The following is a 144,179-nucleotide window of genomic DNA, read 5'->3' on the forward strand; positions in this document are numbered from 1 at the left end:
CTCAAAACAAAATCTTTAATAATCAATGATTGTACCACAAACCCCTTTATCGGACACTCGGTCTTACCTAGCACACCTCGTTACCCGAGACAAACACCTGAATTCACATTGCCACATCGACACATCGCGCAATACTGTACTCTCACTGTTCCTGGTAAATCGAACAATCAGTGACCTTCGACCCGACATCGTGCTAAAGAGGGATTGATTCAAGAGAAATGGTTAGCCAGGCCATTCTCATCTTCGATCCTGTCTCAACACAGATGTCGTCCCTATCTTGGGTCTAAACCTCAAAAACATCTCCACACAGTCCACAAAACAACCAAGAGATCCACTCACTATCCACCCATCGTTCCACATAACCTCGATAACTACACAGTCACATATCAACATGTTAAAAGCAACACTACAATCATTCCTCGATCACACAATCATAACAAGCTAAAAACAACATGACACCAAACGTCACAATCATCGACCAGTACTAAAGATCCTTAATTTCCTCATAACATCCACACCAACTCATAACATTACTCGATTCAATTCCTACCCCGTCAAAACACACAATGCGACTATGCCTGAAATCTCAAAACCAAGGTCAATCATTCCTACAGTTCTTCAATGGAATCCCATAATCACGCTCTAGCTGCAAAACATTCAAACAAAACGAACACTTGTCCTCAAGACACTGCTAGAATCAATCACCTCTAAAAACATCCAAATACATGAGTTACATCACATCACCTAATTGTCCTCAAGCTGCGATTCACGACACATTTCCTAGCCATCACTGCTAGTACTAAACATCGGAAATATAACCTCTATTCAGCAACCCGTGCCTCACATCTTACCAGTCAAAACCATTCTCAAAACAAACACTACAAAAACTGAAGACTTCACCTCCCTTCGTGGGAATGTGTCGACCTCTTCAATCAGGACCTCAATCGATGAACTCTAACAGCGTAACAAACCGCTCACAAATCCGTCCGTCCCCGGATACGCAGAACTCCTAGATGGAGAACAAGTCTCACAACAAACGACGTCCTTGCCAGGACTTAAACAAATGGAAAGGGTAACGAACCACTCTCTCACAAGAGATTGACAACTCACACCTGAATGCGCCCAGCACCCTGTCACATGTTACTCACCAATCGTCCAACCGTAGACACCTAATCTCACCTGAGAGGAAATGAACTCCTTACACACAAGGAGAAGAACCAACTGGAAACACATACGGGACTACGAATGTAATTCTAGGCGACCTCGCCACTTAAGGATCGTCAAACACAAACACGAAATCTCACACACGCTACAACGCGGTACTCATGCTAACCAAATCCAACTAGATAAGAGCACTAATGCTCACGACCCTCGACCACTAGAAATAATCATAGCACTTTGGACACCGCGTTCCGTCCCATCTGGAAACTATCACTCCTAAATAACAACCTCAAAGCCATAAAATAACACTTTACCACCCATTCCACCTTTACCCTTCAAAATGACATTGCCTTGAACACCGTGCACACAAGACCCGTGACCTCAATCACAATAGTCTACTGACTCCTCAAAAGAAAAAGGTGTTTATCCGGTAACACTGCTCTCGTTGGTTCTAAAAACTAAGCCGTCCACAATTGCCTCAACTGGCGCACAATCCCATAACCTACCTGACAACACACAATAACACTCACAATTCTAATCCATCCTCGGATCATATCTGAAACCATTATGCTCATCAATGTTAAACATCACGCCATAACGCCTCTACTGCCACTCATTCGAAACAATGGTTTAACCCTATTACCTCACCAGACTATCAAGCCACAACTAAGCGATTCTTCTTCAAACATCCTTAAGGTAACACCATCAAAACAAGAAATAATCATTCCTCTCGACACTCCCCCCACAACAACCATTATTTACCACTAGGGAAGAACCTCCATACGGCAATGCCATGCCGACAAATCCTCAAAATAAAATGGGCATAATTTCAGAATGCTTAACACCCAACAGTCTCCTCAAAACCACCAGCTACGCAATCAATCATTAATACTTAACCAACTACTTAGACCACTCTTTCTAAGGCGATCTATATGCCTAAACAAGAAAACTTCATGTCCTAAGTTCAACATTGTTATTTCTCCTCATTCCTGTTCCAACATTATTGCCATTACCATCACTATCCCCATTACCCGTTAAACCGAACACTTACCAAAAGAAAACACCAATAAAATGCTAGAAATAAATGCAATTACATACCTTTGACTATAGGGGGTCCTCTGGTGACTCAACATGAGAAACAACCGGACTGACTATACGACCCTAAGTCTCCCATTACTGTGACTCTCCAAGCTGAACACCAATCTGTGATACTAGAAGCCAAGTCAGTCCTTACCCTAAACCTACCCCACCAACTGGAGTTCCATCTCTCTTAGGACAATCATTCTTCCTATGATCAGACTGACCATATTTAAAACAAACTCTAGACCAAGGCTGACTCCAAGGGTACTTTGCTTTCAAATGACCTATCTGCTTGCACCTATAACAAACCCTCTCGACCTTAGGGGATGTCTTTAGCGGTGACGTAAAAACAACGGGAGAATGAGATGAATCACCTTTTAACATCTTTTGTACATGACTTCCAAACAACATCTCCATCTCCTTAGCCTGACTCCATGAGCCTCTATCTCCCTGTCTCTCCGTAACCTCCGTTCTCTCCGACTGTACCATTGACCTCTGAGTCTCTATGATTACTGCACGTACAAAGTTTGTCATGACCTCAACCAAATTCCTAACCAAAAAGTCCCAACCAAAGAGCTCGTCCTGTTTCCCACCATCATCTGCTTCTCTACATCTCTTCGGAGGCATGGCTATAAAAATGGCAAGAAAATAGTCAAATACAACACAATCATGCGACCCTAACTCAAGGCTTTGGACACTCACATAACTCGAAACTGAGACACAACACTTAAGAGCATACCAAACAACTCACCCCATAAAACCGTACCCTTCCCAAGCGTGTACACCTATCACAAAATCGTATACAAAGCCGCAAACTAACCAGTTCTAAGTATACATGATGTACGACACCATCATCATAACTTAAGCCTATAATGGGTGATCAAGTCATAATTTCCTAACATAGAAACATTTAACAAATAGACATGCTTTCACTTAACATATACGCTTCATTTACATACACCGACATCTAGGCACGTAAGCACATAACAAATAGGTATGCCTTCAAAACTGTAAACATATAAGCATGTGATTGTAAATAAATAGGTAAGTAAGTAAATAAGTAGACATACTGCTCAAACATTTAAATACTTTAACACGTAGCACATAATAATGCAATTCAACTTCCTCATGCAATCCCAAGTAGGCCTCTACCCGTCGTCCTAATGGTATTCGAACCATGGCTCTGATACCAACTTTGTAACGACCCTAAAATGCTACCAGTTAAAAAAAAAAAAAAATGGCATGACCTCAGCTAAAAAAGGTCCTACCACAACCTGTTGAAATGCATAAAAAAAAATGTAATGGTCTCACTTGGCCATAAACTAATCTATCTTGTCCCAACGCACAACTCAAATAATATAAAATATTTCCAAACAACAATATACATATAAAAAGAGTCAATTTCCTCCAATTCCTTCAATAAAAAAAATATATGGAAGCGCCAGTCCACTACCAAGTCCCATACTCCTTTACAAGGAACATAATCTAATTACATCAATTTACAGTCCATGAAATACAGCTTGTAATATTTCCATTTTGCATCATTTTCCATTTTTTTTCGGAATTTTTGTTGTTGCAATGACATCTTCGTCTTTTACTGTTTTGCGTACCGGGCACTGCAGAGTGTGCCGGTTGTGGCCAAGAGTTATTTGGAGCATTTCATTGAGTCTATGACTCTTTAAAATGCAAGGGTAACCATTTTCACATTTTTTCTATTTTTAGGGCCGAACGGTCCCGTGTGGGACCCGCTACCGGAATGTCGCGTACGGGGGCGTTGGTTGAGTTCATTTGCATCACATTTATTTTTATTTGATATATTTTATGTGGTTATGAATTTTTATATGTGTATATCTATATTATTGTGGAGGAAGGAAATTAAAAGAAAAGAGAAAAAATAAAAATAAAAATTTTGGTGGAGATCCACCACTCACACAATTTATGGCCAAGAGCCCTTTGATCTCACATCTCTCTTCCTCACTCTCTCTCTCCCGCTGGTCTCTCTTCCCCACCCTTTTCCTTGTTTTTTTTTTTTTTTTTTTTTTTCTATCAAAGCTATAAAACTTGATTTCTCCCTTAATACTTGGTATTTTTGAGTGCCATTTGCGGCAAATTAAAGAGCTCGCCGAGATCTACGATTTGATCGGAGCAATTTCTTGTTTGAAGCACTGGTTCCGAATTCCCAATTTCTTGTTTCCTTGTAAATTTTCTTTCAAAATTTGATGTCAAGCATGCTTAATTTCAGTCGATTGTCCTTAAAATGATGTAATTGTGTATTTGAAGTTTGTGATCATATGTATTCATGGAATTATGTGATAAGTATGCCTAAATGTTAATTTCCATGCCTATGGTGTTTATTAATTTCCTAGAAATTGTTATGAAGAAGCATGTTAAATTGTGTAGTAGAAATTTCCTTCATTTTCACATTATTGGAAAAGTGTGTAACATGCACTCATGACATTGGGCATGAAAGAAGTGGGCAAAGTTATTTGAATTGGAAAAAGAAAGGGGTTTTGGGAAGAAATTTGATTAAATGGTTTTGAGAAAATTCGATCGCCGCGGAGTCACCAAAAGGCCGATGTGTTAATGTAACCTAGAGAGAACTAGGGGAAACACCCTAGCGTGGTTGAGCTAACTGGGCCCCAAATGACGCCGCAGAGGTACCAAGGGTCAGGGACAGTAGCCAAACCTTCTCTCGTGTTGCTGCAGAGTCACAAACAGATGGGTTATATTAACAATTTGAAAAGTGATGGATGATTTTGAAAATAGGGAGTGACATACATGGCATTGCATCCATGGCACGGCATTTGCTTGTTTTGAACTTGAAAATTGATGTTGTATTTTCCCCGGCTTAGTATGATCCCGTTCCTTATTGTTCTATTCATTGTTTGGATTCATGGGGTCATAAGAGGTGTGTCTTAGACACCACCTACTGAGCAACTTGCTCACCCCATTACATTTAACAATTTTCAAGACTCGGAAAGGAAGTAGTTGATGCAGACCCATCACAAGGCTAAGGAAGACTAGAAATCCATTTTTCTGTTATCTTTTGTATATTTGCCATTTTTTTTGTAACGTCTCAAACCATAGTAAAGTGTATTCATTTTGTGAACCGTAGTCATGTATTGTAATTATAACACTTGGTGGTAGTTTTAAATAAAATGAGACTATATAATTATTTCATGAAGTTGTATTCTGACCAATTATAGATATCTTTCAACTATATTATATCATGTTAAATTGCCGTGAATTTAGAAATTGATGGCAAAATAGGTCCAGTAGAGATTTGGCTCACAATTAATACAATTGTTCAGGGGTGTGAGGCCTTTTTTCGGCCGGCTGACCCTCACCATCAGCAGATAGAAACCCCAGGTTCGACCGACCGAACCCCCTCCACCAGCCGACCAACAAGCCTACAGTAAAAGTCCTGAGAGCATGTTGATTTCAAAATCGTTTCAGCCAGCTGACCCTGTAGGTCAGCCGACTGAACTTGCCCTTGTCAGCCGGCCGATGAAGGCCCATCAGCCGGCTGATCATCCCCTTTTGACCTGCAATGTTTGACCATCATTGTAAGATTGTATTCTAGGTTATTTTGAACCTTGGAGTGACCTTTATGACGGTTATGAACATAGGAGATGGAGAGTATGACCTAATTGACCTTGGGTTTAGTTAAGGACCCGGTTAATGGTTCGGACCCATGGGTTCGGGTCGTTACAAATTTGGTATTAGAGCCATGGTTCGAAAACCATTAGGACGACGGGTAGAGGCCTACCTAGGGCTATGTGGGAAGTCATTTGCATTATTTGTGTGACTACTTGCTAAAGTGTTTTATTATTTGAAAAGCAAGCTTAACTGTTTACTTGTTTACATGTTTATATGCTCACGGTTTTGAAAGACATACTTCTTTGCTATGTGTTTGCATGTTTATATGTTTATATACTAAGGTTTATGTTACATGGCCATGTACGAGGACTAGTTAGATGATCTAACCGTGTAAATGAAATAAGAAAGAAAAGAAAAACACGTTGATTGTGTATGAGGAGTATGGTGTAGGCACGGTGTGTGTAGTTCTAATTTAAATGCTAATGTGACAAGTAATGAGCATGGTATATACCAACGTGTTTCATGTAATATTATGGGTTTCATTCATTTTATATACATATATGGCCTTGTTCTTATGTGGTTATACGGTTAAGCATTGGGATGGTTACTAGTACAGTGGGGTACTTATCATAACATTGAGGGTTGTGTAAGTTTTGACTTGAGTAGGCGAGGAGCTCGGTTACTCTAGGATTGTTTGGGTGCCGGTTTTTGTCAAAATAATGGCGTGGGCTTCTAGCTTGTGGATTGAGCTATTTGGCATATAGTCATCCTAATCTTCTTAGTTGCATTTTGTGCTGTGCTTAGAGCACGACTTTAGAACGGATTCATATTTTATGGCAAGGTGCCCTTATTGTGTGAGTTTTATGTATTGGTGTATGGTTTACGTGACCGTAGAGGTCAAGTGTACGAGTGAGGGTTTTGGTATGACTTTAAGAGGTCGGTGTTTGCGACTCATGTCACGGTTTGGTGTGGAGGTTCTTTTCGAACCAATCGTGGTAGGTGTGACAAGGGTTGATTGAGTCACAAATGTAGTCTATAGATTGTAAAGGTGTATCTCAAACATATTGGAACAGCTTAAGGAATTGTGTTGGTTTTGATTGTCATGAGAATTTGTTAGATCCTGTAGGTCTATGGTAATTTAGGACCGGTTATCGGATGTAGATCATTTCATGGTCTTAAAAGAATCTGTTTTGGAGACTGGTTTATCGAGGAGTGATTCTCATTTAGGATAGTTACAGGAGCATGTTACGGGTAATCGACTCTCGGTGAGTTAGTTGCATGGCTCAGTCGATGAGCGGGGTTTTGGGTTGGCACGACTATCTAAAGGGTCTCGAGGTGAGGTATAGCAGTCAGTTATAGTTGTGTAGTACAGGGTTGCATGATAAGGCAGGTAGTACAGGGTCTTTGGAGTGCTTAGTTGTTTATGGATGAAGTGATAGCTGGTGAGTATTGTGTTATCAAATGAATTGTGTTCTAGAATTTGAAAGCCGTGAATTTAGGTTGTATTTCAGATTGTGTCTGGCGTATTTGGGGTTAGTGCTTGTTCTTTGAGGATTCGAAGAGATAGACTAATGATTGGAGTGATTGGGACGAGGTTGATTTTGTAGGTTAGTTGGTAGCCCTATTTGATTTTTGTCAGGGCCAAGAGTGTTCTAAGGAACAGTGAAGAAGAGAGGTAGTGATGTTGAACCTGGAGTGTGAGGTTTTCTCATTTAGGCACGTAGATCGCCTTAGAAAGAGTGGTTTAAGCACTTGATTAAGAATTAATGATTGAGTGCATTGTTGGTGGTTTTGAGGAGACTGTTGGGTGTTGAGCATTCTGAGATTGTGCCCATTTTATTTCGAGAATTTGTTAGCATGGCATTACCGTAGGGAGGTTCTTTTCTAGTGGTAAATAGTGATTGTTGTGGGGAGTATCGAGAGTTATGCTTGTTCTTTTGTTGCAATGATATTATCTTAAGGATATTAGAGGAAAAATCCTTTAGTAGTGGCTTGATGATCTGGTGGGATGATAGGATATAACTGTGGTTGGAATGAGTGGCAGTAAAGGTGTTATGGTGTGATGATTAGTGCTGATGAGCGGAACAATTTGAGGCATGATCCGAGAATGGATTATTGATTATGAATTGTTTGTTGTATGTTGTTAGGTAGTTGATGGGGTTGTGCGCCAGTTGAGGCGATTGTGGTCAGCTTAGTCTTTGGAGTCAGCAAGGATGATGTTGCCATATAGGCACCTTTTTCTTGTGGCGAGTAGTGGGTTGTTGTGACTAAGGTCACGAGTCTTGTGTGTACGGTGTTCGAGGTAGTGTCGCCTTGAAAGGTGAAAGTGGAATGGATGGTAAAGTGTCATTTTAAGGCTTAGAGGTTGTCATTTAGGAGTGACGGTTTCCAGATGGAACGGGACGCGGTGTCCGAAGGGCTGTGATTGTTTCTAGTGTTTGTGTGTCGTGAACTTTGGTACTCTTGTCTGGTTGGTTTTGGTTGGCATGAGTATCGCAGTGCAGCATATGCGAGGTTTTGTGTTAGTAGTATTTGACAATTCGTTGGTGGCGAGGTCGCCTAGATTTAAGTGCGTAGTCTCGTATGTGTTCCAGTTGATTTTTTTCCCTATGTGTAAAGGGGGTTCAGTTTATCTCAGATGAGATTAGGTGTCCATGGTTGGACGATTGGTGTGTAGTGTATGACAAGGAGTCGAGTACATTTAGGTGTGAGTCGTCAGTCTCCTATAAAAGTGGGGTTTGTTACCCTTTCCATTTGTTTTAGTCCTGGCAAAGACGTTATTTTTCATGAGTCTTGTTCTCCATTTAGGAATTGTGTGCATCCGTGGTTAGAAGGACCTGTGTGTGGTTTGTTGCATTGTTAGAGTTTATCGGTGGAGGTCCTGGTTGAATGGGTTGACTCACTTCCATGGAGGGAGGTGGAGTCTTAGGTCTTTGCAATGCTTGTTCTGAGAATGGTTTTGACTGGTGGAATGTGAGGCACGGGTTGCTGAATAGGGATTTTGTTTCAGGTGTAAGGTGCTATTGGAGATGGCTAGGGGTGTGTTATGAATCATAAGCTTGAGGATGGTTAGGTGATGTGATGCGAGTCATGTACTCAGGTGTTTTTATTGATGTCTGATTTAAGCAGTGTCTTGAGGACACGTATTGGTATTGTTTGAGTGCTAAGCGGCTAGAGACTGATTGTGTGATTCCATTAAGGAATAATAGGGATGATTGACTTTGGTTTTGAGGTTTCAGACATGAGACAATTGTATTGTACGTTTTGAAGAAATAAGAATCGAATCGAATGACGTTATGATGTTGATTACCTGTTGTAGGTAATATGAGGTGACTGAAAAGCTTTTAGGTTGATTGATGATTGTTGTATTGGCACTGTGTTACTTTAGCTTGTTATGATTGAGGCATGATTAGGGTTTTTAGAGCTGGTATGTGACTGTATAGTTGTTGAGGTTATGAAGAGCGACTGATTGATTAGAGAGTGGATCTTGTGGTTGTTTTGAGAACTATGTGGGGTTGTGTTTGAGGTTTAGACCTGAGGACAGGAATGACGACTGTGTTGAGATCGGATCGATGATGAGAATGGCCTGGCCAACCATTTCTCCCGAGTCAGTCCATCTTTAGCATGATACTGGGTCGAAGGTCCACGATTGTTTTAGTTTGTCAGAAATAGTGAGAGCTCAAAATTGTAGATTGTGTCGGTGTGACAGTGTGGATTTAGGTGGTTGTCACGGATAATGAGGTGTGTTAGGTAGGATCAAGTGTCTGATAAAAGGTTTGTGGTACGATCATCGATTATTGAAGATCTTGTTTTGAGGATTTGTGTCCAGGTTACAAGGCAATATGTTTTATTATTTTGGTGACTTGTGATTATGTAATCGTTGGGGGGTCTATCGTTTTATCTTTTTGAAGTTGTCTGACGGTGTAGCTTTGTGTTAGATGACGAGTATTGGTTGACAGAGATGTGTAGAGTGTGATGGATAGGGTTCTTCATTTGGGATTTTGTGTGTGTCCTTTGAAGGATGAGTGGAGGTTGGATGTTGTTACATTCCAAGGTCTTGCAACCATTTTCCTTTCGGGTTTTGGAGCCTTTCATGGCTGTGTGGAGTAGACTGATGTTCGTTTTGAGTCAGGCGTAGAGCCTAGTTGGTCTTATGTTATGATAAGGTGAGAGATGAGTACCTGTATTGGGTTTTAGTGGCAGTAGTGTGTGATTACCTGGTGACGTCCGGTGTCAAAGGCAATAATGTCAGTGAGTTTATAGTCTCGGGGTTTTGTGTGGTATTCTAGGAAAGTGTGTGGTTGTGGGCCTTCTTCATAAGGAGGGTAGATTTTGAGGACGAAATCTTTTTAAGGAGGGTAGATTGTGATATTTCCATTTTCCATCATTTATCATTTTTTTCGAGAATTTTTGTTGTTACAAAGGCATTTTCGTCTTTTACCGTTTTGCGTACCGAGCACTGCAGAGTGTGCCGGTTGTGTCCGAGAGTTGTTTGGAGCATTTCATTGAGTCCAGGACTCTTTGAAATGCAAGGGTAACCATTTTCGCATTTTTTTCATTTTTCGGGCTGGACGATCCCGTGTGGGACCCGCTACCGGAAATGTCGCATACGGGGGCGTTGGTTGAGTTCATTTGCATCACATTTATTTTTATTTGATATATTTTATGTGGTTATAAATTTTTATATGTGTATATCTATATTATTGTGGTGGAAGGAAATTAAAAGAAAAGAGAAAAAAGAAAATAAAAATTTTGGTGGTGGGACCCACCACTCACACAATTTATGGCCAAGAGAGATCCCTTTGATCTCACATCTCTTTTCCTCACTCTCTCTCTCCCGTTGGTCTCTCTTCCCCACCCTTTTCCTTGTTTTTTTTTCTTTTTCTTTTCTATCAAAGCTATAAAACTTGATTTCTCCCTCAATACTTGGTATTTTTGAGTGCCGTTTGCGGCAAATTAAAGAGCTCGGCGAGATCTACAATTTGATCGGAGCAATTTCTTGTTTGAAGCACTTTAAGGAATTCGTGATCTAGGGCTCAAATTGGGGATTTTTGCTTGTCTTGAGGTAAGGCTTCCTAATTCCCAATTTCTTGTTTCCTTGTAAATTTTCTTTCAAAATTTGATGTCAAGCATGCTTAATTTGAGTCGATTGCCCTTAAAATGATGTAATTGTTGTATTTGAAGTTTGTGATCATATGTATTGATGGAATTATGTGATAAGCATGCCTAAATGTTAATTTCCATGGTTATGGTGTTTATTAATTTCCTAGAAAATTGCTATGAAGAAGCATGTTAAATTGTGCAGTGTAAATTTCCTTTATTTTCACATTATTGGAAAAGTATGTAACATGCACTCATGACATTAGGCATGAAAGAAATGAGCAAAGTTATTTGAATTGGAAAAAGAAAGGGGTTTTAGGAAGAAATTTGATTAAATGGTTTTAAGAAAACCTGGTCGCCGCGTAATCTAGAGAGAACTGGGGGAAACACCCTAGCGTGGTTGAGCTATCTGGGCCCCAAATGATGCCGTGGAGGTACCAAAGGTCAGGGACTGTAGCCAATCATTCTCTCGTGTCGCTGCAGAGTCACCAACGAACGGGTTATATTAACAGTTTGAAAAGTAATGGATGATTTTGAAAATGAGGAGTGACATACATGGCATTACATCCGTAGCACAGCATTTGCTTGTTTTGAACTTGAAAATTGATGTTGTATTTTCCCCGACTTAGTATGATCCTGTTCCCTATTGTTCTATTTATTGTTTGGATTCACGGGGTCACAAGAGGTGTATCTTAGGCACCACCTACTGAGCAACTTGCTCACCCCATTACATTTATCATTTTTCAGGGCTCGGAAAGGAAGTAGTTGATGCAGACCCATCAAAAGGCTAAGGGGGACTAGAAATCCATTTTTCTGTCATCTTTTGTATATTTGCCATTTTTTTGTAAAGTCTCAAACCATAGTAAAGTGTATTCATTTTATGAACCGTAGTCATGTATTGTAATTATAACACTTGGTGGTATTTTGAAGTAAAATGAGACTATATAATTATTTCATGAAATTATATTCTGACCAATTATAGATATCTTTCAACTGTATTATATCATGTTCTATTGCCGTGAATTCGGAAATTGATGGCCAGTAGAGATTTGGCTCAGAATTAACATAGTTGGTGTCCATTCTAGAGGGTTCAGGGGTGTGAGGCCTTGTTTCAGCCGACTGACCCTCACCATCAGCCGACCGAAACCCCAGGTTCGGCTGACTAAACCCCCTCCACCAGTCGATCGACAAGCCTACAGTAAAAGTCCCAAGAGCATGTTGATTTCAGAATCGTTTCAGTCGGCCGACCCTGTAGGTCAGTCAACTGAACTTACCCCTTTCAGCCAGCCGATGATGGCCCATCAGCTGGCTAATCATCCCCTTTTGACCTGCAATGTTTAACTATCCTTGTAAGATTGTGTTCTAGGTTATTTTGAACCCCGGAGTGACCTTTATGATGGTTATGAACAGAGGAAGTGGAGATTTTGACCTAGTTGACCTCGGGTTCGATTAGGGACCCGGTTAACAGTTCGGACTCACGGGTTCGGGTCGTTACACAGCTGAAATCAAAAGTCCATAATTTACAACATTATACAAATTATACTAAAGTTTTATAGAATAGTGAAGATTTACATTTACAAAATATTAAAGTTCTAAACAAAAATAATAAAAAAAAATATAAATCTCCAATCCCGTCTAAACTTGTGGTGGATGGTCGTCCGCCACCTCTTTTCCGTGTTCTGAAAAATATTTATAATTAGGAGTGAGCAAAATTGCTTAGTAGGTGGTGCCTAAGACACACCTTTTGTGACCCCGTGAATCCAAACAAGGAATAGGAATGAAGAAATTGGGATCATACCACTTCCAGGAAAAACATAACCACAATAGCAACATTAATAATTCAAGTCATGAATGAAATATGCCGTGCTATGGGGTGCAGTGTCATGCAATGTCGCTCCCCATTTTCAAAAGATTTTCTGTCATCATTTTTCCAAACTGCTAATGCAACAATTCCCATGGCAGCTCCATGGCGGCACGAGAGAAGGATTGACTAACTGTCCCTAACCACAAGGCAACTCTAGGGCGTCATTTGGGGCCCAGTTAACTCAACCACACTAGGGCAGTCTCCCTAGTTCCCTTTAGGTCACATTAACGTCATGGACCCATAGGCAACTCCTAGGCGACAGGGTTTTTCACAAACCTTTCATCAAAACTTTTCCCTAAAAACCTTTTTTTTTTTTAATTCACTTCCAATCACATTGCCCATTTTTCTTACCCAATGCTATGTATGAATATCACATACTTTTCCAATGTAATGACAATAAAAAAAAATTTATATTACACAATTCAACATACTTTCACATAGCAATTTCTAGCAAATTAATAAGCACCAAATGTATGGAATTTAAAACATTAGGCATGCTTTTCATACAAATCAATTAATACACATATTTAGAGATTTTATATTACACAATTCAATATACTTTCACATAGCACTTTCTAGCAAATTATTAAACACCAAAGGTATGGAATTTAACACATTAGGCATGCTTTTCTCACACAACAGTAACAATACACATAATTATAATTTTCACATACAACAATTGAATCATATTAAAGAAATTCATCACAATTATAGCATGCTAGACGACAAAACATGGAGAATAATTCACTAAAATCCAAGAAGTTATTGATTAAACACCCCTACCTCAATTTGGTAGAAAAACCCCTAAATGGGTCCAAATTTTCAGAATTCTTAGAGTGGCCAAAAGCTAAAATTGTTTATATAGACTTGAAGATCTCACCGAACTCTTCGAATTGCCGCAAACGGCACTCAAAAATTCTCACCAGTTGAGAAGTAATCAAAGTCTAAAGATTGTAAAAGAAAAAAGAAAAAAAGAAGAGAAAAGAGGGAGAGAACCGGCTGCGGGAGAGAAGAGAGAAGAATTGAGGTCATGAAATGACCTTGTGGTCATTAAAAGTCTTAAGGCATAGTGGCGGGCCCCACGAGCTACAAAAAAATCTTTTTTTAACTAACACCTATATACATTAACTAATAACAACCACAACTAAGCACCCTACCACATAAAATGCATTAAATAATAATAAATAAAATGCAATTGATCCAAAATAAAAATTCTCCTATACAGATAAATCGATGGTGGGTCCCACCCGGGACTTTCCTACCCGAAAAATGAAAAAAATGCCAAAATGACAACCGTTACATTTCCAAGAGTCCTAAACTCATGAAATGCCTCCAACCAACTCTCAAATACACTCAGCACACCTCGCGGTGTCCGGCACGCAAAACAAGAAAAGACGAAAATACCTTTAAAAAATCAGAAAATTTCAAAAATTAGAAGATGGTAAAATTTGGAAACATTACATCTTAGGATTAATAAACTCTATTGAAAAATTTCAAATATTCCTTAATAAAGAATTTCTTATAAGAACAGATTGTGATAATATAGTTAAATTTGCAAACAAAGCAAAATAACAGCGAATGTCTGCAAAAAGATGGATTTCCTTTATTGATTGTATTACTAGGAGAGGTTTTAAACCCATATTTGAACATGTCAAAGGAAAGGACAATTATTTAACAGATATTCTATCCCATTTACTAATTGATTGTTAAATTTTGTACGTATGGAAAAAAGTAACAACAACATCTATAGTCTTATACCAGGCACTTCTAACCCGCTTTTGATTATCCAAAACCCAGTTCAACAGTTCCGTACTAAACATAATCTTTTTTCAGATCAAAATTTATTTTAGATAATCTTTGGTTTAAAAGAAATGCACCCGATAGATCCATCGTCAGAAATTTAAATATCTTAAGTGAATATTTTGTAGTATCTAACCAAACATATCATAATCTCTGGCAAGAACACCAGATTCTCATCTCTCATTTTATAAAGTTGAATTTAACTTATCAAAATGCGACAGCAAACCCTACAGCTGAACTAACCTTTTTCTGAATAAAGGACTAATGAAGATAAAAATCTTCAGAAAGTTCAATTTTTGCAGGTACAAACAACGTATGACAACCTACTACCCATTTTCTCCCCGACTTACAGAGAAATCCTTAGACAACAAGTCTAGCTCTTTCCTGAAGACATAAAAGAACTAATCATTGAAGAAGCAAAGTCTGATGGATTCAAAGAATGGGTTGATATCCAAAACTACCTCAGAAACAACAGTCCACCCAAAGGATCTCGTTACCATTATCTTTCTCTACGCCTTGTACAAAATTATGACGTTCTTTCCATAGTTTTGTTAGATATAGACCTTGTTTTTTATTGTCCCATTAATATCACCAGAAAGACATGCTTCTTAACAAAAACCATCTGTTGCTCCACAAGTAAACTCCTAGAATTAGGAATGGTCAATAACATTACCATACCCAAAGACATGCCTTTAGAAGTTTTAGAAGCTTTTAATTTTTTTGATTGCTCAAACCAAACCATCCTCTTTGAACAATCTCATTGGCACTAAAACTATATGCCAAAAAGTCAAATTCTCCTTCAAATCCATAGCACTCCCCCAGAATGGGTAAAAGATGGAGCTGTAATTATTGGACAATATAGGATCTATATTAATTTAGAACCAGTTGAAGTTCAAAACTAGTTACAACACACCTCCTTTGTTAATGATTTTCGTAACCATATAGAACCAGCATAGGTAATGATTTTTGTAACCAGCATAGGATCTATATTAATTCAAAACCAATTGAAGTTTAAAACTAGTTACAGCACACCTCCTTTGTTAATGATTTTTGTAATCATATAAAACCAGCCACATTTGACCATTTAATGTATTATAAACCATACGAACAACTTAACCCAAGTTTTAACCATGGTTTTAGATTTTTATATCATAATATTAATATGGATATTTTTATCAAAACCAGAATTCCATATGTCATCAGATCTCCCTCAGAAATTGAAATCTCACTAGAAGTTGCGGCTATAATAGATAAGAAAGAAGAATGCATCAGAGGACTACATACTCAGTTAGATAATCCATCAGATGAAGGAAACAACAGCTCACCAGACAGCACTGAAGAGAGAAATCTGTTTAATATGCTAAATGTGTAATAATTTCGCCAGAAGAATCTAGAGAGCACTCCAGTGTCAAAAAGTCCACAGTAGAATTCACTTTCAGGGACCAGTTATAGATAAGATTCCATCAAAAATGCAGATTTTGAAGATAAGAATCCACCGAAAGCAGATTCTGAAGTCATATATTTCTAAAAGACAATAGTTTAAAGATAAAGGTGTCCTGCAATAATTCAAAGAACCTTATCTCTAAAGCATCTTACATCTCAGCCATCTATGCAGCATCTGCAATCTCAAGCGTTGATCCATCCCTCAAATCACTCTATAAAAGAAAGCTTTCAGCTCAAGAGAAGATCATCGAGTTCACAGCCATTAAGTTTTAGCTTCCATTAAGCATTCCAGCCTTCAACCGTAGTTTCCTAGTGTGTTTTCTTTTGTGATTTCTTTCAGTGTGTTTTCCTTTTGTAAAATATTGTATGAGAGTGTATCAATGTATATATTTCCTATGAAATAAATCATCCAGTTTGCTCTTATTCAAAAATTCTTTTTCCTTATTTAATATTTTCAGTACTTTCGGGCAAAAGACTTCAGTTGACAAAAAGATCAAATATATAGATTTTATTTAGCCACACAGTGTAGATCCTAGAATTTTCTTGAATCCAACCAGTACAAACAGTCTTAGTTTTAATTTAGCAATTTCTTTTGTGAATTGACTCAAATTGTTGGCTTGTTGGCCCGTTCTTGTCAGTGTTCAGGCATTTTTACAGGGCGTTATCAAGTTTGACAGTCATTTCTGTGATTTTATTGTTAAATTTATGTCCATGTTATTGCATGCTTCTTTCCGGTTCAATTGAATTTAATTTTGATATCATAGCTATACTGTTTCGTTAAATTTAATTTATATATAAGATTTTTTTGTCTAAAGAAGTCTATAAGTCCATATTAATCTAGTGTGAATATTTAGAAAAAATATTAAATATTTTGTTTAAGGATCTTTCCGTGTAATTATTTCATGCTCTAATGTTTTTATGTTATAATAACATATTGTTTTGGGTTATTATAATAATATAACTTGTTGTGTGGTTCAAAGTAGAAATTAAGTTCATTTTTCAAAAATAGTTCATGTGATCCTTCCATGTATTTAAAATAGTTTGTGTGGTATTCTCATTTTCTTGTTGTTTTAAAACTTTGACTTCATTATAGTTTAATATTTGCCCCCCTTGAACCTATGTATTGGTAGTTATTCCTTATCTTAAAGAGTTAATATTATCTTTCTCCAAAATGAACATATATAGATGGGCAATAAGGAGGTACTAGAAGCTTGAAAATAAATGGTGCATGTGATTTTCATATATTTGTATTGTATATGTGTTGTATCTCTATCTACGGTCTATGATGGTGGGGGCACTTTTTTTTTTTTTGTTTTGAAAGGTTGGTGGGGACACTTTTCTCCTCTCCTAGTGGGTAGAGAGAGGAAATAATGCGACTTCTTGGACAGGTTCTAAATTCTGGGGCCCATAAACAATTAAATACTAGTTTTTTTAATAACCGTGTTAACCAACTCTTTGGTTGTCATTTTCTTCAAGGTGGTTCCATCTTTTTTGTTTTGTATACCTGTAGATTTGGCAATATTTAGAAGGATGTCCTCATGGTAAAGGAACCCTAATAACGCGTTTGGCTGGTTATGATTTGATGATATTGGACCATATTACGTGGGACCCTCAAGAAATGGAAGACTTGGCTCTCCTTGAGTTATGAAATTTGGATTAGATGCTAGGAATGTTCAATTGAGTGAGTGGTCACCTCTGCATTACAAGGACACAAAGGAAGTGGGGAGTTTGAACCGAAGATATTAGGATTAACTATTATTCATATTATAAATTTTTGTTCTGTTTTTTATTTATACCTCAATAATTACCTGCACAATTCTAACATAATATAAAATAACTTAAATATTTTTAACTTTATCAAAACAACTCTTTAAATTAAATAATAGATAAAAGATTAAAATATCCTTAAATATTTTATAAATTTACAAATCATATTATGTATCTTTATTGTTTCTTATATTATATATATATTATCTTTTTGCCGGATTCGTGTATTGGCGGGTATGCGGTTGGTTGTGATAGATGGATTTAATAATGAGGGTATAATAGTCATTTAAGTAACTTGGTATTTAGGAATAAATGGGAAACATTAGGGGCAAAATTATCTTTTTTTATATTTTTAACGAGATTGACGAAAAAATAATTACAGACCTAACTCATTGCTAACTCATTGCTGTTTCAAAAAATGTTCGAAAGTAATATTTGACCAAATAGTATCAATAAGATTAACCCAAGATATTAAGTCTGCCATATCATCTTATTAGTTCTCTCAATTAATAAAAATTCACTTTATAATAAAATGAGGCTTGAAAAAAAGTAATACATCTGGCTCACTCAGTATATATTCTTGAATTGGATAAACTAGATATGATATTCTTATAGTGTCGTGGCGTTAATTATTGTAAAAAATAGGCTACAAACTCATTCCAAATTGTCAGTGGTGTTAAATTTCGAATTCATTTGGAGCCTTTATTTTATTGAAGTGAACAATCAGAAAGAGAACTTAATGGTACATAGAAAATGCACTAGCAACCCTTTGAAAATAACCCCCCGAGTCCAAAGCAATATTTAATTAAATCAATCCTGCTCACTTCACACTAAATAATCTGTGTTAAAAGGGAAAATTGTGTTTCCGTGTAGCATGACTGGAATACAGACATGCAGCTTTCCTTGCTGATTACAGATGAGTTGAATATAAGAACAAGAAGAAGAAGAAGAAGAAGAAGAAGAAGTAATGAATGAATGAATTGCGAAAGAAAAAAAGAATGAATGAAGTGCATGAAACCTCAAGTTCAGAATGAATGAATGAAGTGCCTGAAACCTCGAGTTCATACCATCGGAACATTATTCAGATTAGACGTGTGGTAAGTAAAATTTCTGAAGATCTCATATATTAAGAACCAAAGTTACATGCTCAATTTGAAGGTACCAGTTGAAGACCAATGATTATAGCAAACTAACATCATGTAAATGACCTAGAAAAACTCGTTCCTTTTCTTGCTTATCTTCGCAATAGACCAGCACATATACCTATCAGAATAACAACTTGAAGAGCACAAAGATATGCCATCTGTTGCAATAATATGTTTGTTTTTCATGTGATGATGTAAAAAGCCTTTATCGTCAACAAACTCAAACTGTAAGGTCAAGCCTTTATCTGGTATTGGATGCTGTGATCAATGCGTGACTTTGGCCCTGTGCATCAAAACCATTTTCCACGCAAGCCTCACTCAAAAGTCTGGATTGACAGCTATTTCCTTTTACAAATTCTGTTGACAAGAAAGACGGATTTATTCCAATTAGTTCACAGAATCTTTCACCTTTGACATTTAAATGGAAAAGAAGCTACATATGGCATCTCTGGTTTCTGTTCCCAACTTCTAATTTTAAGCTACTAAAAGTTAAAAAGGTTGCAATATAAATACAAAAAGGAATGCCGTCACTAACCTCATTCGGTATTTAATCATGTTCAATTCCAAGCAGTTGGAGAGATTCAGGGCCAACAAGGAATACACGTCGAGTTTGGTATCGGAAAACTACTACTCCTTTATATGCAGTCCTTGGTACACCATCCTGCGATAAGAAGAAAATCAAATGAGAAGTTTTATTTTTTATTTTTTAATTACTTTATTTATTTATTTATTATTTTGTTTTACTTTGTTGAAGGAAAATTTCTACAATAACAATGGCAAAATAGGCCAGTATGCATGTGGAGGGTCCTGATCTTTTAAAATGTTAGAATGCATATAAAATGTGCACACACTGTACTCACAAGTGTAGAAGAGGGTGCATGCAAGCCACAGACTCATAGAGAGTGCAATTTTAAGCATTATTATAAATTCCTGAGTTTGAAAATAAGAATTCTATTACAGGGAACCTATCTGGGTCCAATCGAAGCACACCACAAGCCTCATAGCCACAGATCAGGATATGGAGGGATAAGACCATTACCCAAGGTTCTAATACATCAAAGTAAACTATGTCCCAATTAGACCTAGAGGGGGATAAACAGATCACTTGCACACTTTGATCATTTTTGTAAATTTCAATTTTAACCAATTTCAAACTAATTAATCAATCATGATAACGCAATTCATAAATCAATCCAACAATCCAAACTGTTAGACAATACAGCAAAGTAAATCAAAGACAAATTTTTGTGGAAAATTCAAAAGGAAAAAACCATTGGACCTTAATAAAGCAACTACTAAAATCCTAAAAACTCCCAGTTGCTTCAGATTAGGCTCACGCCAAATGTTACTCCTTAGGCTCTGCTGCTGTCAATCTACAAATCTTCTCCTCATGCGATCCACTCTTCCTCTCGTAAATGATTTCCTTTACAATTCATTCAACCTTCAATCTATTGATGTCTAGATGTTGTGATTGATCAATCTTCAACTCTTACAAGAAGCTTGTACTAGAACTCAATCAAACAAAATATTAATGCTTTGCTCAGTAGGAATGAAGGAAGAGGGGTGGAGGGAAAATAAGAAGGAAGGAACAAACTTCCTTCATTTGGTAGAGAGGAGACAAGGAGAGAGGATAAAAGGAGCGATGAGTCATCCTTCCTCCTTTACAAATTTTCATCCCTCCAAATATGGGCGGAAGAGAGGAAGGAAGACAAGAGGTGCTATTATGGAAGTTTTGAATTACAATACAATCCTAAATTATACAACTTTTAAATTACAATACAATCCTCTATAAATCAAAATATTATAGATAGTGATGGGCATAGTGGTAAAAACTATTTAAAATTCTATGTTTCCTTCTCTCCTAATGAACACAATAAATTGTGAGCTTATTCTCTCATCTTTCATCAAACAAAACAAAAAGATGGAATGACATAATCTCTTCTCCAGTGATGTCTCATCCAGCCCTTCTTCTCTCCCTTCCATCCAAGTTTTTCTTTCCTACCAAATGAAGCATAAGGCATTCTATGAAAAACCTAAGGAAAAAAAACTCTCAATATTGTGCCTCTCATTCTTACTCACATATGGTGTAATTCCCTCTCTCCCTCATTGTTTTGAATATCCTAGGACACCTTTTTATAGTGTTGGAGTAATTATAAGTTGATTAGGAATGTTTTCAATGAGTGTTGGAAGGTTTAGAAATAAATAGAGTTTTGGAAGCGCAAATTTTACCAATGTCGGGTGTCTACCAACCGATCCAAGGTGTGTTCAATCTATTCAAACAACTATGGCGGTGATTGATTGATCGGGGGTTCAATCGTAGCATTCCAAAGTGAGTTCGATCAATTGCACTTTTCATCCGAACCTGAATGTACATACTCTGACTTTGGACGCTTCGTTGAGGGGTCAAATAGAATCAAAATTTGACCTATAATATAATGTTGGAAAACTTATCAAGTCTACATAGTGGAAATGAAAAGTTCATAATGAGATTCCAAGTAATCTATTTTTAAATACCCTAACCAAAACTAGATTTTAGTTGGGTTTCAACTTAAACTCAAAATCTCAGCTTCCTGAGAAAAAGTAAGGTTTCCAAATTCATTTTCTGATTAAATAATATTCAACTTTAGCCTTTCTAATTAAGCTTAAACTTTGAAAAACTCATAATAAATACAAGTTTCCTAATGGATTATAGACCAATTTAATCAATTTTTGAAGGTTGATTAGGAACTTTTAAATCAAATTAATTATTCTTAAACCTATGGTCTTCTAGGTCACTTACCTCTACATTGTGTGATTGGCAGAGCTTGAAACAAAATGCTGATGCAATCTTTCAGCTCAGTCTTCAATCTATAATTAAAGCTTCAACATTGATGTGAATCTTCCACGGAATGACCAACCTAGACACAACTTTTGCTGAATAAGCCAACCCATGACAGTTCTTTCAACAAAATTCTTCAAGATTTAGGGATGCAGGGATAAGCATTAACGCTATTGTTGTACAATATTGTATGAGTTGTCACGTTGTACAGTATTGCATGAGTTGTCACGTTGTACAGTATTGTATGAGTTGTCACCTACCCCTCATTACCATATATAGAATTACCATGTATGGAGTTTACTTGTTCTCCACTCACCTACTCCCATAGCTTCTCCTATATAAACACAATTGTATTATTGTATTACTCACTCAATAAGATCAGAGCGGAAATCGATCCCTCTGTTAGTCTTATTCAGACTCCGATCTTGATTCCATCTCGGCTTTCTCTCAGCAATCGCTTCTTGGCGATCTCTCCTCGGTGATCTCAGTTCTCGTCTCGACAATCTCTCTCAGATCCCTCTTCGGCTTTCTCTCAACAATCTCTTCTCGGTGATCATTCCTCAGTGATCTCAGTTCTAGTCTCGGCAATCTCTCTCGGATCCCTCCTCGGCTCTCTCCTCGATAATTTCTCTAGGGTTCATCTCGGCTAGATCTTGGTTCTCTTATCTTGGTTCCCTCTTACTACTATATCTCATTTGTTCGGCAGCTCTTGTGATGGATACTAAGGAATCCCATCTACTTAGGTTAATCACCAGCACCAAATTGAAAGGCTCAAACTACCTTCAATGGTCTTGAGCCGTAGAGGTGTTCTTACGGGCTCGAGGAAAATTGTCATATCTAAAATCAACCAAACCCACCAGTGATGAAAAGATTATTGGGACTTGGGAGAAAGAAGATGCTCAGATTATGACTTGGTTATGGAATAACTTGGAGCCTGAGATCTTCAACAACGTGTCATTATGACTTGGTAATGGAACAACTTGGAGCCTGAGATCTTCAACAACATGTCATCCCTATAATCTGCCAAAGATATCTGGGAAAATCTCAGGGACATGTATTCTTCGGAGAAGAATATTTCTCGTATTTATCAGTTGTACCAGGATATTTTTAATCTCCAGCAAGGAGATCGTTCTGTTAAAGATTATTACTTAGAATTGAAGGGAATGTGGGAAGAATTTAATGTCTACCAACCATTGACTACAGATATAGAACAACAAAAAGGGCACAGGGAGGAGTTTCGGGTGGTAAAATTTTTATCTAGACTTAAACCCGAACTAGCTCTGACCAGTTCGCAGATTTTGTCTGGCAAGGAGATACCCACGAGTGAGACTTTTGCTCGAGTTCGAAGAGCATCTATTCATGCCCCTGTGATTGAGAAGGACAACCACTCTGCTTTTGTTGTTCCTACTGAGCGACATGATACTTTCCGTGGAGGACGAGGGGGCAAAGGTCCTTCCAACCCAGGCCGTGGTACTCGTGGCAGCAGAGGGGGTCGCGGCAGCAAGAAGTGTACTCATTGTGGCCGAAACAATCACTATGTTGACTTCTGCTGGGCTCTTCATGGCAAGCCAGCTTGGGCTAATTAAGCTTCGGTTTCTGAGGAGACTACTCCCACCCCTGTGAATGAACAAGTTGTTCTCTCCAAAGCCAAATATGATTCTCTGGTAAAGCGTGAGGTGCAAATTAGCCCTCCTCCACGACTACTATAGGTACTTCAGGTAATACGTGTCTCCATGCTTCCTCTTCTACACCTTGGATCATTGATTCAGGGGCATCCAATCACATGACAGGTAACCCATCTCTTCTTTCTGATATTTCTCATGTTTTCTCACCATTGGTTGTTACTATAGCAAATGGTGCCAAATCACCTGTTCATGGAATTGGTACCTTCCATACTTCGGGTCTCACTTTTTCATATGTTTTATATATCCCTCAATTTTCATTCAATTTACTGTCAGTTCGCAAAATCGTATCAGATTTAAATTGCTCAGTTACATTTTCTCCTTCCTGTTGTGTCTTTCAGGATCTCAAGACAAAGAAGACGATTGGTGGGGGGTTTGAGAAGTAGTCCGACAGCTCTATATTCCACCTCCTCTTCAGCTTACTAGTGGCATTGCCGCCTTAGACATCCCTCTTCAAATAGTCTTCGAGCCTTGGTCCCTTCTTTAGTTGATTTTGCTAAGTTTAATTGTACTTGCGAACTTAGCAAACATCGTCGGGCTACTTTTAAGTCTCGTTTTGATAATAAAAGTTTAAAACCTTTTGAGTTAGTACATTCGGATGTTTGAGGACCAGCTCGTACTACTGATTTATTTGGGGCTCGTTATTTTGTCATTTATTGATGATTATTCACGTTTAACTTGGGTTTATATTCTTAAAGATAGATCTCAAGTATTCTCTGTTTTTCAATCCTTTTATGCTGAAATTCAAAATCAGTTTGATGCAAAATTACTTGTTCTTAGAACTAACAATGCCCTTGAATATACACTTCATGTTTTTCAAAAGTTTCTTGAGTCAAGGGGCATTATCCATCAACCATCTTGTCTTGATACCCCTCAGCAAAATGGAGTTGTTGAACGGAAGAATGGCCCACTCCTAGCTATCGCTCGTGCCTTAATAATTCAAATGCATGTTCCAAAACATTTTTGGGCAGATGCAGTTCTGGTTGCTGCTTATCTTTTAAACCACATGCCTTCTAAGGCCTTCAAGGAAAATCACCCTTTCAAATGATGTTTCCTAACAAAAACCCTTTTTCCATTCCTCCAAAAGTGTTTGGGTGTGTCTGTTTTGTTCATAATCTAAGCCCAAGACGAAACAAACTTGATCCTTGTGCTCACAAATGTATTTTCTTAGGTTATTCTCGCACTCAAAAGGGATATAAATGTTACAGTATAACTCTTCGTAAACAATTTGTGTGTGCAGATGTAACTTTCTTTGAGGATGTTCCTTTTTATTCCCAGGAAGGCAGTCATTTGGAGGACTCTATTCTTCAAGAGTCTGTTCTTCCAACTCCAGTTTTTGATTTTGACATCCCACCAGTTCTTCGTGTCTATGCTTGTCGCCGGAAAAGAGTAATTAATCATGCTCCAACTGAAGTAGTAAACCTAGCCGTGCCACTTCCACCAGTCGCTTCAACTCCTAGAGATTCTTCTATCTCTCCAAACTCTGATTTTGATCAACCTATTGCTGTTTGGAAAGGTAAACGGTCTTGTACCAATCACCCTATCTCCAATTTTGTATCATATAATAAATTATCCTCCTCCTTTCAAGCTTTTTGTTTGTCATTATCCTCTATTGCTCTTCTTAAGTCCTACAGGGAGGTACTTTCTCATCCAGGGTGGAGGAAAGCTATGAAAGAAGAAATAAACGCTTTAAAATTGAATCATACTTGGGACCTTGTTCCTAAGCCCTACTGATACTCAAGTTGTTGGTTGTCATTGGGCTTTTACTATTAAACAGAAGCCTAATGGTACTGTTGACCGTCTCAAAGCTCGACTTGTTGCTAAAGGCTACACTCAAACTTATGGCCTTGATTATACTAAGACATTCTCTCCTGTGGCCAAACTGAATTATGTTTGTGTGATAATCTCTCTTGCAGCTAATCTAGATTGGCCACTTCATCAACTTGATGTTAAAAATGCCTTTTTCCATCGTGACCTTACTGAGACAATCTATATGACTCAACCGCTTAGGTTTAAGTCTAAGGGGGAGTGTGTGTGTCATCTCATGAAGTTTATCTATGGCCTCAAATAGTCCCCTCGTGCATGGTTTGATAAGTTCAGAAATGCAGTGTTAGCTCATGGTATGACCAGAAGCCAGGCTGACCACTCTCTTTTTTAAGAAAATGAAACGTGGTATTGTGATTCTTGTGGTGTATGTATATGATATCGTTTTCACTGGCAATGACAAAGATGGGATACAAGTTCTAATCTATCACTTGAGTTCTAGCTTCCTTTATAAGGATTTGGGCAAACTTCATTATTTTCTAGGAATTGAGGTGGCTCGGTCGAAGTAAGGCATTAGTCTTTCTTAGCGGAAGTATACTCTTGATCTCTTACACGATACTGGATATCTTGGTTTGAAACTTGTAGCTATACCTATGGAGACTAATGTAAAACTTAAGGTGGATGATGGTGACCCACTCGACGATCCAGAGATGTATCGGAGACTTGTAGGTAAACTTATTTACCTTACAATCACTCGTCCAGACATCTCCTATGCAGTCAGTGTTGTGAGCCAGTTCATGAACAGTGCTTGGGTACCTCACATGGAGGCAGTTGTACGCATCTTGAAGTATCTCAAAGGTGCTCCAAGATGTGGTCTGCTTTATCGATCTTCTGGACATCTTCGGATTGAGGGATACACAGATGCAGATTGGGCCGGTTCTCCTTCTGATCGACGGTCCACCACGGGTTACAGCACCTTCATAGGAGGAAATCTAGTAACTTAGAGGAGTAAGAAACAATCAGTTGTGGCTTGTTCTAGTGCTGAAGCAGAGTATCATGCCGTGGCACACACTGCCTGTGAACTTACTTGGTTGAAAACCCTTTTACAGGAACTTGGGATTTCAGTTCAGTACCCAATTCCTCTCCATTGTGACAATCAGGCAGCTATTCATATTGCTAGCAATCCAGTCTACCATGAGAGGACTAAACACATTGAAGTAGATTGTCATTTTATTCGATCTAAAGTTGACTCGAATGAGATTGTTACACCTTTTGTTCCTTTTGGTAGGCAGCTTGCAGACATCTTCACTAAGGCGCTTCCAAAGAACTCTATTGATTCCATATGTAGCAAGCTAGGAGGTATTGACATTTACTCTCTAGCTTGAGGGGAAGTGTTGTACAGTATTGTATGAGTTGGCACGTTGTACAATATTGTATGAATTGTCACACGTGTACAATTAGTATTGTATAAATTGTCACCTACCCCTCATTACCATATATAGAATTACCATGTATAGGGTTTACTTGTTCTCCACTCACCTACTCCCGTAGCTTCTCCTATATAAACACAATTGTATTAGTGTATTACTCACTCAATAAGATATACGTTTTCATATATTCTCTTTCTCTCTCTCTTTCAATAGCTATATTAAGAAATTTAAAAAAAAATAAAATAAAATAATTTTTAAGGACTTGATACTACATGCATTACTATGATCACTTGGTAACAAGAAGTTTTAATGTTTTATTTGGATAAATGAATGGATTCAAGGGATTTGGGCTTAAATAAAAACTATTCATTAAATTTGGATCCAAAAGGTTAAAATGATCCAAAAGATACTATAACCAAAATGCATTACTATGAACCTCAGCATTTTTTAAAAATTTGTTTATAACATAACTATCAGCCATTTCCAGTTGGAAAGGTTGTCGTGGCCGATCCCAATGGAAGGGTGAACGTTTCCAATTGGAAGGGTGATGTGCAGATAAGGGTGCAATCATGAAGAGACACGTGGCTTCATCATAGGAAGCCATTTGGTACAACTAATTGCATAGGGACACGTGTTAGCAAAGAGGAGGGAGGTAATTACCTACAAGTTGAAAAGTCGTGGGACACATGGCAGCTAATGAAGGTGCAGTTATTTGCAAGTTAGAGGCAGTTACAGGCAGTTAGAAGATTGTGGTTCATTCCACTTGGCAGTTCCAGAATGTGGCTAGAAGCCTTCAATTGGGTATTGAACCAACAAAACCACTCCTCCAAAGCTACAATTCATGGGAGAGCATATCCTTATATATGTCAACAATGTGAGAAGACTAGGGTAGACATGGGACACGTGGCACAAATCAGATGTTCCACGTGGTACAAATCGGACGTTCCACCTGGAAGCATCTCAACAGCAGATGGAATTGCCACCGGATATAAATAGAAGACTTGGATACATTGAAAGGGCATTTCCACACAGATCAAACAACTCCCATTTTCATCTACTTTTCATTTCAATACATGCACTTAATATTTTCTTAGTGTAATCTTTACCTTTCAAGCACTTTAATTTCCCGCACATGTATTTCAATTCCTTTAATTTCTAGCACTTGTACTTCAGTTCTTAGTTTGATGAAATTCAGTCTAGTTCAGTCCATTTCATTCTTCCAGCAACATTTTCCCCGAGCATTCCCATCTTTTTTACATTCCATCTTTCCATTTCCGAAGTCCTTTTCCACAAAGGCAAAAAGAACCTAGCGAGAGCAGTCATTCCAAACTCTCCACAATCGCCTAAACTTCAAGCCTCTCGCAGCTAGATTTGGAATATAGTTTGGCTCTATTCCATTTCCATTGGATTCTCGGCGAATCCTGGCACGCCTGCACCTTCCACCTTTACACTTGGAACAGACATAATTTTTGTGGCCAAACATATTGGCACGCCCGGTGAGACCACCGGTAAAAGAAATTGGAGATAATGGATGGAAGAAGAATTTCAACGAGTCCTAGCCTATTATTGTCGAAGAATGTGAGTAATATTTTCAAGAACTCAAGGAAAAGCTCCGAGAATGTGTTCGGAATGCAATAGCAAAATAGGAAAGGTCCCGACAGCATATACAACCCTGTCCATGCGCTCAGCAACGGCTACCACCTCAGGCGTTGATTCCACCAGCAATGCAGCCACAACCAACACCAGTTCGGGTTCCACTTCAAGTGAAACCTCAAGTGCAGAACCTTCCACCAGTAGTAGTTCAACTACTTCCACTACAGGTGCAAGTTTCACCCGAGGTGTAGTATCTTCCACCAATAATAGTCCAGCCACCTCCTTCTCAGGTTCCATTTGTGAGCACTCAACAATTTACAACCACACCACCCAGGCCACCTATGACCTTTCCAATGGCGTTTGAAGGACAACCCCCTCTAAAGAAACCTCGATGGAGGAGCAACCTTCTAGTAGATCTAAACCCACCTCTGGTGGTGTTTTGGGGGCAAAACATGGCCAATCAACTGTGTATTTGGCCAGAAGATGTACAAAATCGTTTTCCTTGTAAAACTCCAGACCCCAAGGGGCAACGAATTGGATGGAAGGTATCAAGCCCTCAAGCTTACAACTGTCAGCCTAGACAATAGGCTGAAAATTTCTAGTTGTCCCATTCCTCACCCAATGGAAGTATTATATGCCAAATTCTCACTCATTATCTAAAATTTTATATGCCTTATTATTCGTTAGAGAATATCAGACACAAAATATGGGGGACAATGTTTATACCATAACTATCGGCCATTTCCAGTTGGAAAGGGAGGGTGAACGTTTCCAATTGGACGATTGATATGCTGATAAGGGTGCAATTATGAAGCGACACGTGGTACAACTAATTGCATAGAGGGAGGTAGTTACCTACAAGTTGAAAAGTCATAGGACACATGGCAGCTAATGAAGGAGCAGTTATAGGCAGTTAGAAGATCGTGGTCCATTCCACTTAGCAATTCCAGAACGTGGCTAGAAGCCTTTAATTGGTATTGAACCACCAAAACCACTCCTCCAAAGCTGTAATTCATGGGAGAGCATATCCTTACACGTGTCAACATTATGAGAGACTAGGGGAGACATGGGACACTTGGCACAAATCATACGTTCAACATGGCACAAATCAGACGTTCCACTTGGAAGCATCTCAACAACAGATGGAACTGCTACTGGCTATAAATATAAGACTTGGATAGAATGAAAGGGCATCTCCACACAAATCAAACAACTCCTATTTTCATCTACTTTGCATTTCAATACATGCACTTACTCTTTTCTTAATGCAATCTTTACCTTTCGAGAGCTTTAATTTCCCGCGCATGTATTTCAATTCCTTTAATTTCCAACACTAGTATCCATTTCATTCTTCCAGCTGCATTTTCACCAAGCATTCCCATCTTTTTTCCATTCCATCTTTCCATTTCCGAAGTCCTTTTCCACAAAGGCAAAAAGAACCTAGCAAGAGCAGTCATTCCAAGCTCTCGACAATCGCCTGATCTTCAAGCCTCTCAAAGCCAGATTTGGAATATAGTTTGGCGCTATTCCATTTCCATTGGATTCTCGGTGAATCTGGGCACGCCTGCACCTTCCACCTGTAACAGACAGAATTTTTGTGGCCAAACACAATTCTTCTGTAACTTCAATCCATACGGCATGGAATTCAACTAACACCTTATACCTCATTATTTGAATTCCACATATGTAATCCTCTCAAGTCAATCCACGCATGTTATTAAAACTTAAATCTAAATTACACAATCTAAATTTAAATTATAGTTCTGAAGTAATTGAACCTAAAGTATTAACATGGGGGTTAGGGCTGAGATGCTCCTGTTCATCCATTTGAAATCCTAGCCTAACGGAAATAGGTGATTTAACCATTTTCAAAGAACCAGAAAACAAGATGTTCATTAAACTTAAACACCACCAACAATTTGAGGTCAAATGGATCAATAGAGATCCGAGTATCAGGTACATTCAAAATTAATGACCCAGTCTCTCTCCTAGAGCTCATATGCTTCCATTAAATGAAGAAGCAACAGGGAGTTACAAAGCAAATCAATCATGCGAAATCACCCAGATTCTATTTCTGAGTATAAACAAAGATAAGCTAAACTACCTTCCACTCTTCAAAAATGCCAAATTGAAGTGCAATGCGTTCAAAATCAGCCTGGTCTTTGTACTGAATACGCAGATCACCATCTATGTTATTTGCCTTCAGAACAGCATCAGTTCCATATATGGGTTTTGCATTTTTAACCATGTCAGCAAAGTGCTTCACATACTTGTCCTAAAAATTTAGAATATGTTAGTTGACCACAAAAATACAAAATGCTGAATTCACCTCAAATGGTCATTACAAGTCCCTTATACCTCCATCAGGTAGCTCAGATCCATTCTTTTCCAATCGACCTTTCAGAAAGAGCAAAAACTGTTAATATATTACAAATTGTCCAGAAACTACAACCAGATAGAAAACACTATAAGAAAACTTATCACATGCCTGGACATCATTCAGCTTTATAGGTTCAAGATATTGTTTGAAAAACTGCCCCAAACTAGAACCCTGCAAGGAAATCACAATGACTCGAGATTTGAGGAAACCACAGTTGTAAGGGCATGATGCACTATAATTAGTAACATTAAATATAAAATATGTTATAGGGAATTGATCTGCCAGCAGAGGAAGTATTTGACAGTATTGTCTAAGTGATGCAAAAAACAAGAATTCAGATGCTTGAAGTTCAAATTTTAGAGGAACGCCTGCGTCACAGAGAATTTTTTGACCCATAAGATTGCATAATATATTCAGCCTTAACATAATCACATTAAAACCATAGTTACAGAACACCAAGTGGAAGTTGTATACATGATCAATACAGTATCACAAAAATGATAAAATGCGAGGACTCAAAATTAAATGAGAAGCCTGTCTAGAAAACTCATAAACTTCGATAAAACTAAAAAGAAACATTAGAAAGAAAAAAAAATGTTGTGCAGTACATCAAGGTGCAAAGTTTAGATAATAACTAAAGGAACATGTAAAAAAAATGTTCGATTATATTTGGAAAAAAAAAAAAAAAAAATGGCTTCAAAAGCATAAACAAAGAGAGAGATTTATCGAAACAAATTGAACCAGAATTTCCTGACCATAAAGTTCATTGTGAGTTTCCCTGAAGTTTCTAGAGCGTTTCCAAAATGTTTTAGAAGGTTCCCTATAAATTTCTTGAAAGTTTTGTCCTAGCATATGAAAGATTTTTTTTCCCACATAAAACAGATTTTCCCAGCAACGATTTTAGAACAGCATGTGGACAAAAGTATACTTTTAATTATGGAGGAAAAATCTGAGAATCATTTAGAGAATTAACCAAACCTGCACAAATGCACACATCGTTACTGAGGCAACTGTAAGAAGATATCTCAAAATCGAGCTAAAGACCATAAATGGTACAAAACGACAATATTCAATGTAAAAGAATGTACCACCGCCATAGAACTAGAACAACTAAACATTTATGTTATTTTGCTGAGAAGCTATTCATTTCAAGGAAAAAAGAAACCCTCACTTTTGGAGGAGCTGAGGAAAAGACATAAATATATAAACAAATAGTATGAAATGTTCCATAGATAAATATGCCTATTCTAACATATCCCAAAATAAATACAGGGTATGAATGGCATTGAACAAAAAAAGATATTCTGAACATTGAAACAGATATACGTACATGCTCGCCAAAATTATATGTTCTGCAAACTTCTGGACGAATAAACTGTCGGCCTTTGTGATTTTCTTTCAACCTCAACCAATCATCCCAGTAAGTGAAATTCTTTTGTCAAAGAAACTGTTTCAAGAGATGTGTATAACAATCTGAAAGTTTGAACTACATACTAAAATGCATTAGACTAAAAGGATATGCCTTTGGCCACTTTGGAGACAGTTCATCCCATGTAGTTTTAGACAGCATCCATCCTAGACCGGGAAAAAAATCTGAACGGTAAAGTATATCTGCATAGAGTATCATACAGATGATCAGATCAGATCATATTTTTCAGTTTTTCTTTCAGAGAACAACCTATAGATATTGCCCAACCTGTATAGAATTTATTGTCATCAGACCGGTCACACTGGTGGAGTTAAAGTATAGTAGTAAGCATGCAAAGATGCACACACACAAACCAAGAAACATGTCTACAGGATGAGAGTGTAACTGAAATGGAAATTTTATGAAGGCTGAGTTGCAAGACTGAAATGGATGCATTATGAAGGCTGAGATGCAAGACAATCTTAGAATCGGGAATTTAGACTCTTCACAAGAACTAAGAGCTAGGGCCAATAAATGAGAAGATGAGAGGAGGCTTAAATTATTATGTTCATGTATCATAAAAATCAATGAATGTGCTAGTAAGGAGCAATATAAATAGAAGGTGCCAAGGAACAGGAGTGTTAGGTATATGAGTCATATGTTGAAAATTTCCTACTAAAAACTTAGGTTGTAATGAATCAAAGCGTCTTGACAACTCAAGTACAACCATTGAAGACAAGGCGGACACAGACGTGTGAAGAAAAAAAAAAAGAAATCTGCATCCTCAATCATATATCTAAGGCGAAGGTAAATCAACCTCAGGAAGAACTTAAATGACCTAAATTGATCTTGGAGAGGCTCAAAGTTTTGATTTAAATGAGTTTCTGAAAATTGGCTTTTCAAAGTTAAAGGATTTAAACATTTTACAAAACTGTATTTCAAACTGAACAGCAGAGTGCATTGATTGATAGGTCGATTGGTGCATTCTAGCTGATTGATCAAGGGACTGTCTGAATTTGCCGGAACAATATATCAAGAACATCGACTAAATGGTCGACCAATAGAAGCAACTCCAAAAGGCGTCAATCGAAGCTCCATCGATTGAACCCTGTGGACACACTTTTATGGAGACTCTCTCAAATCAGAATCCTAAAAGGATTGTACCTACCATCCTACATGGTAAAGAAAGTCTAGATTATCTCTCATGGGAGCTTTCAATTCTTTACATATTGTTGGGAGAAAGTATACTTTTAGAGAAAGAAAACCTAGAGAATCAATCTAGGGATCTTCGTATATACTTTTAGAGAAAGAAAACTTAGAGAATCAATCTAGGGATCATCGTATATACTTTTAGAGAAAGAAAACTTAGAGAATCAATCTAGGGATCTTCGTAAATTATCATACTATATGTGATCAATAGAATCAAAGCATGGAGTAGAATTGAAATTATCCACCAAATGCATCAACTGAGTGGTTCGCAAAGAACAAGTTGATCGAACATTACTAGTCATTGGAAAGATCAGAAATCCATGAAGAAGCAGATAATGTGAGGAGCGAGTCTGTCGATGAATCAACGGCCAGAGGATCTGGGGAGGTCTTGCATAAGTCTAAGTCAGGACAGACTGAGTGATTCTTAGGTTAGAGTCCTGTAACTTATTCTGTAACCTCTTTCTCATATAACAAATTTTGCTGTCTTAAAAAAAAATAGAAATTTGATCCTCGGTTTTTCTTTTGTTTATTTTTATATCTCCTATATGTTTTTCTATATCTTTTTGTCAGTTATGTAACAAAAAGGGCCATAAATGGTAGAATAAATGGGATACTATATTAAGGGGGAGAGATGTTTTCAGCCTTATGATATAATAGAGCCTTGATATTCATGTTGTATGTCTTGTTGCTTCATATATCATGTTTTTATATTTATTTGTGCTGACAAAATTATGCTTGGATATGTTTTCCATGTTTGGAATTTATGGTCAACATTATGCGTAATTTGGAGTTGACTGAGAACATAAGCAGATTTTGAGTCGTCATATTTCTTTCTATGTACATGTGAGGGTGATTTGGATTTTTTATTAGCTCAGTTATCCTTACGCATGTACTTGGTTTTAAGTTCTGTTTTGGAATTGCCAAAGGGGGAGAATGTTAGGAATATGAGTAACGTGTTGGCAATTTTTTACTCAAAACTAGGGTTTTAATGTGTCAAAGTGTCTTTAATCATTCGCGTACAATCATTAAAGTTGGTGCAGATACAAATTTGCGAAGAACACAGCAAGAATCCACATCTTCAATCTCATATCTAGGACACATGTAAATTGACCTCAGGAAGATCTTAAATGACCTAGATTGATCTATGAGAGGCTCAAAGTTTCATTTTAAATGACTTTTTTGAAATATGGCCTTTCAAAGCTAAAGGATTTAAACATTTTTCAAAACTGTATTTTATTATTGATGTATTCTTGGCAAGAAACTCACAAACCCATTTGCCCTCATGGTGTCTGGAACCCTCACCTTCCAGAGACTGCCAATTGATAAGTTGCATGATGGAGGGACTGTCTGAATTTACACAATCATAGACTGAGAGCATCAACCAAATGGTCCAATAAATTGAAGCAACTCCTAAGGGCCTGTTCACTAACGCTTTTACTTTCTTCAAAAGTAAAATCATGATTTTACTTTTTTGAGATGAAGTAGAAAGTAAAATGATGTTTAATAAGAAGATTTTATTTTTAATATTTTGAAAGTAAAGAACAGAAAGTAAGTTTAATAATTTTGATTTTAGTTTTGCTTTCCTGTTATCTTTCTCTTCTCTAAATTTTGATTATGATGAGTACAGAGTGTGTGTGTGTGTGTAGATATATATATATAAGAGAAGGAGTGAGTGTTGTATGCAACTAACAGATTTTAGCATAAAACAGAGCATCAGAAAAAACCAAAAAAAAACACAATGTCATTGAGAAGGACGAGCAAGAAATTCACGAAACTGGGTCTCTCAATGCCGGACTAAACTTGGTCTGCTCCGGCGTGCCATTAGTCGACCCAGTTTCGGTGTGCACCAACCAACCCAGAAGCAAGGTGTAAAATTATGATTTACTTTTAGTAGTGACCAAACTCTTCTCTTGAATGACTGGCCTCAACTCCTCCAATATTCAATTGGGTATGGAGACCTCATGCTTCGTGAGCCCATTCATGGGATTTTAGTATATTGTCTGTAAGAGATGAGTAACCCAGTGAATCATCTCTCTCTTTAGATGTCGGATCGTGGACCTCAACCTCATCAATTTCTCTCTATATACTGTTTGCCGATGCCGGAATCCACGGAAACCACAAACTCGAATTTGGGTCTCCCTCTTCGATGCCGGAATCCACGGACAAACTGACTAGGAATAGAACTTTGGAGAGTGAATTGCTTGTGGATGCGAATTTGGGTCTCCCTCTCTGATGCCCAATTGCCGGATTCCTTGCACGCATCGTCACAGCCTCGTCGCCGTTTGGTCCGCCGATAAGTTCAATCCGGCCTCGCTTGGAGTCACTGCTAGCCGCCCCCGTTCATATACTTTCAGCCAAATTGGCTTAAGGTTAAACCGAGAGAGAGAGAGAGAGAGAGCAAATCTGAGCACTACAGTAAAAGGAAATAATTCCTTGCTACAGTACAGAAATAGAGAAAGTGAGGATTTCTCACTTTTTCTTCTCTTCACAAAATTAGAAAGTACTTCCTTAAAATTGAAAAGTGAAAATATTTTACTAAACATGATTTTGACTTTTGATTCCTATTTTTGTAATTGACAGTAGAAATCAAAAATTAATTCCTGTTAGTGAACAAGGCAGTCTGTCGATTGAAGGCTCACTCAATCGAACAAAACCCTATAACGATTTTGCTTACCATACTACATGAGTCTTCTGTAGTGGCTATATATATGAGGTTATTGTGAAAGGTTTAATGTGTGATGAAAGAGAGAGAGGAGAGAGCAGATGGAGCAGAGCAAAATGGTGGAGGCGCAGCCTCAGTTTCATATCATTAACCCTAAACATAAAAGGGTTTATATACAAAGACAAGAAAGGTCTATTTGCATAATGGCCACAAACTCTATATACAATTACAAACTGACCCAACATAAATATATATATCTACATATAAATGTTCTAACACTCACTCTCAAGCTGGAGAATATATATCATATAATCCCAACACGGAACAAATCGCCTTTAACCGATTATGACCAAGAGCCTTAGTAAACATATCTGCTAATTGATCTTCAGACTTCACAAATGGAGTAGAAATGTTCCCACTCAATATTTTCTCTCGAGTGAAGTGATAATTAACTTCAATATGCTTGGTTCTTTCATGAAATACCGGAATGGATGTAATGTGAACAGCTGCTTGGTTATCATAGAACAATGGAATAGGAGTCTTGACTATTAACCCAAGTTCCTCAAGAAAATGTTGTATCCACGTTAACTCACTAGAGGTATGGGCCATCACCCTGTACTTTGCTTTAGCGCTAGACCGTGCTACCACTGTTTGCTTTTTTACTTTTCCATGTAACAAGATTTCCACCAACAAATGTGCAATAGCCTGTAGTAAATCTCCTATCTGAGGGAGAACCCAGTCAGCATCTGTGAAACCTTCCACCCTAAGATGTCCATTTGGTTTATATAGCAACCCAAAACCTGGAGCTTGCTTGAGGTATCGGATAATCCGAAGAACTGCATTCCAATGTGATAAGCTAGGAGATCCCATGAACTGACTTATGACACTAACTGCATATGAGATATCCGGTCGAGGTGAGATAAATTAATTTCCCAAAAAGCCGTCGATGTCTGCCAGGATCATCAAATAGATCACCCTAATTTGACAAGAGTTTTGTATTTGGATCCATAGGAGCATCAACAGGACGACCACCCAACATACCTATTCCTTCTAATAAATCAAACACGTATTTTCTTTGAGATAAACTTATACCTTCCTTGGATCTAGCAACTTCAATACCCAAGAAATATCTGAGTTAACCCAAGTCTTTAGTGTGGAACTGATTTTGTAGAAACAACTTCAATTTAACAATACCTTCAGAATCATCACTTGTGATCACAATGTCATCTACATATACCATAAGGAAAATGAAACCAGCTTTAGTGTGCTGGTGAAACACCGAATGGTCTGTCTGACATCTTTTAAGACCAAATGCTAATGCTATCGCAGAGAACTTTCCAAACCAAGCCCTTAGAGATCACTGCAATCCATGCTGGGCCTTCCTAAGGCGACAAACCATAGTTGTTAAAGGCTCAAGGCGCATAAAAGCACAAATGCCTCCTGAAGCTTGAGGCGCAAGGCGAGGCGCGCGCCCGACTGAAGCAAGGCGCACGTTGGAAAAAAAAAAAAAAAAAAAAAAAAAAAACAAAACCCACCCAATAAAGTATTAAAGATGCAATAGTATATATAAAGATGTAAAAGTCAACTAAATGAATTACTTAAGTTAAATATTCAACATAAAGATGCCAAAACCAAGTAAATCAAGTACTTGAGTTCAAAACAGTGAATAATCAAACATATTAACATAAAGATGCAAAAGTCAACTAAGGAGAAGTATAAGATAAAACTAAAACAAACATAAACATCATTTCTTCCTAAGAAGACAACACTAATGAATCTAAATATCATTCTCGTCATCAATAAGCATAACATCATTTTGATCATCACTAAATGATTCATAATTCTCAGGATCCTCTTCTATCTCATCTGAATCATCCTCATCCTCATCCACAAGTCGAACTGAAGAACTTCCAGCTCCCTTTGTTGGTAACCGTGAACTAGAACTAGATTTTGATCTAGTAGACCGTTGCGGCCTGCTAGCCTCTCCAATACCAGCAAAATTAGTAACATCACCCCATGTCAAGGAATCATCTTCATAGACTAGATCATGTTCTGCATCAGAATCATCCATCCTCCCCGTCAACCACTCGTTGCTCTCATCAATGTCATCGAGTAAAATGGGATCAAGAGTGTCACACATATTATATCGATGCCTCAATGCTCTATTATATTTGATGAACACTAAATCATTTAAAGTTGTTTGAGTGAGCCTATTTCTTTTCTTGCTATGAAGTTGCAATAAATTCAACTTTAACTAGTAAGTATAAAAAATTAAAATTTTAATTTTCAACAATTAAATTACAAACCTAGTTAGTAGATAGTATATACTTACATGCTCAAACACGCTCCAATTTCGTTCACAACCAGAAGAACTGCAAGTAAGGCTTAAAACCTTTATAGCAAACTTTTGGAGAAGTTTTGTTGACTTGCCATAAGCTTCCCACCAATTAGCTATTAAAAAAAATTAATAATGATGTTTAGCAACTTTAGCTTCATCTTTCTATCGACTCTATTGTCAAAATAATTTTAACACTTAGCTATACTAACTTAATATACTTTACCACTTTACCTGGTCCTCGTGTACTTCTCTATCTAATAGCAAAGGGATTACCAAAGAAGCCCTCAGCTTTAGAATATAAGGACAGCTCCTCGGTAATTTTGTCTTGGTCTTTGACATCCGGAACTAACCTTGCAATGCATGCATACAAACCCTTTGCAATCTCTTCATCTTCTTCAATTTTAGGATTTGAATAAAAGTATTCTGGGTTCAAATAATAACCTGCTGCATGCAAAGGGCGATGAAGTTGAACATTCCACCTTTTATCAATTATTTCAAAAATATCCTTGTATTTGTCTTCTACTTCCCCAAATGATTTTGCAATGGCTTCTTTAGCCCTATCCATAGCCGCATAAATGTATCCCATGGGAGGCTTTTTCTCGCCATCAACTAATCTCAAAACCGGAATAAGAGGACCAGATACCTTAAGGCTAAAGACAATGTTGTTCCAAAAGGAAGGCATCAAAACATAAGAAGCAACTCTTTTACCGGCTTCCTCTTTCGCCCATTTACTACGATTCCATTCTTCTGAAGTAAACATCTTTCTCAAGTTATTATTTTGCTTGTGACTACTTGATAATGTGATGAAACATGTAGCAAATCGAGTCTTAGCAGGCCTAAGCAACTCCTTTTTATGAGTAAAGTTCCTCATAATGTTTAACAACTTTGGACGCATATAAATATAACTATTCAACTCCACTGCCCTCTGCATTGTTCTAGAGATGGACGGTATTTTCCCAATGTCTTCCAACATCAAGTCTAAGCAATGAGCAGCACATGGTGTCCAATACAAATGTGGGTGTTCTTTCTCTAACATCCTCCCTATTTGAAACCAAACGGAAAAAAGAAAAAATGATATAAAGAGAATGAGTAAATCAAAAAAGATTTAAATTATAAATTTTTAAAGAATGTAAACTCTAAAAGTTATAAACATTGAACATTCTTACCGGCATACTTATTGCTTGATTCGCTATCTGTGACGACTTGGACGACATTTGCTACTCCAATGCGGTTCACAAATTTATTAAGTAAGTCAAACATCTTTGCACCATCCTTTGAAAAAGAAGAAGTATCTATCAATTCAATAAACATGGTTCCCCTTGGACTATTTACTAGGAAATTAAGCAATGTTCTCCCTCTCTTTTGTCTGTCCACCCATCTGCCATTAATGAGCATCCAAATTTTGACCACTCCTCTCTATGGTCATTCATCAAAGCATTGGTATTATCCAATTCCTTCCTAAGCAAAGGAACTCTCACCTCATGATAACTAGGTGGTTTCATGCCAGGAACATATTGTCCAATTGCTTCAACAACCTCGACAAAGCTATCATACTTAACAGCATTGAATGCAATCCCTGCATCATACATCCACCTTGCAAAAGCAGTACACGCTCTTCCTCTCAACTCTTTCTTGCATGCATCATTAATGGTTGTCTGTTTTCCCCCCTCCTTTCTTCTTTGTACCACAATTTCCGGTCTGGGAGTGAAATATAAATCAATCGGTCCCTTTTGCTTTGCATCTTTGAGGAATTGACACTAGCACTGTCACTACTTGCACTAGCTACCCTTTTTCCCCGATTGTTAACTTCCATAGCGTCATCCTCATCCTCTCCATCAATGAAATTAATTTCATCACTAGGTAACAAATTCATTTGCTCTTTTTCTTCCTTTTTCTTACTCATGTATTCTTTGATTTCTTCTCTAACACTAGATGGGCATCTTGTGCATGCACTCACATTTCAATACCCTCCAACTAAGTGTTACTTAGCCCGATAAATACCTCCTTTTGTAACTTTTGCACAAAAGTTACAAGTGACGGCATTTGTATCTTTCAGATTCTCCAAATGTGAGTAATTCCATGCCGGATCCTTTCTTGAACCATCACTAGGCATCTTTTAAAGTACAAACTACAATCAAATTCAAGATAACAAAATAATAACATGATTAGCATCATGTAATCAGTGTCTACAACGAACTCTGACAAAAAAAAAAAATTACAGAGCTTCAAAGAATCAAAGGCTCAAAGCAATATTAACATTTCATGGACTGCTCACAAGTCACATTGTCACAAACACCTTGACAATTAACATGTTGATACATTTATATACACACTTATTACTTGCATATACTATATGAGATTTATCTACTATATGAGATGTAATATATATGCATATATGGACTGCATGATACCATATAGGCATATACCAACTGATATGTATACTACAATTTATTCCAGCAGCACAGAATTGTAAAGTTGTAAACTACAATTTATTCTAGCAGCACAGATTATAAAAAATAAAAGAAGAGGCTGAAGAGCAGAAGCAGAGAGAGCTAAGAAGAAGAATAGGAAAAAAAAAAAAAAAAAAAAGAGAAAAAATATTAGAGAGAGGCTGAGAGTCGAGAGAAGAAGAATAGAGGGAAAAAGAAAAAAAAAGAAATAAAGAAAAAAAAAAAAAAAGAGCCAAGAAGAAGAAGAATAGAAAAAATAAAAATAAGAAAAAAATATCAGAGAGAGGCTGAGAGCCGAGAGAAGGAAAAAATACAAGCAAGACTCAAGAGACTATAGTCAAGGAGAGCCGAGAGAAGACTGAAGAGAGAGAAAAAAAAAAAAAAAAAACCGAGAAGAGAAGAAGAAGTAAGAAGGAGAGAAAAAGAAGAAGCAAGGAGAAGTGGAGAACTTACCGGCGCTTCGCAAATCCGGGCTTCGCAGACGGCAGATCCGAGCTTCCCTTCCAGTTCCGGCTTCATACTTCTCTCTCTCTTCTCTGTATTTTCTTTCCTTTTGCCTTTTGCTTTTTGATTCTTTTTTTTTTTTTTTTTTTGGCTTTGTAACTTGCAAGTGATAAAAGCTTCAAGTCTTTAACATATCTGAATATTTTTATATCACAGACTCACTGTCTCACACAAGTCACAACCAAAATAATCAAAAAAAAAAACTTTTTCAAACAGGCGCGCCTGTAGCCCTGCACCTAAGCCCCAAAAGCGCGCACCTAGTACAAGGCCCTCGCCCTAAGCCTTTCAAGGTGCCAAGGTGGTGACTCAGGCGCGCGCCTTCGGCGACTTTAACAACTATGCGACAAACGGTATGACGATACTCCCCCTGAGCAACAAACCCAGGTGGTTGCTCCATATAAACTTCTTCAATTAAGTCGCCATGTAAGAAAGCATTTTTCACATCTAAGTGAAACAACAGCCAGTTACGATTGGCAGCAATGGAAATAAGGACCCATATAAATCTTTGCAACAGGGGAAAAAGTCTCATCATAATCAACACCATGAGTCTGGGTGTACCCCTTTACAACAAGACGAGCCTTCAAACGCTCAATAAACCCATCATGAAGGTATTTGACAGTGTAGACCCACTTACAAACAACCGGTTTGGAACCAAGAGGTAAGGGAACAAGATCCCATGTCCCATTATGATGAAGAGCATCCATTTCATTAACCATTGCTTTGCGCCAATTGGAATTAGAAAGGGCATCCTGCAAAGTCTTGGGAATAACAGTAGCAGATAATGTGGATAAAAAACAAGATAAAGAGGGTGAAACATGATTATATGAGACAAAATTAGAAATAGGATGTGCAGTAACACAAGAACGAATACCTTTACGCAAGGCAATAGGAATATCATTAGCAGGAGGAGGAACCTCAATAGAAGTAGACAATTGGGGCCGGGTTGCCTATGATCGTCGACTATAAACTTGTAGTGGTCGTTGTGTGACAGACTCTAATGAAGTAGACACAATTGGTAGCAGAAGCAACAAATCAGTATTTAAAGATGAACCACTGGCAGAGAAGTAAGAAGTGTCCTTAAAAAAGGTAACATCCATACACACAAAAGCACGACTAGTGTTACGGTCCCAACATTTATAACCTTTTTGAGTCCGAAAGTACCTAATAAAGACACACTTAATGGCACGAGGAGACAATTTATCAGTGCCAGGACGTAATATGTGAGCAAAGCGCACACTCCAAAAAACACGAGGAGTAAATGCAAATAACGGTCGAGTAGGAAAAACAAAAGAATAAGGGCATTTCCAGTTAAGAACGGAAGATGGCATACGATTAATTAAATAGCAAGCAGTTAAAACAGGCTTTGGAAGATGCATATGGATCATTAAAGTCCGAGCTATTTCAATTAAATGCCTATTTTTCCATTCTGCTACGCCATTTTGTTGAGGAGTATAAGAGCAAGAAGTTTGGTGCAAAATACCACGAGGTCCACGAGACTCACAAAATGTAGAAATAGCACCTTTGACATATTCCATAGCATTATCAGATTGGAAATTTTTTATAACACAGCCAAACTGGACCTCAATTTCTTTAAGAAATAATTTAAATATGGAAAAACGTTCAGATCGGTTTTTCATTAAAAACAACCAAGTCATCCTTGAATAGTCGTCAACAAAGGTAACAAACTATGAAAAACCTGAATTACTCACATGACGCACAGCACCCCAAATGTCAGTATGTACCAATTCAAATAAAGAAGACCGGCGATTATCAACTTGGGGAGGAAACAAGACTCTATGGTGCTTACCTAATTTTTTTTTTGATAAGTAATAATAAATTAAAAAAGGCGTTCAATAGGGGAACGCGTCCCGTAGACATAAAAGAAACCGGGGTCTAAGGCCCCAAAGAATCCAAAAAAGAAATTAAATCAACAAAAGAGGAACACGAATTTCTGTTCACATAACAAAAAAGAGAACGAATAATAAAAAGTTTCAGTGTCACTATAGGCGACTCCTTCCCTTCAAACATTCTACTATTTCGCTCCTTCCAGATGCACTACCAAATACAATGTGGTACAGATCTCAAATAAGCACGAACACTCCTACTCACATGACAACCTCTCCAAGCATGAATCAGCTCCTTAGTAGAGCGTGGCATTACCTAACACATGCCAAATAGGCCAAGAATGAGATTCCAGCAATCGTGCGCTACAGAGCAATGCTTTAGGAGATGATCGACTGACTCCCCATCTTGCTTACATAAACAACACCAATTAACAAGAAAATTTCCCTTTTCCTCATATTATCGATCGTCATAATCTTACCCCAAACAACAGTCCAAATAAAGAATGCCACCCTAGTAGGAGCCATAGAACACCAAATAGTCTTCCATGGAAAATCCTAGGATGCAAAATTAGACAGACATAAGAACAAAGACCTTACTGCAAAACGCCCATGAGAGGAGGGAATCCAAATCAAATTGTCATAACCCCTGCCAATTCCTTCTTGCCGATACAATTGATCCAAGAAAATGCTCCTCTTCCAACTCCCAATCCTGAAATGAACGCCGAAAATGAACATTCCACATAATCCCACTATTATCAAGCTGAGAACAGTTAGCTACTCTGGCATGTTTATCAACTGCAATACTATATAATCTGGGAAATGTACGACATAAAGGCTAGTTCCCACACCAAAGATCATCCCAAAAACGAACGCAACTACCATCACGAACTCTGAATTTGATATGAGAGGAAAAGGCATCCCATCCTTTCCGAATGGATTTCCAAGCCCCAACTCCTCCCGCAATAGAAACCGAACGAGTAGTCCATCCGCCAACATCTTCCCCATACCTGCAAGATACTAATCTGCACCAAGGACGATGTCTTTCCTTCCCGTATCTCCACAACCACTTGCCCAAAAGAGCTTGATTAAAAGGAATCAATCGTCTAATACCAAGACCCCCCAATTTTATAGGCTTGCATACTTGCTCCCATCTAACAAGATGATACTTGAACTCATCTCCCCTTCCTCCCCAAAGGAAATTCCTTTGAATTTGTTCAATTCTATCAACAACGGAGCATAGAATTTGGAACAAAGAAAGAAAATAAGTGGGAAGGCTTGATAAGGTGCTTGCCTAATTGACACGACTCACATTCTAAAGTAGACACTGACCCAAGAGAAGGAATGGCAGACTTCAAGTACCTTAAGGATGGATGACACAACCGATAATGCCACTGGTGGGCATTGGCAGAGACCTATGAATGGAGGGCAGTAGCACCAGTAGGCGACTCACAATCCAAGTAATAGAGACCATTTTTCGCAATGCCGCCACCAATTGTTTTCTTCGTTTTGAGATCCTGAAACACACAAAATGAGGGGTAAAAGGTCACGGAACAGTTGAGTGCCTCAGTGGTCTTACTCATAGATAATAAGTTGAAAGGAAACTTAGGAACAAGTTGCACATGAGATAACGAGATGGAAGGCACTAATTGAAGTGTACCCTGCCCTGTCCAATAATGGGACAAGTCCTGCCATCGGCTAAAGTAACAAAAGAAGGAGAATTAAACTTGTGAAAATCAGAAAATAGAGATTTATTACCCGTTATATGGGTAGATGCCCCATAGTCAAGAACCCAAGAGGAAGAGGAAGACTGGAAGTCCGAAAAACAAGCAACATTACCTGTTTGGGTAAAGTTGGCAACACTGTCAAGAGATGTGGGTTGTGTCAAATTGACTAAGGCATTGAACTCGGCTCGGGATATTCTGACACTATCAATACGAACAATTGCTGACATTTTTTTTCTTTTTGTTTTTTTTTTCTTTTTCTAGCAACACCAAAAAGCAGAAGGAGAAAATGTAACGACCCGAACCCGAGGGTCCAAATCGCTAACCGGGTCCTCATCCGAACCCGAGGCCAACTAAGGACACTACCGTCCTTTCCTACGTCAATACATAATATACGTGTCATCCCAGCGTTTAAAAAAAAAAAAAATAGTAATAGCAATAAAAATAAAATGAGATCATAGCTACAAAATATGTCACAACAGTCCACTAACCCATCGAACCCTGTGGAGGAGCATCGTCGCCACTTCCCTTCCGTATCCTGAAAAATATTAATAATAAAGGGGTGAGCATAAGCTCAGTAGGAAGTGTCTAAGACACACTTCTTATGACCCCGTGAATCCATACGAAGAATAGGTAAAGGCAAACGGGATCATGCCATAGGGAATATATATATATATGTATGTATATATCTCAATAACACCACAACTAACATATAACCAAATATCATCCAATCACTCATACACCAAGTATACTAATGAGATGCAATGCCATGCCAATATCGCTCCCCGTTTTTCAAAACAATTCCTTTATACCGTTCCAAACCGTTAATGCAATCCGGCCCATAGCACCTCTATGGCGCCACGAGGGAAGGATTGGCTAGCTTTCGCCGACCATATGGCACCTCCATGGTGTCGTCTAGGCCTAGGTAGCTCAACCTCCCTCTAGATCACATTAATACCCCGGACCATTAGGCGCCTCCTAGGCGTCCGGTTTTCACAAACCTTTCATCAAAAATCATTTCCCAAAAACAATTTCCTTTGTTTTAAAATACTTTCCCCTTTTTCTTTCCCAATGAATGCATGAATGCATGAATGCTTCATGCGTCTCAATGCCGTAAAATCATGCAAATCAACTTTAATAAATATTACAAGCTTATCAAGATAATTCTCATGGAAGAACAACATGCATATAAATAATCAAATTTTAGCCATTAAATATAAGAATTTAAAACACAACCATTTAAGCATGATTCTCTATTCATTTTAACAACTATCTACTCACAAATCACTTTCACATAGAAACCCACATGGATATACAAATTTAATATACAACACTAAAGAAATTTCTCCAAAGAATAATCACATTTAAGCATGTTGTACATTAATTATAGGAAAATGAATCACAAGAACCAAAGATTGAGTGAATTAGAACACCCCTACCTTGAAAAAGAATTTTCCTCACTGGATCATCAAAGCCTCAAGCTCCCGGCCTCCTCTGCAACTCTCAGCTCTCTCTCTGTCCCTCCTCAATCTCGGCCCTCTCTGCCTCTCTCCCTCTGTGAGCTCTCGGCTCACTGTCTCTCATCTCAACTTTTCTATCTCTGTTGCTCACACAAACTCAAAGCACACACACACTCAGCAGTTAAAGACTTTTCCACCGACACCATTCACACAACTCACCAACAAATATCAAAGATAATCATTACAGTTTCAATCTTCCTTTTTACCTTTTCTTATCCCATTAATTTCGTCCACTTGCCCACTCTTATCTCCATCAAATGCATTATATAACATATATACAATTGCATATATATTGTGGACAAAGTCAAACCACACAAATATCTCTCCAAAGCTTTAGACAAAGCCATGTGATCAGCCAGACCAAATGGATTTTTAGCCAAACAAAGCTCCAGTGGGTCCCACGGCACTATCACAGTTTTCTTCTTTCTTTCCTCTCATGCGGCAGTTGGTGCATCTCCTTCAGACAAGCAAAAATATATATATATATATATATATATATATATATATATAATCATAAAACCAACCCATCAACTAACTCATCAGTGGGACCCGCACCAAAAATCATCACCATTTCCATTCTTTTAATTTTGGCTGCTAGCTCCCATTTACACCGTCAGATGCAAACAAAAAAAATATATATATATATATATATAATATATACAATTGCAAAACAAAGAAACCAAACCAACCCATTAAATGTCTTAATTGGGTAAATCCAATCATAATCAAATAATTAATTATGACAACTAAAAATATAATGAAATAAATTAAATCCTAAAACCCGGGTTGTCACAGAAAAGAAAAGAAAAACATAAAAATAAAAAAAATAGAAGACCAGGAACAGAGGAGGAAAAAAAAAAAAAAAACAGAAACTGAAAAAAAAAAAAATACTGGTCTACCGGATCCAAAATGGGTCGGATCTGTAAATGAGTCGGGTCAACTGAATCAGGTTGAGCTTGAACCGGATCTCTGCAAAACCGGTTTTAGTGAAACCGAATCGGGATAGCATAACCTGGTTTGGGATAACTTCAAGCCTGCAACCAAACCCCACCCTTCTTCTTCACTATCAGCGCCGGCGAGGACCACAATCTGCTGCCGACAACAAACAAACAAGGATCCGAGGTCCAAAAATGGAGAATCGAGACCTCCACAAGGCGAAGCCCCAACCACAAATCAATTAACAGCCAAGGGACGAGAAGCAACTGCAAATCTCTCGGCTACAGCAAAAAACCACACTCAGTTTCAAAGAAGCCGCCAACCACAAACTCAGTCACAAACGGCGACTACACAGGGGTGGTCGTCGATGGGCTACACAGCACTTAGGATCTGCACACTGATTCGTGACAATGGCACAGCAATGATAACAACACTCGAGGCTAGTACACACCCTAGCCCTTGCGGCGGCGTCGGAAACCCAACACAAGTAGTGACTGCCGAATTGCGTCAGCAACAATACCGACCAACTGAACACAAAGAGGCTGTGACGGCAACACAGACAGCGACTCAACAGCGACAAATACGAGGTACAAGACAAAGGGGTTGTCTGACAGTTGAAGCCAACACACAGAAAGAACTAAAAAAAAAAATTTGAGTCCTCTGCAACAGCGAACAGAGAACCTTTGTGGATGGGACCTCTGTACTTCTGCAACTCTCCACGCTTTGGTGGCAACGACAATGGTCGGATCGTTGCTCTGATACCATGTGAAAGGTTTAATGTGTGATGAAAGAGAGAGAGGAGAGAGCAGATGGAGCAGAGCAAAATGGTGGAGGCACAGCCTCAGTTTCATATCATCAACCCTAAACATAAAAGGGTTTATATACAAAGACAAGAAAGGCCTATTTGCATAATGGCCACAAACTCTACATACTATTACAAACTGACCCCAACATAAATATACATATCTACATATAAATGTTCTAACAGTTATAATCAGTCCAGAATGTCTCTCATAAAAGCTTTCAATTCTTTAAATATTATTGAGAGAAATTATATTTTTAGAGAGAACTTTGAGAATCAATCTAGAGTTCTTCATAGATTGCCATACTATGTGTGATTGAGAGAAGCAAACTAAGGAGTAGAATTGAAATTATCCATCAGAGCATCAACTGAGTGGTCTGCAAAGAACAAGTTGAACAGACATCACTAGTTATTGGATATCAGAAGTCTACGAAGAAGCAAATTGCGCGAGGAACGAGGATTTTACTTACCATACTACATGAGTATGGTGGCTATAAATATGATGTTATAATCAGTCTAAAATATCTCCAATAAGAGCTTTCAATTCTTTATATATTAGTTAGCGAAATTATATTTTTAGAGAGAAAACTTTGAGAATCAATCTAGGGTGTAGATTGCCATACTATCTGTGATTGAGAGAAGCAAACTAAGGAGCAGAATTGAAATTATCATTCATGGCATCAACTGAGTGGTTCACAAAGAGCAAGTTGATCAGACATCACTAGTCGTTGGAGATCAGAAGTCCACGAAGAAGCAGATTGTGTGAGGAGTGAGACGGTTGATGGATCAGTGACTAGAGCATTTGGGAGATCTTAAGCAAGTCTGATTGAGGAGGCACTAGGTGTTTCTTGGGTAGAGTCTGGTAACTTAGTCTGTAATCTCTTTCTCATATAGTGGATTTTGATCTGCCTGGGTTAGTTCCCATGGTTTTTCCCTGATGAAATATATTACGTCTACTTAATTTTATTTATTATTTTATATGTTTATATGATTGCAATTGAGACATCTAATCAATTAATTAACTGAATACATGAAGAAAATGCATCTATGAGAGGTTACATGTTGCACCAGTTAGGGAAGAGACATGAGCACCAGAATGAGATGGTTTGACCATGCAAAATATAATTCCCCTGATTACAAAACTAAGGATCGATATGGTTCATGTTAAAGGAGTACAAGCATTATGGAAAGGCCAAAAGGCTGTGGGTTGAGATCGAAAGAAAAACAAGAAATCCTACATAGAGAGAATAACAGAATCGGATTCTTGGAGCCAACTACAACTCTTACATCTGAACCAAACGATTAGATGAAAACTCTATGCCTTGAGAATGACATGAATTTTGAGATTCCAACGACTGCAACAACCAATCATTAAAGTTTCTAGGACTAAACCAAATAATACTTCTCCAATCATTTTCCATTACGTCACATCCAAATATATAGAAAAGGGAAATGAAATCTCCAGAAAACATTATAAGCAACAATAACTTCAGAATTATTGCAAATAACTACAGCTAATTGTATCCATTGTGCAGGTTTATCAGTTAGCTTACTTTGTATATAAATACAATTAATACTGATAAGATTACAAAGGAACTTACAAGGATCCTGCACAAACTGCTTTTGTCCATTGTCATTCCATGAGGAAACAGCCATAATGGACCTATTGAGGTTTCATTTCAAAAAAGCATATAAAATAAATATTCAGTGTTTCTGAATCAAATGTAGCTAAAAGAGTTGGACTTCACATATGGGACTCACTTATCACTATCAAGTAGTACGGCTGCAGCCTCAAAATAGTCAAAAAAATCGCGGGCGATTTCCATATCATCTGCACTTGTTGAAGATTTCTCAGCATAGTGTTTCACATTTCCCAGCAAAAATACAAAGGAATAATGTGAAAAGATAATTTAAAGCAAGACCATCACCTTCAAGTATGATAACTCGGCTAAAATTATGTTTGTAAAACAATTGGTCCAATGCCCATTTATAGTGACCTAGAAAACACCAGTGTTTAAAAGCTTTGAGAAGAAATATCAGAAAAGGAAAAAGAAAAGAAGAAAAACATCAAGAGCAATCCTTACGCGCAATCTTGTAGTATGCAATCAACTCCCCAGGCCTTTCAGTATGGACTGGTTCATAATCCAAGTGCTGCAAGAAACTGAAGTTAGGCCTCAAGGTAGCCCTAATTAGCCAGTGTACTACAACTATTCTTCAAAGAAATATTAGAACATACTTTTTTGGATTAATACAAAAATACAAATAGCTAAAAGATTTCAGGTTTAAGCCTCAAGCTCAAAGACAGAGGCAAAATAACATTTGGCATCCCACATTGCCTGGGGAAGATGTTACTGACACTTATAAGGGAAGATAACTCCTACCCAGGTGGACATGTTTTGAAAACTGTGAGCACCAAGAGGGTGCAAGGTGGACAATATTTGCACGGTCCTAATTGACAGTATCAAAGTCAATCCCTAGTCAGAATATGGGAGAAGCGTGCACAAAACCCATGAAGTTCAGGACAATGAGGGAGGGAGGGCACATATAAGTCTCCTATTTGTGTAGACACATTTTGAAAACCGTGAGCGCCAAGAGGGTGCAAAGCAGACAATATATACTCAGCATGGGGTGGGTCCTAACAGTTGGCTGCGGTGCTGTGCCCATCGGTTCAATCCTAAGAAAGCGCATGATGGTTGGAGAATGTTGTAAATAATGAAATAGAAGTGTAGAGAGAAATGAAACAAGAACACATTTATTACGTGGTTCAGTCACTAGGGCCTACATCCATGACACAAATAGCCCAAAGGGCTACATCACTTTTTCTCTTTTTTCTTTTTTTGATAAGTAAAAATATATTAGAAAAACGTTCAAAAGGGGAACGCGTCCCTAATACAAGAAGAAAAAAGGTCTAAGGACCAATAGAATCCAAGAGATCAAATAAATCATCAATTGAGGAGCATGCATTTCCTCTTACATAACAGAACAAAGAACGAAGAATATGAATTTTTAAATTAGCTAAAGACGATTCTTTTCCTTCAAAGGATCTATTATTCCTCTCACGCCACAAACACCACCAGGCACAATGTGGAACAATCTTCCAATAATCACGAGTTTGTTCTTTAACAGGACACCTTTTCCAAGCGTTAATCAATTGTGAGGAGTGTTTAGGCATTACCCAAAAAACACCAAACATGTAAAAAATAAAACTCCAACAATCATACGCCACAGGACAATGCAAAAGAATGTGATCCACGGATTCACTATCAGCTTTACATAAACAACACCAATTAACAATGATGTTGCCTCTCTTTCTCAAATTGTCCAATGTCAAAATCTTCCCCAATGTGGCAGTCCAAACAAAGAATGCGATTCGAAGAGGAGCTTGAGAACGCCAAACAGACTTCCAAGGGAACTCAGGACCAACGAAATTGGACAAACAGAAGAACATAGATCGGACGCCATATCGACCATGAGCTAAAGGAACCCACAAAATATCATCACAGCCTCTGCCAATATCCTTCTGCCTATACAACGTATCCAAAAAAACACAAGCTTCCTCCATTTCCCAATCCTGAAAGGGCAGCCTAAACCGCACATCCCACGTAACTCCATTGCTATCAAGTTGATAACAATCAATCACGTAAACATACTTATTGGCTGCAATACTGTAAAGTCTAGGAAAGGAGTGAGACAGCAACTGATTGCCGCACCAAAGGTCCTCCCAAAAACGAACATGTCTGCCATCACGAACTTTGAATCTAATATGTGTGGAGAAAACATCCCAGTCCTTCCGAATGAATTTCCACACACCAACGCCTCTCGTAATAGTGACTGGAAGAGATGACCAGCCCCCACTCTCCTCACCAAAACGACACGAGACAACTCTTCTCCACTGACGATGACGTTCCCTTCCAAATCTCCATAACCACTTTCCCAAGAGAGCATGATTAAAAGGAACGATTTTTCGAATGCCTAACCCGCCTAACCTCAACGGTTGGCAAACTTGATCTCAATTAACAAGATGATACTTAAACTCCTCTCCCCTTCCACCCCAAAGAAAATCCCTCTGAATTTTTTCAATCCTTTCAGCAACAGAGCATGGAATTTGAAACAAAGATAAAAAATAGGTAGTTCCCCCCAACCCCCCCAGATAGATACTGTTTTTTCCATCCTGCTAATCTTTTCTCATATCTATTAATCACTGGATCCCAATTCCTAACTCGTGTAGAAGAAACTCCCAAAGGCAATCCTAAGTAAGGAAGAGGAAAAGTACTAACTCCACACCCTAGGACAGCAGCTAAGAAGGAAATATCTGGGACATCCCCCACTGGGACAAGCACACTCTTTCCGACATTAATCTTTAACCCAGAAACCGCTTAGAAGCAAGCAAGAATGCACCTAAGATATCTGAGTTGAGAAACTTCAACATCACAAAATACTAACGTATCATCCGCAAACAACAAATGGGAAATCTGCATCTGATGTTCAACATCTCTGCCAACTCTGAACCCCCTGATGTAACCCAAATCTTCCGCTTTTCTCATTAACCTGCTCAGACCTTCCATGACAATAAGGAAAAGAAAAGACGATAATGGATCTCCTTGTCACAGACCACGTGAGCTAACAAAAAAACCCGTAGGTGAACCATTCACGAGCACAGAAAACATAACAGACGAGATACAAGTCACTATTACTCTCTCAATACATACATAATATAATGGTGGAGGCTCCTTTATACAGGAGAAGAAATGATGAGAATGGAAAGAATTAGAAAATAGGAAACAAGGAGGATTTTTCTCCACTGATTCCTCTAGTAACACCAAATCTTCAATAATAGGAAACAACATCAATTACTGAAAAACTTTCTTCCATTAAATCTTCAATACTCCCCCTCAAGTTGGAGCATGAATGCCCAACTTGCCATTAAGATGACGAGTAACAACAAGTGTGAATCATGAAGAGAGAAGAGAGAAGACAAAGAATAATGATACCGAACACACTGACAGCCCAAACAAGTTAACCAAAAACTACCGGAGATATGGCAAAGGCGAGGACAATGCTAGCGAGCACACCGGCAGCCCAAACAATTCGATAAAAACTGCCGAAGACGAAGGCAAAGATGAAGACAATGCTACCAAACACACTGGCAACCCAAACAAGTCCATAAAAACTGCCGGAGACACGGCAAAGGCGAAGAACATTACTGCCAAACAAACCGGCAGCCCAAACGAGTCACAAATAGTACCGAGAAACCCTTAGCAACATTTCAGATGCTAAGGGAATACCCCAACATAGGGGTTCAAACCTAGGAAGAGAAATTAGGCTTTGATGCCATGTTATAAATAATGAAATAGAAGTGAAGAGAAAAATGAAACAAGAACACATATATTACATGGTTCAACCACTAGGGCTTACATCCATGGCACAAGGAGCCAGAAGGGCTACATCACTTTTATAATACTCTCTCAATACATACATAATAAAATGGTGGAGGCTCCTTTATTTTGGAAAAGAAATTATGAGAATGGAAAGAATTAGAAAATAGGAAACAAGGAGGATTTTTCTCCACCGATTCCTCTAGTAACACCAAATCTTCAATAATAGGAAACAACATCAATTACTGAAAGATTTTCCTCCATTGATTCCTCCATTAAATCTTCAATAGAAAATAATAAAATAAATGTGGTTGCGATAATCGGTGAAATGACCTGAATTGTGAATATAATATGTTATATTTTATGCTCGCTTGCATAATCTTGTTATTTTTCTGTCGTTTATTTAAACCAACCAAGCTAAAATACAATTTCCAAGCTCGATTATTAAACGAGCCAATCTCAAACATCCCCTAGCTCAGCTCATTAGTTCATGAACGTGTTCGTGAACAAGCTTGATAATCTACTCGATTTGAGCTCGAAAATATATAAATATATATCTATATTAATTATATATACTAATAGATAAATAAATTTGGGCCTTAAATTAGTCAAAGATAGAGCCTAAAACAACCTAGCACAACCCATTCCTCTTCAAATTAAAAGAGACCCAATACATTTCTCTTAAAATTAAAACAGGCCAAGCCTACTATCCTTCCCAAGCTCAACTCTCATATACTATATAAACCACAAAACCCTAATCTTCCCCCTCATTCTGAGTAACCCTAGCCGCAAGAGAAGAGAAGATAAGAAGAGAAGATATCACAAAAGAAGATTGTTGCGACCTGCAAGCCCTATCAAGCTGGCAAATCATTCCACCAAATCACACCGGCGACTACAAATCTCTTAATCGTACCTGCAACTACTCTCTCTCATTTCTTTCTGATCTCTCTCGTTCTGTCTCTCTTTGTTTATGAGATTTGAATCAATGTTGAATTAGGATTATTTTGGGGTGAATTCGTAAAGATCTATCGGTTGAATCATTGAAGCTCGATCTTGTCTCATCAAGTTGAAGCTTATCGAGATCGCCAAGCTGAGCTCAAACCCCTTTGAAATGCAGTCGAGCCAAGCTTGATCACAGTTGGATTAGGCAAGATCAACTATCTTCCCCACAGATTAAAAATTCCTTCCCAGAACCCTTTGAGGTGTCGGATCCTAGACCTAGTCTTCATGAGGCACCAGAACCAGGTGACTCACCACTTGAGCCAACCCCTTGGGATTCAACTATCTTTGTGAAAAGTACTTTACTAACAGCAATTTTATGACAGCTCTACTAATACAAGCGCTTTTTTCATTCAAACACAATGCCAGACGGGCCCTAAGAAGAAAGTGGATGCTATAGTTGTACCTAATGAGTTGAGAGTGGCAGGGGCTAGTTATCAATTTAAGGAACACGCTCATAGGTGGTGGGATAGTGTTAAGAGGACCAACATGAAGGAATATATGACTTTGGGCTGCTTTTGAGGCAATATTTATTGAGAAATATTTCCCAGAAGTGGTATGTGATACAAAAGCAAACGAGTTCATTGACTTGGTGCAGAGGAACAAAATCGTGGCTATGAGGCCAAATTCAAATAACTATCCTGATTTGCCCAGCATGTGATTCCTGATGAGGTTTCAAAAAACGAGCATTTTGATCAAGGAATCATGCCATCCATTAGGTAAAATAGCTGCGCTAGAACTACAGAACTATTCAGAAGTAGTGGAGTGATCTTTGATTGTTGAGAATGAATTGGACGGCGGTGGGAGAATCCGAGATACTAGGACTTGAAACGGAAATCAAGGACAATCTGATCCAAAGCGTCGAAGGACTGCCTCTCAGCAGCAGCAACAGAACGATCAACCGATAAAGACTTCTGGGTGGATTGAAGGAAAGCATACATATTTTTTTTAATGAAAGACAAATCAGAGACAGCATGCCATAGTTACAATCAACATTGTGTGGATACAGATCCTCCAAACCATGCTCCTGGGCATGCACATAGAATAAAAATTTACATACCTGCATATAAGTGAGCTGCTCGTAGCTCAAAGCCTTATTTCTGACATCCTGATTTGACCCATCCTAAGAAAAAATTAACAACTTTTAGCTGTTTTGTCCCTCAACCTCCTCTAAAATGTAAGAATCATACCAATGAGACAACTTAAGTTTGTCATGGTAAGCACCTGGGATACGAAAAGAGGATACCTTGAAGCCACAGCACTTTGGTATCTAGAGAATGTAAGAAATGTCCAAACGGTGTTCAACTTCCGAAATATCCATAACTGAATAAAAAGCAGGAGAAAAATGCTCGTAAACCAAAGACATACTTTAAGATTGATCTGATAGTCCTTTCCAGATAATCAGCACGATTGCAAGCCATAACCACTATGGCTGCCACTGGCACCTGATCAATTTATCAGAAAGGACATGGAATTCAAGTGATGATTTCTAAGCGGAGAAAAACTAAAATCAAATAGAAGGAAAGGAAGGAAACAAAATGCTAAACCCTTCATTTCGTCCAAACCTGTACTTTGTCAATCATTTTTTCAAGGTCTTTCCCTGCAAAAGAAAATATAACAAACATCAAACCATGTACCCACACAATCAACAAGCCAGTACCCAGTGTTGCTCCTGCCAACTCAAGGTGTGGGAGAGATAGGCATGGTATAGACCTAACCTTTGATATTATTTGACAACGTGCTTGCAAACAACCTAGAACTGACTCTCACACATGCATACAAGCAAATAAGTCTAATATGAATATATTTACAAAGAGAGAGGAGGGGGGCTCCCCCCTCAAATTTTTTATATTCTCATTTTGTATATACAAAATTCTAAAAATGTCCCACTGATCATTTGACATTACATATCCATAGCTTTAATCCTCTCTTTTCCTAGTTGTGTTTCAGGCTCTCTTTCAGCTTTTTCTTCTTTAATGAAAAATCCCAACCTCTAAGAAGGTACCAAAAAAAAAAAAAAATCTTAAATAAAATATTCTTCTCTATATCTCTTTTATTGCATTGTGATACATGAAAATCATAAATATATACCCGTTATAAAAATGTGAAGACCCATATTGTAAAGCGTGCAATTCTCTTAATTATTTGGTTTAATCTAATTATCAATTAGTTTTTGATTTGGAGAACCTAACTGAAAATACTTCAATCCTAATACAAAAACAAGTTTCAATCATTACTTCTTCTTTTTTAATTGCAAGCAAGGACTTCCTAAGTTTGTTGATTTCTAATTAAGTTGATTTATTAGAAAATTCTTAATAGCATTCACTGAATCATTGTAAAAGGGAATGAGGGATAAACAAGAATACAAGCACACATTTGAATTTTTTTTATTTTGTATAATTGTGCGACTTCAATATACATAGTTCTCTTCGATTTGTATAAACATATTGCTTAATATAAAAATTCACTGAGGAATTGTCAATGTAATAATTTAAGGGGAAAAAAATTTGTCAATGTAATGAACAAAAATATAATCAATTAAAATAAAGTTCATTTATGTATTATTTTGTTAAAAATTATCTTCAATTTTTTTTATCTAATTATCTAATTATTCTTCAAGAAATCCCCCCATCCCCCCCCCCCCCCCCCCCCCCCCCACCCCCCTCTTCTTTTCTCCCTCTCTGTCACTGATTATGTGCATATAATCCAGTACTACTTATTCTTAATCTAGAACAAGAGGATGATTTGATTATAAAAATTACAAAGTACAAGAATTATCGTAAGCAAATATATACACATGAGCATTTTCAAATGGAAAAATAATGTGCTGGCTGAAAAAGGTAACAAGCTAAGATTTTGTGCCAAAAGCCTTGAAATGTGTCAAAAATCAGATCTGAAATAGTGATAAATCAATGGAAAAAAGATGCATAAGATGAAGTTTATTAAAATAAAACAATTTAGTTAACAGCACATAAACAAGAAAACTATTGGTGATACAGACATCCATACGAAGAAAACAACCAAAGTCTCCACTAACCAGCAGCTCAATTTAGTAATTTACCACCACCCAGAATAACAATGTGATCAGTATGTGCATAGATATATTGTATTCTGCATTAAAGCTATAAAAACATCCATGAAACCATCAAAAAAGGATGCTGCATTATGACAACAAATTTTACTAGATAGTGTACAAGTAGGAAAAATGCTGAAAAAATAAGAAAAAAATACAATTAGGAAGGAGTAGAATTGAAGACAAATAAATAGACTTTCTTCCTTTGTCAATGGAAAGAATGAGGTACAGAAGAATCTTTATTAGTAGCAGTAGTAAAAAGGCCAGTTGACTCGTGTTTCCTTCTATCAAATCAAAATATCGAGTCGTGACAAGTGTAATAAGAAGAAATTGTGACTAGTACCAACAGTGCGCTTCTTAGTTGTCTCGTTCTTTTCTTTTATTATTATTATTATATGTTGGGGCAGCGAAAGCACGCGAACACAAAGATCCAATGAAAGCCAACAAAGCAATCACACACAAACACAATATTAATTAATTTGTAGATTTTGTCCCTAAAATTTATTAAAATTTTGCATTGGCCCCCCAATTTTTTTCAAAACACATGTATTGACCCAAAATAAAATTAGTTTGTCTCCTTGAAATTTAAAATTTTTTCAACTTGCACTCTTTCAACTATACTTCTAAAAATTCAAATATTATGAAACAAAAATTTAAGCTCATTATTATTATAGACATTTTTTTTGGTAAATAATTATTTTTTTTTGATAAATATTTTTGGTAAATAATTATTATACTCGTTATCGCAACACATTGTTATTTTATTTATATATACACGTACAATATCTATAATATTAATTCAAGAGAGAGAAAAAGGAATAAAATAACTAATGTTCCCTCATGTTTGGTAAAAATGCATGCTACTACCATTTTTTAAAAGGAATACCATTTTTTGTCAATCATTTTTGTAAAATGGTATTTTTATAAGAAAAATATCTAAAATTATATAACAATCTTTAATGGCAAGTCCTAGGAATATTTGGAAAGAAGATAAACTAAAGTATTGTAAGACTCTCAATAACAATAATAATATCATATATGCTAATACTTTTAGTTATAACTTTCTAAATAACAAATTTTATAACCATTTGTATCTTGTTTAATAACTCAATAATAATCTTGTTGAATTTAAAATATTTTTTTTGACTTAAAATTCATTATGTTTTTCTAATCTTTCATCTAGGTATATATTTCCCTAGTGGAATCAAAGTACTTAATTTTCTTCTTCCAAAAATTAGATTTTTGAAAAACTGAAACAACTGATAAAGGAAAATTGATTTTCTAACAATGCTTATTTTTTTACGTTTCTTCTCCATAATGTTCTTTCTAAAATCATTTTTTTTTTTTTCTAAGTTGCATTTTTCTCATTTTTGAATTTTCTCAACATATATATACTATGACTTTAAAAATATATATATTTCCATTGATTTATAAATTTTTTTTAATTTTTGTTACATAGTTCAAATCCAGCCCCCCCAATCTTAAATTTCTGGCTCCACCCCTGCATGGATGAGAAGAGATTACACTATGATTCAAAGAGATATTACAACAATAGAGTACCAACACCGCATACATGTCATTTCCCCATGTACCACTCCACAAGCTTATCTTCTCGCTACCAGTGAACCTCAGTGGGATCCCTACTCTACCAACCCATAAACTACCTCTACCCATCAACTCCCTCATGAGACTACATCTCTCTCAATTTCATAATTCTCAACCCATAACCTAGGTGCCTATTTATAGAATTCCAAAACCAATTCCTTGTTGGACAAGGATTATAATTTCTTAAAGGCCAAGACTTGCTAAATAAAAAAATTACGCAACAAAATACAACTCTAAAATAGAAACATAATTAGAATAGGAATTGAGACACAATTTCCAACACTATAATTATTTGGGTCTCTGGTTACAGGCCAATTTTGCTGATACAAGTGTCACCACTTGACCATGGTCTCATGGAAAATCATGAGATAATCAACCATGGAAGCATTTTCTGCAAACCACATAATCAACAATGGAAGCATTTTCTGCAACCACTTTTCTTTCATTTCGCCTATCTTTTGGGAGACAAGTTTCAAGACAAGAAAAAATTATGCTTAACATTTTCTAGCTACTTCTCTTCTCTAATGGGATCCCCCCCATCCAACAAAACAAGAATAAGAGAAATTTCTGTAGATCTTCCTTTCCCTTCTCTCCTTCTCTTACCTCTAAGCATAATTTTATATCATTCCTCAAATTTTGTGTTCCTCATCATTCACTCCAGAATGAGTTATCAGTTTGTCTCTCTATTCATGACAACAAGATGCTTCGACAGAAGCCATTGAATTGCTTAGTTATAAATTGCTTGAGGATATTTAACCAGTTGTTTTTTGGCTGAACATACAGAGGATTAAACCAAATCAGATAGGGCCAGAAGTGACCAGCAAATCATATTCAGCTTCACAACACTGTAAGCAAAAAGAACAAAAACTATAAACAACTGAGGACGGAGCTAACTTAACAAGTTTAATCATTTTTCCCCTAGCCAAAGAACAAAGGAGCAGGGCCTTTCACCAAAACAATAATAATAATAATAATACAATGAAAATGCTGTAGATGTTTCTGAAGAATCACAAGTTTATGAAAACAGATGGATCTTAATCCTACACGATCAGTGAAGGATTTACTTGTTTAGAAATTTCTTTTTTCTTTTTATTTTTTTTTTTTGATAAAAAATTCATTAAAGGCGCTCAAGAGGGGAGCACTCCCAAAGAACAAAAGGCACCCATGGCGACACTACAATTTCAAGCTATCTACAAAGTCCAAAAGACTATCCATAGATAATACAATTTCGCCCATTAACAACTAGCAATATATATATATATATATATATATATATATATATATATATATTTCACCCATTAACCCAACAATGCCTGGAAGATTTACAAGTATATGCCATTACAGCACAAGAGAGCTTTGTCCAACTATATAATATATATATTTGTGTGTTTGTGTATACCAATGAAGGGTTTCCCATATATACCTTTTTTGAATTTGTTCTGGACTGTAAGAACTATCAGATTTATATAGAGAGGAAAAGAACTGCTATGGGGACAAAATAAGCGAAAAATACTTTTGCTGGTGAGGACATACTTCGAAGATCTTGAACAAGTGCTCTCAATTGCTCGCACTCCTGGTCTTTTTGCTTCCTTTCTTCTGAAATTGTAGCATGTATTTAGTGGCAAGTATCTACAAGGATATCTTTTTACTAATAAAAGAAAGCAACATTTCAAATTTATAATCAAAGAGCATATTTTAATACACTTAGCTTCAGATACCAGTTACTTAAAAAAGGAAAATGAAAAAGCAGCAAAATTTATACAAGAATGATGAGGTTTCCTCTTCGGCCTTCTGTTACACGTCCGTAAGATAAAGTAATGCCCATTGACAATAGCTGTTTCCAAGAATTTCCAGTAACCAATAAACCATGTGGTTAGCTGATTCCAAGAATTTTCAGTGAGCGAAAAACCATTTGGGGGAAAAAATAACAATCTATAGTTTGTATTTTCCTGTGTGCTAGACTTTGCTAATGTTTTAGATTTCAAGTATTGTGACTTTGAATAATAAAATCAAATTGCACAGTTATTATTTTTTTATTTGTGCTAAACTTTTGGTAGTCAATGTTTTCTTTCTATGCAGAATAAATTGGGAGCATTAACTCAAGATATCCAATATTGAATAATTAAGATGCTCAAAATATTTATTACAACCTCCTTTACAATCAAGGTTTTGAAATTAGGCCGACTTCAACTTGGCCAGGGTCAAGACCTGGTTTATCCAAAACCTCAAGTGAAACAGAATTTCACAGCTGTCTCGGACCGACTCACCTGCAACGGCTGCGATGGACAGTAGTGTTTTCCAGCAGCTATATAAAGCTGATTTTTCCCTAATTTTTCACATTTCTCTATTCCAAACAAGTTTCTCAAACCACTAAACAAACTCCAAAGTTCAAACACATCAAACAACTTAAATTTACAAAATCAGAAACAAAAAACATAAGACTTGACCGCAAATCTTCAATAAAAAGCTTCCGGTCTTGCAAATAATCTATTTTGTTTTCATTCTTGTTTTTCACCCAAATCTAACATTAAATTATTGTTTTATTTTATATCTGACATCTGCTACAAATCTCATGGTCCATCTATTTTCGAATATTTCCTTCTGTTTTTTTTCTTTCTCAAAAAGAGTAAGTGATTTTTAGCTAACGCTCACAGAAGAGGAAATCATATTGGCATGCTTCATATTGATGGGAATATGGTGACCAGGGAAGAGGATGCTCGGAACGGTTTTGTGTCCTTCTATCAGCAGTTATTTTCAGAGACTGTGACCTGGAGACCCTTGTTGGATGGGCTTGACTTTGCGGGTATCTCGGGTGAGAATATGGATTGGCGTGAGAAACTGTTTGAGGAGGAGGAGGAGGTGCTGGAAGCGATTAGGAGCTGCAATGGTGACAAAGCTCCTAGTCCGGATGAGTTCACTTTGGCTTTTTTCCAACAGAATTGGGATGTGATGAAGGTTGAGGTGATGGGAGCCATCAACTCTTTCCATTCAGGAGGCCAGTTTGAGAAAAGTCTTAAAGCATCTTCTATAACCCTTATTCCGAAGAAGGGTGGAGCTGTTGAATCTTTGCTAAAGTCTTAGCCATCTGATAGAGGAGAGTCTTGGATGAGGTGATCTCGGAGACCCAGAACGCTTTTGCTGGCGGTCGCCAGATTCTGGATTCTGTTTTGGTTGCCGGTGAGTGTGTGGAGGCCAGGGTCAGAAGGGGAGTTCCGGGGATTGTTTGTGCAGACTTTTTGATGTATATGCTGGAGAGGATGGGATTTTGTTACAGATGAAGATCATGGATTTATCATTGCATTTCGACTGCGCGGCTCTGTCTTGGTGAATGGCTCCCCAGCAGGGTTTTTCGCTAGCTCTTGTGGGCCACGCCAGGGGGATCCTCTATCTCTTTTTTGTTCATCAATGTCATGGAGGCTTTTAGTAGGCTGATGAGGCGGCGGAAGATTTGGGTTGTATCAGAGGCTTCTCATTGGGAAACAGTTAGGGCTGCAAATGAACCGGGCTGTTCATGAACAGCTCGGGCTCAGCTCGTTAAAGGCTGGGCTTGGGATCATTCATTAAGTAAATGAGCTGAGCTTGAACATAATTTTAAGGCTCGTTTAATAAACGAACCAAGGTTGAACAATGCCAAGCTCGGCTCGTTAAGCTCATGAACAAGCTCGTTTAAATAAAAATATATTATATTCAATTTATTATATTTACAAGCCTACCCATATATACAAGTTTATCCCAAATTTATATAGATATGTAGTTACCCCAATTAGTTCTTAGTATCTAGAAGCCCATCTCACAAATGAAGTCCATTTAGCTAAGTAGCCCAATGGCCCAAGTCATGTTTCATCTCAGCCATTGGATTAGTTTACATGTTGAAGGGATAAGAAAACCCCAAACAAAAAAGATAAGAAACCCTAAACCAGCAGCCGCAGACCAAGCTTTTGCGTCCCCTTCCTTAGACTTCGCCGGCAAAATAAAGCAACTCCTATATATATATATATATATATATATTTATGCTTACTCCAGCGAAATCAAAGACACCAGACAGCATTACTCCGGAGAAATCAAGCTGTCAGAAGAAGCCTTGTTGCATTTGAAGTGGTGAGATAAGATCAATGATTAGTGGATGAACATGGTAGCCGATTTGAAGGAGATGGTGCAAGAGTTGTCTCCAAAAATGATATCTTAGATTTGGTTTATTTGATATGTCTATGTATATATGTGTGTGTGTGTATATATATATAGACACAAACAAGCTTGACGTACTAACATTTAGATTTGATTCATTTTATGTATATATGTCTTTATATGGACACTCGGACACACACAAGCTTAAGCTGAGCTGAGCTCAAGCCTAGCTAGGCCAAGCTCGCCCGAGCTTGAGTCGAGCCCGAGCATCCCTCTGGTCTTGGTGAGCCGAGCCTAAGCAACCTAAAGCTCGGCTCAGCTCATTTGCAGCCCTAGAAACAGTCCCAATGAGTTGGTTACTTCTCACTTGCTCTTTGTGGATAACACTATTGTTTTTTTGTGATGCAAGGGTGGACCAGCTGAGGTTTTTGAGATGTATCCTGGCTTACTTCTAGTTGTTTCGAGATGAAGATCTACATTGGGAAGAGTGAGCTGGTTCTTGTTGGGGAGGTTGACGAGATCCATGACTTAGCAGACATTCTTGGGTGTGGTGTTGATCTTTTCCGATCTCCTACTTTGGTTACCTCTAGGAGCGTCGTTGAGAAGGACGTCAGTTTGGGACCCGTGGTCAAACGCTTGGAGAAGAGGTTGGCAGTTTGGAAGAAGCAATACCTATCAAAAGGGGGGAGGCTTACTTTTACGAAGAGCATCCTTTCGAATCTTCCAACTTACTTCATGTCCTTATTTCTGATGCCGATGTCCATTGTTCAAAGATTAGAAGTGATTTGGAGGAAGTTTTTGTGAGGGGTATGAGTAGTGAGTCCAAATACCAATTGGTTAATTGGAACAGTGTGCGTTCCCCTATTCAAAAGAGGGGCTTGGGGATTCAAAGGTTGGAGTTGTTCAACAAGGCTTTGTTGGGCAAATGGCTTTGGAGATTTGGTGTGACATCCCACATCGCCCAGGGGGAGAAGTTCCTAGCATTTATATGTGTGGACACCCCTTAACCATGTAAATGCATTTTGAAAACCGTAAGCACGCAGAGTGTGTAAAGCGAATTGTATCTACACATGTTAAGGCACGTCGTGACAAACGGTATCAGAGCCAATCCCCAGCCGAAAATGTGGGGAGCGTGCAGAAGCCGCATGAACGTTGGGTCCAAAAGGGGGTGATTGTGACATCCCACATCGCCTGTGGGGGGTCACATGTGTGGACACCCCTTAACTATGTAGACGCGTAGCACAGAAAGTGTGCCAAGCAGATAGTACTTACATCGATTGGGGCGGATCGTGACATTTGGGGCTGAGAGGACAAATTATGGAGGAGGGTCATTGCTTGTCAATGCGGGGAAGAAGATGGTGGGTAGATGTCTAAGCAGACGAGATTCCCAGGAACTTTGCTTTGGCTCGTAGATTTCGAAATAAATAGAATTGGGGTTGACATTCCATTGTAGAAGGTATTTTTTCGGCTCTTCAGGATTTCCATGAGCAGACAAGCTCAGGTTGCTCTGACTGTTATCAACTTGATAACAAAAGGTTAACTTAGGATGTGCAGTTCCGCAGAGATTTTCATGATTGGGAGCTTACGGAGGTCACTGAGTTCCAAGCTTTGCTCTACAACCAGGTGGTGGTGGAGAGTGAGGGGATGGATGAGATTGTTGACTTTAAGATATAATCAAATCAAGAGTAAGTGTGAAAAAAAAAAAAAGCACGGATGAGAGAGAGAGAGAGAGAGAAAAAAGAAAAAAAAAAGAATACTTTCATCCTTCCACCACATTCTGTTTATAATAAGAAGTTTCAAAAATTACACATAAGCCCCAACTTTATATAAGTAATAACAAATAAGCCACTGACAACACTCCCCCTCAAGCTGGTGCAAATATATCTATCATGCCCAGCTTGACTAACATATTTTGCAAGCAAGTCTTGCTCACACCCTTAGTCAAAACATCAGCAACCTGATCATATGTATTGACGTATGGAATACAAATCAGCCCAAGATGAAGCTTTTCCTTGATGAAGTGTCGATCGACTTCAATATGCTTTGTCCTGTCATGTTGAATTGCATTGTGGGCAATACTAATAACAGCCTCGTTGTCACAATATAACTTCATTGACTCGCGAACAGGATAACCCAACTCACCCAACATCGTACGTAGCCAGAACAACTCACAAATTCCATGTGCCATGGATCTGAGCTCAGCCTCTGCACTAGATCTAACTACTACAGACTGTTTCTTGCTTTGCCATGAAACAAGATTACCTCCAACAAATGTGCAATATCCTGAAGTAGATCGTCGATCTGTCACAAACCCTACCCAATCAGCATCAGTATAGGCTTCAACACGCAAGTGGCCATGATTGCCAAACAATATCCCCTTACCAGATGAACCCTTGAGGTAGCGAAGAACATGATGAGCTACCTCAAGGTGAGGTGTACGTGGAGCATGCATAAACTGACTAATCACACTAACAGTGTAGGCAATATCCGGGCGCGTGAAAGATAAGTAAATCAATCTCCCAACCAATGGGTCTCCATCTACATCATTAAGCCTATGATTCTGCTCAATGGAATATCAATAGGTATAGCTTCAAGCCTGCCTGTTTCAGCCAACAAATCTAACACATACTTCTGTTGAGAAATGAACACCCCTTTCTTCGATCTGCACACCTCGATGCCAAGAAAGTCTCTTAATGATCCAAGGTTTTTAACCTCAAACTCTGTCCCCAAGAATGACTTCATTCGACGAATCTCTTCTGGATCATCTCTTGTGATAACAATATCATCAACACATACAATAAGGGCAATAGTGTAGCCCTGGTGCTTCTTGATGAAGAGAGTATGATCTGCCTGACTCTGTGTGTACCCTACTCTTTTCACAGCAGTGCTGAACCTCTCAAACCAAGCATGTGGCGGCTGCTTTAACCCATACAAAGCTTTATTTAGCTTGCACACTAAATTCTAACCATTGCCAAGCTTAAACCCTAGTGGCATAGTTATATACACCTCTTCCTCTAAGTCACCATGAAGGAAAGCATTCTTTACATCCAGTTGATGTAAGGGCCAATTCAAATTAGTTGCCAAAGAAAGAAGAACACGTATAGAGTTCATCTTCGCAACTCGAGCAAATGTTTCCAGATAATCAATTCCATAGGTCTGAGTGAAGCCTTTTGCAACTAACCGAGCTTTATATATCTCAATTGTTCCGTCTGCATGATACTTTATTGCGTAGACCCATTTACAGCCTACTGGTTTCTTACCCCTAGGTAATGGAACAATATCCCAAGTACCATTCTTCTCAAAGGCCTTCATTTCTTCAAGCATAGCTTTCTTCCATGGAGTTTGACTAAGAGCATTTGAAACACTAGAAGGAACAAATACATAGGAGATACACGAAGTGAAAGCAAGATATGTTGAAGATAAAGCATCATAGGATACAAACTGGGATATGGGATGCTTTGTACAACTACGAACACCCTTACGATAGGCAATAGGGACATCAAGATCAACAGGAATGCTATTGGGAAAAGAATCAAGAGTATCAATGTCAACTAAGGAATTACCTAGATCGAAGGAGACTTCTTGGTCCTGGGGTGAGTCAATAACTTGTTTTGACCTCCTAGTGTAGACAATTGGCTGCTTTCCTTGTTGCAAATCATTAGTGTTAAGAGGACTAGACGTAGGCACCTCAGTAAAAAGCTCCCCCTGAATTAAAACAGGCAAAGGAAGGGGGCAATCCCTCTGAATGGACAACGGATTCTTTACCTATATAGTAGTCTTCTCTTGTAGAGAATCCCAAGCAACGGAAAAAAAAAGGAACGGACTCAAAGAATGTAACATCCATGGAGACAAAGCGACAACGAGTGGTAGGGTTATAACACCGATACCCTTTCTGAGTGGCAGAGTATTCAAGAAAGACACATCAGATTGCCTTAAGGTCCATTTTGTCCTTGCGATGATGAATGTGAACATAACAAACACAACCAAACACTTTCGGAGGGACAGTAAACAAGGCAGTGTCATGATGTAAGACAGAGAAGGGGGATTGATAGCCAAGAACCTTAGAAGGCATGCGATTGATAAGGTATGTAGTTGTTAAGGTTGCATCAGCCCAATAAATTTTAGGCACTCCCATCCCACTTAGAAGAGAATAGGTCACCTCTGTAACATAACGGTGTTTTCTTTCAGCTATACTATTTTGTTGTGGTGTATCGACACAAGAGGTTTGATGGACAATCCCTTTATCAGCAAAAAAGGATGCAAGACCACCATGCATAAACTCTCCTCCATTATCAAATCGAAGGATTTTGAGGGGACAACCAAACTGAGTACATACCATCCTATTAAAGGTTTTAAAAATGGAATGAACTTCATCTTTGGTTTTCATAAGATAAAGCCAAGTATATCGACTAAAGTCATCAATAAACACAACAAAGTAACGAAAACCAAGTAACGAAGTAGTAAATTCAAGACCCCACACATCAGAATGAACAAGCTGCAAAGGAGCTATATTTTTATTAATACTAGTAGGATAAGAAACACGAGTCACGACATTGTTTGGCAAGAACGCATGTTTCACAGTTTAACTCAAAAGATTCAAAAGAAGCAAACTGGGGAAGCACATGCTTCAAAACAGGACGAGGTAAATGACCTAGTCTATTATGCCATCGCATTAACAGATCTTTATTGATATTACTATTCCTAACACTAGATTGATTTGCAACATAATAAGAAGTTGGCCTCGCGTTCAGTAAATACAAGCCATTGTATTTACATTACTATTCCTAACACTAGATTGATTTGCAACATAATAAGAAGTTGGCCTCGCGTTCAGTAAATACAAACCATTGTCCTCAAGCCTTTTGTAATGAAACAAAATCCAATCATCTTCCCCGTGTCCAAGTCCTGAAACACACGGTGAGATGGAAAAAAGGTTACACTACAATTCAAGCCTTTTGTAATGTGACTGACAGAAAGGAGGTTATTGGTAAACTTTGGGACATGAAGAATAGAGGATAAGGTAAGATTAGGAGAAGCAGAAACAGTACCCTTCCCCGCAATGGAGGTGAAGGTGCCATCAGCCACTCTAACCTTATCCTTACCAGAACATAAAATGTACGTAGAAAAATCAAATGCCATACCAATCATATGATCAGTGGCTCCTGAATCAATAATCCAGGGTGGCCCACCAGATAATGTACATGTCTGAGCGAAGTTAAAGGTGGAAACGGAGGAATGTTATGCTAGTAGATGTCGAAAAGCATCAAGTTCAGCACCGGACAAAGAACTCGGTGGCCCTGAGGAGGCATGACTTGTAGAAGCAGTCTCACGCTCTGTAGTATGTGTCGTAGATAAACCCCTAAATGGACCATGGCCTAGTATTCGCATTAGTAGGAGCTGGAGCAGGGCGACCGTGTATATTCTAGCATGTTTCCCTAGTGTGGCGCGTACGCCCACAGTGATCACACCTCAACTTGCTTTTGTCATCCTGTTTCCCTCCTTTTGGAGGATTAAGCTTGTTCCATTGTTGTGTGGCAAGAGCAAACCTCTCAGACAATGGTACTTCTGGCTCAGGCTTAGTGTATACAGGTGCAGACATAGCCTTCATTCTACTCTCCTCAGCCTGGATATACGAAAACACATCTCTAATAGAAGTAAGGGTTGGATAACTACCTAACACTTGTACCCTGGCATGCTCGTATCTCGGATGCAGACCACCCAAGAACTCATAGATTCGATTCCTTTTTACCATAGCATGAAATGCTTTAACATCAGCTGCACACACAGGTATGTAGTCGTGGTAGTGACCTAACTCTTCCCATTTACCACGTGAGTGTGGTAATATATAGCAAACTCTCCAGCTTGAATCTTGAAATATGTTGTTGGAGTTCAAACAGTTTTGCAAAATTACCAACCGAGGAATACGTCTCTTCCACATCCGTCCATAGCTCTTTAGCTGTTTTCACAAACAGAAACCCTTTGCTGATCTGTGGCTGCATTGACTACAACAACCACGTCATAACTAGTGCATTATTTGCACTCCACTCTTTGAATTCAGGATCGCTCTTGGAGGGATACGTGACAGTCCCTTCGATATGGTCGATCATCCTACGACCAATGATATGCTTACAAGCAGATTGAGCCCACTCCATATAGTTCGTCTCATCCAGTCTCGTAATACAAAGGCCTGAATGGTGATCACTACTCCCAATACTGGAGTCAGACTAGGAGAAGACCCAGCTCCTTTTGAAGTCACCTCTGAGCCAGACATTTTATCAAACAGTTTCTGGGTATACAATCCTCAGAAACAAAAACATCAACAAAATACGTAAAGAACCACTTCTCTAACACACAAACTTCATCTAAAAAGATTACCATCTTCTGAGATGCATAAAAAAGCGACACAGTCACCACACAAACCCTAGAAAGCAACAAGGTAGACCATACCAGAATCGCGAACGACGAAGAAAAAGCCGTTGTTTTAGAACCCCGCAAACACAAAAAAACATCAATCAAGACTGCAATAGATAAAAAACAGGTCCAAAAAACTTTTTTTCGGGGCGAACCCCGAGCAAGGGCGCATTACCCCTTGCAACCCCCAGCCAACTCACCGCATAGTTAGATCCGCGGTACATGTGGATGTGATTAACACTACTTCCTTGCAAACAAATCCCATCTTGGAATCTCTTCAAAACCCTTCACACCCACTAGAGTTTACATAAACTTGCCCTAGGGTTTCAACTACAAACCATGCTCTAATACTATGTTGACTTTAAGATATAATCAAATCAAGAGTAAGTGATAAAGAAGAAGAAAAAGAAAAGAAAGCGGATAAGAGAAAAAGAGAGAGAGATGGGGAAAGAGAAAGAAAAAAAAGAATACTTTCACCCTTTCACCACATTCTATTTATAATAACAAGCTTCAGAAATTACACATAAGCCCCAACATTATACAAGTAACAACAAATAAGCCCCTGACAATAGGAGGGTCATTGCTTGTCAGTGCGGGGAGGGAGATTGTGAGTGGATGTCTAAGCAGACGAGATTCCCAGGAACTTTGCTTTGGCTCGTAGATTTCCTCGGCTCTTCAGGATTTCCAAGAGCAGACACGCTCAGGTTGCTCTGACTATTATCAGCTTGATAACAAAAGGTTAACTTAAGACGTGCAGTTACACGGAGATTTTCATGATTGGGAGCTTAAGGAGATTACTGAGCCTTCCAACGTATTTTCTTTTTCTCTTTCGGGTTCCAGCCTCGGTTGTTGGCCATCTTGAGATGTTACAACGAAACTTCCTTTGGGGGGTTGTGGAGAGGAGTTTAAGTATCATCTTGTCAAATGGGAGCAGGTTTGCAGGCCTTTTAAGTTGGGCGGGCTTGGGATTAGGAGATTGGCCCCCTTTAACAGTGCTCTCCTCGGTAAGTGGCTTTGGAGATTCAGCAGTGAAAGGCATAGATTATGGAGAAGGGTTATTTCCTGTCGCTTTGGGGAGGAGAGAGGGGGGTGGTCAGCTAGGCCAGTCAGGTCTGCTAATGGAGTAGGGGTGTGGAGGGCCATTGGAAAAGGATGGGACGAGTTTTCCAAACATGTTAGATTCAAAGTTCGGGATGGAAGGTTTATCCGGTTTTGGGAGGATCCCTGGTGCGCGGGATAGGCCTCTGGCTCTTTTGTTTCCAAGGCTATTCAGGATTGCTGCTGACAAACATGCTATGGTTGCTAACTGCTATCGCCTTAATAGCGGGAGGTTATCTTGGGATGTGCGATTCCGGCGATCTTTTCAGGATTGGGAGTTGGATGATGTCACTGGCTTGTTGGCTCTCTTGTACAGACAGGAGGTGGAGGGCACTGGTGTTGACTCCCTGTTTTGGGTGCCCTCTTCTCAGGGGATGTTCCAGGTCCGGTCTTTTTTTGTGTGCCTTTCTGGTTTTCATGGCGCTTCCTTCCCGTGGAAGACGGTGTGGTTATCCAAGGCGCCTCTTAGGGTGGCCTTTTTCGTGTGGACTGCAGCTTGGAGCAAGATTTTGACTTTGGATAACTTGAGGAAGCGAAGACATATTATTGTTAATCGGTGTTGTCTTTGTAAGTTGAATGGGGAGTCAGTGGATCACCTGTTGCTGCATTGTCCTGTGGCTCATGATTGTTGGAGTCTCATTTTTGATTTGTTTGGTATTCATTGGGTTATGCCTCGGACACCTCGGGAATTGCTAGATATTTAGAGGGGCCAATGGGTGGGGGCTCAGGCGAGAGTCTTCTGGAGGGTAACCCCCTTTTGTGTTTGGTGGAGCATTTGGAAAGAGCGGAATAGAAGATCTTTTGATGGGAAGGAGTCCTCCATTAGGCTGTTGAAATTCTCTATTATTTGTACTCTTTTTTGTTGGGGTTAGGGGAGAGATTTTTCCTCCATTGAAGATGTTGTGGACTTTTTGGGCTCCTTGAGATCATAGTTTCAGTTTTTTGTATAGCTTGGGACGCGTTCCCCTTTTGAACGCCTTCTAATTCCTTTTACTTATCACAAAAAAAAAAGGTCACTGAGTTCCAAGCTTTGCTCTACAACTAGGTGGTGGTGGAGAGTGAGGGGATGGATGAGATGGTTTGGGTGGGTTCCTCAAGAGAAGTTTTTGAGGTTAGGTCTTCCTACTAGAGCCTGACTGAGATTCCAGGTCATTCTTTCCCTTGGAAGGCAATTTGTAAGTCCAAAGCTCCGTTAAAGGTGGCATTTTTTGCTTAGTCAGCTGCCTTCGAAAGCATTCTCACTCTTGACAACCTTGGAAGAAGACGACAAACTATGGTGAACTGGTGTTGCATGTGTGAGAAGATGGAAGAAATGGTGAACCACCTTCTTCATCATTGCCCATAGCATAAGGGATGTTTGGTCTATGTTCTTAGTTGCATTTGGCATGCTTTGGGTGTCTCCCGATTCCACAGTGGACATGATTAAGGCTTAAAGAGGGTGTATAGCGGAGAGTCAAGTAGGAGATGCGTGGAGGGCCATTCCCCATTGTTTATGGTGGGCCTGTGGCGCCTTTTGTTTTCTCTTTGTAACACTCCCATGTTGCGAGCTTTTAATGAAATCTTACTTATCAAAAAAAAAAAAACAAAACAAAAGAGTAAGTGATTTACATTCATAAAACATATGAATCATATCCAAACATGAACTTTTTATTTTCCAAATAATTGTGTTTTTTTCTGGTTTTTAACCTAATTATTTGGATTTTTTGTTTTAATTATTTTAATATGTATTTGTATAAGTATACTATTAAACTACGGATACCTGTGTATTATTCATTATACATAAATATGTCATACTATACATATATTAATATGCATCAATCTGTTTCAGATTTATAAAAATAAAATAAAAATAAATAAATAAATAAAAGAGTAAATAATGAAATGAAACTACAAAATCAGAAAATCTTTAAAGTTGACAAAAAACTGGAAAATCATAAAAAGTACAGAAAAGCTAAATACTTGATGGATATAGATCATCAAGTATGTTTTTAGTATACATAACAAGTTTATTATATTTACTTACTTGACATTCTGCTTCATTGTTTTAAAGTATTGTATTTGATAATAGTTTATGTATTCCATATATAAATATATTTGTGACCATAAAATTAGTGAAAAGAATAAATTAATACAGTTTTTTTTTTTTTTCCTTAGTTGGTACTCACACACCCATACCTCCACAGAGGCTTGAACCCTGACCTCCCTTTGAGAAGTAGGGGCTTGGTACCGCTCACAATGCTTTTTAATTTATAAGTCATTATTCATATAGAATCACCTTTAGATATTCAATAAAATTCAGTAAAAACATGCGTTTGATGGGTTATAAAGTTAAAATTTGCATCTCTCTTTGTTTTGATCAAGATTTGTGAAGTTCAAAATATTTCATGACTTCAACAGCTGATAAGATCATGTAACCTCTGCGCAACCCGTAATAACATCACCATGTTCATGACCACATCGGTGGCCACAACCGCATTCTAAAACCTAGTGTACAATGTCACTAATTTGTATATGTGTGTGTTGTGTATATATATTACTTTCCAAAAATCTATATATATATATATATATATATATATATATATATATATATATATATATATATATATTTCAAGTGATACAAAAAAGACGAAAGAAGAAAAAAATAAAAATAAAAAAAATAAAGGAACAATAGCAAGTTTTACATCATGCCTAATACCAGCTGTGGAAGATCGACCAAACAAGCAAGTTGATGACCAACTGTTAAATTATATTCATAATATATGGAATTAGATGCACCATAATGAGAAGTACCAAAAAAATTGAAAAATGTGACAAAATAAATCATTACCAAAAAAATATGAAAAATGTGACCAAAAATCAATCATTACCATCTATATACATAAATTTACTCTCACTAAAAGCTACAACAACATGCTCATTGTCTTCTCATGAGCTTCACTGTTAGAAATGGATCAACTGAAACAACATAATGAAAAATTAAAAGAAAAGGCTACCAAGAATTGCATTACAGAAATAGGACACCTTCTTGAGCAACAATTTGTCCTTGTTGCATGCTTATCTGATCAATTAGCAATCGCATTTGACTTGTACAATGATTTTCTGATTCGACCTGTTATGATCCAATAAATTTAGGACATGTTAGAGATTAGACAGCTCATATTCTGGGCAAAGTTTTTTGCCTCACAAACAGATTTCAAGACATTCAGAAGCTGTTAACTAGACAAGGCAATTATTCAGCATTTATCGCAGAATTCATTGTAAAAACCACATAGATGATTATTATATTTATTAGGTATACCCAAGACATGTGGTGTGTAATATGGAAGCAGTTAGTCGATATTCTCTTGGCAGGAATTCACTGGTAGGATTCTTCATATCCTGGATTTTATTTGGAGACCATCTTTAACGTGAAAGTCAGAAATCGCTAAATCCACTCATAGCCTAAAGGAAAAGATTGGCCAAATGCAGGAATCCCATCAAATACAACATGGTTCGTCAAATTGTGAATGTCACTTTGTGTGCATATTTCGCCCTATTCTATGCTCTTAAAAATACAGTAAGTCAAAACTCCTGCAGTCTTCAACCATTGGACTACCATTGCTGTTGTTAGACTAATTCTAGTGACATTAGATGCTATTGAAGGATTTAAATATTTAAGTTACGCCCTCTCTAACAGCTTAAGCTTTTGGAGTAGATGGTTGTTAACATGGTATAAGAGCCAAAGGTCTCGAGTTCAAAGTTCAAACCTCAACGTCACCCTAATAATTTAAAAATAGAAACACGTGTTGGACACTTGGACCAAAAGAAGGCCACACATGAGGGGGCGTGTTACAGGATTTAAATATTTAAGTTACACCCTCTCTAACATCTTAAGCTTTTGGAGTAGATTGTTACTAACAGACACAATGTGTGATATTATGTGTAGCAACTGCTATGTTTTTCTGCTCTGGTTGATACAAGTAATAGCAATATTTTTCTGTTGCAATTATTTTTTTTTTCCTTTTTATTCTTCTAGTCATTGATTTGATTGATAGAATACTTTTAACAATCAAATTTACATTATGCCTACTGGTAACTGGATAAAAAAGTTAGGGTCTTCTTTTTGGTTTGTTTGGGTTCAGTCTTCGAGAGGCTTGATTGATGCTTGGAGAGGGTGCTATGCGGGATCCCACGCCCGTGATTTTTGGAGGGTGGTGCCCTTATGCATTTGGTGGATGTCTATGGAGGGAGCAGAATAGAAGATCCTTTGATGGAGAGGAATCTTATATTGGGACTTTAAAAATGGACTTAAAAAGGCTTCACGTCTCCACAGGCCACAAGGTTGTTACAGCACAATTGTGGGTCATTACACCATTGAATTTTACTAGTAAGTATACATTAGTGCAAAGGTGCTTGGGTCTCGATATCACTTACGTGATGGCTATTGCAATAAATAATAGTCATTATTTAAAATCTTGACTCATTTACTTGAAAACAAGGATATAAACCATTGACAGATGACTACAAGGGTGAATCAAATATGCAAAACAAGTAGACATACTGCAGCAGCAAGCCGATCGGCATATTCTGATTGTGTAGCAAAAAGCCGCATCTGGGAATAAATAAAGAATTCAAAATAATAGTCAGTAATAAGAAAGAATTTACTTATCAAAAAAAATTATATGGTTCTCTGTTATAATTATAAGTCCAATAACGGGGGAGCATGAGGCTTGAAGAAGAATATTCCTGTTTCATATGTAATGCAATATAGTGCAACAGCAGCAACACTAAATGGTTAAACAATGTCATTACCACTCTGAATGTGGTGATTTAAAAAGAAAAAGTCCATTGTCAAGTGTTAGTCCCTGTTTATCGAGGCCGTTAGGGGGTGCTTGAAGGGATAAATTGGTCCAAAATAACTTTTGACACTATTTGCACAAAACGAATATCCATAGACTCTAGCCCATTTCTCAAATTTTGGAAAACTAAGTTTTTGTCAGTGCACCAAGGAATAGGTGATTGCAAAAGGCTTAATTGGGCCCATATCCTAAAGAATGCCGACTAATGGCCTTCGTTCACATCAGCATGTTACTGAGGAAGGGTATGCTTTGTACTCAATATTCAAAATTTTAATCATTATGCATCAATGATTTGTTTCACAGTGGCATCAATGTCTTTGACAGGACATATGTTCCTTCCATAATAAACTTTGTTGAGCTAAGATTACTCAAATTATAAGCATTTCTGAATGTTGGAAAATATTGTGTTATCAAGCTTTCTTAGATTCAAATTACCCAAATTCCTTGTGATTTCAGGTTCTCCTTCAACATAGAGACATCAATCTTATGCTTCGATGCTACTATTGCACTTCCTAGAAGCAAATTGAATTTCGAATTAAACGCCCCATAAAAAAGCAACTCAATGACAACTAATTTTTAATAAGAGACCTGTTCAGTTTTGAATTACATGGTGAATTTCGAAACTTCTAAAACTAGAACTAACATGAGGACCAAGAAACTTCAAGGGGAACCAGCAAACAACACAAAATACACAGCAACCACAACACTTAATAAAGTCAAAAAGCTCCATAGGTTTCCATTTGAATTTAAGAATACAGATAGAAGAATATTGAATTCTTCAATACCAGACTAATCTACATTTTTTAGCACAGTATTTCAATGTCAATTTATATCGACATGCATACAATATATATATATATATATATATATATATATATATATATATATTATATGTTGCATAATCACGTACATGTATAAATTACTGTGTGTGAGCGGATTAGGGTTGTATTGAAAAACTGAAAGCAATGAAGTGGGAAGTAGAGGCAATTGACCTGGATGTAGATGAATGCTATTGCGGCGACGAGAAGAAGGAATCGGAAATCGCAGGAAAATTTGGCCATTTGTATGTATGTATTGGTGTTCTAGACTATAGTGATTGTTGGGATCAAAGCTTCAGAAAATAAAGCTTCGATCTCGCAGGAAATGATGAATCAGAAGAGGTCCGCCATACCAAGCTCCGCGATTCAATTGGCTCGAGTCGCTTCTTCTTCTTCAAGTCAACAATTTCTTCGCCACTGTTGTGTACAGTAACAAACGGCTGAGATTAATTCGGCTGAGTCAACCGTCGAAGTTAATTGCCCAACAAAATGCATTTTTGAAAAAAAAAAAAAAAAGTCTCATGCCACAAACCCGTTATAATTTTAAAATGTTGTGCAATAACAACGCCTCGTTTTTATATGAGGAAAAAAAACAAATTTTATTTATAGGACAAATTACGCTCCTATAGGTTAAATTTTACTTGGATAAAAATTTTGATTTTAATTTTCAATTAGATTACAAATCAGATTTTCATATAAAAAGGATGTGAAATGTCATTAAAACCCTCACTTATTTAATATATTTTAATATAACAAAGGGTTAAATGTAAAAAAAATCTCCCTGAACTATTGGCAAATTGCAACTAACTCCCCCCTAAACTATGAATTTGTTGCATTTCAGTCCATTCCGGTGACTGACTTAACCGGAAAAATAAAAAGTTTGATTTACTCTTTAAGTAGTTTTGACCAAAAGTTGACCGTCGTCCATGTTCTCTCTCTTTCCCCTTTCATAACTCAAATTGCAGACACCAAAGAGGAGAGGCTTGATTTGGGAAAGCCAACAGTCCTTTGTTGGACATAGGGTTTGCCATCATACTACAATATACTTAATGGGAATATATATAAACAATATATATGTATACATTTTAGGAAGGAGCCAGTGAGAAGAGAGGCTGATTTGGGGGAAGCCGCTGTCATTACGAAGAGGAGAGGAACGGCGTTGCAGTCGGTTGCCATTATTTCCTTAGCCGAATTTGGCCATTCAAGAACAGCTCGTCAGCGATTGAGGCATCAATTAGCTCAATCGTCTCCACCGGCCGAGCACACCGCCAAGCTCGCCGCTGCCATTACTCCTCGAACCGCCCCATCGCGACTGAGTTCACTCCACCGTCTTCTCCACAATCGTCCTCTTCACTGCCAGCCCCCATTATCCGAAGCCAAGCTCGCAACCATTCAGTCCTGCTGGCGGCCATCAAACCCAATCACTGCCGAGCTTCTTCATAACAGCCATCACCTGAATCGCGACTTCTTTAGTCGTTGATATGCTACCATCCCGAACCAACCATCTCCACCGGCCGAGCACACCTCTATTCTTTATTCCGAGCACCGCTGCAAGCTCACCGTCGAGCTTCTCCTCATCCGCCGATTTCCCCGTTCCGAGCTCACTGTCACCTCCATCACAGCCGATACCATCAAAGCCGAGCTAGCCGCCGTGAGTTCACCATCACAGCTCGCTACTCACCGCCCCAAGCTCTCCACGGCTGAGCCAACAGCCAAGCTCTCCACAATCGGCCGATTCTTGCCCGTCGTCCATCTCTACCAACCTCGCCAGTCAGAGCTCCACCATCCGAGCTCTCTGTCATCGTCTCCACCGGCCAATTTCTCCACAGCCTAGCCCTCCCTTATTTACCGACCGCCGATTCAATCCAACCGAGCTCACTACCACTACACCACCTTTCCGTGACTGCAAGCCGCATCATTCCCAATTCATAGCACTACACAAACAACGACATGGTTATAGTCTTTCCAAACCCTATGACTGATTTTAGGAAAAAAAGGTTCAATCAATCTAGGGCAAGTAATTTATGGATTTTGATTACGATTTCTGAAAGGTGTGTTTGGGCATGAATTCTTTGAGTTTCGTGGTGGTTATGTTAATGGTTCCAAACGGTGGTGGTGGTGGTCGCAGACGGTGATGGTGGTTATAGGACAATTTGGTATTTTCATATATGGAAGGGCATTATTATCCTAAAATTTTAGTTTATCTATCATGTGAGAATCACACGCTCATTTTGGATGGCCGGTAGCCGAATGGAGTGATCTGTAACAATTTGTATAGTTCAGGGGGTTTTATGCAATTTTAATAGTTTAGGGGGTTAGTTGCAAGTTCCCAATAGTTAAGGGGGGTTTTTTGCATTTAACCCTATAACAAATATTAAAGTTTTTAAAAGACAAAAGTACCCTAAAGGAAACCTCTTCATCTTTCTCCTCAATCATCTTAACAACTTCCAATTCAAAACCCACCACCAAAACCATAATAACTGTAATGACCGGTTCTTTTCCTATTTTTACAGATTTTCTTTTTCTGTTGATTTTCCTTTTCTAAGTACGGGTTTTGTTTTCTTCGGGTCATCTTGAGTGTTAGGGAATAGTTCCCGATACTCTTTCTTTTGGGATATTGGTATCGTCTTTGTGAGGACTGCATTATCTTCTTTCTTTTTTTGACATTTTCCTTTTTCGTCCTTTTCCCATTATCGTTTCTTTTCGCGTAACCTCACGGTTTATGTTCGGATTTGATCCCAGCTTTGCATGCATCCATTTCTTTTAATCTCAATGAAATGTGTAGTTTTACTTTTTTTGAAAAGCATGCTACTTGTTTACTTTTCGCTGTAGGGGTATGGATGCATAGTCTCTTTGGAAACATTTACGCTTTTGTGGTGTTTTGTGTAATTAACTTTTGTAATTATTTTTTATCTTAGGGACCTTTTTGTGATTTAATTTGCAAGATATTTTGAGGAGAGACCTTTTTGTAATTTTTGAAAAAGTGTGACAAGTGTCACACTTTCATTGGTCCACTTGTAAGTATTCCATTGGTGACACTTGGGAGCCTTGGATTGGTGACATGTGGAGGGTGAGGATTCACCCACTTGGTGGCCTAGGACTGGTCCACTTGTTGGCTTAAGATGTGGACAAGTAGGGCTTAGATGAAGCCTTAGGAGGAGGTTTAGGATGGTGATAAGTGGAAGGACAAGATTGAGTCTTGCATTTGTGTGTGAGATAGGTAGTGTGTGAGTGTGTGTTTTTGACTATCATTGACTCTGTGAGTGGAGGAATACATGATTTTCATTTAGGTTTTTCATCTCTTTCTCTCCCAAAAGCCACCACTGTTGCAACCTTTAACCTAGACCTTGCACCTTGGTTTTGAACCTTTTCCCTCACCTTTTGGCTTAGTCTTTGGAAGACAAAAGCTCCCCTTCATCCACCTCTACAAAACCCTTGTCCGGTTTCTTGATTTGCCTTTACCTTCTTTGGATTATAAAGATTATATTCTCTATTAAGGTAGGGGTTGTTGTATGTTTATTTCCTAAATGTTTAATTGTTTTTAAGGTTCTATATATGTTGTATACATACTTGTTGAATTGTAGGATTGCATTAAGATGTAATTTTTATATACTTGACCTTAAGTTTAATGATTCAAAGCATGTATAGTTTATTTATCTTGTTTAGAGATGCTATTTAACTTAGTAGATTACTAAATTCTAGAATATATAATTATCTTGTGTAGAGATGCTACTTAATTTAGTAGATTACTAAATTCTAGAATATATATTTGTCTTGCATGAGATGTTATTTAATTTAGTAAGTACTAAATTCTAGAATATATATTTATCTTGTGTGGAGATGCTATTTAATTTAGTGGCTTACTAAATTTTAGAATTCATGTTTGTTGAAATATGGAATTCTTATAGATTATTATTAATTACCTTGTATGTTTATTACTATGTTGTTGTTAATTTAGTACTTATGCTACTATGGTAATTAGACTTAGCTGATATGTGATATCAATTGTAGCATGTAACAAGTCGCATATTGAAGACTTGACATTTTATATGCCTTGTTATGTGCAACGAATCGCACATTGAAGATTCGACATTTTGAATGCCATGTAATTGGAAACTATAGTGCATGATTTGTGTTAGTCCATGTATGGTTGTGCATGGTAGGTGTTTAAATGCATTTTACTTAAAGTGTTTAAGTTATGCGTTTCTTGTTGATTTTGGAAACTTGGGGCATTGACCTTTGAATGGCTAGATGTAATACCCCTAATTTTACAAAGGATAGTTTCAACATTTTAGTTAATTGTTTTATTACATTTTATTTGTTTATTTGTGTATTTGCCTATTTGTTTAATTGTTTTATTTAATTGAATTATTTATTTACTTGTTTTTATTTAATTGAATGATGTGTTTAACTGTTTTTATTTAATTGAGTATTTGTTTTAATTATTTTCTTTCATTAATGTATGCTTATGTGGAAGTTTAATTATTTGTTTGCAGTAATTGTTTAATTAGAGTTTTATTTTCTTTTAGGTAATCACGTATTGGGTATAACCGACTTAGTTATAGAGTTAATTGTTTTTCTTTTCCTTCTTTGAACATAATTAGAATTACGGTTTGTGTTTTTCCTAAGCCTATAAATATAACAATATGCGTCTGTCTAGGGTTGGAAAACCCTATTCACGTACAGAGAGACTTGAGAGGAAAGCAGAGAGAGACTTGAGAGGAAAATAGAGAGAGACTTGAGAGAAAAACAGAGAGGACCAAGGAAGAAGGAGGAGGTTGATTGTGGGTTAGAACCGGAACAGTAGAAGGCTCAACGATATTCAGAACTCGCCGGGAAAATCTAGAACGACGGCGTTGAGATTTTAATTCAAAATCTAACAGGCAAGTTTTATATCTAACTCTCTCCCTTTGACTCGTGTTCTTTACATACCTAGCTCAATTCCAGGAGTAAATAACTTTAAGTTAATCTGGGTTACAGGTTGAATTTAATTAAAACAGTTTTTGTAGTAACAAATTGTTAATTGCTCGAATTTAAGTTTTCATGCGTGAACACTGTTTTTAATTGGTTTAATTAATGCATAATGGATCTAAATAACTTCTGAAATACTTTGGGACGTAGTTCAGACATCTAAGAAATTTAGCAACGGAGGACGGGTGAATTGGAAGTCGCCGGAGAAGACGAAATGGATGAAAACAGGAGGAGAGCTAGCTCCCTTTTGAAGGGAGACAGCTCCCCAATCAAAGAAGCGGCTCCCCACAAGGGGGAGCCGGCTCTACACACTCTAGAGGCGGCTCCCTATAACGACCCACTCCACCACATTATGATATTGTCTACTTTGGGCCTAAGCCTGCACAATTTTGATCTTGGGCTTTACCCCAAAAGGCTTCACACCAATTGGAGTGACACATCTACATATAAGCACTTCACCTTTCCTTTCCCTTACCCAGGAGATATGGGATTGTGCACTCGTAGCTTGCCAGTGTGGTAGCCTGCCAGTGTCTCGCACCCAACCACGACACACCCGCACATAGGGTCATCACACTCTCCTTGTAGGGGAGCCAGCTCCACTCAACGGGGAGACAGCTCTTCCCCCTTTCTTTGATTTTTTTTACGAAACTTGATCCTGGGCTTGGATTTTGAAGTTCTGGGTTTAGTTAGGAGCTATACTGGGGGTTTTTTGTAACGACCCACTCCACCACATGGTATGATATTGTCCGCATTGGGCCTGAACCCGCACAGTTTTGCTTTTGGGCTTTACCCCAAAAGGCCTCATACCAATTGGAGATGACACACTTACATATAAGCACTTCACATTTCCCTTCCCCAAGCGATGTGGAATTGTACATCCGTAACTCGCCAGTGTGGTAGCCTGACAGTGTCACTCACACCCGCCCACGGCACACCTGCCCACATGGTCATCACAATCCACCCCCCTTGGAGGCCCGATGTCCCCGTTGGCATACTTCCAGCTGGGTCAAGCTTTGATACCTACCATACTGGCGAGCTACGGGTGTACAGTCCCACATTGCCTGGGGAAGGGAAAAGTGAAGTGCTTATATATAAGTGTGTCATCTCTAATTGGTATGAGGCCTTTTGGGGTAAAGCTCAAAAGCAAAACCGTGCGAGCTCAGACCCAAAGCGAACAATATCATACCATGTCGTGGAGTGGGTCGTTACACTCGATATGAGCTTGAGTCTCAGGATCGACGGTTAGGGAGCGTATATGCAGTAGGATGCGTAGCTAGCTATGATGGTAGAGGTATACCCTATTAGGCTTAGGTACTCATGCCCACTCAGGTGCGTTTTGCATGTTGCCTTCTATTCAAGTTGAGACCCCCTTTGTAGTCCAGTGAGAGTCCCATAGTCTGGATATATCTATGTACGGACTATATAGCTATTGTTGAGTTGAATAGGGTGTATACGTGTATCGGGTCTCTACTTGGATTGTAATAGAATAGAATTTGTTCGTGGGCCTGGCACACTATTATTTTTCAAGTGTTTGACAGTTCCAATCTTAGACCTTGATCGTGCCGAGCAGAGACAGTCATCATCACTCTACCGACCTAATGTAGGGTTCTATCTTTGTTATCTTTTTTTCAGTTTTTATTTTCTAGTTAAGATATTATTAGGGGTCCACTAGATGGATTCCCGAGTTGTAATGTTATAGGAGGTTTTGGATATTATTCATTTGGAGGATTATTTATTATTTAACTTAAGGATTTATTATTTAGTTTCTCTTTCTGCTCTTTTATTTGTTCTTAGTTATTTATCTTTTGTATTCAATGCTTGTTTATTACTTAATTTTTTGATATCCCTCGGGTTTGGGCCTGGGCCTGATCAACCCGTGTCTCGGATTCGAGGGGTATCACACTTCGGGTGCGTTTTACATGTTGCCTATATTCAGGTTGAGACCCCCTTTGTAGTCTAATGAGAGTCCCTTAGTGTGGATATATATATATACGGACTATATAGCTATTCTTGAGTTGTTTAGGATATACATGCGTATCATGTCTCTGTTTGGATTGTAGTTGTATAGAACTTGCTCGTGAGCCTGACCCATTATCATTTTTCAGGTGTTCGTCAGTTGCGGGCTTAGAGCTTGTTTGTGCTGAGCATAGACAGTCACTCACTCTTCCGACGACGTAGGATTTATCTTCATGGTTTAGCTTTAGATTTTATTTCAGTTGTTTACTTTTCAGTTTAGGAGTTTAATAGGGGTCCACTTGATGGATTCTCGAATTGTTTAATTATTGGAGGATATTTATGGAGGTTTTGGATTATTGGATTTTAATCATTTAAATTTTAAGGATTATATTTTAGATATCTTTTCAGCCTTTATAATTTATTTATTATTTCATTTTGTATTCCGCGTTCATTTAAATATTAATCATTTGGTATCCCTCGGATCTGTGCTCGAACTTGATCACCCGTGACTCTAGAATTCAGGGGTATCACATTAAAGTACAGCTTTAGAGCGGAAGATACGAGTTCTTCCCATATAGTGCGCACTTAGGTGGTTCCTAGCGAGTTAGTACTTAAAATAACTACATGTGTGGTTTGACCCATGAAGGCATCCGAGTATTTCGTCATTTGATTTCGTTTTCGTTTACAAGTTGACATTACCTTTGAAGTTGTAGCTTGTCGAGTTCACTAGTAGTGAATGGTTTATATATGTTTCAATTTCGTTTAGTATACTGATGCCTAGTATGCTAGTATATTGCGTATTTCATTTCACTTGCTTAAGGTAGCTTGAGATGCTCCCTTAGTTCACCTTATAACTTAAACGTTAGGTGGAATGTTCCTTTGTATTGATTTATATTGAATTTGTATGACACTTGAAACTTTAGGATATACGCATGCACTTCTTCCTACTAGTAACTTGTTTACTCACCCTAGTTGTTTGGAATATTTTCAGGTAAGGAGATTTTGTATTGGGATGCATAACATCCCTAGGTTTACTTGGTTGCCTGAAGCACTTTTGCGTATTTTGTAAACATGCACCTGTTAGCATGTTAGCTTTCTTTTGGTTTAATATGTCAAAACTTGTAATCTTTAGCTTAGGTATGTAATGTGTACCTAAGTACACTTTTGGATTTATTTGATATGTATGTAATAAGGCCTAGGGCCAAGTACTTTTAGTTTGCAAGTATAATCATTTGGTTTTATGATTTATTTGAAAATATTTTACGAATTTGAGGTTTGACATATGATATTTTGCAAATGACATGTATTAAGGCTGTAGGCCATTGTAACACGCTTAAATATATTTTTTACGTGTGCGTGTTTGATTATTTCCCCACACAATATCAAACTTGGTGAAATGAACACTTGGAGCTACATGCATTTTGCATTTTTTTTGTAAAATCTGATCTTAAGGGTATTTTGGTCATTTCTTTTGAAAAATAAGAACTTCTTTCGACATGGTCGTTTAGAAAACATGATTTTAGGGGGGTCACTTCATAACCTTTTTTTTTTTTTTTCCAAAAAATGTCATTTAAACCCTTAAAAATTCATTTTAAACTCTCAAATCTGGTGCAACTTGGTTGTTGCTGTTAGGGTGCTTACCGCTTGCATAAACAGGGAAGCATCAACCTATCACCTCAAATCTCTGAACATTACAGACAGCCGAACTGGGGGTGGTCACGCTTGTCGAGCAAGCTACCGTCACGATGTTCCCTATCGAAAGTGAAGTATATGGCTATCGAACTCTCTCTTTTAGCTAGTTCCTGGTCGGGTCAATGGAAATCCTTTTTTGCCTTTTCTTGTAGACAGACCGCTAAAGTTGGGACACCTTGCGCAAGCCTAAGTTGACGGGCGGTCCATCGTTACACTAGTTTGATAAAGGTCTTTGACGACACAAAAGTGACCGAAAAAGCCCCCCACACCACTAGTAATTCCTCCACCGACAAAGGTTGGAGCTATGAAGCAGTAAGATCGGACTATTTATCTATATAATAAGGATTCTCGTATAATGATGATAGAAATGTTACTAGTAGATAGTTTAGGTGATAGAGCTTTCTACCAATGAATTCTGATGTAGTTCTTTATCAAGAGGTGAAGGAAATGTTCCAAATAAAAGATCTGATTCACACCGTAAACCCAACAATGAGATCCGTCCTTCTATATCAGACAGATCCAGGCGAGTGGGAACTAGAGTGGATAGCGAAACGAATGAGAGTGACTGCAGTATGAAAATCTAGGCTTTCTCTTTGATTTGTTCTCTAAAAGTTTAGATAGATGAAACCAATTGGTTGGTCGTTACAAGCGTACGGCTATTCTATTAAAGAAATAATCCCTTTCACATCCGATTTACGCATAGATGCTAGGAAAAACATCTTTTATAAAGTTTTCCCTTTCGTTCAAGGTCAAGTATATGCACATATAATAAGATCCAATGACTTACACAAAGACACAAGGGCCAAGGAGATCAGAAGAGACTTTTTTTTAAGGCAAATTTGTTCACACAAGCAAGAAGGAAAGAGAACTAGATCAACACTGAAAGGTTCCATTTGGATCTCTTGAGACTTTTAGAAGTAGGCTTCTGAAGGAATTTGCTAGGGTGCCGGGCTTAAAAGCACCTACCTTCGAATCTAGGGAACTAGTATGCCATGGTCTTTGCCCGTAATCTACATTGTCAGCATCGATATCAGGCGAAAAGTCAAAAGAGGGCATGACGTCATTCAATTCACTTGCCTCAGAGCAGGAGTGAATGAGGTTTCTTACGCTGATAGAAGTAGCTTGACCTTACGATTCTGGGCCTTGCCTTTCTTAGGCATTTGGTCGTATAACGTTGGTCTCTCTAATAGTGCTGTAGCTGGTACCTGTACCTGAGTTGGATCCTGGATCAGAAGGGAGAAAAGAGGGATTTGAATCACTAACTAATGGAAAATGTCCAATGCAAGAATCTGACTTCGAAACAGCCTTTTCTTTGTTTGCATTTTTTTATTCGGGTGTGGGTTGGGTGCACAAACGTGAATGCTTATTGACTCACTCGGGCACCTCCGGGTCTTTGCTCTATAAGTCCAGGAGCTCCACCCGTTTTCTCCTATCCTGAAGCATATGCCCCTATTGAAGTTCGAACTGATAAGGTGGCATGAGAAACTACCTTAGAAGGATAGTCCATAGGTAATCTAACTGAATCTGAAGCGATTCCTCGCGCTTTCCTATCACTTTCAAGGCTGTAACAAGGAAAATGACTAATTAAGAACAAAGTTGAACAAGAGGCTATACATAATAGAATAGAGTACTTCGACTGAGAGACTTGACCTTCATTTTTACCGTCCTGCACATGAGACTTTCGCTCACCCCCTCTGACCTCTATCTTACGACCGAAAATAGAACCTCTGTAGCTTATGGGTTTCGGGAGATCTAGAAAGTGTTCCACTAGTGTTAGCCTTTGGTCAGACGTTTTTGTTTCGAGCTTACAGCGTTTTGGTCGACCAAACCACGAAAAAGGGATGCTACTTTTGTCCTGGGTAGGCCGGTTAGCTCACTTGCTCCTTCAATGGTTTATAGCTTAGGAAGGGAAAGGCTTCGTCATTCTTTAGTTTCGGAAGTTTCATTCTCTTTCTTTATTTCCTTATATAGACTGTTAGCTTCTTGTAGTGGAGTTTCGTGCCACAAGATTAGTTCAAAAGACAAGATTCTGTGTCAGAATTCTCAGTCAGTATAAAAGCTTGACATGGGGGTTTTCATCGGATGACAGTGAGAAAATACCCTTCCCTATAATCATACTCTTCAGGATATATATAAAGATTCATAAATACCCAAAACACTATCATACTCTTTAGGATATATAATACGAAATCAATATAAATAATATTTAAATATAAATTAAAAGACAATTAGAGCTACTTCACCAAAAACCTATAAGCCTGAACTCTCTCCAAGGACTACACAACTGTGACTAGTACTATATGTTGAGAGGTGATATACAAATTTATAAACTCTATCTAACATAAAGCATAAATCCATGTATACGGGGAAAGGTTGTCAAGTAGTTCTGCATATACTACTAGTTATATAAGGAAGAAGCTCTTAAATATTGGTATGTATAGAAGAGACTAAGTACCTATGCTATGTCTGACTAAGTAGTTAAAACTGCTATATTATAGCAATAAGTTAGACACATACGCCATAACTAACTAGTTGCCATAGGGAATATAGGAAAGAAGTAGTACGTACTATTAATCTGCTATAAAAGAAGGACTACTTCTTACCCATACATAATCAAAATAAGATGCAAAAGAAAAGTATAGACTTCTAATATCATATATACCAATGAATTCATCTCCACTTAGTAGGTTTGGTGGCATACCTTATCAACAAATGTCACATTATTGCGTAGTAGTTCCTTCTCCGTGTTATTCTATTCCTGTTATCAAGTCGTATTGCTTAGTTCCTTCTACTCCTTACACTTACTTAGTTCCTCCAGTTCCATTATATTCTTATAATGCCTACTATTGATCTTAATGATTCCATCCAAGGACAATCTAGAGGTTTTGATGATAACAAACCATTAATGGTGTTTAAGGACTAATGTTTACATTGAGTGTTATAGATTATTCACATTCAAAGGATGACCTCAATGAAGTATGAAAGATCATTCTAAGTATTCCATTATTCAAGATCACATCAAAAAAAGCAATGGATACAAAGAAGACATAAAGTTGCAAAGAAGCAAATGCGAAGTCCATCCAAAGATAGCTTGGACTACAACGAACAAGAAAGCAACTCAAAGAAAGGAAGAAAACAAGTCTACCTAAAAGCCTACACGATCATAGATAAAGCTTGAAGTAAAGGGGTAGATAGGATAGTGAGTATTTAGGATTCAATGTCAAAGTATTTATGAATCCATTTGAAGCTCATCTCTATAGGACCATGCATATCATATCATCATTCATATGCTCCTATATCCATTAGCAATAGACTATGCACTTCATTCTTATATAATTATACATAAAGTCAGTGCTAAAGAGTGAATTAATTCAAGCTTGCATAAGCTTTGAAAGAACTCATCACTTGTGCTAGAAATGCTAAGACCATGCACATCAATCATATAATTTATATTGGTCAACAATTAAGGCATGAGAAGCCTTCATTACCATGAGTTGGTTACGGACAATAGGACCCCAGAATGCGCGTTATGAAAAACTGTGTTTTTGGCTAAGTGCGAAAAATAGATTTTTGAAATAATGATTATTTCAAAATAATTTTTCTCGATAATAACTCTTTATACTTCAACTAGCCTAAATTGATTTTATCAAAAATTTTGACCAAGTCTACATAAGGATTCAATTTTACCAAAACTGTCGGAAATTCAAATTTGTACTAAAACTGAATTTCTATATTTTGATTTAGTTGGATTTCAATTTTCTAGTATTTTTTATTGAATCCAAATGGGGGGTACTTCCTTATTTACATTGTAACATATAAATTAAAGTAAAGATATAAATTAAATTAAATTAAATGTTTTCAATGGAAATAAGGTATGTGCAGATGTCCTGTGCACAGACTATTTCATCTGTTAGCCTAGAACAATTCTGAAGTAGCAGTTCCAGTTCGGCCTACCGAAACAAAGGTCCAATTCATTTCGGTCTACCGAAATAAGTTAATGAAAGAACACTACTAGGTGTTTCGGTCGACCGAAACAGCGAAGGGTTTTACTTTGGTCTACCGAAACAAAGATACTGAGGATGATGACCAATCTTAAAACCATTTCGGATGACCGAAACACAAGGGTGTTTCATTTCGGTCGACCGAACCTTGCCCAGATCTGAATCTGAACGACTATTTCCTCTCGGGCAGCATGCACAACAGCCATATTTTTGAGTTGGTTTATTAAAACTCTATAAATAGAGTTGGGGACTTCGGGATTTCATGTTGCTACTATTGAGAAACATTATATAAAATCCAAAGAGCTTTTGTTCTTCATTTTATATCATACTCTCTCATCCCACATCATTCATAGAGTCTTGAGTTTCAATCTATTCATATATATACTCTAGAGTGAGCTGAAAATTATGAGCTTTAATTTGCATATCAATCTTTGAGAGATATACTTGTATGCAATAAATTTGATCTTCAATTTGTAAGGGCTAGTGTGGCCCAAGGAAGAAGAAGCAAGCTAGCTTCATATTTGTAAGGGTTGGTGTGACCCAATGGAAGACTAAGAGAGGTTGACTCTTAGCAAAGTGAAGCAAGGAGTTGTTTCATATAAAGGTTTGCTCTCCACCCATAAGGAGGTGCCATAGTGGATTGGGAAGTCTCAAAAAGGGTCTTGAGCCGAGGAGTAGGAGTTTCCTAACCTCGCTAAAATCGCCGTGTGAATGTTTGCAATCTCTCTTCCCTTATCTCCTTTACATTTATGCTATTAATTGCTTATGTCCATATCTTGATTATTGCATAATTGTTAGAGGGTGTTAAGTAGAATTTGAAAATCCGAAAATTGACCATTGTTTGCCATAGACTCTATTCACCCCCCTTCTAGAGTCAATACTTGGGCAACACCTACAAGTCATATTGTTCAGATTCTTCATCCTCTGACTTTGACGAAGAGTTTGATTTGAATCAATTGAATCAGAATTCTAAAGCTAAATCAGATGAGAAAAAAGCTAAGGATTCACCTGTTAGCTATTCAAAAGAGGTTTTCTATTACCATTTGAGTATGTTAAGGAATGTAATAGATCGGGAAAGTAGCGGAGAACCTTATGAGGGATTGATAATTGCTCAATATGACTTTAAAGAGCCTTATTTATGATGTTCAGACATTGATGTCATTGCCTTGGCTGTTATGCGTTTATTAATTAAATATGCGTATTCTTGTCATTTTGATTATGCTAAACGCATTATTGGCTATATAATGAAAATACCTACAGGTGATGTTCCCTATATGGTAGGTAGTGCATTCTCTTTACTTGGCTCTTACGGGACTGCTGCACCTACCCTTAGTTTATATACCTTTATTTGGAAGTTGATTATGAAAAAAGCTGAAGATTATGGAAAATCTCTGCTATCAAGCCTCTTCATAAGAGTTTATCTGAGCGGTAAGCAGGCAAAAGCTAAAGACATCTCTTTGACTTCCGAGCTAATTGAGACAAAACTGTGGCAAAAACTGAATGATGTCAAATCAAGTGGTGATCCCCCAAAAGCGAAACGCATGGTCTGTAAGCAAGGTTTTCCTTCACATATCCCAGCATTGAAACCTTAGAGTAAGAAACATCATGTTTTTATTGTCGCGGATACGGAAACAGTTATGATCGATAATGCGCATGTCCCTTATGCAGCCGGGTTTCTAATTATGTAGCCGGGCGAAGATGTTGGAGCCAAGTTGGCACATGCCTTTGAAAACTGTTATAGTGAGGACCATCTACTTATTATGTCTGAATTTAATTCTCCTTATGCAGTATTACGTGTCTCTTGGGATTAAGTACACGATCAAGCCCTTTATGCGCAACTCACGACTATATGAGCTAGTTGTATATCAGGAGGGGAAACTTCTCTTCCGGCTTAGAGATTCATACTTGCTTCTTCCAAGTAATCTTGCTACATTAGCGAAGACTTTATGTCTACAATTAGGACCTAAAGGCTCAATCCCAATAGCCCCTGAAGACTTGCAAGTGTCTCGTCTGCTTCCTATAGGCTCTCAATTGCTGAAATATATGACGCAAGATATTCGACTATTAGGCGGTATAATGGCAAATGCTTAAGAAATTTATTGGACTCTTTACAAGGTTGATATTGGATTGCTTAACTTTATCAACCCTAGCTATGAACATTTTTCGCATTTCATACTATGATCCAGAGAGCTGGCTTATACATATCCTAAGTCGGAACGAGGATGCTTTCATCAGACGTGCACCCGCGGGTGCCCCTAGTGTCCTTCTTGGTGGTTTCTTAACCCGATTTTGAAACTATCATAACTTTTTTGTCCAGACTCCGAATCAGGCGATTTTTGAATCTAACTTCGTTGATTTTTCATTGTCTATCCAATGGTGTGCTTGGTAGCACTCACTTTTATTTTGAAAATATCATTTTACCCTTGGGATAGTACTTATCCGTTTTTAAAATGTCGTTTCCGCACTTTGTTTTCTTTGAGTTTCGTGACCTTATGGAAGGTCATTTTGGCATCTTAGAGATGTGTTATATCTCTAGAGACCTTGGTTTTGCCTTTCATTTCCACATTCGAGATCCGTTATTGGATTAACCTTCGGGTCATCATAGAACGCACTGGCTTGTAAAAAACCAGGGCCATCATAATAACTTTAAGGACATAGTGAAGATTACCAAAACATGAAGTTTAAGGTACAAAACTAAAAAACATAATATATGACCGCCGGCACCGATGTAAAGCATGGCCAGTACCACCACTGCCACCATCCTCACCTCATAACCACCGCCATTGTATTCCGACGACAAACCACCACCACCATCTCCACATCAAAAACCAAGAACTGTAAATTTAAAGCACGACCATCATAATCGATGGCATCAACACCATTTACAATTTGTCGAACCACCACTAACCATCAAATCGGTGGTACCATCACCACCACAATCCCCACCTCCACCCCTAAACCACCACTAATAGTCCATCGAACCACCACCAACAACAACATCCTCACACCCACAATAACCACCAACATCACCATCCGCAGCTTTTTGGAGGCTCCACAGTTTTGAAATTATTTTAGGGCAAAGATTATTTCTTTTCCTCTTCTTAATTTCTTTCCCTTAATTATTTATCTTTATTTAATGCATTAAAGTTATTGCTCTGCAACGCCCCAATGGCTGATAAGTGCTTAAATGTTGCACATTTCAGCACCTAAGCTAAGGTATTTCAGTCTTTTCATCTATCTTAATTTCATGTTTTAGTCCTAATTTATATTTATGTGTATTTCAGGGTAATAAAGTTAAAATGAGCTAAAAATGGTCCATTAAAGCCTTTTTGGAGTCAAGCCAAGATATTCAGAAAAAGTTCAGAAAATGACAAAAAGATGTCGTAGCCCATTGCTCGTATAGTGTTTATTCTTCGAAAGCGGTCAATCTCGGGCCTTTGATGATGTTCCCAAAGATGAAGAAGCAAACCAATTAACTCGGAGCCAAAATGGAGCTAAATAAGGCTTAAAGGAAATTTCCAACTCTGGGGCGATCGATCCCCCAGGGTGGGGGATCGATCCCCCAGGACTTGGCAACATTACAGATTTTTTTTTTTATTGTTTGGGCTTATTTTGTGAACTATTGGGCTTTAATAGGGTTACTTAAGGCCCAGTGAGCCATTAGATTAGGGTTAGTATTTATTTTATTTAGGTGAATATTATTAGATTTTTTTTTATTATTAAGTTTTAGTATTCTGTATCAATATTTTTATTCTCTCTGGAAAACACGAATAGGAAAAAGTTAGGGTTCTTGAGAAAAGCTCAGAGAATAAGAAGAGGAGCCAGATGAATCAAAGGATGGGGCTTGTTGACATCTTGCATCCATCAACCATGAGTGCCTGATTCTTCAACTTAGGGTTGGATAAACCTTAAGCATGTAACCTAATTCTTAACTCTTGACTTTTGGGGATTAATTTGTGTAATTTATGTTATAGCCTTGATATATATATATATATATTAATTCTTTCATTTGATTGTCTATGTCAATTTCATATTGTCTTTTATGTTTTTGAATGATAATCAATTTCTACATTGTATTAATTAGATGTAATTGTGTTTTGATTTGATGGAAATTGCTTTTATTAGATGGGTTGTACTACAAAATTAGGTTAATGTCTTGTCTAAATAGTTTAATTTCAGGCTTAGTTAGTTTAATTTAAAGTTGATTAATTTAATTGTAATTTAATTCCTAGGTAAGTAGACAATCCATACTAGTGCTTAAAATCCATACTTATTGTCACAATTGCATTACCCTCTAGATTAATGTGTGTTGAAATTGTAACTTAAATTGATGAATCATGCTTTGAATTGGTGAATTACACTACACTTAGTTTAATTGTCATTAGGTAGTTGATTCATGCTTGAAATTGATGGTTTATACTTTTTATTGCAATTATTAGCCACATTCTAGATTACACATTTTTATTCCCCAATTAGTTAAAAGTTAATGAGTTAGGGAATGTGCTTAGTGGTGAATCCTACACCCTAAGTCTCTTTCCAATCTTTTATACTCCACTCTTTATTTGCATTATTAAGTTTAAAATTAGTCTAATTACAAAACCAAACCTTTTTAGCAATCACATAAGCACTAAAGTAGAATTCAATTCTGGTAAACCTATAATTGTTTAGATCTCTTGGGACGATCCCTGCTCACTTCATACTCCATAGTATAAGTGTTTAGTGATTTTATAAATTTTAAAATATGGTGCCCACTTGACATTATTTCTAAACCTAAAGTGTTGTGCATTATTTTGTGCACACGCTCGGGTCACACCATAGTTTTAGCGCCGTTGCCGAGGATCTAACGGTTTTTAAAAGAATTGAATTAGACATTAGTTCTTTGTTGATTGTTTACTTTTAAGTCATTTTAATTTTTATTTTCTCATTTGATTTGTCAATTAGGTACTTGAAGCAAAGTGGAGCAAACGCTGGACTTGGAAGCAATTAAAAAAAAATTTGAAGTTGCTTAAGGACCATTTATAGGTTTCTCTTTAATTTTTGTGCTTAGTTGTTTACTATCTTGCATGCTTTGGACAGCCCAATTGGAGGCTTAAATTGAATTGTTTTATTTTTAAGTCCAAGCATACCTTCTTGTAGAGGGCATCGGCCCGTGTGGAGGCATTTATTTGTTTTAAGTGCATTGATATTATTGAGGAGTTTGGGAACATCATATGAGGAGGTTGAAATTTTGAAATGTTGGTGTGTTGACTTGTTCTAGTGCATGCATGGTCGTAGATCACTTAATCGTCATCTTGCTCCTGTCGAAATTTTTCTTCGGCGTTTAAGAAGTAGTACTAGGGATAGTCATCTTAATCTTTCAAATTTTGATCTTCCATCACCTTTAATGGAAGACCCAATAGATCCAATTGAAGATCCCATTGTAGATCTTGGTCATGTGGATCATAATGGTATGCACCACCCACCACAAGTTCATATTGTGGATCCTCAAGGTGTGCATCCACCCTTGGGAATGCCACAACCAGTTAATCATGCGGTGCAACAACCTAATCTAGGGATGCCAAGGCCAAATGTTGTTCCCCCAATTGGTGAGCAACAACAACAATATGTTCAAATGGCATACCCTCAACAAGGTCAAATGGCATATCATCAACAAGGTCAAATGCCATATCCTCCTCTCAATCCTCTCAATCCTCCAATGGTCCTTAGGGATCGTTACACTCCAAATCAATATAATGCACCCACTTGCATTTAATTGCCAAATTTCCGTGCTCATCATTATGAGATTAAGGCTTCCACCATTAACATGTGGCCCCTTTTCTATGGGTTGAGCAATGAAGAGCCTTATAAACATTTAGATGAGTTCTTGGAAGTTTGTTCCACTGTGAAAATCACGGATGTTCCGGAAGAAGTCCTAAAAATGAAGCTTTTCCTTTTCACTCTTCGGGATAAAGCTAAATATTGGTTTAACAACTTACGGCCAAATACAATCACCTCTTGGGCACAATTGCAACAAGAGTTCCTAAAGAAGTATTACCCCGCAAGTCAAACCGATGCCATGAGAACTTCCATTCGTGAATTTAAACAATAAGAAGGAGAACCCCTTCATGAAGCATGGGAACGTTTGAATGACTTGCTACGGAAATGTCCACATCATGACATTCCTAAGTGGCAATTAGTTCAATGTTTCTTTTCAAGTTTATCCGATGCCAATAAGGGCATTGTTGATGCTTCTTGTGGTGGAAGCTACATAGAAAGAAATGAAGATGAAATTTGGCTTCTTTTCGAAAAAATGAGTGAAAACTCAATGCACAGATCTTCATCTTCTAGGGGTGGTCACCTAGCAAATATGGGAGAAAAGAAAGCTCTAAATCAAATAGACTCTTCCTTGGAAATTGCCGCCGAGGTCAAAAATCTTACTCAAAGATTTGATTAATTCCTTTTGAATCAAGGTCCGGTAATTCAATCTTATTCTCATCCTACCAATGAAATTTGCATGACTTGTTCTAGTTACACTCACCATACTTCAAATTGCCCTCTTGGACAAGTCATACCAAGTGAGTCTCAAGAACAAGCAAATGCAGCTTTCATTCATCAAGGGAACAACCCTTATTCCAATACTTACAATCTGGGGTGGAAAAATCATCGTAACTTTGCATGGTGAAATCAAGGAGACGGTGCAAACCCTCCTCAAAATCAAGGTTACCAAGCAAAGTATGTTCCCCCACATCTCCAAAATCAAAATCAGAATTCTCAAGGTTACCGTCCTTCATTCTATCCTCAGAATGTGAATCAATACTCTCAACCTCAAGCATCAAATTCTCAATCCTATTCTCAACCTCAAGCATCAAATTCTCAATCTTACTCTAATCCAAATCAAGCGCCTCCTAAAAGTTCCGCTTTTGAGGACAAGGTCTTGCAAGCCTTAGGTGATCTTCGAAAAAATAATCAATTGTTTCATTCTCACTCTCAATCAATTGCAAAGCTTGAAGCTTAAATTGGGCAATTAGCTAATTCTTTAAATGTGAGAGAGAAAGGTAAGTTGCCTAGTCAAACTGAAACCAATCCTAAGGGGCAATTTATGGCGCAAGCAAGTCCTTCATCAGAATTTTCTGGAAATGAGCAAGTTCAAGCAATTACTACCTTGAGGAGTGGTAGGAAAGTGGATAATAAGGTAGAGGTACCTAAGGAGGATAATGAACTGAAGCAACCAAGTGGTAGCATCCGTCCCATTCCAAATCCTATTCCTATTTCTTTAGATGCTAGTGGTTCCAAAATGGACATTCCGTCATCTTCATCATTATCTCCCCAATTAGAGAAGCCTTATGAGCCAAAAGCTCCATTTCCTCAAGCTTTGAGAAAGACTTCATCATTTGGGAGACAAGAAGGGAAAATTCATGATATAATGGAAGTGTTTAAACAAGTAAAAATCAATCTTCCTCTTCTAGATGCAATTAGGCAAATTCCACCATATGCAAAGTTTTTGAAGGACTTGTGCACACAAAAGAGGAAGAGTAAGGGAAGGGACCTTAAGAAAGTGCTTTTAACGGAACAAGTGAGTTCCATCATTCTGTCTAACACTCCTCCTAAGTTCAAGGATCCGGGTGCTCCGACCATTTCTTGTGTTATTGGAAACCAAGAGGTTCGTAGAGCTCTCCTTGATTTAGGTGCAAGTATCAATCTCATTCCATACTCTGTTTACTTGCAGTTAGGATTAGGGGACTTGAAGCCAACATCAGTAGTAATCCAACTAGCCGATAGATCAATTAAGAAACCAAGGGGAATTGTTGAGGATATTCTAATTAAGGTTGATAAATTTTATTTCCCGGTTAATTTTGTGGTACTAGATATTGAGCCAGTCCCTAATCTCACCAATCACATTCCAGTCATCCTAGGAAGGCCATTCCTTGCCACTGCCAATGCCACCATTAATTGTAGATCCGGCATTATGGACATCTCTTTTGGCAACATGATGGTTAAGCTTAATGTATTCAATGCAAGTCAACATCCCACAGATGAAGACGAGTGTTTTCTAGTAGATGTCTTGGATGAAACCATAGAGGAGACTCTTCCCTCTGTTTTATCTAAGGACCCTCTTGAGGCGTGCCTTTGTGAAATGTTTGAAAGTTGTGGTTTTGACACAAAAGGATCCATAAGTGAGGTGAATGCTTTAATGGACTCTGTGGCCACTTTGGATTACCCACCTTGGAAAAGCAAGAAAGAACCTCTTCCTTCACTCTCTAGTACTCCACCAGTTCCATCTCTCATCTCTCCTCCTATTCTTGAGCTTAAGCCCCTTCCATCAAATCTGAAATACGCCTTCTTAGGCCCAAAAGAGACTCTTCCGGTCATCATTGCTTCCAATCTTGAAAATGACCACGAGAATGATCTTTTGGAAGTGCTTAAAGCTAACAAAGAAGCCATTGGATGGAGTGTGGCTAACTTAAAAGGCATTGACCCTTCTATTTGTATGCATCGCATACACATGGAAGAGGATGAAAAGCCATTTAGGGATGCTCAAAGGAGATTGAACCCAAATATGAAGGAAGTTGTCATGAAGGAGGTTGTGAAACTTCTAGATGCGGGAATCATTTATCCTATCTCTGATTCCAAATGGGTTAGTCCAACTCAAGTGGTTCCTAAAAAGTCAGGAATCACAGTTGTTGAAAATGCTAAGGGTGATCTCATTTCGAAACGCACCGCCACTTTATGGCGTGTTTGCATAGATTACCGAAAGCTGAATTCTGCCACTAGGAAGGACCATTTTCCATTACCTTTCATTGACCAAATCTTAGAAAGATTGGCTGGGCAACAATACTATTGCTTCCTAGATGGTTACTCGGGGTACAATCAAGTGGCCCTAGATCCATTGGATCAAGAAAAGACCACATTCACATGTCCTTTCGGTACATTTGCTTATCGACGGATGCTTTTCGGATTGTGCAATGCTCCGCCACTTTCCAAAGGTGTATGATGTCAATTTTTTCGGACATGGTGGAGAAGTATTTAGAAGTCTTCATGGATGACTTCTCGGTTTTTGGGTCCTCATTTGATTCGTGTCTCCAAAATCTTAAAAAGGTGCTTCAAAGATGTCGTGAGACTAATCTTGTGTTAAGTTGGGAAAAGAGCCATTTCATGGTTCAAGAAGGAATCGTGCTTGGACATGTCATCTCTAAAAGAGGAATAGAAGTAGATAGAGCAAAAGTTGAGCTAATTTCTGAATTGTCTCCACCTACTACGGTGAGAGAAATCCGCTCCTTTCTAGGACATGCCGGTTTTTATCGCCGGTTCATCAAAGACTTTAGCAAAATTGCTAGACCCTTGTGCAACCTTCTTGCCAAGGAGACTCCATTTGTCTTTGATGAAGCATGCCTAAATGCTTTTCATCAACTTTGCACTCTTCTATCAGCCGCTCCCATCATGCAACCTCCAAATTGGTCATTACCATTTGAGATTATGTGTGATGCTTCCGACTTCGCAATGGGTGCTGTTTTGGGGCAAAGGGTAGGTAAACTACCATATGCTATATACTATGCGAGTAAGACTTTCCAAAGTGCCCAATTGAATTATTCTACCACCGAGAAAGAGTTACTTGCCGTAGTATATGCCCTTGATAAATTTCGGTCATATCTCTTAGGATCCAAGGTAATTGTGTTTTCCGATCATGCCGCTCTTAGGCATCTTTTAATGAAAAAGAAAACCAAACCTCGCTTGATAAGATGGATTCTACTTCTTCAAGAATTTGACTTTGAAATCAAGGATAAAAAGGGCTCCGACAATGTCGTTGCCGATCATCTGTCTAGATTAATGGTTGAATCTTCTCCAAATCTTGAAATTCATGAATCATTTCCGGATGAACAACTCTTTCAAATCTCAAATGGGACGTTGCCTTGGTTCGCCGACATTGTTAATTATCTTGTAACCGGCAAACTTCCCATTACTTGGTCAAAACAAGAAAAGGACCGATTCTTTGCTACCATCCGGAAATACTATTGGGAAGATCCCATACTGTTTCGTTATTGCCTGGATCAAATTATAAGAAGATGTGTGCCGGAAAGTGAAGTTCCGAGCGTCCTTGTGGTTTGTCACACACTTGCTTGTGGTGGGCATTTCAGTGGAAAAAAGACCGCTTTGAAGGTTCTTCAAAGTGGGCTCTTCTGGCCCACTATCCACCGAGATGCCTATAACTTTTACAAGGTGTATGTTCGGTGCCAAAAGTTAGGATCAATGTCAAAGAGAGACATGATGCCCTTAACTTCAGTCTTCGTTGTTGAAATCTTCGATGTATGGGGCATAGACTTTATGGGACCATTACCAATGTCTTATGGCTTTCAATACATCTTCGTTGCCGTTGATTATGTTTCAAAGTGGGTTGAGGCCTGTGCTACCAAAACGAATGACCACTCCGTGGTAATTGCATTCATTAAATCAAATATCTTTGCTCGTTTTGGTATGCCAAGGGCTATGATAAGTGATGGAGGAAAACATTTCTGTAATCAATTCTTGAAACAACTTTTCTTGAAATACTCCGTCACACATAAAGTGGCCACTCCCTACCATCCCCAAACAAGTGGGTAAGTCGAGGTGTCAAATAGGGAAATCAAGCATATTCTTGAGAAAACTATCAATCTGACCCGAAAAGATTGGTCAAGAAAATTGAACGATGCTTTGTGGGCTTACCGGACAGCTTACAAGACTCCAATAGGCATGTCTCCATATAGACTTGTTTATAGGAAGCCTTGTCATCTTCCGGTTGAGCTAGAACACAAAGCACTTTGGGCAATAAAAAGGCTCAACTTTGATCTTGATAAGGCTGGAAAGGACCGTTTACTCCAACTCAATGAGCTAGAGGAATTGAGAAATGATGCCTATGATAGTTCAAAAATTTACAAGGCAAGGACAAAAGCATTTCATGATAAACATATTGTGAAAAAGTCCTTTGAAGCCGGTCAAAAGGCTTGGTTATTCAACTCTAGGCTCAAATTTTTTCCTGGAAAGCTTCGAACCAAATGGGAAGGCCTTTATCAAATTATCTCCGTCTCACCTCATGGGGCGGTTGAACTTAAAAATCTAAAAGATGAAGGGACCTTCAAAGTTAATGGTCAAAGGCTTAAACCATACATTGATGGACAAAATTTTCAAAGAAGTGTGGAATCTGCCCTCTTGGTAGATCCCATTTACTTTGAAGATTGAGAACATCTCACGTCTTTCTAGCGACGTTAAACACTAGTTGTATCGAGTTTCTCTTCCGTTGTATTTTAATTTCCATTTTATTATTATTTTATTTTTATTTTTCCTTTTGTACATTTATGCATTTTTAAATTAAAAAAAATTAAAAAAAAAAATTGTAAATGAGTAAAGTAGGTTGGTGTTTGATTTTATTTCTATTTTATTATTATTATTTTTGTATATATTTCATGTTAGTTTTGATTTATTCAAAAACATAAATTTTTTTTTATTTTAAAAAAAGTATTAATTAGTATAGGTTGATAAGTGATTTTATTTCAATTTTATTTATTATTATTTTTATTTTTTATCTATTTTTCATTTTAGTGTATATATTCTTTTTAGTTTTGTTTTGTTTTATTTTTTTTTATTTTTTTTATATTTTTAAAAAAAATTGAAAAATTGAAAAAAAAAGAAAAAAGAAAGATCGATCTCCAAAATGGGTGGGAGATCGATCCCATTTTCTTGGCAGAGAACAACAAAAAATTAGGCCAAGTGAATTGATCCCCCGTCGAAAGGGATCGATCCCATTTTACTTGTATTTCTCCCTTCTCATTAAACAGTGAAGGGGACATTTTTTGCCTAAAATTGTCGATCCCTAATCAAAGCAGATCGATCGCACCTTAGCCCTTGAAACCACAAATACATTCCTCTTTTCTGTTGCTTGAAATTCTGCTTCTTCCCCCGAAAATCTCTAAACCCAATTTCATTGTCCAACCCTCACGGTTCGCTATTCTCTTCTCGCGGCTGGTCGTAGTTCTTCTCCGGCGTCGTGGCTGTTTTTTTTCTCCAGCGATCAAGGTTGGTTCTTCAACGGTGATCGCTGTTGGGTTGTGGGTTATTTCCCGGCGATTTTGATTTCGCCGCTCTCTGTCACATCTGGGTCGTCTTTCCGGCGTCGCATCTGAATTCTCTCTAGCGATCGCCGCTGGGCTCTTCTCCGGATCGTGGCTGTTCATCTTTCCGGTGTCGCGGCTATTCGCCGTTCCTTCCGGCGATTAAGATCGGGTTTTTCTCCAGCGATTCCGGCTGGATTCTCTTCAGCGATTTGACTGAATTTTTGCGGCGTCGCTGCTGGGTTGCGTTTCGTTCCGGCGAGCTGGGCCGTTTCTGAATCGCCGGCGACTTTGGCTGGGTCTCGCCGGCTTTTGACTGGGTTTCTTTCTCCAGCGAGCTTCTGGGAATTTCTTCTCCGGATCGTGGTTGGGTTCTCGGGCAAATTTGGCTTCGCCGTTCTATTTTGCTTGTAAAATAAATAATTAAATAATTAAAAACAATTAAATAAAAAAATACATAATAAAAAAAATTAAATAATAAAATAATAAAAACATTAAATAATAAAAAAAATTCAAAAAAAAAAAAAAATGACTTGATGATAAAAATAAAAAATAAAAACTTGCATTGATAAAAATAAATAAATAAATAAAAAAGAAAAGAAAACAAAAATAAATAAAAAATAAATAACAATTAAATTGTTGATTAAAAAAAAAAAAATTTGGGGAAGTATGGTTGCTGAATTTTGTTAGTTGATTTGCAGATTTTACAGTTGTTAAAAATAAACAACAACAAAATAAATAAATTGTAAAAAAAACAATTTTAAAAAAAAAAACCAATTCAGTAGATTTTGCAATAGGGTTTTTATTTATTGATTTATTTCTTTTCAAATAAATAACAAAAAAAAAAAAATTAAAAAAAAAAAATTTTCAAAGTCGCATTTCGTCTTGCTAGCGACATTAAACTTAGCTCATTTTATTTATTTATTTATTTATTACTATTTTTTTTGTAGGTTGTATATGTATGTTCTTTTTCTTTATTTATTTAAAAAAAAAAAAATCAAAAATTGGTGTTACCATTATGCCTCTCTACATGCATGTTCTCATCTTTGTTTCAAGGGCTTCATCTTATATATCTTTGCATCATATTTTATATTGTCTAGAGTGTATGATTCTTATCCCATTTGATATTTGATGTGAGTTGCTAGTGTGGTTTTTCAATAGGTTTTTGAATCCAAGTTTGGGGGAAACCTCTTTTCTACTGGACCATTGCCGGATTTCATAGTCTTTACCATCACGGTATACTCTTTCCATTATTTTTCATTGTTCTCATTGCACATTGAGGATAATGTACAGTTTAAGAATGGGGGTAAGGTCATCATGATTCATTCTATTTAAGTTAAGCTTTAAATGCATGATGAGATTTGAGATGTGTTTGGCAATGATTTCGAACTTTTGAAGTATAGTTCCTTTGAAAAGCAAGTTGTTAGGGTTTAATACTTCTTGTATGCTCTAGGATGCCATTTAGGGGTAAATTTTTAATTTTTGATATCATGTTTGCTCTTGTGGTACACATCATCTTATTGGTTGAAAATGCTTTAAGAGTTGATTCTAAAATTCTACACTTGCACTTGCGCACACTAGCATTCAATTTGTGGGGTACATGCTTAGTTGATTATTATCTTGGTTTATCCCAATTGAGCTAGTATGCTTTGAAAGCTTTCATTCTTGATAAAATGACCTTGCAGAAAAGAAATAAAAGCACTCACCAAAGGTGAGGAACAAAAAAAAAAAAAAAAAATCTGCATTCTTTCAACATGTCAACTGATTAAAAAGGAAGATAAGGAAAAAATGTAAGATGTATGATTAGTTTGAGTTCGTAGCTTAGCCATTCCGAGTCATTACGCCCTTAGGAGTGTCTTTACACTTAATGCCCTAAGACCATCTGGTTTGGGAGTCGTTGGCTCAACGCTTGTTACATGGGGTGATTAGAGAGCTTAAGGAACTTGGACATTGCACATGGTCATATATAAAAATAAAAAAAATTAAAAAAAATGAAATCAATAAAAAAAAAAAGAATTTTGATTAAATAACTAGGTTCATTCAATGTCTTGATGTCTGGTACTATATCTGCATGCTAGTTTGAGGGTAAGGCTATGCCATTACTTTGATTTGCTAGGATAACAACACATTTTGATGCCGGTTCACTCAAAAGGATAACAGAATTGATTCAATTTGCATGATTAATTGATTGATGTGTGGAGGACCATTTTTGCTTACATGATGTTGAAATGTTGATAATAGCTTAGAAATGGCAGAAATTTGCATACTTGAGGTAGTCTACTTTCAACACTTGTTTAATATGTGTCGTTGCTTCTCAAGTAAGAAAGAACTTTTGATGTTTGTGGGTACCATTTCTGGAAACCCTCACGAGACTTCACTCGTCCACTAGGGGTAACCTAGGGGTTTAAAAGGCTTGTTGCATATGCTAAATGCAACCGTGATCCCTACGAAAGTGGTGTTATCTTTATTTGCTTTATTAGTTCATAGTTGTATATATGTTTGTTTCATTTCCATGCTTTAGTTCATTGCTAGGGACTAGCAATATCTAAGTTTGTGGGCATGATAAGTGCTTAAATGTTGCACATTTCAGCACCTAAGTTAAGGTATTTCAGTCTTTTCATCTATCTTAATTTCATGTTTTAGTCCTAATTATATTTATGTGTATTTCAAGGCAATAAAGTTAAAATGAGCTAAAAATGGTCCATTAAAGCCTTTTTGGAGTCAAGCAAAGATATTCAGAAAAAGTTCAGAAAATGACAAAAAGATGTCGTAGCCCATTGCTTGTATAGTGTTTATTCTTCGAAAGCGGTCAATCACGGGCCTTTGATGATGTTCCCAAAGATGAAGAAGCAAACCAATTAGTCCGGAGTCAAAATGGAGCTAAATAAGGCTTAAAGGAAATTTCTAACTCTGGGGGGATCGATCCCCCAGGGTGGAGGATCGATCCCCCAGGATTTGGCAACATTACTGATTTTTTTTTTTTATTGTTTGGGCTTATTTTGTGAACTATTGGGCTTTAATAGGGTTGTTACTTAAGGCCCAGTGAGCTATTAGATTAGGGTTAGTATTTATTTTATTTAGGTGAATATTATTAGATTTTTTTTATTATTATTAAGTTTTAGTATTCTGTATCGATATTTTTATTCTCTCTGGAAAACACGAATAGGAAAAAGTTAGGGTTCTTGAGAAAAGCTCAGAGAAGAAGAAGAGGAGCCAGATGAATCAAAGGATGGGGCTTGTTGACATCTTGCATCCATCAACCATGAGTGGCTGATTCTTCAACTTAGGGTTGGATAAACCCTAAGCATGTAACCTAATTCTTAACTCTTGACTTTTGGGGATTAATTTGTGTAATTTATGTTATAGCCTTGATATATATATATATATTAATTCTTTTATTTGATTGTCTATGTCAATTTCATATTGGCTTTTATGTTTTTGAATGATAATCAATTTCTACACTTGATTTCTTTGTGACTTGAATCTTGTGATGGCTATACATTGTATTAATTAGATGTAATTGTGTTTTGATTTGATGGAAATTGCTTTTATTAGATGGGTTGTACTACAAAATTAGGTTAATGTCTTGTCTAAATAGTTTAATTTCAGGCTTAGTTAGTTTAATTTAAAGTTGATTAATTTAATTGCAATTTAATTCCTAGGTAAGTAGACAATCCATACTAGTGCTTAAAATCCATACTTATTGTCACAATTGCATTACCCTCTAGATTAATGTGTGTTGAAATTGTAACTTAAATTGATGAATCATGCTTTGAATTGGTGAATTACACTACACTTAGTTTAATTGTCATTAGGTAGCTGATTCATGATTGAAATTGATGGTTTATACTTTTTATTGCAATTATTAGCCACATTCTAGATTACACATTTTTATTCCCCAATTAGTTAAAAGTTAATGAGTTAGGGAATGTGCTTAGTGGTGAATCCTACACCCTAAGTCTCTTTCCAATCTTTTATACTCTACTCTTTATTTGCATTATTAAGTTTAAAATTAGTCTAATTACAAAACCAAACCTTTTTAGCAATCACATAAGCACTAAAGTAGAATTCAATTCTGGTAAACCTATAATTGTTTAGATCTCTTGGGACGATCCCTGCTCACTTCATACTCCATAGTATAAGTGTTTAGTGGTTTTATAAATTTTAAAATATGGTGCCCACTTGACATTATTTCTAAACCTAAAGTGTTGTGCACTATTTTGTGCACACGCTCGGGTCGCACCAATGGCCGCTGTCACCTTCTCACCTTCTTGCAACAATTCCCCCACCTTTCTATTTTCTCACATACACACACAGTGACTTTATCTCTTTAGAATTCATTCCATCTTATGCATATCTTAGCACTTCTCTCAACATTTACTTACTCTAAGCAGTGGCACAACCATTACATGTCAATCAAAGTTAGTATGTGTCCACCTATCCTTGCACGGGAAAATAAGGCCTTGCTTGGATTGCATTTCTGAAAACTGTTAAGAACAATTTTCAGATAATCAGAATAGAGAACAATTTTCAGAACAGTTTTTAGATAATCAGAATAGAGAACAATTTTCAATTTTTTCAGATTTCAAACCTGCTTGGTTAAGAAAATTTACAAAATAGTTTTCGTAAAACAAAAACTCATAAAACTACTTGGTTATATGAGTTTTTGAAAATAATTTTCTAAACTAAGAAAATAAATAAAAATATTATTGTACCTCACTCTTTTATTTTTCTAATTTAGGATATTAACTATTAATATATATATATATATATATATATATATATATATATATATATATATATAAGTGTTAGAGGTGAATTCATTTTAGCGAGTATTCTTAACTTAATAAAAGTTACACAAATACAATATATCAAGTTTAATTACAATCCTCTTTTTGCATAACTCCAAAATGGAGGTTCTGTTTAGTGCTTGGGAGCAAGCTGGCGTCCAAAGATCTCTGTGAAGTTATTGAAGTGTCCTTTTGGAGTTATGTAGAAAGAGGATTTTGGAGTCCAAGTTTTGAAGTTTTGGTTAGTACTACTGTGCAAGCTGGTGTTGAAGACATTTTTGTGTCATTTTGAGTTCTATTGTCCTTAAGATAAGGACTTTTGTTTGTATGGTTGTATTTTGTTTCCCCTTTATGGGGCCCCATGTACATTCTTCCTAATCTATGCACAAGCTTACCTTTTAACCAAAAAAAGTTTAATTAAAATTTGACTAAATTTAAATACAATAAAAGTGTTACATGAAACATTATAAATTAAATATAGAAAAAGGTATACCAAAACAAAGTTTTCATAACATAAAACATACTAAATTGTCCCCCACACGAATATAACATAAAGTGACATGCATAGGAAAAAAACGAAAAAAGGCATAAGGGAATTGTTCAATAACACATAAAACCAAATATGTGTTTCAAGTTACATGCAACCAAAAACTAAACCCTGCATTCAGTAACCACCCAAGTCAGTCCAAGCTCTTCAACGAAGCAAACTTCCTGAAAATACTCATCTTACTGAACAATTTTCTATAGTGCAATTCTTTGAACTTTTCAGTTGCCTTCAAATATGTGTCTGTTGGGAAACGTGTTAGTTTTAAAAACTTTTCGAGGGATTTAAATTCATAGATCTTGATTCATTACATAGAGACAAGTTTTATGCAAAAATAAAACATGATGTATCATTTAATTAAAAGATTGAATACTTACATTAAGGTTTGAGTAAACCTTAGATCTCTCCTCTAAAGTGAATGTTCTCACTTATTGTAGATCCCTTAGTAAGATGCATTCTCCTTGGATCTCCATCTTCTTGGTAATTATTTTGCCTTTAGGAGTCACTCATATGCCTCCATGAATGATCTTGGAAAACTAGGCTTGTGGGAGCCTCCATTAGATGAGAACATAAACCCTAATTTTCTAGAGAGAGAAAATATATTCCTTTTTCCTTCTACTAAAAATCACCCCCTAAAATATACATAGACCATGTATATTTATAGGCAACATAAAAATAAAGAAAAGGAAACAACAAATCCTTCTCCATCTCTAATTCATATGTCTCAAATCTAATATGATTCCAATATCAAGTTGGGCTATGAGTGAGAATCCATTGGGCCTATTATTTTATTGGTTACAATGAATTAATAATTGGCCCGGTCCATGGACCCAATTCAATTAATTCATAAATTAATTTCTACTCCACTAAAAGAAATTAATTGAACTCCAATTAAATAATAAATAACCTTTAAGTCAATACTGCACTTTGACCCCTCTATGCATAATTAGTTATCGAATAAATAAAGCCATCAATCCGACTACTTAATTAATATATCTATTTTGGTACCTCTGATTATTTCTGGCTCGATCACAATAAAACATTTGTTTGACAAAAATAATAATTTAAATAAATAAATATATAATAAATCATTTTGTCTAAAAACACACGAAGGCCTTCGAATTTACTTTGTGATCAACCATAATCAATACAAAATAAATACAAGTAGCAATGATGCAAATATTGAAAATATAACCCTCTAACTATTAATTACATAACTACCCAAAGTGTCGGTCTAAGGATCCCGAAGAATCCGCCGAACAAATCAAAGTAATTATTAATTAATAAAAGAGTCTATACTTTTCTCATGCTTAAGAGTCAAATGCCATGACGGTGATAGGGAGTAATTGCATACGACGGCTCTCGCAATATATCTCAACCTAACGCGGATCCAGTTCAAGTCTTAATTAATTATGAGTCCATCCATAATTACCGACTATGAACAATTTATAATTACTATTTATATATCATGCATTAATTGCCATCACATACATATATATAAATATTTCTTGTAATTACATGGACACTATCAATTTCATAGTGAATCGAAACATAATACATTGAATTCACCAATTATATAAATCATAAATATTTCAGATATGTCAGGAACATATGTCACTATAATCCAGATAGGAATTTGCTATGCCAGGGCATATAAATCCCAACAGCTCCCACTTGCCCTCATAGCCAATTCAAATTACACCTAACTCCAATGTTATCCAGATGATGATCAAAATTATTGATCAATGACACCTTTGATAATGGATCAACAAAGTTGTGTTCCAATGTAATGTTCTAACTACAAGTGCATTTTCTTGCCGGACAATATCATGTAGAACATGATACTTCCTCTCAGTGTATCTTGTTCCTCTATGGAACCTTGGGTCATTGGTTTGGACTACTTCTGCACTATTGTCATAACATAGCTCAATAGGCAGGCTAGTATACTCCACAACCTCTAAATCAGTGAGATCAAACTAATAGGCTTCCTTTACCGCCTTTAAGGTTGCAATATATTCCACCTACAGGTTTGAGTCAGCAGTTGAAATCTGCTTAACAATCTACCAACTGATCTCCCTTCCATTAAGTGAACATACACTAAGTCATGAACCTCATAGTATCTACTTCTGATTGAAAATCAGAACTAGCATACCTGACTAGGACCATATCATCACATCCATAAATGAATATGATATCATTGGTTCTCCTTAGGTACTTAATGATATTTTTCACAATAAACCAGTTGTCAAGTCCAGTATTGGACTGATCTCTACTGACTATCCCTACTATGTAGCGGATGTCCTGTTTGGTATAGACCATGGCATATATGAGACTCTCATATGCCGAAACATATTGTTCCAGTCTCATTTGCTCAATCTCCTTTGATAGTCTTGAAAAACTACTTACTAGCGAGAGCCATCCATATCAATAAAGCAAGAACTCATTCTTTGAGTTATGCATACCAAACCTGGTCAAAACTTTATCAATGTAGGATTATTAAGATAAGCCTATTTTCCTTTTAACCTGATCTTGCAAAAGTTTGATCCTAGGAATCTAGCTTACATCCTGAAAATTCTTTATTTAAAAGTAATTGAACAACTACCTCTTTATTGATGACAAAACTTCCACATCATTCTAAATGAGTAGGATGTCATCAATATATATAGAATTAGAAAAATAATGACATTCCCTTGTACACTCATGATTTATTCACTAAGAAATCTTCTGGTATCTTTTTGTAGATTAACTTGCCTTCCATAGGAATCACCCTACTAGAAAGTTCTACAAGATCCCAGAATTTATTAGAATACATAGATTCTAACTCTGATTTCATAGTAACTCACCAAAACGATCTGTATCCACATCGGTTCACGCTTCCATGTAGCTTACTGGGTCCAACTCATGTTTAACAGGGATGTCCATAATGGTCTCACCTAAAAACATGATTCTGTCGAATTGGATGATAATCCTCCCACTACATCAATGTACTGATGCAAGAATCTGTGTAGTAGATGATGCTAACGCATTAATAGGGAATTCATATATTATTCTCAATCTCTATAATAAGTGTGTTCACATGTGGTACATCTGGTACTCATACCAAATTCTCTAACATTATGCTACTAGGTATGTGATTCATAATATGATTCTCCTATAGATAAACAGTGAGTGAAAACAATTAACTTTTATCTTTGAGATCATAAAATAATCCATCCTAGTGACATTTAGAGTAGCTATCAAATCTAGCATGCCTATGATCTGCTTCCAACTTACTTGTCCATATCAAGCGCACATGTGCAAGACTACCCCATATGTGCATATGATTCAAACTAATATTTAGTAAAAAACACAGCTCAACGGTATCCTTGAGACAGACTAAGATGGAATGCAGTTCATAATGCGCATCGATGTCATTAACGCTAAACTCTTAAATGAAAGAGATAATGTAGCATAGCTGATCATAGATCTAACTATGTTAAGTGGAATTCTGTTATTCCTATTTGACACTTAAATACATTTAGCGTCAATTGCGGAAAACTGGTACATAATACCCTCATTGACCATATAGTCTTTGCACTATCCCAAGAAATACTTATATCCTCGATCAGATCGAAGTGTCTTGATAAGTTTACCTAATATGTGTTCCACATCAGTCTTAACCTTCTCAGAAAATACCAAGAGTTTAAGACTTGTGTTGTATCAGATAAACTTATCCAAAACGTGAGTAATCTTGCTTGGATGTTCATAAGACCACACATGTCAGTGTGTACCGACTCCAATTGTCCTTTATGTCTATTTCATCTGGCTGATTAAGCCCTAAGAGTTATCTATCCTTCAAAACAGGGTTCACAAGTTTGGTTTAGGCTCCCCTGCCTTACTAGGTAATTAACCTTCTTTGACCAATCTTTGAATCTTATTTTGATTGATAACAACCCAAAAATAGACATTAAAAATACAATGAGTCAGGAATAACAATTTTTCTCTTAACATTCAATCTAGAAGATGCAACATTAGTTTTTACATCCTGCAGATCTTAAGAGTTTGTGATTATAGTATATTAACCATCTTTCAATGCACCAGAATCAATCGCATATCTATTCAATTTTATAAAACCAGTTTTACAAAATAACAACACAGTTTTTATAAACCAAAAGTGAAATAAGAATGAGATTGCGTTTCACTTCTATGCATAAAGATAGTTCTCTAATACTAATATCCTCATACTCTTTAATTTCAGATGTAATACTCCCACTGACTTAACTACAACCTTGGCATCAGGTCAAAAGATAAATATATATCCATATCATCAAGGCTTCTGGATTCCTGAAATCCTTACAATAAATTGCAAACATGTTTAGTGGCTCCAGAATCTATCCATCAGGAATTAATAGACGCAATCACATAACATGGCTCAATGATTAAATATATATTTTCCTATGCCACGTCATTGCTTAAACAGTTCGTCCTTTAGTGTTTTAGTTAGCGACAAAAGAAACAGTTTTCTTCGCCCTCAACATACACTGCCTTATTTCCTTTAACCTTTTTCGAATACCCATGTTTTGTGCTAGTCTAGTCCTATTATCATCCTTCTTCTTTGCTTTGCCCGTCCACTTGGGCCTAGAAGAAGATGGTATAGACTAGGTTAGATTGATAGGAACGCTCATACTCTTGATTATCCCTTCATCTGTTACCAATTCTATAAGAATATCAGCGAGTGTGAACTCAAACTGATTCCTTATTTAGTTCACTCTAACAGAGTCGAACGAGTTTGGTAACAAGGCAATAATCATGTCAACTTGAAACTTACCACCCAAGTCAGCCTTATTGATCTCCAGCTAATTTTTAAATAATAAACAATCATTTTTCAAAATTCGATTTCATACTGGAGTTCCTTAGGCTATCTTGATGCTATTCAAGTCTGATATAGTACTTTGGCATACTCTCTATCTAATCTCACCAAAATATCTTATTGACATTTAACATGATGCTTGAAGAAAATAAAATAATGTAAATGTTAGATTTGGAGCGTATTCGAGGTAAACTCTAGAATATTGCACCAATTCATCTCATTTGCCTTATTTCACCTATTCAAAGCATTAATGTTCTCTTGGGTATCTTAAAGTAAAAGGATTAGGTTTTAGGAGTAGTAAATACATTTGTACCACCACGTTGTGAATAAAATATCTAAATTCCTTTTCTAGTCATTATAAATGAGGTCCAATATCATAGAATATGTAAGCAAGCAGATAAATGGATTAGACATAATTCATCTGAATATAAATGCATTCATACGATATGCAAGGTGAATTATTAATACTATCATGCATATTTAAAATTAAAATGAGTTTGTTAACCACATAATATAATAAATCTCAATCGAACAAGAGATCATTATCATTATTGGTGAACAATCCCTTTTAATTAATGCGGGTCCCACAACTCTGTAGCATAATAAATCAACCAATCAATATGTCAATAACTTATCCTGTTGGAGGAGTTCATTATTACTATTGTTGAGATTCATTTACTATTAGGCGAGCACTTCCATTAAAATAGTATGTGGGTCCCTTAACCACTGCATGAAAAATTGGATAACCAATACGCCAATAATTTATTCGGTTGGCGAAGTTCATTATTGCTATTGGCAGGCAAATCCCATCATTTCCATATCTCTTAAGACAATGCCTTGTCTATTTATATGAAATGATTTCCGATTATGTTTAGCTTTTCTAAAATCACCTAGTATAGACCACTCCGTTGGGGAGCTAACACTATTGATTTTAGATTGAGTGTATAACGTTATTAATGCTCTAATGAAAAATAAAATATTAAATATCTTGTCATTATAATCTAGACTCTTTAAATCATGCGTAGGGCCTTATTTTTAAAGATCTAATTATAATGAACATTTAATATTATTATTTTTATGAGATAACCATTCTTGTAATATTAAGACTCTTCAAATCATACGTGGAGCCTTATTTTTGAAGACCTAATTACAATGGTGTTAATAACAAAGGCCATGGGGAAATGTATAAAAATCCCCGCTCCCACTCAATTTTTAATCATCCATAATTAGGGTTTTCATTTATTCATTTACATGATATAATGTATGCAAAACGTCTTGATTTTAATCCAATTAAATTTAGAAAATATTTGGACTTAAATGATTCACTAATATTTAATTTGAGGCACACTTCAAAAATAATTTACAAAAATAATTTTTCGTTTCCCAATAAGTGCCCTCTAATTAATTAGTAATCAGATCCAATTAATTTTCATAACTTAATTAATATAAATCAAGCCATTTAAATAAATATCATGGATCCAATGCATGAATAATAATTAATTAACAATTATATATTCCATGCATTTCATACATCGCATAAATAAATAAATGACAGATAAAGCAAATAAAATGGCCAATGGAATCAGCTTTTAACATTTAACTACTCTAACTATCGCGGGAAGATCATCCATCGGCTTGCAAACACCCACATAAGGCTGGTACGCACCAGGAGAAGCAAAACACCACTTGGAACGCGCCTGGAGGGCCCCACACGCGCTCACACGTGCCTGGGGCATGCTGCAGGTGAAGGCACACGCCCCCACGCGCTGGCACGCGCGTGGGGCGCGTGGGACGCGACTCCACGCGCCTGCACGCACGTGGAGGCCATACAACCTTGGCTGGCACGTGTAATGCACGCGCCAGCATATGTCACCTCCTGGCGCGTGTTCCTCACGCGCCAGGCTCACCCCACATGCAACACATCTGATTCCAGCCTCCTCCGACGCCTCTTCTCGCCGCCGGCGATGCTCCGGTCACTGGAAAAACGCCGAAAAATTCCAGAAAAATCAGAAAAATTCCCAGAAAATTAAATTAAGCCTCAAAAAATACTAGAAAAATTCCAAAAAATTCGAAAAAATTCCAGAAAATTACTGAAGCATAATTTAACCCTTTTGGACCTTCTTGAAGCTTCATAGCATCCTTTGATGAATATTACATGGCTTTAAAAATATTTACAACTTGAAATACAATGGGAAAAATAAATTACATCATTGAACCTTCAAACGGCTAAATCAAAGCCTTAATTACATTCATCCAAAGATAAAATTACATTCAATATTCCTATAAGCTTCATCCATGGCCCAACCATACATCATCATTCATTCACAATTATTCATACATCATCATGTATCAATATATATCAACATATTAAATCATACATCAACATATATCAATAAAAATATATATGAATATAATTTTGGATCCATGAATGATGATTTTCATAAAATCATGATCTCTAGTAATGAATCAAACCATGCTCTGATACCACTGTTGGGAAACGTGCTAGTTTTAAAAACTTTTCGAGTGATTTAAATTCATAGATCTTGATTCATTACATAGAGACAAGTTTTATGCAAAAATAAAACATGATGTATTATTTAATTAAAAGATTGAATACTTACATTAAGGTTTGAGTAAACCTTAGATCTCTCCTCTAAAGTGAATGTTCTCACTTATTGTAGATCCCTTAGTAAGATGCATTCTCCTTGGATCTCCATCTTCTTGGTAATTGTTTTGCCTTTAGGAATCACTCATATGCCTCCATGAATGATCTTGGAAAACTAGGCTTGTGGGAGCCTCCATTAGATGAGAACATAAACCCTAATTTTCTAGAGAGAGAAAATATATTCCTTTTTCCTTCTACTAAAAATCACCCCCTAAAATATACATAGACCATGTATATTTATAGGCAACATAAAAATAAAGAAAAGGAAACAACAAATCCTTCTCCATCTCTAATTCATATGTCTCAAATCTAATATGATTCCAATATCAAGTTGGGCTATGAGTGAGAATCCATTGGGCCTATTATTTTATTGGTTACAATGAATTAATAATTGGCCCGGTCCATGGACCCAATTCAATTAATTCATAAATTAATTTCTACTCCACTAAAAGAAATTAATTGAACTCCAATTAAATAATAAATAACCTCTAAGTCAATACTGCACTTTGACCCCTCTATGCATAATTAGTTATCGGATAAATAAAGCCATCAATCCGACTACTTAATTAATATATCTATTTTGGTACCTCTGATTATTTCTGGCTCGATCACAATAAAAATTTGTTTGACAAAAATAATAATTTAAATAAATAAATATATAATAAATCATTTTGTCTAAAAACACACGAAGGCCTTCGAATTTACTTTGTGATCAACCATAATCAATACAAAATAAATACAAGTAGCAATGATGCAAATATTGAAAATATAACCCTCTAACTATTAATTACATAACTACCCAAAGTGTCGGTCTAAGGATCCCGAAGAATCCGTCGAACAAATCAAAGTAATTATTAATTAATAAAAGAGTCTATACTTTTCTCATGCTTAAGAGTCAAATGCCATGACGGTGATAGGGAGTAATTGCATACGACGGCTCTCGCAATATATCTCAACCTAACGCGGATCCAGTTCAAGTCTTAATTAATTATGAGTCCATCCATAATTACCGACTATGAACAATTTATAATTACTATTTATATATCATGCATTAATTGCCATCACATACATATATATAAATATTTCTTGTAATTACATGGACACTATCAATTTCATAGTGAATCGAAACATAATACATTGAATTCACCAATTATATAAATCATAAATATTTCAGATATGTCAGGAACATATGTCACTATAATCCAGATAGGAATTTGCTATGCCAGGGCATATAAATCCCAATAGTGTCATCATCTATCTCATCAAGACCCTCAAGGTATTCAATAGAATTACTTAAAGAGTATACATCTGGGCTAGTTGCCTTTTTAGTATGTTTCATTTTCTTATACGTCTCCGCCTTAGCTAATGAAGCTTCAGTCCTTGGTTTGGAAGCTTCAGTCCTTGCTTTAGAAGCTTTAACAATACAAGCAAGAGTATCACTAATGGAATCTTTTTTAGTCTCCTTTTTTGCACGACGATCAGAGGATGTGGATTTACGACGACGAGGATTATTGTCTTCAAGTAGAATATTATCTGAGTCATCTCGACCTTCAGTAGTTGAACTAACATGGACACCTGTATTCATAAATTGATCCTCCTGCTCTCGTTCTTCGTCTGTATTAAGTGGATCTTGAGTGAATGCATAGTGAAGTTGCCCAGTAGCAGTCAACGTATTAAAAAGAACTCCCAAAAGTTTCTAATTTTCAGAACCTTTTTTGCGAAAACACTTAGCATTGGGATGAGCCTAAATATATATATACATACATACACACACACATATATATATATATATATATATATATATATATATATATATATATAAAGATTGTTAGGAATAACCATGTTTAAATATTAAACTAACTATTGTAAATTAATTAATTAAATATATATGTTACCCGCAAATAGTTTGCCAAGTTTCTTCATTAGTAGTCACAGTGTTTGTTTTCGCATCCCAACTAAACCCAATTGTCTCATTTAGAAGTGCTGAAAACTTACGATGCTTTGTTTGTAATCGATTAAATTTTTGCTTTAGTTGCTTCACATTATAAGCGTGGTTAGTCTTTTTTCAGAACTCATCTACAATCTTTTTCTAACACTCAGAAGTAAATATCCCAGATGGCATGTTCCCCTTGTTAACCTCCTTAACCATTATATCAACAAAATATCTCTCTAAATGTGTAAACCATAGAGCTGACTCCTCAACGTTAGCAATTTGAGATGTCATCCTTTATTTGTGCATTAGGCAAAGAATTACAAGTAATAAAAAATTTTCACACTACTCAAATATATATCAAACCCATAAAGTACTGAATAACAAGCCAATATATATATATATTGGGAAAACTACACTTAAGTAGAGTTAGGGGTTCTAAATTACAAAGTGGTCTATTTTTTAAGTCTAGTTTTCGCCTTGATCGAATTAGGAAAAATAATTACATTTAGATAAATAATTATTATTTAGGTCTAAAATGTCCTTAAACTCTTATTCTAAAATACTAAATTGTCCTCGTAAAATAATATAATCTCTTCACTCAATTAATTGATTTCTGTACGATTGAAGGGGAGGGTTTGCGTGAGTGAAGAAAATCCAGGAGATCATACAGGATGAAATCAAATTCATTTGCAACATGATACAAAACTTGATTTAATTTACACGGTATACTCTATCTCTCTCTCTCTCTCTATATATATATATATATTCAATTTACATGTTTATACATATAGTTTTAGGTCTTCTCTATCTATAGAATAATCTTTTCATTTTTTAAAGCAAGAGGCTTTGTTTATAAAGATGGTAATTTAAGACGTATATGTTATATGTATTTAAGGAAAAATTGGGTGCAAATCAGTTGTTTGATTAAATGCCCAATTGAAGAAACTAAACATTCTTTGAAATCATTAAATCTTATTAAGAGAATATGACTTACTGGTGTATGCAATTAAGATGTATATGTTGCGTGTATTTGAGGAGAAATTGTGTGCAAATCAGTTGTTTGATTAAATGTCCAATTGAAGAAACTAAACATTCTTTGAAATTATTAAATCTTATTAACAAAATATGACTTACTGGTGCATGGAATAGCTCTTTTCATGACTTTATAGTAAAGATAATCATTTTCTTGATAGTGAAAGACAAGTACAATAGATAGAAATAACATACATTTTGTGTTCTTAACAAAACAATATAAGTTTCTCTTGGTGGGTTTATTTTTTTGAATTTTTTTCTTTATGAACCTGGTCTATACAGACATACTATCACTTTGAACAGATTATATGGATATTTTTGTTTAATATTCTCATTTTCTGTTACTGTACTTTGAACCTTTTATCGTATAGTGTAATCTATTTTTAGGCTATACATTGGACTTTATACATTTGACTTAACGTCACTAATCCTATGAAATAAATAAATGATCATAGTTGTATTCCGTGAGGATCCATGATAGACATTGAAGCTAATTTTGGGATATAGAGAATTGGGTTTGTGGTCAAATGTTTTGCTATGACTTATTAATTTTACTTTGGTTTTTGGTTTGAAGGGTTTGTTGGTGTTTTTAGTAATTGGATTCTTGTTTTTGTTTTGTTTGCATTAAATGTATATTAGTAGAAAATCTGGTGACTGAATGTTGTTTTTCCTTTCTTTCTTCTTCTTTTTTTATTTTTATTTTTATTTTTTTTTATTATTGTGATTATGATGGTAGAGAACCTTGAATTAGATATGGAAAGAGAAGTCAGAGATGTTGTTTGTTTTTATTGCTATGGTGGAGAAAAAATAAAAGAAAATAGTAGCATTATGTATATAGGTAGTGTTAAGGCGACTATTGTTATAAAGACGAATATGACGTATGATGCCTTCAAAGAAATATTGTGCCAACAATTTTCAATTGATTTTCATAGGAAAGTAATATGGTATACTAGCAAAACAGACAAGACAGAACTTTTGCGATTGTCCAATGATCTTAGTATGAAGGCAATGTTTCTAGTAATTGACGACACAATTAATGTTTTATATTGATGATGGAATGGTTGCTGGGCTAAAATCCTTTCGTAATCATATTGCCTTGAGGTAATTCATGATCCTACTAAAAATTAATATGCTTTTTATTTTATTTTATTTTTTAAAAGTAAATAATATTTTATTATTCTTATACTGTGAATGTTATGTAGGATAATAAATGAAGACCGTGACAAATCTTAGTTGTTGAGCAATAACATCGTTGGCACCATTATGCAAGAATCTGATTATGACCTGTGTCAAAATACTTGTAGACATGTTCCAAAACTTAAAAGGGAAGGACAATTATTTGAAAGCTCAAACGCCTTTAAAGAGGCAATTACTCTATTTGTTTTCACAAATCATTTTGCTTTCAAGTACATGAATAATAGTCGTGCATATTATAGGATCAAGTGCAAGGTTGACAACTGTTCATGGAAATTAACAGCTGGATGTGAAGGGGAATCAGATGTGGTAAGGGTGAAAAGATTTTAAAATGTTCAGATGTATACTATACAAGATGTAAGTAACTTCAAGCCAATTGTACGTTCAAAGGAGTTGGGAAGAATTGTGATGAATAAGATTCGAGAAACCCCTTCATATTTGCCCAACCAAATTGGCAAAGATTTTGAGAATGAATTCACAATTAAAATAAATTACATACAATCTTGGAGAACAAAAGGAGCATGCAAAAGAGGCCATTGATGGGAGTCCAAAGGATAGTTATAAGTTGGTTCGTTGGATGTGTCAACAACTGAAGGAATCTATGTCGGGCACTATTGCTGAATGAACATGCATAGAAGAAGGAAGATTTAAGCAATTATTTGTATCACATCGATGCTCGATAAAAGGCTTTGAAGTCGGTTGTAGGCCTATTTTATCGATTGATGCTTGCCACTTAAGTGGCAATTACAAGGGCACATTACTTGGTGCCACTGGTTGTGATGCTGATGATGGGTTGTATCCTTTGGCCTATGCTATAGTTTCTGGGGAAACTGATGAAGATTGGTTGTGGTTCTTACAAAAAGTGAAGCAAATCATAGGAGATCGCGTTGTAACTATCATGACTTATAGACATCCAAGCCTAATAAGTGGGATAAGAGATGTCTTTGGTTCACAATGTCACTCATGGTGTCTTCGGCACCTAATGGAGAATTTTACCAAATTTATGAACAGTAAGAGTAGTTTGAAAATAAGGGGTGGATCTAAGGATACAGTAAAGGAGTTACTTAATAATATTGCTTATGCAAGAACAACAGATACATATGAAAAAACATTACAAAAAATGGCTGGCTTCGGATGGAGTTGCATGATTGGGTGTTAGGAAATGGACCTGAATATTGGGCCAATACTCTTTTTCAGTTGTCGCGCTGGGATACCTTGTACACAAACCAAGCAGAATCATTTAATGGTTAGGTTAAAGAGCAAAAACTACTGCCGATTATGAGGTTAATGGATGGTACTAACTGAATTTTTATACAGAAACAAGTTAGAAACTGAAAGGTGGTAAAATCTAGTTGGACCGAATGTTGAAGATAAAATGAAGAAGAAACAACTAGCTTCACATGGTTTTTTATGCATGCCATGTGGTCATACAGAGTGTATAGTTTATGACTTAAAGAAATCGGGGTTTAAGGTTGTATTAAAAAAAAAATCGTTTTGTAGTTGTATGGAATGGACTATGACTGGTATCCCATTTGCACACACATGTTGTGCTATAGAGGCATACTCTCTTAATATTTATGACATGGTTGATCTATATTTAAGGGTTGAAAAGCAACAAGCAATGTATGAGGAAGTTATGTCAGCAGTTCCAGCCCATGACATGCCACTTTCGGATGAAATTGATAGCACAATGTCATTATCCATTAAGGTGTTGAACAATGAGTTTGCATCTAGTTCTCTTAGGCCTCCATCTGTTAGGTGCCCTCCTAGTAGGCCTCGTACAAAACGGATTGAGTCACAATTTTAGGACAACAAAATTACTTTACATTGTTCTTGATGTTGTGGACCAGGACACAACCGGCGGAATTGCAAAGCACCACTGCCAGGATAAGTTATTGGTCGTTGATCATTTCTCTTCAAAAAGCATGTCACTTGTTTGAATTTACTGAATTGAATTTTTTAAGGTGTTTAAATTATGATGAATAATTGCGCTTGTCACTTTTTAAAGTTATCATTATCAACTATCTAATTCATTTTTACTTGTTTAATTTGGTTCTTAATTTGTTAGAATTAGTTTTACTTTTAAATTTTACCAAAATGGAATAATGGATTTGTTCCCTTAGAAAATAGTCAACTTGCCTAACATAATAATCCTTTTGTTGAAAGCACACAACCTTTTTACTTCAGCAATCAATCTATGTTGGCTTCTCATTTTCTAATGAACAAACTAGTGTAATAATAAGAAAATACAATAATATAAGCTTGAGACTGAAAAATCTACATAACAAGGGATAAACTAAAGAGAAAATCTACAGCTTGGCCTCTCAATTTCTTTATGTTATTAGCTTTATTGAAAGAAAATCTTGTCAATTGGTATATATAGGTAGTTAATTTGGATATGATTTATGATCTTTAATCTGATGTATTATATTGTCCTCTCTGGATGTCCATTGAAGTTTACACTTTATTTTTTTCAGATTGTGGCTCTAATGTCAAGGAGCAAATGTATGCATAAAGTGTTTTGGATAAGTTATTATCAGCTAAAGAGGCTATTGCAGATGGAGAACATTTTGAATTATTCAATCAGTTTTTTTGTTGATGGAGGGCTTGAAGAATCTTCAGATTGTTATTAGGTTGAAGGGATTCATGGATCCTAATTTAGAAGAGGATTTACCCTTTAAGTGATGCTATGTGTTTGGCTCCTAGCCAAGGCCTGCGTGAAGGACCCCTTACCCACTATGAACGACTTTTTGAGGGCTCTTTCAAGAATTTTTAAAATATTTTCATCTTTTTATTTCTCGTTATCACAAACAAAGCAGGGCAAACAATTGTAGTTTGAACAAATTTTTATGTTTATGGGTGCCATTATATTCATTATATAATTTGTTTAGTTTTCTAATGTGCAATGATCATCAAGAATTATCATTTTTCCACTCGTATGAATATCTAACGTATAAAAATTGTGAATTATCCTTCTTCCTTTTGTATGAAGGACTATCCTACTGAAATGGCCACAGTGATACAGGCAATTACAATATTGTAACAAGTGGCAGTTTTTTTAGCCTAAAGCACATTGCCTCATGCAGCTGTGACCCTGCTGTTGCCACTTCCCCATTTTAGTTGCTTCTAGTCCACACCTTCCTACAACATTCCTCAAGGAATATATATATATAACAATTTTTCTTTTCTTTTTACATTTGATTGCTCAAAATGTTTAACATTTCATCTTGGTTTTGCATTCACCAATGATGGGACTGATGTCTTTTTCAGTTGAGATTCAGCATGTGTAATATTCTGACGCACATTTCACCTAAATTTGTCCATCTTTGAAGAGAATTGCCCGTAAGTCCCATCAAACGAAAGCCTCCATTGTTATGTATGAGTCATGTGGCATCTTCATCTTCAATGTAAGCCAAGAGGTTGTACGTAGTTCATATGACACTTTTGTCTGAATGACTCTGTAAACATCGCTGAGGAGAACTTTCGAAGTATTGGTTACAAGAGGCTTCCGATTAATCCATTGAGAGACTCGGTGATATTTGTGTGACAATATCTTCGAAAGCTAATTCTGAAGGAGATGAGTAAGGATTCAAAGGAACATGACCTATCAAAACAAATTATTAGCCCAAAAGAGGAGATGTGTACAAACTATAAACCCTAGCGCTTTACTGAAAATTCACATTCACTCTTGCAAAAAACCCACCACAAAAGTTGATCTATTTCGTATGCTTAAACAAACATATCACGTTGTCTGAAAATATACAAGAAGGTAGAAAGCATTAATTTTTGAAAAAGAAGAAGAAAGAAGATAGATAGGATTGTCATTGGCTTTGAAAATTCTCAACAAACTCATTAATGAATTATTATATTTAAGAAAGATATTTTAATGTTTTGAAATGAAAGCTTAGAGGGCATTTTAGACATAAATATGAATTTTCAATGTATGCATAATTATTTTACCTAATTCGACTAAAGTGAAAACTTGACTTTAAAAATAGACCACTTTGTAATTTAGAATCCCTAACACTACTTAAGTGTAGTTTTCCATAAATTTTTTTTGTCTTGTTAGACCTTCAACTTCAAGAAATGGACCTTCAACTTCAATCTTTATCACCTTGTATATATTATTCTTATGTATGATTGATATTCAATTATTCATGGATTCCCCATTTTTTTTGGATTTGTTTGCCTCTTAATTTATTATGTTTTAATAGGACTTGTAATTTAAATTGGGACCAATGTTATGCATAAACATGAGCATGAACAGATAAATAAGGTATTTCAAATATTATCTTTAATGTGGTTAACTATTCTCTACTCTAAAATTATAAGTTATTAATTAAAAAAAATGTAATAGAAGCATTTCGTAAAATGCCATAGGTCTAGTGAGCTAGTTTTACTGAGCTCTACTTATACCATGCACCAAACCAAATGAGGAGCTGATGACCAGTTTTTCAGCATACTCTTTAGACAAAATTCTTTTAGAGTATACTTCTAAGTGAACTTACAGCAACTAATCTCAAATCTGTAGTTGGTGAAACTTAAAATAGCGAAGGAAGGTAAACACCAAAAGACTTGCCCTCATAAAATGAAGGGTAAAGTGCAAAAAAAATCCCTGAATTATTGGCTTTTTCCAACTAACCCCCCTAAACTAAAGATTGCCCCCATAAACTATTGATTTGTTACAATTAAGGACAAACCCATCACAAAAAACTATTTAACCTTTTGTTATTAAATTTGTCATTTCTTATTAAATTATTTATTATTATATTTTCTCTTATTTAAATATTAATTATACCATTTACCTTAATTTTTTAATTAATATCAATTGATTATGAAAATGGAAAAAAAAAATAAATTTGTAGCTATTATTTTCTAAAATGATTAACTTATTATAATAAAACTTATTATACTCACTTTAAAAAAAATTAGTATACAAAAATATTTTCTTTTTCAAACAATACTCATTAAAAAATAATAAATTACATAAATAAAAAATAACTTCTTTTTAATGCAATATATTCATGAAAATAATAAATTATTTAAAAAGTTTCAAAATTTTCTATTTAAGATTTTTATTTAAATAATTAATTTAAAAAATTAACGGCAAACTTATGTAAATTCAATAGAGAATATTTCATCAAATTAGTATAAATTTTTTTCATAATTTATTTTAACAAGAAAAATATATCAAGTGTAATTCAATAAGAAAGGGTGTTATGGTCATTTAATGTGAAATAGGTAAAACAATGGGCTATTTTGCAACTAAATCTGATAGTTTAGGAGGTTTTATGCACAAAACATAGTTCAAGGGGGTTATTTGCAAATTTAGACATAGTTGAGGGTGTTTTTTTGCACTTTACTCTAAAAATGAATCCTGATAAGAATTTAAGAGTCAAATTTATCGTCTTTCTTGATGAAACCTATCTTCAACTAGAGCAACTGTATTCATCTATCCTCACTAATTTAAAATGATGTTCTTAGGAGAGACACCCCTTAAACTACAATTAATAAGGAGGTAGGATTGTAGGATGATATGTGTGTTTCAGTCTAGAGCTTCCTCAAAAATCTAAGATAATCCACCTCTGAACATAATTTCTAATCCAAATTGATAATGCTAATCCAACCATTAAAAATCAAACAAGCTTTAAATATACAGAAACACTAGTAAAATATCTTATACAAAAAAAAAAAAAAAAATCAGTAAGAATCAAACAAGCTTTAATATGATAGTACTTATATCTTGGGAAAACCATTATTTTTTTAGCAACTAGGAATCTGTTAGGAGCTCAATTTCATAGTTTTGGCCACTACATAATGCAAGAGAACTATATATATATATATATATATATATATATATATATATATATATATTGTGATTGAAGATTACTTTTGCATTCTGTAATTTAATTGATGTTCATCACCATAACCTTATCAACCTTTGGATGGACCCATAAAAAATATGAGTTTTGTAGAAGGACACAAGTATCAGCAATATTCATGAATCTAGGGAACCTTTGCTGACTTAATTATTATCTAAAAGTAATGCTCAGAAAATTCATGGGTTGTCTCCAATAAAAAGTAAAATCATGACTCAAAATTGTAATAAAAAGTATATCAAATTTAAGGTAATGAGGTTAAAGATATTGAATATGAAAATTGCATTTTGGAATTCGGATTGTTCTCCCTCAGGGACTGTTTATTTGAGGGAGTGGAAATTGAGGCAAAGGGGACTATATATATATATATATATACATATATATATGTAGACGAATATATACATACACATATCAAATCCCTAAACTGATGAAAATCAAATCCCTAAACTGATAACCAAATCCCTAAACTGAAAATCAAATCCACAACAAAACTCACACATCCAACAAAATCCATAATCAAATCTGCAACCAAACTCATTCAACCAACCAAATCTATAACCAAATTCATTCAGAAAACAAAATCCATAACCACAAAAACTTGCTACAAAAACAAGAGTGTGATTTGTGTTTACCTCAAAAAAATATGAGCAAGAGTCTGGATGTAGAGGAAAAAAGTGCAGCGATCTTGTAGAGAGAAGCGGTAGAGAGGAGAGAGAAGCCGTAGAAAGGAACGAGATGCCCTGGAGAGAAGAGAGGTGTTGCAGAGCCGTTTTAGAGGAGGAGGCATAAAAGGCTATTATGTCCGAGATAGGGTTAAAAGATGCCGCTTCCTTTTTTTAAGTGGAGAACAGTGTTCTCCGCATATTTCTCCGTGTTTTCACTTTGTTTTAGAAACTCCCAAAACAACATCTTCTTGTTCTCATAAAACTGATACTCAACCAACTCAATTTTGTAAAAATAGTTTTTATAAAACAAGTTCCAAGTAGACTAAAAAATTGAAGAACGGTTTTTTGTAACTTCACATGATTTGGAATGATTTTCATAACAAACTGATCAATAATTGTGATTTTTAATCAGATGGTGATAAGTGTGCTTTCATGGAGAAATTTTTGGACATCAGATTACTAAAAATTTAGTACTCCAATCAATAACCATGAAAAAGTGGATAGCCTAATTGGACATCATAATAGGAATTTTAATGGACATTTTTGTAATTTAAAATGAGTCTTAGGGGTAATTTTGTCATTTTATAAATAAAATATAATTTTTTCAAGTCAACAACAAGTCAAAGGGTAGCATAGTCATTTTCCATGTAAAAAACAATCTAACAGCCCTGAAAAGTAACATTTGGGATGTAAGTGAAATACAAATCAACTCTTCAGAATGTGAGTGCAAATTAAACCAAAATATCCATTTATGTGAGATTTGACCTAACCTGAAGGAGTGTCGGTGTAATTTGCCCTTATTTATAAAGAGTTGCAATTACCCCCTTTGACTGACCGATGTCCCACTTTTTTCTTTTAAATACATGGCACATTAATTAATTATTTTTGACAAAATTATCCTTACAAATGCTCAATATACCACTTCTAATTGATATATATATATATATCCTTGACAGATGATATTTTATGGAATTTCTCCATTATTCATGGAGAACAATATTATGGACTAATTCAACATAGATAAATATTATAAATAAGTTGATTTTAATTTTTTTTTAGTTTTTGATACGGAATATTCTACCGGCTAGGAAGTCCAAGCGACATGTAGTCTAAGAGGTTGAATAAACTGCAAGTGGTAAAGATAAAGATGATTATTCTTTCTGATAACTTTCAATACATGATGAAAAAGTCAAGAGAAGTAGTTATCTAGGTAAATACTACCATTAACTCTCCTATAAAAGGAGAGGTCGGGCAACTCAAAAGGTATGACACAAATCCCTAAGAAAGTCCTTTCACCTTCTTTCCACCCTCCTAATCTAGCACTGACTTGATCGTCTGAGGCTCTTAGGCCGGTACCACAATGTGCCATTCGATCACATTTCTCATTCTTTTTAAAGTACGAAGTCATTTCGGGTCACGAAATCTTACAATAATAGTTGGCACTATATGTGGAAACTTTTGCAATGGTTCTCGAGTTGCGATTTGGAACTCAAGCACCATGGGGGAGGTCAGCAGTTAGATAGTGGTCGCCAGTCACACCATGATGGCAGTAACCAGTCAGATGGTGGACACTAATTATACCATGGCGACCACCAGTCGGATGGTGGTGACTAATCACACCACGATGGAAATCACCAGTTACACCATGACGGTGGTCACCAATCACACCATGATAGTGATCACCACTCAGACGATAGTCACCAGTCATACCATGACTGAGGTTAACCGTCACGCCATGATAGCAGTCGCCATAGCCAATTCTATCGTGGGAGACACCGTTAACGCGATACCCAATCCCATGCCAGGAAAGATTGGTCGATGCATTCTTCTCGTTATGAGAATGCGCCTAAGCGTATTCCAAACGACGGGGAACGTATCGCAGTGTTGGAACAACATATTCATAACCTTAGTCAATGAATAAATCAACTAGTCCAAAAAAATGCGACAATTATGCAACACTTGGATATCCCTACCGTATGTGCCAAAGGCAATGGCGATGCTGACAAAGCAGAGCATAGCCAAGCGGGAGACCGATAAAGAAAGCTGCATACTTCCACACCTTGACACCAAGAGGATGTGTCTTATGTTGAGGAATGCACTGAAGCTACCTGTGTGGACCAATATGCATAAAATAAAACACATAGCAAGATACAATGGCATATGTGTCACATAAGAGATGCTTTTAAACACGTAAGTATATAAACACATAAACATGTGAACACATCAAATCATGTCAACAAGAAGCATGAAACAAACCCAAAACCCATTGTCCTAAGGTTTTCGAACCTCAAGTTCTGATACCACTTGTGACGGTCCAAATTTTAAAGAACCCGGTGCGTCAGTGAGTAACCCGAAAACTAACCCAATAACGAGTCTGAAACATGGAAGCAACAAAATAGAAAAGGTTTCTAGAGTTGGACACCACCTCTAAGATGGCTAAGTGACCTCCTAAGAGATCACGAGACTCAAAAAGAAGCAAATGCAGAAGTTATGGTTTAAAACGGTCAAAGATCCTACTGGGGGTAAAATGGTCATTTCAAATAAAATGGATGCTATCGTGTATACCATTGGATAGATAACGAGAAATTAATAAACTTTGACTCAAAAATCACTTGATTTTGAGTTAAAACGAATAAGATATGAATTTCTGAAATTTAACAAAAAAAATTGCCAGAATGTGCCTGGTACGATTGATTTGGTTGCAAGTAGTTTTTTTCTCTCGAAAACATATGACTTTTAAGGCTAAAACGGGACTTTTTGGAAAAGGTTTGTGAAGAAAGCCCCCCCCCCCCCCCCCCCCCCCCCCCAACCCCAATAAATGAGTCCTCTGATCAACCATGGTCCAAACAAAGAATAAAATGTAACGTAAAATGACCAAAATGCCCATGAGTGCAAGGTATGTCAAGAAGAAAAAACATTTGGCTACGAGTAGTTATTTGTCAAAAATGCTTGATTTTTAGGGCTAAAACAGGGCTTTTTGGAAAAAGTTTGTGAAGCAACCCCTCCAAAAAATGAGTTATCTAATCAACCATGGTCCAAACCAAATATGAAATGCAATGAAAATTTATCAAAATGCCCACAGGATTAGACTACGTCAAAGAGATAAAAACATATTATAAAATGACATACATTCCATACATTAAAAGTTTTTGGCCCTTGGCCTCATTACATATAAGATAAAGTAGCATGAAAATAGGGTACTTAAGTACATATTATACAACCAAAAGGAAGTAAGGCATGCTTCTAAATAAGTTATACATTTACAACTTCAAAAGAGCTATATCATGCCAACATTTGCATGTCAAAATACACAAAAGATATCCAAATAAAACTCAAGCCAAGCTAGGGATATTGTGCATCAAAAAAGAGAGTTTCCTTTCCTGAAAAATAAATATCAACAAGGGTGAGTAAACGAGTTACTCAGTAGGATGATTTCTGCGTATACCCTAAAGTTTCAATGGTTTTTGCAAGTGTAATATAAACCAAACACATGTGGATCATGCCTCCTAGCGTCTAGTTCCAAGAGAAAGCTAATGGATCATCCTAAAGCTAACTTTGAAACATTTTAAAAGCAATCCACAACAAGTAATGCAAGTAAACAATATTAGAAACACCAATGCCAACAATAAGTTACAACTACTTAGGATTGTCAACTTGAAATAAAATGCAAAATCAAGCAATAGTAATATACTTGCAAGAACAACTACCACAAAACTAGTAGGATAACAAAGTTTATACCACTCCAAGGACTATAACTCAACACACACAGACTCCGTTATAATGTAACTCACGTATGTGACTCTATGATGCAATGTGATATAATGCCGGATATCTTATATGATTAAACGAATGGTGCACTTCCGTACCCCACTGGCCAAGTGTGATTAGGGATTTTCAGCCCTTGGACTCGATGTCCACTTCTCAAGTTCGGATAGCGTGACGGCCTGTAATACCCCTAATTTTAAAAGGATAGTCTCGGCATTTTAATTTTTTATCTTTTATTGCATTTTTATTTATGTGCTTGTTTAAATGGTTATTTGTTTACTTATTGAATTATTATTTTAATTATTTGAATTATTGAATTATTGTTTTAATTATCTGAATTATTGAATAGTGGTTAATTATCTGAATATTGAATTGTGGTTTTAATTATTTGAATTATTGAATAAATGTTTTAAATGATTGTTTTTTTACTTATGGGTATTAATTACACTAATGGATTTAAGTTGGTAATTTAGTTATATAAATAAGTTAAGAGGAGGATGTAGGGTTTTAGGTTTCATGGTTGGGCCGACTAGAGTTTTAGTTAGATTCTCTAGTTATATAGGGATTAGGGTTTATTATTCTGAGCATATAAATATGACATTACTGTGGTTTAGGGTTGGAGATAACTTAAACTGTAATTTCTGTAAAACAGAGAGACAGTGAGATACAGAGAGAAACAGAGAGAGATAGGAGAGGAAGGCTAGGTTGGACCAAGGAGGAGGAAGGAGAGGTTGCTCGTAGGTGAAACCAAGAGCAATAGAGGTGGAACATCAGTAGGGGATTTTGTCGGAAAATTCAGAGACGGTGGATTAGAGTTTCAAAACTGAAACTCAAGGCAAGTCTCTGTTCTACTCTTTCCCTTTAATCTGTGTTCCGTGCATGCCTAGGGAAACTCCAGGAAATTTAAGTTATTAAAATCAACCATGTATACATGTTAAAACTTGAATTGCAGTATGTTAATTCTATGTGTATATGTTTGATTTATGTTTAAAGTTTATTGCATGTTTTACGATTTTAACTTGCTTAAATTATGTATAAAGAACCAAAATAATGTTTAGGGTTGATTGGGACGTAAAACTGTACCATTAGTAACCTTAACGGAGGAGAACAGAGTCATTAGAGTCGAAGAAGAGATAGACTGCGAGACTTCATGTTGACATTTATAGGCTAGATGTCAACCGATTTAGAGAAACCAATTGACATCTGAAATTTTACATCAACCGGTTTGTCTAAACCGGTTGACACTTGGTAATTTTACATCAACCGGTTTGTGTAAACCGGTTGACACTTGGAAACTTTACATTAACCGGTTTGGGTAAACCGGTTGACACTTGGAAACTTTACATCAATCGGTTTGTGTAAACCGGTTGACACCTAGAGAGAAAACATCAACTGGTTTGGGAAATTTGTCAACAATTTGGTCCAGTGTTATGTTGTTCATGTAGAACGCATTTGGGGTTATTTAATTAACATCAGAGTATGTTAATTAGCCCAATAACTTATTGGATTACATAATATACCTAGATATGCTAAGTATGGGATTTAATTAACTAAAAAGTTAGTTAGTGGATGTGTACTAAACTGTTTTAAGTTTTAAAAAAAAACTTGAGGTTAAATAGTTTAATTTTGCTATGGAGATTAAATTAGTATTTTTGATATGCATAATTAAAGTCTTTATGCTAACGGATGTATCAGTAGGGAAGTTTAAACAACTTTGCATGCTGTTAACGAATGGAAGGAAATTAGTTGCTTAATTTTAATTTGGCGATTTAACGGATTATAGCATGATTATAAATCTTGTTTTGGATGCATAATAGGGTCATTTATTTGTCAGACTTGATCTGTGCATACTCTGGATTAATTGTTGAACTATTAAACTCTGTTCTGCAATTGCATGGATTATTGTTTTGGTTATTAATTACTGAACTGTTAAACTATATTCTGTCAATTACATGGATTTATGTGTTAGATTTTTAATTGCTGAATTATGATATTAAATTCGGTCAATTATATGGATGTTGTGGATTGTATGCATCGGTATGGGACGGTGGCATATTAGGGATGGATTAGTTCAAATACTAAGTCCTACCTAATTTGGATTGGGGTATGGATTAACCTCAAAGGTTAAATCCTACTCATATTTGTGCCATGTCAATAAAATAATTGAATGACCTACTTTGGTTTCAGGATGGATTGTTTTACATATATCAGACTACTATACAGATGGATGATATTTTGTATTAGGAGCATGCAGACTTTATATATTTATGATATGGTGCCATGGTATGAGCTTGAGTCTCAGGACCATGGTTAGGGTGCGTATATCGCCTAGGATGGATAACTGGACAGTAGTTGCTATTCCCTGGTAGGTCTAGGTACACATGACCACATTATGTGCGATTTGCATAGTATCTCTACTCAGGCTGAGACAGACCTATTGGACTAGTGAGCGTCCTATAGTGTGTACTTATACATATATGGACTACTCTAGATATTATTGAGTCTATCTAGGATGTATCTACGTATCGGATTCCTGTTTGGATCGTAGTAGAATAGGACTTGCATGTGGGCTTGACCCACTCTCTTATTTTCCAGGTGCTCGTCAGTTCCAGGGTTAGAGCTTGGTCGTGCAGAGCAGATACAGACTTCCATTCCACCGACTACGTAGGACGGCACCCTTGTTAGCTTTGGATTTTGATTACAGTTATTTTATTTTACAGTTGGGATTTTTTTATTAAGGGTCCACTAGATGGATTCCCGAGTTGTTAAATAGTTGGAGGTTTTGGATTAATGGATTTGAACAATTATATTTTGAGGATTTTCAATTAGAATTCTTTTCAGCCATTTTTATTTATTTTCTTATTATTTCAACTTGTATTCTGTGTTCATTAAATATTAATTATTTGATAATTTCCCTCGGGTTTGAGCTTGTGCTTGATCAACCCGTGTCTCGGATCTGAGGGGTATCGCAGTTGGTATCAGAGCACTCCAGGTTCAAGTGTCTCTAGGATTCTATCGTACAAGACTTTTGCGTAGCGTTTTCTCTTGATTAGAGCTTAAGTTTAGGATTCATTGTATTCCTTTACGGTTCGGTTTAATTGTACTGATGTCTGTCTCTCTGTGTTGACAGAATGGTTAACGCTAGAACCAGATGGAACAATCAGCGACGAAGGGAAGCGGCTCACAGGCAGCTTCAAGAGGATGATGGTCAGTTCTATGAGGAGCAGGAGGAAGTTCAGCAGACTCGGGATCAGGGAGGAGATCCAGAGTGTCCTCCTCACATCAACGACCTTATTGCTCGGGCTATAGAAGCAGGGGTAACAGGTGCACTTCGGAATCAGCCTCAGGTACAGCCGGCATCATTACTAGCCTTAGTGGTTCAGACTGATACTTGTGAGAAGGCCAGGAGTTCTTTCACAAAAGGGAGCCCACCTGAGTTCACAGACTCCACCAATGCGAAAACAGCTCACTGATGAGTGTTGAAAAGTGCGTATTTAAACCCCTTAAGCTTAGGTATTCTAGAACTTTTATCTATCTTATTTTACCGTTTTTTATTGATTTCGTGTTATTTCCATTTTCAGGTACTTATCCCCAAAACAAGTTAACTCAGCCAAATAAGAGGATAATTGAAGCAATTCTAGGATGAATCAAAGAAAGGAGCAAAGTAGAGCAAAATGAAGCAAAGCGTGGAATTTCAATAACTTCGATCGATCTCAAGAAAAGTTCGATTGATCCAACTTTCATCGATCTCAGCACTTCAAGATGGATCTGAGCCATGTTTGTTCCTATTCAGAGATCCCAAAAGTTTGATCGATCCAACTTCCTTCTCTGATCGATCGAACATTTTTGTCCTTATCCAAATGATTGATCTTATCCAGTTGTACCACCCTCCCAACCGCTTTTGTCTTTTTTCCCAAAAATATCTTCAAAATATCTCAGATTTGTCTTTATCCAAAAAAGCGCCGCCATTAAGGATCGATCCAGCCTAAGTTCGATAGATCTCAGCCATGTTCGATCGATCCAAGTCCAAGGTTCGATCGATCGAACTTTCTCCAGTGCGAAAAAGTTAAATTTCCAGCTCACGAAAGTTGTCCTTTATCCAATCATTGGGGAATTTTTGTTGTACGACCCCAGCTCATTTTTGGTGTCATTTGACTTATGTATATAAGGATAAGGATTACTTTTTACATCATATCATATCATACCTTGTAGAATTCTTAGGGAGGAAACAAAAGGAGCGGAGGAGGCTAGAGACACCATTGGAGACTCTTCATCAACCAAGGAGCAGATTTCTTCCATGGAGCTTGCCCTTGAGGGTTGGAGGACATCATCCATGAGTGGCTAGACATCCACTTGGGGCTAGAGTTAGCCCTAAGCATGCTTTCTACTTTTTGATTTATGTATTCTTAAGGGGATTTGTATTGTGATTCATGTCTTGACACTTTTATATATATAGATCTTGTTTATTCAATGATTTATGTGGTTTAATGCTTCCAATTGATCATTGCATTCTATCCATATGTCTATGTATGTTAGAATAGATGTTCATATGCTTGTCTCTATTTCTTGTGTTATTGATACATGTCTATGTGTATTGATGCTATAGATCTAGAGATTGTCAAGACATAGTGCTTAATGTCATGATCTTGTGGTTTATTTAATGGTTCATACTCATTTTTTGATGGATTGTACCTCTCCCTTAGTTTACTTAGCTTAATTTCATGCCATTAGCTTAGTTGTAGTGTAGTGGTTAAATGGGAGGACAATCCATGCTTGTTGTTGATGTCCCATACTTACGAAAAGCAAGTAACATATATCTCTAACCTTGTGATGTGTTTGGATTGTGAGTTTAAAGAAAGGATTAATGGCTTAATTTGATATGTTGTGCTATCCACCATGTTATTTAGACAATATATGCTTAATTTGTCATCCATGCTTATTGAAACAACCACACACACACTATTTGTTGCAATACATGCTCTTCCCCTCATTAATCATTAATCAAAGATGTAGAAAATCTATGCTTAGTGGTGATCTCTAAACCCCAAGATCTCTCTCTCCCTCTTTTATTCTCTCTATTGCATTATTGTTTACTTTAATTTAATTTGCATCTAGTTTAATTCAACCAACCAACCACTATTTTGATCACTCGACCTACTAACCCTAATTTTGATTCCTCAACCTAGTACGACACTTAATCCCTTGGGACGATCCCTACTCGCCCTAGCTATATTTTTAGTAAAAGGTAGTAGTGGCAATTTCTAAATGTAAAACTTGGCCACACTGCATAAACTTTGGGTTGACGACAACCAACACACCAAGTTTTTTGCGTTATTGCCGGGGATTGATTGATTAGCAATGTCATATTTGTGGAATCAATTAGGAATTAGTACTCTTTTGATCGTGTCTTTACTTTGTTTTCAATTTTTGTTACTTATTGTGTTTGTTCTTGTTTGACTAGGAGCATTGAGCTAGGAAGCAAGCAAAGGAGTATTCCAAGCAAAGGAGCTAAGCAAGCAAAGGAAAAATGCTGAAATCATAAAAAAAAAATTGCTAAGCTAAGCTATAAATTTGGAGTTGAAGTGCTAAAGGACCTTTGCGAGCATTTCTTTACTCGTCCCTTAGTTAAATCGTCGGCCCACGTGGAGGCTTCTATTTCCATTCTTAGATAAATCGTGAGCCCACGTGGAAGCAATTTACTTTTCTTGCATATTATTGTTAAAGCATAGGAGTATGAGAACATTGTATGTGGAGGAAGTTTGTTGATTGTTGATTTGTTATGAAGGTGAAGTGTTTGTTGTTATTGCTTGTTGTGTTGCATTGTGCATGCATAGTCATAGATCATTGAGACCTACTCTTGTCCTTTTAAATTTTCATCTTGAATCAATTGTTCGAAACCCTAGGGGAAGAGATAGTTCTAGTCAATCCATTTCATCAATGGAAGGACACAATGAGGACCATGTGGAGGACCTTGGTCACATAGACCAACAAGGCATCCTCCACCCCAATGTGCATCATGATAACATGCAAGTTCCATTAGGCATGCCAAGGCTATATGTTCATCCACCACAACAACAAGGCCAAGTTCCATTGGGAATGCCAAGGCCAATCTATGCTCCACCACCTCCCATCATTCAAGGCAACCAAGGTGCCCATGTTGCACCTCCAATTGCTAATCCTCCCCTTGCTTTAAGAGATCACTATGTGCCTAATGAATATAATGCACCCACATGCATTCAATTGCCACCATTTAGAGCACACCACTATGAAATCAAGCCACAAACCATTCAAATGCTTCCTAATTATCATGGACTTCCAAGTGAAGAACCTTACAAACATTTGGATGAGTTTCTTGAAGTATGTTCCACCGTGAAATACACGGATATGCTGGAAGAGGTCTTAAGGCTTAAACTTTTTCCATTTACCCTTAAAGACAAGGCAAAATATTGGTTTAACAATCTTAGGCCTTCTTCAATAACTTCTTGGGCGGAAATGCAACAAGAGTTCTTGAAGAAGTACTATCCAATTTCTAAGACCAATGCCATGAGAACCTCAATTCGAGAATTTTCACATGGGGATGGAGAAACATTTCATGAGGCATGGGAACGATTTAATGAATTACTTAGGAAGTGTCCACATCATGACATGCCCAAATGGCAATTAGTTCAATATTTCTTTGAGAGCTTATCGGATAATTACAAAGGCATGGTTGATGCTTCCATGGGTGGCTCTTACATTGATAGGCATGAGGATGACGTGTGGCGTCTTTATGAGAGCATGAGTGAAAATTCTTTGCATCATACTTTATCTTTGAAGAATGGTAGAAATTCTAGTGGTAGGAAGAGTGTTGACTTACATCAAGTCGACCACTCCAATGAAATTGCCGCCGAAATGAAATCATTATCTCAAAGGTTTGATTAATTTTTGATTAACCAAAACTCGGCGAATCAAGTATCTTCCTTCCCTAACCATTCTCATCATGCATCTAATGAGACATGTATGACTTGTTCAAGTGTTTTACATTTTACTTCCAATTGTCCCCATGGACATGTGCAAAGTGAGCGTCATGAACAAGCAAATGCTGTTTTTACTAATAAAGAGAACAATCCTTATGGAAATCATTACAATCCTAGTTGGAGGAATCACCTGAATTTCTCTTGGAAAAGCCAAGGGGAGGGCTTAAACCCTTCCCAAGGTGGTTTTCAAGGAAAGTACATTCCACCTCCAATGCAAAGCTAAGGTTCCCAAGGTTTTAGATCATCATATCAATTACAAGGAAACCAATTTTCAAATTCTCATTTTCCCAATCAACCATCATATTCCCAAGGAAATGTTAGAAGTCCCACTTTTGAAGAGAAAGTTTTGACCGCTTTGGGCACTTTAGAGGCAAACATACAATTACTTCATTCTCACTCTCAATCCATTGCAAAGCTAGAAACCTAAGTAGGGCAAATAGCTAGCACTTTAAATGCAAAAGTGAAGGGAAAAATGCCTTTGAATGCCCCACAAAAGCAACAATGTGTTGTGGAGACTCATTCCTCATCGGAAAGTCACACAATAGAGCATGTTAATGCGGTGACACCTTGAGAAGTGGAAGGATTGTGGACAACCAAGTGGGTGTGTCCAATGAAGAGAGTGAACCGGTGCAACCACAAGTTGACACCCATCCGGTTTCATATTATATTCCTCCTTCATTGCATGTGCATGACCATATAAATGAGAATGTGTTGAAAAGTGATTTGAAAAGTGATTTTGAAAAGAAAAATTTGCAAAATGATTTGAAAACTTCTTGTGTTGAAGAGACTTTAAAGAAAAATTCTGAAAAGGTTTTTGAACTAAAAGCTCCATTTCCGGATGCCTTAAAAGGATCCATTTCAAATGACAAGCAAAAGGCCAAAGTCAATGAAATCATGGACGTGTTTAGGCAAGTGAAAGTCAATCTTCCACGTTTGGATACAATCAAGCAAATTCCGGCTTATGCCAAATTCTTGAAAGACTTGTGCACCCAAAAGAGGAAGAACAAAAGCCAAGCACCTGGAAAAGTGGTCTTAACCGAGCAAGTAAGCTCAATTTTGCAACATGACACTCTTCCAAAGTTTAAGGACCCCGGTTCACCTACCACTTCATGCATCATTGGTGACTATATCATTAAATCGGGCTCTTCTTGACCTAAGAGCAAGTGTTAATCTTCTTCCATACTTGGTTTATGTCAAATTAGGCTTAGGAGACTTGAAACCAACGTCGGTAGTTTTATAACTTGCCGACCGATCAATCAAAAAGCCTAGGTGTATCATTGAGGATGTCTTGATTAAAATTGATAAATTCTTCTTTCCCGTTGATTTTGTTGTCATTGACATGGAACCGGTTCCAAATCCTCAGAGCCAAATTCCCGTTATCCTTGGCCGTCCTTTCTTGGCAACCGCGAATGCCAACATTAATTGTAGGACGAGGATAATGAAGATTTGATTTGGCCACATGAAGGTAAAGTTAAATATTTTTAATCCAACCCCCAATTCATTTGACAAGCATGAAGAAATTAATGTTGTAGAGAAATGTCATGACCTTAAAAGTGAAGGAATTGAGTTTTTGCGTGAGACCAAAGTTTTAAAAAGTCCATCTTCAACCTTAAAACCAAAGAAAATTGTTTCAAAATCTTGTTTTGAAAGGGCGTGGAAGCCCAACGATTTTCTTGACCAAGGACCAAAAACGTCTTTTGAGCTTAATCCAACAAGTTCCTTAAAGAACCATTTGGTGGGTGGAGTTCAAAGCACTTATCACCCCATTGAGGAGTGGATGTACTACAAGATGTTTGATCTGGGCTAAAAGAGCCCAATGTCTTGCTAGAGACATTAAAGACTAGCAAGACATTTCGTAGGGTGTCAAAACCCTATTCCTCCCTCATTTATATCTTTAATTTCATTTTTTTTGCGAAGTCTAGATATTGGCTTTGGGTTCATATGCATTGCTAGGAACTTTGATTAGGATTGCATGCACTTTTATGTTGAAATTGAGCATTTTGCATAAGTTCGATCGATCTCCAAGGAGTATTCGATCGATCTAACTTCTACTTGCATCCAACACTAAGAAATTTTTTGACCTGCATCCACCTGCATCTAAATCACCTCTCTGTCCCATCGTTCACACTTGTTCTCAGATCGATCATAAGTTCTTAGATCAATCCAAACTTTAAGTTCGATCGATCTTAAGTTCCAACACTTAGAAAAATCAGCTCCATAGGTTCCACGGATTCAAGGACAGATATATCCGGCTTTACCAGTGCCACCACAGCCTCAAGGATAGGCACCACAACAGCTACATTATGGCAGGGTGTACAACCCCATGCCACAGGATATGCAGGCACCTCTGGCTGTTGAGGGTAAGTTTCCTATTTATGGTTTACGTGGACGTGTATTATTTGACACAGGTGCTACACACTCATTTGTAGCTAGATCTTTTGTTACTTTGTCTAGGATGACGACTCGAGTATGCAGTAGACCACAGGGTATTTCTACACCGTTAGGCAATACAGCCATTCTTCATAAGAGTGATAGGCCAGTGACATTAGATATTGGTAGACTCAGATTGGCCAATCTTTTGGTCCTGGATATGCACACTTATGATGTGATACTTGGGATGGATTGGTTATCGCATTACCATGCCCAAGTTGATTGTTATGATAGGTCTATTATTTTCACCATACCTGGTCAGGATATGTACGTCGTCGCTATGCCGCGTTCTAGCGGGGTCACTAGCACTTATTTGTTCCATATAGAGGAGGAAACGGAGGATGGGGTTACTGTATCTTTGGATAACATACTAATTGTACATGATTTCCAGGATGTATTTCAGGAGATTCCAGGGTTGCCGCCTAGTCTAGAGATCAACTTTGTGATAGACTTAGCTCCAGGCACTACGCCTATTGCTAGGGCACCGTATAGGATGGCACTAGTGGAGATACAAGAGCTGAGGGATCAGATTCAGCAGCTACTCAGACAAGGTTTTATTCACAGGAGTACTTCACCTTGGGGAGCACCGGTTTTATTTGTGAAGAAGAAGGATGGTTTACTTCGGCTGTGTATAGATTACAGGGAGTTTAACAAGGTTACTATTTGATAGGTTATAGTTAGCTAAGTTCAATGAAACATCTTTCTTTAAAACTGAATTAAATGAATGTTATTGAGTTTAATTCACATGATATATAAATTGTTGAAATCCCAAGGTTGAACAGTTAACCGTAGTAGGAGGATCGTGGTGAAGTCAATCCCTAAGTATCTCTACCCTTGATCTTCTCTTTTACTTTATTTATTTTCTTTTATGTTATTGAATTACAACACAACACAACAAATCAAATCTCTTTCCAAATTAAAATAGCATTAATTGAAGACTTGATAAACCACCACAGTCCTTGAGGTTTGGCACCCTCAACATAGCCCTATCCTGCAAGGATTCGTTCTATTGCGAGTGGCATTTTATTATTGATAAATAAAAACACACATCAACAACCTTCCTACCTTAAAAGGGATTTTGTCCCCGAAATCCAGCCTCGACAAAATAGAAGGCTCACCCAAGATAACTACGGAGTACATTTACGAGTATCCCACGCAATACGCTACACCAGTGATCCCAAAACTGAAAGAAAATGCACAAACCAATGCCACTTGCACTCACGTGCTCATGACACAATGCACACAATAGTCTCTGCTAATAGTGGCCCCATCCCTATGTCATTTCACCCATGTGCTCACGACAAAACACTCTCAAAAGAATGATGACCATACAGCCACATTACATGTAAAAACTCATACAACGAACACAAGGTTACACCTGAAAACAGATCATTGAGTACTAAAGGCCAACTCCTAAAGCCTCGAGATCAAACAAAAAAACCGGAAGCTACAACTGTGAACACACCTCATAACGAACCAACATACGGAAACAATGATGATCACCAAAAGAACTCCAAGATAACCATATATCGAATCAATATACCTAACAACATAGCAGTATGAATCAAATGTATGGTAGCATCAACAGCGTTTAGTGCCCGCCCACACTTACATTACTAGCTAGATAATGTGAGGTAGCATCGATAACAACTAGCACCGGCCCACGGCACACAATTTCGTACGGTAACACGATAGTATAAAGCACTAGTTCATAAATTGCCCCCACTAGATCTACTCGAAAAACCTCTCGATACAAATGACATCAATGCCACAAAACAAACATTGCACAAAAGTATTGAGGTAACCCAACATCCTGTGAGAGTTGGGGTATGGTTCAAAGATGTCTGGCCGGACTATCTAGGCCAATCCCAAACTTTGACAACAATGTCTTAGGCACCTTCACACTTAAGGCCTCAAGTTCTCCATACAAACAAAACCAACAACTTCTACGTCTCGAAACACCACTGTCACCAACACCAGTTATGAATCTAAAGCTTGACAAGTCTTTACCCTCAAGCCAATAGATCGGACTTCACAAAATCAGAAGACGTCAATACCTCCAAAGTCACAACAACCCAAAATACAAGATAATACACCGTGAATCCCACGCATAAGTCTCCTTAATATAACAAGTCTCTCAAAACAGGTTAAAAGCACGACTCTTTAAAAAGGCCATTGACTATCATAAAATCGTGCAGAACACCATTCTGAAACAGATCCATTACACACCAAATTTACAACACTCGATCAAAATCCCAATAATGGACAACCAAATCCTCGAAACACAAATCTACCTCATAGCTCGCTCATCGCAATCCTGACAACCAAGGTTACAAAACGAATCTCTCAAAACCATGCTTGGCAACACCAAGCTGGAACAAAATTCCTCCAAGTACATTTATATTCCTATCAATCCTTATCATCATTCCATAAAACAACTATCAAAATCATGATCCTTAAACCCAAATTTAGCCATAGCTAGAACAAAGGACTCCACAGACAACAATATCTAAATGCGACCTTCAAAAGACCTTCTAAGAATCAACCACATCCAAGTCTCCAAAAACCGTAACAAGTTTCCAAAAGACATCCTTAAAGGAGCATCAAGTTCACTCAATGAATGAAACAATTCCTCAATGATATGGACATAAGTCTCCACAAAATGATCTCACTGCAAACCACTCACACTGAGAACAGCAAACTCCGCTGACGACCACGGATAAAACTCCCCAAGGAAAAACATGAAAAGGAAACCACCAGTCCCAACAAGGACTGTACCACCAACTCTATCTCTGAAATGAAAGGCGCTAAGGTCAAAGACTTCACCCCCTATATGGAAGTAAGTATATGGAAGTAAGTTGACCAAAATTAATCAAATCCTCACCAAAGACTTGAGACAACAATGGCGATCCTCTCAGATCGACCAACGTATAACCATACATAATGCAATGAAAAAAAAAAAGCCTCACTCCTTGTGAAGTCCCTAATATGAACCAAGAAAAGAGGAGAACCCTACTCTCCCATAAGTGTTAATAAGAAAAACACGAAAAATGGGGCAGTCGTCCCACATTAGGAATATGGACAGCCCATGAAAAAACAAAATGTGACAACTCTTTCACAAGGAATTTCATAATGCAACTAATGCAAAGCCCATAAACATACTACATGCAAACAAGGGGAACACAACACTAGCTCGTGCTCTCCTAAAATGAACCAAAAGGACTCCATGTGAAATGAAATACTCATAAAGCTAAACATGATAATCAATGCATATAACAAGGACATGCAATCACAAAGAAAATAAATATGCTCATATAAATACAATCAATGATACATGCAACACGTCTCCACATAGGTACAAAATCATATCACTAAAGCACAACAATAACATGGCATCTCTAAGCATATAAGTAAAATGCGAATGCCACACGATAAGGAGATACATGTGGATATATCTCCACCTACTCATGCATCATGCATCATGGTATCACAAACATAACTACTAACATAGTAATAAATGAAAAAAGCAGAAAAGAATACAAGGGATGAACCCTAAAGGTGTCGTGTCCTAGTGTGTCTAAGAAAAGAGAAGATTAGTCCTAATCATGATCTAACTCTAAGGACCAACATATCAACAATATGTCTCAAAACAAACGTGAGTCCTTACCACACTGGTAAGACACATACTATCCATCTCTAAACCTTATGATGACATTACAGGTGATACTAGCAATGTAATTCTCTCACTACTCAAAACATTAATCAATCGACTCAATCCCAAAAGCGTCGCCATGCTAGAAGAACTCAAAAGAAATGGCAACCCTGGCCATACCACCAAACAATCAATCAATCACTATAACTGGCCCCAAAACAACCATTAATTACCGTCTCAACACTGGACTCTCTACATGAAACTCAAAAGATCCTACGCCTCTAACAACCGTAAAACTCACATCATCACCATCATTGATCAAAAGGACTATGCCTATCGAAACAAAAGCCAACATTGATTCCATCCGAACTACACTCGTAGCTAGCTAGTACAGCAGCATGACAGTGTTATGCACCCGCCCACAAAAATCGCAATCTCAGAGAAATCATCCCAAACAAATAAGGAACCCAAGAGGTCCACAACCTCGTCATAGCCCAAAAGCAATAAATCCATAATTAATCCACAAAGCCCTAAGGCTACACCTAACGACTCACCTCGTAAAAGCCTAAACAAAAGGTGTTTCTCCACTTATCTTAAAACCGATGCTAGGTAGACAACAACCTACGTTACCACAAAATATTGCCAACGATCACAATCAAACCCAAGAAAAAGTACCTAACTCACCATGCACCCCAACCTAAACTCGCACCTCCCATGACCAATCCCATGTCATGCTAAATATATAACAACATTTATGCATATACTGGTCCAATCTAGCATACATCATATGTCATGCTTGATACTTTAAAATCAAATCATGCTAGACAAATAGCAAGCACACATAGCACGTATAAGTAACAACTAACATGCTCTATTACAAAATGCACCTAACAATGCAAAAAAACCAAAAATGAGAAGCTCACATGCCTCTCTCACACCTCACTAATCCATCTAAGTCAAAGACAAATGAGCACCAAGAAATTTGACTAAGTCATTAATCAAACTCAAGTACTCACGACCCATTGCATCCCATTAATTAATGCATAGATAAACCCCACATGGCAAAACACATAAACACTTTGATCATATTAAGTCATGTAATAAAAACTTTAAACACTTAGGCATATATGCACGTAAACATGTGAACACATCAAAGCATGTCAGCAAGAAACATGAATGAACCTAAGAAAACCAATCATCCTAAGGTTTTCGAACCTTAAGCTCTGATACCACTTGTAACGGCCCAAGTTTTATAAAACTCAGTGCGTCAGTGAGTGATCCGAAACTGACCCAATATCAGATCCCAAATGTCGAAGCGAAACAAAATAAACAAAGTCTCTAAAGACATACATCGTCCCTAAGACACCAAAGTGACTTCCCATGAAGTCATGGAACTCAAATGAGAACTACTTGGAAGCTAGGGTTTTAAAAAAATAGAGGGTTGCATTTGTCCATTTTTTTAAAACCTAACTTCCGAGTAGTTCTCATTTGAGTTCGGTGGCTTCATGGGAAGTCACTTTGGCGTTTTAAGGACGATGTGCGTCTCTAGAGATCTTGTTTATTTTGTTTCGCTTCTACATTTGGGATCCAATATCGGGTCAGTTTCGGGTCACTCGCTGACGCATCGGGTCGTCAAAGATAGCTTTTATCCTTCAATATTGTCATGCATGCCGTACACACATAACTTGTAACCTCATGAACAAAATGATGACCACCATGCACCTAAGGCCAAAGTGGCACACACATTGTAATACTCCTAATTTTAAAATGATAGTCTCGGTATTTATTTATTTGTTTTAATTGTATTTTTAATTATTTATTGGTTATTTGACTAATTGCTTATGTGTTTAATTGAATTAAGTGTTACTTGATTATTTAGATTATGCATCTATTTGTTATTTGTATTTGTCTATGTGTTAATTGTTTAATTAGATCAGGTATTATTTGTATTTGTCTATGTGTTAATTGTTTAATTAGATTATGTGCTTAAATTGTGTTTTGATTAATTGTAAATTAAATGTTTTATTTTATTTTATTTTATAATGTTTTATTTTCTTTTATTTTCTTTTATGGTTATGGTTAGTAGTAATAGACCAACCAATTGGGTCCCATGGACTACTTGGATAGGAGGTTGGATTGGTATGGATAATTACCTATGGATAGTTGTGTATGTATATATATAAATATATTTATATACATATATAAAAGGGAAAGTAATTTATTAATTACGTTTATGGTAACTTAGGTATTAATATTTAATCTGATGTATATATTTTATATATTTATATAATAAGGATATATACATAGATTTTATATGTATCATTTTTAAGTTACCTTTTAATATTATGGTAACTTAAGTGTGGTTAAATAATCTGTTAATAAATAATTGGATGTATATAATTTGTTTATTTAATAAGGTTAAACATAAAAATTATATACGTAACGTATTTTAAGTTACCTTTTCAATACTTTAATTTTATTTGTATATTTTTTTAAGTAGACTTGGATTAGGAAAAAGATTAGGGTTAGTTTATCTAGCCTATAAATATTTAGCTATAGGTTGTAAAAGAGGGTTAGAAATATTCACGTAATATATTTTAGAGAGAGAGAGTTAGAGAGAGAAGGAGGAAAGGGAAGAAAGGAAGAGAAAACCCTGTAGAGAGAAGATCAAGGAAGAAGAAGTTTAACTTTCGATCCGAAAGTTTAAGGCAAGTTCTTCTTCT

At 36.8% G+C, this 144,179-nt stretch overlaps 2 protein-coding genes, 1 long non-coding RNA gene, 1 other non-coding gene and 1 pseudogene across 7 annotated transcripts; all 5 read right to left on the reverse strand.

Moving 5' to 3' along the window:
• Window positions 1-18,913: 18,913 nt before the first annotated feature.
• Window positions 18,914-76,834, reverse strand: LOC132300879 (alpha-1,3-mannosyl-glycoprotein 2-beta-N-acetylglucosaminyltransferase). 4 transcript variants are annotated; one of them, XM_059798154.1, is made up of 19 exons: window positions 76,538-76,833; window positions 75,248-75,298; window positions 73,716-73,816; window positions 60,587-60,669; window positions 55,961-55,995; window positions 55,764-55,840; window positions 55,620-55,665; window positions 55,456-55,518; window positions 50,106-50,172; window positions 49,950-50,018; window positions 49,783-49,852; window positions 49,623-49,684; window positions 32,148-32,238; window positions 31,958-32,051; window positions 30,736-30,798; window positions 30,606-30,644; window positions 30,352-30,522; window positions 19,496-19,621; window positions 18,914-19,317 (listed from the first exon to the last, which is right to left on the reverse strand). In XM_059798154.1, the coding sequence occupies exons 1-18, from the start codon at window positions 76,604-76,606 to the stop codon at window positions 19,508-19,510; spliced, it is 1,365 nt and encodes a 454-aa protein (XP_059654137.1). In that variant the 5' UTR covers window positions 76,607-76,833; the 3' UTR covers window positions 18,914-19,317; window positions 19,496-19,507. The 4 variants fall into 4 exon arrangements, with proteins under 4 accessions (XP_059654137.1, XP_059654138.1, XP_059654139.1 ...); XM_059798155.1 differs by having other exon boundaries at window positions 60,607-60,669; window positions 73,729-73,816; window positions 76,538-76,830; XM_059798156.1 differs by lacking the exon at window positions 75,248-75,298 and having other exon boundaries at window positions 76,538-76,834.
• Window positions 38,217-45,248, reverse strand: LOC132300880 (uncharacterized). Its single transcript, XM_059798158.1, has 2 exons — window positions 39,411-45,248; window positions 38,217-39,285 (listed from the first exon to the last, which is right to left on the reverse strand). Exons 1-2 carry the CDS (start codon window positions 39,637-39,639, stop codon window positions 38,495-38,497), a joined length of 1,020 nt encoding a protein of 339 aa, XP_059654141.1. The 5' UTR covers window positions 39,640-45,248; the 3' UTR covers window positions 38,217-38,494.
• Window positions 76,835-95,035: 18,201 nt separating the features above from the next.
• Window positions 95,036-95,142, reverse strand: LOC132301858 (small nucleolar RNA R71). The gene has a single exon (XR_009480661.1). It is a non-coding gene; the product is annotated as a small nucleolar RNA R71 (small nucleolar RNA).
• Window positions 95,143-121,187: 26,045 nt separating this feature from the next.
• LOC132300881 (uncharacterized) lies at window positions 121,188-124,852 on the reverse strand. The gene is made up of 2 exons (XR_009480611.1): window positions 124,561-124,852; window positions 121,188-121,653 (listed from the first exon to the last, which is right to left on the reverse strand). It is a non-coding gene; the product is annotated as an uncharacterized LOC132300881 (long non-coding RNA).
• Window positions 124,853-134,906: 10,054 nt separating this feature from the next.
• LOC132301921 (small nucleolar RNA R71) lies at window positions 134,907-135,005 on the reverse strand (annotated as a pseudogene).
• Between the last annotated feature and the right edge of the window lie 9,174 nt (window positions 135,006-144,179).

Source organism: Cornus florida, unplaced genomic scaffold (genome assembly GCF_030987335.1).
Source record: "Cornus florida cultivar Cherokee Brave unplaced genomic scaffold, ASM3098733v1 CherokeeBrave_3.0.0_Hap2_Chr03, whole genome shotgun sequence".
NCBI lineage: Eukaryota > Viridiplantae > Streptophyta > Magnoliopsida > Cornales > Cornaceae > Cornus > Cornus florida.

Bases quoted from the DNA above. Each gene is read 5' to 3' on its own strand.
- LOC132300879 (XM_059798154.1), bottom strand. From the start codon at position 76,606: ATGGCCAAATTTTCCTGCGATTTCCGATTCCTTCTTCTCGTCGCCGCA. The intron at 55,841-55,960 runs GTTTGGACGAAA...TAAATTGATCAG, and splicing joins AAATGATTGACAAAGTACAG to GTGCCAGTGGCAGCCATAGT. The intron at 30,799-31,957 runs GTACGTATATCT...ATTTCCTTGCAG, and splicing joins CATATAATTTTGGCGAGCAT to GGTTCTAGTTTGGGGCAGTT.
- LOC132300880 (XM_059798158.1), bottom strand. From the start codon at position 39,639: ATGCTCATTAATGGCAGATGGGTGGACAGACAAAAGAGAGGGAGAACA. The intron at 39,286-39,410 runs GTAAGAATGTTC...GGTTTCAAATAG, and splicing joins ATCAAGCAATAAGTATGCCG to GGAGGATGTTAGAGAAAGAA.